Here is a 144,179-nt window from a genome sequence, read left to right as displayed (position 1 = left end):
ATTTTCTTAAAGCATGTCTTTGCATAAGTACATATGCTACATATCTATAATATAGATGTGTATATTTTATACACACATGTGTGCACATGAGTTTTTAGGCAAAGATTTATCTGAAAGACAGACAGCACACTGGTAATAATGGCTGCCTCTGGGGAAGAGAATTGAGAGACTGAGATGTGAGGGAGATTTACCTTTCACCATATAATCTTTCATACTGTTTAAATACTTACCTTGGGCTTATATTATCTTTTCAAACAGATGATTAAGTCTTTGTTAATAAAGATAGAGAGCCATTTGCCGACAAGCCAAAATAACTGCCTATGAAGAAAATTATATTAAATATGTTTCATGGATGGATTTTTAAAAAACACATAAAGAATAAAAACCAAAATAAATACAACTAGCATTTTGAAATGCTACCTAAATTGTGTGCGGAGTATTTTGTGTGGCACAATGACACAGGTATGTCAGACGAGAGGTCACTATCCATAGTTTGCTGGGGCCTCCATAACAAAATGCCACCGGCTAGGTGGCTTAAGCAACAGCAATCTATTTTCCCCACAGTTCTAGAAGTCTGGAAGACCAAGGTGTCGGCAGGTTTAGTTTCCTCTGAGGCCTCTCTCCTTGGCCTTTTTGTCATGTCCCCACGCAGCCCTTTTTCGAGGTTGTTCATCGAAACAACCTTTTATTTTATTTTCCTTGTCCGAATCTCCTCTTCTCATAAGGACACAGATTGGAGGAAAGCCCAACCTAACAGCTTCATTTTAACTTCATTACCTCTTTTAAAGGCCCTCTTTCCAAATACAGTCCCATTTTATTTTTTTTTTTTTAATTTTTTAATTAATTATTTATTTATTTATTTATTTATGATAGTCACACAGAGAGAGAGAGAGGCAGAGACATAGGCAGAGGGAGAAGCAGGCTCCATGCACCGGGAGCCTGACGTGGGATTCGATCCCGGGTCTCCAGGATCGCGCCCTGGGCCAAAGGCAGGCGCTAAACCGCTGCGCCACCCAGGGATCCCTACAGTCCCATTTTAAAGGTTTAAGCATATGAGTTTTGAGGGGCACAATTCAGTCCACAACACTATCCTTGAGGAGTTTTCAGTTGAGTCAATGAGCTAAACCATATATGCTTGAGGAAAAGACAAGAAACAATAGGAAAGACAGCACACAATTAAATGTCAAAGCTGATGTCAAAGAAGGGCATGGGTGAGACTTTCTAGAGATTCCCAAGCACAGTCTCCTACCTAAAAAAAGGTAAAGAGAATCAGGAATCTATGAGGGAGGAAGAAAACAACAGTGAGACTTGGTCATAGGTTACTGTGCCAAGCAGTGGGCAAGGGTCTGTCTGCACTCGGTTTGGGAAAACTATTAGTCCCCTAAATTATAATGTAATATGCATGTTTCCATGCCATACCAAGGCAACTCATGAATTCAATCAATTCAGTGGAAAAATATAATCCCTAATGCTATTTGAAGTTGTCTAGGGAGGAGAAAATTAGATTGTTGGAAAGTTTTGTTACCAGTTACTTTGTGACAAGAACAGGTGAATGGGACTCATACATAAAAAAATACAAGAACTCCTCCATCCAGGAGATGGCATCGTAAATCACCCTTCATAATCACCTCAGGCAGCAAATATTGAAATGAGTGCCGCTACGAGGAGCCCAGGCCTTCTCAGGGCTTCTTGTGGATCAGAAAAGAAAACCACTATATCTGCTTGATGGACAAGAAAGAAAGAAAGAAAGAAAGAAAGAAAGAAAGAAAGAAAGAAAGAAAGAAGAAAGAAAGAAGACGAGAAGGAGAAACTGGATAAGAAGAAGCAAGGAAGGAAGATGTGTCAGGGTGTTAAAATAACAGGTAAATCGGGCACTTAATCCAGCCAACTGAAATTTCCAGTTGGTTAGGTGCTTTACCTGTTATTTTATTTTTTTAAAGATTCTATTTATTTATTCATGAGAGACACAGAGAGACAAAGAGAGGCAGAGACACAGGCAGAGGGAGAAGCAAGCCTCATGCAGGGAGCCTGATGGGGACTCGATCCCGGGTCTCCAGGATCACACTCTAGGCTGAAGGCGGCGCTAAACTGCTGAGCCACCCAGGCTGCCCAATTTATCTGTTATTTTAAAACCCTGATACATCTTCCTTGCTTCTTCTTATCCAATTTCTCCTTCTCGTCTTTCTTTCTCATTCTCTGTACCTTTTCAATAGACAAAAGAGCACATGACCCAAAATTACACCAAAGTGACGTACCCCCTAACCTCCCTTTTCCACACAATACGATGGTGAAAGTTGTATAAGACCTGCTATGTACAGGAGCTCCTAATAAAATTCTGTTCAACCCACTCAGGAACTGGAAGGGCTGGATTAAGCAATGCGTATGAAAGCACTGTAGGAGCAGGGAAGGCTTTTTCAAAAGCTGGTATTATTACTGTGGAGAAGTAAGATGAAAAACTGAAACAAAAGTCGGACCACTGGAGTGGTCAAGTGGCCGAGTCTGCTGTAGCCATCAGGGATCTTGAGAGCACCAGAACTAAGCAGATGTTTTTGCTCCCTCAAATGTGAGACAAGGAAGCATGCAAAGAGGGAAAGCTCCACTGGTAAATATGTCAGGAGCAAATATACATATTGTGGAACAACTGGAATTTTGGTATCTTCTTGCATTTTTAAAATTGTTCATAAATCAGTATTAAGTTTCCTTCAAAATGCCTGTCTTGTGGGTATCTCAAAAGAATACACTGTAAAAATGGTATTTTTTTGGTGCTCTGAATTCCAGGAAAAGGAAGAGACCCAATAAACTCAAGTGCCAATCAGCTCCTCTGTATGATTAGTCACTTGGAGGAGATTACGTAGTAGCTCAAAGATCGTTTAAAAGCAAAACAAATGATGAAGCTGGTGGGCTGCAAATTGACCACACAGATCTCCTTTTGCCCAAAAATGGAAACCATGGTCACAGTGTAACAGTGGACTCAGTCTGTTGAGAAAATTGTTAACCATCATTTCCTCAGTTTAAATTTCTGGAAGAAAAATACCGCAGCTGTTTAAGGGGGGACCAAAAGCGTCAGACCACTTTTTGGATGAGCCGACCTCCATACAGGTTGGTTTGTTTGTTTATCTGTGTTGTTCTCCCCACTAGCCCAATGTAATTAGTCGATCTAAATAACAAAATTTCATTTTGCCTCATTTTGCCCAGCCTGGTTTTCATTAGACTACCTATTTGTTTTGAATGAGAGGCCCTTGTACCTTCCCCTTTCCTACAGAAGAGTGTCCACATCCAATATAGGAAGAAGGACTTTCCAGTTACCCCCAGGGTGAAGCGAAAGCTGGGACCAGAAAGCTGGTACATCACACCAGTCAGTGCTTGTCTGTCCACCAGATTGTACCAGGTTCTGCTACCTGAGCCAGAGAGCATCTGGAAGGGCAGCATGGAACTCCTCGCTGTCACCACTTGTCCTTTCATCCCCCACTTTAGTGCCTCCAAGAAAGGGGGAGGCCAGTATGAAACTGGGGAATCAGATCTGCTCTGTGCTTACATTGCATTCCTGCCTAGGCAGGGCTCCTCTGGGGTTGGATGGGGCTGCACCTTCCTGGAACTTTCCCAAGCTTCCGATGGGCATTTGCAGAAGGAGGTGAAGGAGGGATGAGGAGGTGCTGCCTGTTGCACATCTGTGGTGGCTAAGGCTCTGTGTCCTTCCTGCTGGGAGGTGGTGTGCTATGAGAGACAAAGCATGGGCTTTGAAGTCAGGTCCTCTTTTAGTCACTGTAGTAATCAGCTCAGGCTAAGTTGTGGCGAAGCAACAAACAAATCCAGAACGTTGGTGGCTTGCAATAACAAAGGTTTATTTCTCTCAGTCTACATATCATTTGTAGGTCAGCTGCAGTTCTGTTGCATTTCTTGAGTTCTTTATCTCAAGACCTAGGCTGAAGAAGCAGCCTCTCTCTGGGAAACTGACCTTGTGGAAGAAGGAGGAGATACAATGAAATCATATGCTGGCTTTTTAAGTTCCTGCTCTCATCCCCTCCATTCATATTGTACTGACCAAACTAGTCATACGCCAAGTCTAACACCAGCAGGGCAGGGGCATTTAACCCATCCCCAACAAAGGATAGCAAATATATTGAACAAGAATACTCCCACCTTGCCCCGGCCATCTACTAACTGTGTGCCCTTTGCAGATTATTGTGAGGTGAGAACAATGATGTGAACTTGAAGTTGATGCCAGGTTGGTTAAATAAAACAGGGATTTTAAAAATGAGTATAATATAGTAGGAAATAGATAAGCTAGTTCCCTTTCACATTTCATATACAAGACTTATTGAAGAAATTCTCATCCTTTCAGAATGAGCTTTTCTGATACCCTTCTATGCAGGTGTGCCAATAGTCATGACTTCTCTTGGGACATACTTGCATTTTAATAATGGCTTTACATGTTATTTTAACCTAAAGTCTTAACTCTAACAGTGGGAATTTCAGACACCAGAAGGTGTTGATATGCTTGACCACTTGCTTCCCTGCAGCTCTGACCCTCTAAACTGTCCAGTTTGGGCCACATATCAGAATGAGAAGGAACTATAATGCATCATGCCATGTAAGAAAATGATAGTTGGGACAGCCTCAGCTCAGTCCCCCAGGACTCTCAGAGGTTAAGATAGTTTTGATGCCACCATGCAGAGAAGTATAGACATTGTAGCAGAAGGAGGAGTTATAGGGTTGCCAGAGCAGCCACTGGACCAGTTGAGGTGATATAGCCACTGGGAGAGGAGGGTGAAGATAGGGACCACTGGCCAGGCCAAAGACACACAACTATCTCTCCCTGAGGGATCCTCGGTATCAAGGGTGAGGTGGGGAGGGAATCAGACAAAATTTGACACCACCCTCAAAGAAATCTTGTGTTTTCTATACAACAACACCCCATCAGCAAGGGCAACCAGCACCAAGCAAAACCAGATCAAAACAAAGCTTGGCCAGGGACATCTTCCTGCCACATACATATGGCCAGATATATAATGTGACCCCGCCTACACCATCTCTTCTTCCAGCCTCCTACTACCCCAGAAGATGGAGCCCTAGAAAAGGAGACAGCAGGATGTGTGCCTCTCATCTCCTCTGCCTTCCCCATCTAGAGGTCCTGCTCAGGCCCGAGCTGCAGGGAGGAGAATGGGTGAGCTTTAATAGACTTTGAAATTGAACTGGACTCTTAATTAGCAAAAGTGACAAGAAAGTTATGGAATCAGCTGAAGGTGCTGCTAAGAAACAGGAAATGGAGGACTTATCAGAGCATAGATTAAAATGGTAATTGGAAAAAATAAAGCTGTTATACTCCACTGCGTTAAATCTTCTCAATAAATTGTGAGAACTATTTCTGAATCATTAGCTGATTGTATTTCCCCAATTAAGGACTAACTTTCTAATTTCAGGGGTGGAGTTAAACGTGGGTTCTTCTTCCTTTAAATAGTAGGCATTAATTCAGGGAACATAGACTGGTTAGCACAGGTAAAACCTAACCAAGCTTTAACTCTACCTTCCAATCTGCCTTGTCCCAAAGGGATCCCAAAAGGAAGTGGGGCTCCCAACCAGAAAAGAGTGAAGTTTTTTTCTCATTCCAAGCAGGATTTCACACTTACAGATGGTAAAGAAGGTATGGAGTGGTTCCAACCGCCTGTCAGCTCCTAAGAAAACTAGGTCTGCTTCCTCCAGTCAGGAGAAAGGACAGCATGGGAGTAGTTCTCAGAAGGTATACTGTGGAAGCAGGGACTGTATGTCCCACTACTGGAGACTGTCCTGGAGAGACTGGGTAGGCCCTGAATCTTAACAAGAATGATAATGCCATTTCCTCACTAATTAAGCTGATACATTCATACAGCAGATATATACTGAGCACCACAATAAGTCAGGCATTCATCTGCTTCCCTGTTGGGATGTCAGTGAACACACAAAAATATCCTTGCCCCTGTCGGGCACAGATTGCAGTTTGGGGAGAGAGACAATAAACAGTAATCATATAATGTATATGAATTAAGTGAGGAAGTGGGCTGTGCAGTTATCTGCATTCCTGCATTCAGACAACCAATTGACTCAGCATTGAGAGATTACCCTTTCCTCTGCTATTCTTTTCCAACAGGCCATATACCACACGAGCAACTTCATATAGTAGTGTCAAAAGGTGATCCATCATTGCCTTGACCTTTGATGTCAAGATTTATAGTGAACAGCTGCCCTTCCTTGTAAAGACTATCTATGATAAGAATGATGTACTCACAGGTCAAGCAAAACAATTACAAAACATCATCACTTTTATGCCACGCTGAGTATGCGCACTCTTTTTTGTATCTGTAGGTTGTATGGACATTTAAATTAGAAAAGGGCCTTTCAAAAAACATTCAGAACCTGGCCATTTCTCACCAAATCTATCACTCTCACACTAATATAAGTGATCATCATTCTTTAATCTAGTCTATAATCAAAGTTACAAACCAAAACAACATTAAAAGAATATATTATTTAGAAAACGATACTGGGAAAAAAATATCAATATGTTGAAAAAATTGAGAGGAATCCCCATCTCTTACTTTACATATTTTTTTAAAAACAGCCCTTCTTAGGATTAAATATCTAAATTTGAAGGTAAGTATAAACGAGTAAGGACAGATTTTAAATCCTGAGTTTGGAAATAGAACAAGGATATGTGCTACCATCCCTTCAATAGAACATTGTACCAGAAGTCATAGTAATGCAAGACAAGAAAGTATGAGCTTAGAAAAGAAAAATGAAACTGTCATTATTTGCACATGACATGTGGTTGTAGACAATTCACAGACTATAAATATAAACTTTTAGAATTACTCATTTAATTTAGCAAAGTTACTGGATACCAAGTCAATATTTTAAAAAATCAATAAAAAATAAATTTAAAAAAAATCAATAGTATTTTTATATATAAACAAATAATTAAAAATAATATTTTCATAATAGTATTAAAAATATCAATTGCCAGAATAAATTTAACAAAAGATGCACAAGATCTCTACCAGAAAATTCTAAAAAATTGTTGAGATAAATAAAAGAAACCTAAGTAAGTGAAAATCTCCATATAAATAAAATTGATCCTCCCCTAAATTGACCTAAATATTCAATACAATCCAAGTTGAAATCCAAGTAGATTTTTCTATGGAAATGGACAAGATGAAAATCCTATCCAATCCAAAATCAATAAAGAAAATGCAAAGGGTCAAGAATAGGCAAAAATCTTAAATAATAAGGAAAATGGAAGAATTTGAATAAATTCAAGACATATCAAGATATTTTTTAAAATAGAAAACAGGGTTGATGTGGGGATAGACAAATGAATGAAATGAACAGAGTCTAGGAACAGACTGACAATCACATGGACTTGTGGAGTGTTTCAGGTGGTACTGCAGAGTAGTGGGGAAAGGCCGTCTTTCAATGCTGACTCAATTGGTTATTTGAGTGTTTTTAAAAAATTAAATGACTTCTACTTCACCTTACACAACAATTAATGCCAAATGGATTGAGGATCTATCTGTAGAAGATAAAACATTACAACTTAATGAAGATAATATAGACTCATGTCTTCATATTAGAGAGAAAGATTAAATAGTTCTAAAAAACCGCTAACAAAGGAAAAGATTAATGAATTGAATTATAGTAAAGTCAAAAATCTCGGGCGCCTGGGTGGCTCAGTAGTTGAGCATCTGCCTTTGGCTCAGGTCATGATCCCAGAGTCCTGGGATTGAGTCCCACATTGAGTTCCCACAGGGAGCCTCCTTCTCCCTCTGCCTATTTCTCTGCCTCTCTCTCTGTCTCTCATGAATAAATAAATAAAATTTTAAAAATAAAAAACTTCATTAAAAGATACCATTAAGAGAATGAAAAAAGCAGGGTATAAAGGTGGGAAAAGATATTTGTAACTCATGAAATGAAAATTTATAAAGAATTCCCATAAATCAATAAGAAATAAGATAACTCAATAGAAAAAATAAGCAAAATACTCGAGACAATTTATAAGAAAAGTTATCCAAATGGTCAATGAAATGTAAAGGAGTTCAATCTCATTAGAAAACAGAAAAATACAAATTAAACCTAAACAAGATGCTGTTATACATTTACTAGAATAGCTAAAATAAAAAAGACTGATAATACCTAGTGCTAACAAAAATGTAGAGTAAATGGAACTCTCATACAGTGCTGCTGGGAATGTAAATTGATACAACTTCTTTAGAAAACTCTCTGGCATCATTTACCAAAATTGCATATATGCATGCTCTATGACCCAGCAGTTCACTCTAAAATACATATCCCTCAGAAATGTGGGCATATATGTACCAAAAGTTATGTCCAGAATATTTATGCAATATTATTTGTAATAGCTCCAAACTGAAATCAACCCCTGTCCATGAATAATATATCAACTGTGATATATTGGACTGCTATCCAGAAATTAAAATAAATAGCATGCTGCTAAGCTCAAAAAGAAATCCCACAAATGTAATTCTGAGTGAAAGAAGCCAGATACAAAAGAATATATTCTATTTCTTTAAAGTTCACTGAGAAGAAAAACTCAGAGAGGTTAGAAGTAAAGATAATTTAAGTGATGGTTTAAAAAAATATGTCCACAATTTTTTTTGATATTGCTCCCTTTAAGAAGTGGAGTCTAAGGGCATCTTGGTGGCTCAATTGGTTAAGCGTCTGCCTTCAGCTCCGGGCATGATCCCAGGGTCCTGGGCTAGGAGAGTGCCTCTCTCTCTCCCTCTGCCTGCCATTCCTCCTTGCTTGTGCTAGCTCTCTCTCTCTCTCTCTGTCAAATAAATAAATAAAATCTTTAAAAAAAAAAGTGGAGTCTAATATCTTTCCTTTAAGTGTGGGCTGGACTTAAGAGGCCAGCTTCTAACAAATAAAATATAGTGAAAATGACAATGTGTGACTTTAGAAACTACATCAGAAAAAGGCGCTATAAATCTTCCTCCCTCCCTGTCTCCTTCCATCCACCACCTCCATTCTGGGAAAGCTAGCTAACACATTCTGAGGAGCTCCAGGGAAAGGCCCACATGGTGAGAGCATGAGGCCTCTTACAACAGCCAAGAGGACTAAGGTCTCCAATCAAGTCACATGAATGAGCCTTCTCCGAAGAAGATCCTCCAGTCTTAAAAAAGCCTTCCGATGACTATAGCCCTTGACCACATCTTGACTGCAATCTAATGAGAGTCTGAGCTCAAATCACCAAGCTAAGCTGCTTCTAGGGTTCTAACACTCAGGAACTGTGGGATAATAAATGTTTATTGTTTTAACTCACTAGGTTTGGGATAATTCGTTATGCAGAAATAGATGACTAAGGCAGTTAAGTTTAGGAAAGAAAGAGAGGTTAGTTAAGAGAAGAAAGCAAAAGGGAGACACATATTCTTAATGCTCTAGTTCATGTCTTGAAAGTGAACACATGAGTGTTCACTTAGTAATAAACCATTAAGCTGTACAGTTAGATTTGTGCAAAATTTTATATCTGTTATATTCCAGCTATAGCCCAACCTGAAAATTTTGCCAAGGTCAACTACATCATCCAAAAGTCTTTTGTTTTTAAAGAGATACTAAAGACAAAATTAACAGATATGCAGCTACTTGGGAGAAGATGTTTATAATGTCCATGACTGACAATACCTAAAATATACAAAGAACTCTGCAATGCAAAGAAAGGTAAGCAAATAGGAAGGTGGTCAAATAGTAAAAGCAATTCATAGAAAACACAATTACTTAATAACCATGTAAAGAGATGTTCAACTTCACCAGTAAACAGAGACATTCAAATAAAACAGTAGAAACATACCATGTTGCATGTGTTATATTGGCAAAAAAAAAAACAGAAAAGCAGGTAATATCAAGTGTTGATGAGGATGTGTGAAAACAGAACCTCTTTTGTGCTACTGGTGAAAAGGCAAATTATAGTAGCCATTCCGTAAAGCAATCAAGCCCACAAAGCGTGCTTGTACTTGACAACTCCGTAATCCTACTCCTGGATGTATAACCACAGGAACAAATGCACAGGGAAGCATATAAATTAATATGAATTGGAGTATGGTTTGAAACAGTAAAGAATAAGATTCAACACCAAGGGATTTCACAAGTAAAAATACAGTGGATGTCTAAGAAGGAAACCTAGGCAGATACCTGATAGAATGAACTAGGTCTGCATGTTGAAATGAGAACAAAGTTCAAAACATAGTTCTGAACTTTAAATTAAGAAACAAAATGATAGTTCTGACAAAATGCCATTTCTGTTCCTTAAAACACACAATATTTTTATTTATATACATACCTGTAAGTAAGCATGTGAATAGCAAAATAGATATTCATAAAATAAACAAGGATGAGTCCTTTCAGTGAAGGAGGATAGATAGATCAGGCTTAGAGGGAGATAGGAGAAAATATTGAAATATAGTATAAATAAAGGAAGGATTTTCTGTGAACCAATAATGAAAATGAAGCATGAATTTAGGAGATAGTGAGGCATGAATTTAGGAGTAGGCATGGTGAACTAATTCTGTACTCCTGGATAGGAAATTCAGCCTCATAGTTGTCAAAGCCTCATTCTTAACTGCCATACACTTAACCATACAGCCCCTTTCTCAGCAGGAATAAAGGAGAAATGAGGGTGCTCTGGGCCTTCCTATAGTGAGACTGTATTGGCTCCTATCAAAAGACAATTATCTTCTGCTTCTCTGCCCACACACTCATCCCCAAGAGAAAAAAAAAAATCTTACTGCAAATAGTGATATTTAACTTAAATGACTACCATTTATGAGGCACCTACTCTTTGTCAAAAACTGTGCTGGAACTTTACATGTGTTATGCCCGTAAAACCTCACTATAGTTCTGTAAGTTAAGTTTCTTACCCCATTTTATAGATTAACAAGCCAACGCATAGAGAATTAATTTCCCTAAAGTCATGTATCTGGCCAAATAAATAAATAAATACATAAGCCAGTTCTGTCTGGCTTTCTACCACAGTGTGCTGTCTCCACCCTGGTCTTTAAAAAAGAAACGGACACAAGCCCTTTGGGACAGAAAAATGTAGACATTATATGACTAAGATATAGGAAAAAACCTCATGTTCAAGTATGTTCCCAGAAGCGGTGCATTTGTAAATGTAGTCTTGGCCACAACCCTGACAATAACTGCTGGGAAAGGTGACCCAGGAACAGCTGCTGCACTGTGTTTCTAGAAACCCACACCCTGGCTGCCTACACATATCCATGGCATTTGTTGCATCAGGACATGGGGGCAGAGAGCACCTACTCTCACTGTGCTTCCCCCACACTAGTGTGCTGAGACTTTCTTGGAGCCAATGAATCACAGAAGGAATTAGACAATCTAGGACCTGTGTTGTCTCTCACTGATGACTGCTCATGAACACTTCCTTCTCTACCAGTCAGAATGGAGCCCACCTACCCTTTGCCCAGCCTGCCCTCTAGATAAATATCTTCATTTCTGCCCCCACCCCCTAATTTTAGAAACCAGAACAGTATTTACAATCTACTCATACAGAAATATCTGCTCCAGCACCAAGGACAGTGACTCTTGGCTTCTTGGGGGGGGTGGGGTGCACGGGGTGGGGGTGGGGGAGTTGACCTGGCCATTCTAAGAATCACACCAAGTTTAAGGCAAATGTCTTCAGCAGATAAAAGGGACGTCTAAGTATTGTCTGGTCATTCCTGCCTAGCTGATCAATCCCTACTTTATTTCCAGGCCAGCTCATGAAATGAAAGCCATTAACACTACTGATTGTTTTAGGCAATCCCTGATTCCCCTAGAGCTTTCCAATAGCACCCAACAGAGCGTACTGTAATTTTCAGTGTACTTCTCTGCCTCCTCCACTAGATAGTAAGCTCCTGGAAGGCAGAGATTTTATCTGTTTATTCCTAATAACTAGCAGGCCTTGAGTACATAAAGGTTTTATAAATGGTTAAATAAATGAGATCCAGAGCCCGATGATGTGTCTAAATAAAAATCTAAAGTGCATACAATGTTCTAAAACTAAAATCAAGGGCTAAATTCTACAATCCTCAGCCCTTCTTTGGCTTCCTCACCAGCCCCAAGCTCTCTCCCACTCCATTTACTCAGGCCACCATCTTAAATAAAAAAAAAAAAAAAAAGGGATCGTTAAATAATTTATTCATTTAAAAATATGGGCTAGGAATTGAGCGTGGCTGGAAGGATGGTGAAAAGGAACCTCAAAGGGGCTAAAGAATGATGATTTCATTTAAGGTAATGTGAACTACAAAATCAAGAGAGAAATTATAGAAACAAAAAGAAGTATGCAAGCTTGCTCACTGAAAAATGAGAGGAGATTGTCCAAAACCAAAGGAACTATAGGTAGTGACATCATAGTACAGAGTACAGATTAAAAGTTGGGAGAAAGAGCAAGCAAAAGTGAATATCATTATCTCTGGGAGACACGAAGGAAAGTATAAGTCATACTCCCTTGTGATACTATCTATTTAGATGTTTAAAAGAAACCAAATGCAAATATCTCTTAATGTAATTTTTTTCCAGAAAAAAAAGTTTCACAAATAACCCCTGGCATAAACACAGACCATTTCTAATCAAAGTGTTTAGTCATTTCTGCCATCATTGAGTAGTTCCAGACATACTTTAAAAGGAGTTCAAATTTAATATGACTTAAGATATTTTAAGAATTGTTCACTTAGTTTTACAATAGCACAGAAGTACTCGTCTGCAAAATGATGCAATTTTCCATGAAAAATCAGTGCTGAAGTATTAAATGAATCATGAATTCTGATGCAGATTGTTGCAGAGTGAAGCAATATGAAAAAGAAATTCTACTCATTTTTTTCTGTAAATTCACAGTCTTTTGTGCATGCTCTGATTTTTCAACTACTCATCTGTGAAATGAATAAAAAGCATGAAAATTTAATTTGATTATAATTTTATTCCATTGGAAGGGAACAATTTTTTTGCATGGACATATGGAAGCTTTGACAGGTCATCCATTTGAGTGGCCATGACTTGCCATAGTGATGTCTACGAAAATTATTATACACTAATGATCGGAGATGATCACTTGAGTAATGTGTTCTATCACTAGCAACAAATATTTCAAATAAGAGTAGCCTAAAAAATCTATAAGTGAATTTTTCCTACACTTTAAAGAAAACTCTAGGTAGGAAGTCCAGGGCTGAACTGGCAATTCTACGGTCATGAAGGACCCAGTGTCCTATCTTTCTGTCCCACCACCCCAACACATGGTCTCCATTCTCAAATCCCTTCCTGACCCAAAATGGCTGCTTGGGCTCTAATAATTACAACCTGATTCAAGGTAGGGAGCAAGATAAAACAGAGAAAGTCAAGAAAGTCACACATCACTTGTCAGTTCACCTTTTAAGGGGATTTCCCAAAAGCCTTAGAGATAGAGTAGACTCAAAAATATAGACTTAAGCTGACAATTTTCCTATCAGAACAGAAAGGCAATATTTTTACTAATGAATGAGAAAATGGCTATCTGATAGGTGAGTAACCTCTATTATTCAGATAAGGAAAATAAAGCTTAAAGTGGCTATCTGGCTTGCCCGATCTCATACAGTTAGTAAAGACAGACCCTAAACTAGTGTCTGGTCATCCATTCTTCTCTTTCTTCTGCTCTCCTAATAGAACCTTGATTTTGTTCAGATATCCACTGTTCTCACACATGGTGCCCTTGTACTGACAGCAACTGTCCACACTTCTAGCCCCAAAGGAGGGCTTGATTCATTTAAGGCCATCTCATCTTCCTTGCTATACTTGGCTCCAGACTAGTCACAGGATATCAACTAGATCAATTAGATGGGGGAAAGAAAAGGTTTTCTCATGGCTTCTGAACAAGTTATTCCTTGATCATCTAGATGGAAGTCCTGGAAGTAATACTTTATCTACCTTTATATTCTCTCAGTGGTAGATAGGATGTTTAATTCTAGGGCAACACCTCAATACCTGCATGAAGCTACCATGCAGAGGGGAGAGAAGAACCAAGAAAACATCAGAAAAACAAAAATGGCATAAAATGGATTACGTTGGCATAGATTATACCTACCTCTGAGTTATTGGTAAATTTACTTATTCTTTATGATGATTGAGTCTGGTAACTCCTGTTGTTATTGTCAGGTTGTCAGACACATATGGTTTAACACCGGTCCCTACTTGTGTGCCTCCACCATCCTGAGAGGCTCTTTTTCTTGCTGTAATGAGAGCCATAGTATTCACATGTTAGTGCCTAACAACACTTTGAAAATAACATACAAAAGGCCATGTGAGTAATAATAAGTGCTTTCTTGAATTTAGACTAACCCTAGAGATATTTCTATATTTAGCTATTCATCACAGTAAGTATAATTAAAGTTTCCCTTTTTTCTACTTTCATAGAAAGCCACATTTTCTTTCTCCAACAAAGCCTCATGTCATAGTATGGGTCACAGCATGTCTTCTTTACCTCAACAATCATGTCAGTTTTGTGGCTTGACAGAGCTTGAGCGTCATTTGACTTCCCATTGCTTAAGTCTGAATACATTCTTCATTGTGTCTGATCTCTAGATCCTGTAGCATGTCAGCTGTCTTCTTAAACTGTTACTTGCTGGTGCATATTTAAGGCAGCAATCTAATCAGCTGAAATTGATGCTGCTACATTTGCTCCTGGGGGAGTTTCCCTCACAGATACTATTGTAGCTTGAGTGAACATGCCATGACCAAAGTCCACCAACAGGTTAACGTCTATAAACACTGCCTTTTTAGAATTGTACACAAGCTGTCTTTACTGATGGCTGTTTACACATCCAACAATATTTGTTGATCTCAGTGCTTATCATAATTGGAACATTTTTAAATATTTTTTGTGGTGCTAAGTATTTTTGTGATTAATAGTTAAATAAGGAACAGGCCATTAGAGAATCTAAGCAGATTGTCAACAAATGCACAAACACTGATTAAAGGATTATTAATGAATTTTAGCCAGTTAATGGACATTTTCTGTAATAGCATATAACATAAATAGATAACTGTGTTTATAACTGAAGTTATTAACCTATATCAAGACTGAAAATAGCATTTGGCATAATATATATTAATGATGCAAGATTATTAGCAAATTAGCTCAAAACTGGCCTGTTTACATACCAATTGTCAAATTAGTTTGCTATAGTCATAATGGCCTATGCACAATAGTGTACTTCAATCTCAGAAATAATAATAATAATGAATTATATACTTGGAGTTTACTCTCTGAGATTTGTCCTTTATCAAGCTTTCTTAAATTTTTATATTTTATTTGTTTTTTAAAGTAAGCTCTATGCCCAACATGGGGCTTGAACTAATGACCCTGAGATCAGGAGTTACATGCTCCACCAACTGAGCCAGCCAGGTGCCCTGGTCCTTATGTTTTAAACAGTGATTCTTTTACAGTGTCTTACTTAAGATTAAAAATGACTTTGGGGCAGCTAATGTTAATAAAAAATAAATTTGCTATAAGCTACTCCCAGTTTTCCATATGTTGGCTAATTTATTTCTTTATTAAAAACACACAGTACAGGTGCCTGGGCGGTGCAGTTGGTTAAGCATCTGACTCTTGGCTTCAGCTCAGGTCATGATCTCAGGGTCATGTGGGTTAGACGACTCTCTGCTTATGCTCTCTTACTCTCTCTAAAGTAAACAAATCTTAAAAAAATAAACCACAGTATACATTGCATATTAAAAGAAAAACATAAAATATTAAAAGCTAAAGGCAATCATCTAGTACACCTCCCCCCCCCCTTTTTTTTTTTTACAGATAATGAAGTTGAAGGCAGGGAGGTTAAGTGATTTCCCCAAAGTTGTAAAGATACATAGTGTTTAAAACCTACACCTTCTAATTCTTAGCCTGTGATCTTTCTACTAACCCACAGTATTCAGTAATTATTACTGTTGATAAACGTTTAGTCATCCTTAAACATAAACTTCCATTCATTTGCACAATAACCACAGCTTTTATTAGCGTTCAAAGTCTACTTAGAATTCCCAGTTGAATTGATATTTCTGTATTATTTCCAGGTCCAGAAACAAAGTTCTTGGGATCCCGGTGGCTCAACTGTTCAGCACCACCTTCAGCCCAGGGCGTGATCCCGGGGTCCTGGGATCGAGTCCCACATTGGGCTCCCTGCATGTAGCCTGCTTCTCTCTCTGCCTGTGTCTCTGCCTCTCTCTCTCTCTCTCTCTTTGTCTGTCATGAATAAATAAATAAAATCTTAAAAAAAAGAAACAAAGTTCTTAAGTTTAACCTATAAATATGTCTAGTGATAAGATAGAATTTGTGCCATAAATACAGATTTCAAAGAGTTTAAGTAGATCAAAATGCACTTAACCCTAAGGCCATTTTTTTTTCCTAAGGCCATTTTGAATGTTACTCTATGTTTGATGATTCTGATGTACTAACAAAATCTTGAGAGTCATCATTACAAATTAACCAACACTGAACTATTAATCCTAAGTATACTGACCAGTAGGAATTTCCAGTATATAAAGACAAAAGTTGATTTTTCCAAATTTCAAAAGGTAAGAAGTAGATCTATAAATTGACATATTGGTAATTAATGGATGGCTATCTGTTTGTATTTTATAGCCAAATCACTCTGATAAAAGAAATCAACTTGGAAACATTGAGTCAAGCATGCTACGACACTTTAAGTTCAGAAATCACCATTTTTAAATATCTTAATGTCATCTCCAAATCATTTTTTTAGGATTAAGAATATAAGGAATTCAATTCAAAATGTTTATGGCCTTCTGAGGTTTACAGAAGAAAACTTCAGAGATAAGGTCCTCCTATCATTATCCATTTGTAAGCTTACCAATTACAGGCAGCCAGAGGAGTTACACTTAGTAAGCAGCTACTATGTGCCAGGCACCATTTGGCACCTTATAGTCACCAACTTACATAACATCTTGCAAGTATTATGAGGTCAGTGTCATTATCTCCTTTGTCATATGAGAAACCTAATGATCGAAGAGGATAATGATTGCTCGTGGTTATACCACAATTCGGTGTCTGTTCCAAAACCCATGTTTTTTACCTCTGGATATTCCAAGAGGAATAACTAGTACAGTACTTTATACTGCAGAGCAAATTTCTCCCCACATGACACTGTCCTAGGATACTGAACATGTTTCTAAAAATAACTCATTTGATCATAGAGGCATCCATCTGGTCTTTCTCCAGCTATTCCAAAGTCATTGTTTCCTGTGCTCAGCACCATATATCTAAAAGCCACTGCTGCTTCTTTTTTCGGCAACTGGAGGTTTAGGATAGAACATTTTCCAAAGCAAATCTGCTGCTCTGAGTGATTGCTCTGAAATCTCTATTCCTCATTAAATTATGACAGCCATAAAAAAAATAATAACTTGCATTTGCATTGTAAACTAGAAAACGCTACTAAATTTGTGATCTTTTCTTTGATCACAACAACCTTGTGAGGTAAATAGGGTAAATATTTTTCTCATTTATCCAATGAGACTGAATTTCAGCTATGAGATATGGGACTTGCCCAAGGTCACAGAGATGGAATGTGGCATCACTGAATTCCATATCCAGTACTCTCTCTGTTATCCTCAGCCCTCTCCTATAGATGGCCTATGTCTGCCTGAAATGCTTTCTAGAATGAGGATAAATACAAAATATCTCAAAGGTAAGAGAGACTGGGGAGGAAGAGTATACAATAATTTGATCCTACTCTAATGGGCTTTGTGTGAAGTTTCATTACTTATATCTGACTCCCATTCTTTGATAACAACCCAGTTCACTCAGCCCACTTGTGATTCAAGGCAAATTAACCCCAATCTGACCTCAGGGACAGAATATCAGTAGGCATAATCCAAATATCTAGTTAGAGCTTTTGATCAGGAAATGGTATATGGCATAATCCAGGTCAATGAGACTGGAGGGGATGTTTGCTAGGGTCTCATGGGAAAGAAAGGCATGCTCTCCCCTTCTGGGTGGCATATGGTGCATATATAAAGCCTTTTTGATGCCACGCTAAACTCTTTTTTGATGACTGTGGTAAGCCACTGAATCAAACAAATGTTGAACTCCATGCTATATATCATTTACCTATCATCTACCTATCATCTATCTATCTATCTATCTATCTATCTATCTATCTATCTATTTATCCATTCTTATCCTAAGAAGACTCTAAAGCAGACATAGAGTTTTTTTTAAGATTTTATTTATTTATTCATGAGAGACACAGAGAGAGAGAGAGAGAGAGAGAGAGAGAGAGAGGCAGAGACACAGGCAGAGGGAGAAGCAGGCTCCATGCAGGGAGCCTGATGTGGGACTCGATCCCGGGACTCCAGGATCACGCCCTGGGCCGAAGGCAGGCACTAAACCGCTGAGCCACCCAGGGATCCCCAAGGCAGACACAGAGTTATATAAGCCAATAAATTCCCTTTATTTTTAAGTAAGTTTGAATTGGACTTTTCTTTACCTGCAACCAAATACATCCTCACTGATTCATGCATACATAGATTTATAGACTCTTGGATAAAAATGAATTGGCTAGTGCTCAGTGGCAACTCTAAGCCATCTCAATGCCATTGCTCTTAAACATAAATAACTTGGGTCCTGGACCATTGCCTTCTGTTACTTTTCAGATTGATGGCTGGGTGCAATTTGCCGATCTTCTCCCTTCAAGCAGCACTTTCTCCTGTTCATTTTTTATGTCGCTAAAATAAAAATATTTTCACTAAGGCAAAGTTAATTAACACATTTAACATCTTCATTAAGAGTTTTTGAGTCCAGCAAGGTGACAGGTAGAGCTAAAGGGAGCTGGGAATTGAGTATGATATTTTGACAACTAATGACAAGAGGACTGATGTCTGGTAGCTGTGGCCATTGAGTAATTAACTACATTTAATAGCATCTAAGAGCTAATGAGATGGTATATGGGGGAAAACTTGACAAAGGGTACAGTACTGACTGAACAAATGCAGAGTGGTACTTTTAAGAAGAAATTTAATCACTATTATCATTGTCAATATGAGAATTCCAAAGGGTGTAAAAACCAGGCAATGCATTTGTCACCTTTATTTACAAACAACTTTAATGGGGTCAGATAAGAATTTCTAGGCTTATACCATGATTATTATGAGACAATTTTTAGGGATCAGATCACTAAAGACTGCATTTACCCAAGTGTCTTCTACTGAATAGTAATCTCAAGGACAAAGGATTCTATAGGCAGTAAAGTGTGGAAAATGCTCCATTGTTTTTGCCTACCTATAATCTATTTCTTTCTCCTCATAACAGTGTCTTATCCCCGCAACAAGCCCATGTGGTTTATACAGTTCTAACCTCTTCTCTCAGAACTGTAGTGGGCACCGGGCACAAACTAGCCAATTAGCACATTCTATTTCCCTGAACTCCATGATTAATAAAGGAGTGGGCAAATGACATCAGTCAGTCCAATGAGAATCAACCCTGGGCCTTGTGCTGGAACTATTGAAAAAGAGGTACACTCCTTCCACTGAGGTTGTTAACCTGTTAAAAAAAAAATGAGCCTGGGGCCAGTGGTGGCCATTTGCCACCTTTGAGGAGAGCTTGGCTGAGGAAGAAGCTAACTCAAAAACAAGCAGAACCAAAAGATGACAAACACCTTGTGATGGTCTTTCAGCACCTGATCCCAGCTGTGTCTTAAGTCCCTAACTTTTCAGTTACATAAGCCTTCCATTTAGGAAATCATTCACAAGGAAGACTGCAGAGGCCAAGCCACAGCCACATGCTCCTTACTGTTCACTCTATTTCAGATCACAGCAAGGCTTGCCAAACTGCTGGATACCAACTGCCCCTTACTTCCACCAACTCTTCATTAACACATGACATTCCAGGGTCTATATCCAAACAAACAAACAAACAAACAAACAAACAAACATCAGTTCTACTAAGCTACTCAGTTTTAGGCATTCTGTTCTTCCTCTTTTTCTTTTCTTTCTCTTTTTTTTTTTTTGAAATATTTTATTTATTTTTTTTTAGAGAGAGTGTGGGCACAAGCAGAGTGGGGAGGGGCCGAGGGAGAGGGAGAAGGAGACTTCCCACGAAGCAAGGAGCCCAAAGTGGGGTTCAATCCCTGGACCCTGGGATCATGACTTGAGCCTAAGGCAGATGCTTAACCAACTGAGCCACCCAGGTAGCCCTCTTCCTCTTTTTCTTTTATCACAAAGGTCCATATTGGTCCCAAATGACATCTGTCTTTCTCAAATCCCATCTAGTCAGCACCCAATATGTGTCAGCCATTATAACTTTTTTTAAAAGATCTTTATTTAATTATTTGAGAGAGAGGGAGACAGAGAGCACAAGTGAGGAGCAATGGTGGGAAGTGCAGAGGGAGAAGCAGACTCCATCTTGTGAACAGGGAGCAGGGAACCCCACTTGGGGGCTCAATTCCAGGATCCTGGGATCATGACCTGAGCCAAAGGCAGACACCTAACCAACTGAGCCAGCCAGGAGCCCCTAACTTTTATTTTTAAAAATCTGGTTTTCTCAACCAGGCTGAAATCACCCAGAAAAATGCTTTTTTACTTGTATCTTCCCATTTTGTTGAAATAAACATCTCCTCCAACAACTGTACTAAACCAACTCAAGTCTCATCAGGGAAGGCCTCAGGGCATAGCAGTCATTTCCATATCTCATATTTGTAATTCTCTTACCCAACACAGGGAAAAGATCTAACTCTCAAAATACTTAGTGCTATTCCCTTAACTAGACACACACCCCTCTCAAATTCAGAGGTCATGTGCCCTTCTTGAACTCTTTTTCTTGTTGACCCTTTTTCTCTCGTTTTATGAGGATTCTAAACCGGCCAAAAGCACTAAGCACTAGCATGTGTGAAATTGGCCCAAATTAAATGCAGAGATCATAGTGAAGAATTAAGATATTAAAGCTACTTATGGAATTCAGAGGAGATGGGCACTTGCTTGTTAAATCAGTCATTGTCAGCATCTGTTCTGGACAAAACAATTACAGTCTTTAAGCTATTGTGAGATGGGATTAATTTTGCCTCATTTCCCTCTATAGCTTAAAGTACTTCTTCTGGTGATACATTAATTGGCATAAATGTTTCCAAAACTAAACATAGTGAAAAGAGCAGCAGCTGGTTCAGCTGGAGTAGGGGACTTGGGGTGCTGGGGAGTAGGAGGAAAGGCATCAACCCTATCACTGCACTGTCATCATCATCTTCAAATCAGGTCAAGATTCCAGAGAACAAGAGGAAAACATCAAGACTGGAAACAAACCTCACGAATGAAGCAAACCTTTGCAATTACTTATCAGGGCAGGGTAGAGATAAAGTGAGCAATCCTTATTTCTCATAACATACATTAGATTACGTGTGTCTCCTATTTGATCACCATTTTAATAGAGACTCAAACCTCTAGGGAACATGGATATATGAACATAGATCAAAATAAGAAACAATTCAGTGTATCTCCTATGCAATCATCCAGGGCTTGGCTTGATCATTAAAAGGGAGGCCTTTAGGGTCAGAACCTAGAAAGCAGTGAACTGTTGTCTGGTTCAAGACTTGGTTGAAGAGGCTAAATCATGTTTCAGGATCTGGAAGTTCATTAGTAGTTGTCCCAAGCCACATGGAGAAGGCGTCCCAAACCAATCTGAACACAGAATAAAGGTCCAGTGCCTGGGATGATTAGCCAATCGGAAGACAGAGGGCTACAGTTAGTGGGATAACTGAGTCTTCCAAGCACCTGAACATACTGACTCTTGCTTGAATCATCTTTTATAGACACTCCTGGTACCGAATATGATGGACATAGGAAACTTATTGCAAAATTAACTCAACACTATGCCATTTTGTTGAAAGAGGTGGGAGTGGGGCAGCCAGACTTTATTATAAACTCTCCCTCCCCGGGGATTCTGAAAATAGGCATCTGTGGCCATTGACTTAGGCCTTCCACCACTAGGACCTGGAGGAGATGAAGACTGGAACTTCACTGCCTTTTCTAAATTATCTCATCGCTTTCATCTAATGTGCTGAATGCTTTACAGAGTCTTTAGTCTTCTTAAGAGCTTTGAGGAATGAGTAAATGGAATAAAATATTCTCATTTTCTAAAAGTCATTGAATTAAACAGGAGAAAGCGTACACACAGCAGGTGAATACATATCTTTAAAAGGCTGACAATAAAATAATCACTGTTTTGCACAATGGATATTTATTCAGAGAGTAGTGATTTGCCTGCCCAGCTCACGAAGGGAATATGCTGTGGACAGACTTGACCCACAACCAATAAAATCCATTCTTTTCTTGGTGGCAATTGCAGGGGTGGCAGAGACTGAAACAAGTTTACAGTCCTCTCCCTGAGTTTCTCTCTAGTGCTTACTGATTGTTTTGTATTCAAATCTGCTGCTGAGGCTGCTGCCTCTGTTAATAATGTAACCTTTCCTAGATGCAAAGGTGGCTAAAAAGACCACCTCTTGACCAATAATCATCCCTACATTGTCTATTGTAATGGGCCGTTGGTTGATGGTAATAGCAAAATTGCTGCAGTTTGCTGCTGTGTGGGGCTCAGGAACTCTGATGATGGGCCCAGAGACTCCTTCATTCAGAGTGAATTCTCATTGCTACTCTGGGTGTGACTGCTCACCAGAGCTATTCCCTAGCTTTCCCCAGGAGAACTCCACCACTCCTGGTTCATTGACTTGGGTCTATGGAAGAACTCTCAGAAGAAATTTGCTCCCATTCCCTCATTTTCCCAAAGAACAAATGAAGTCTCAGAACAGAAGACTGCCATAGTTAAACCTACTCAAGTAAGTAGAAATTGAGCCTCTTTAGTATCTTTCACATCCATTTTCTTTTTACTAATAACATTAACGATAGCCTTTGATGTTGAGCAACTCTATGTGCTGGGCACTTTTTTTTTAATTTATTTTTTTATTGGTGTTCAATTTGCCAACATATAGAATAACACCCAGTGCTCATCCCATCAAGTGTCCCCCTCAGTGCCCGTCACCCAGTCACCCCCACCCCCCTCCCTGCTGGGCACTTTCTATCATTTTCAATCTTCATCATAACTTTGCAGTTAGGCATTATTACTTCTTTCCACAGATTGTAATACTGAACCTCAGAGAATGTGAATGATTTGCCACATGCCAAATGCCAATGCTACAAGCCAAATGCCACATCAGTAACGAGTAGTTGAATTTGGATACAAACCTTGCTCGGATTCTGGTGTCCCTGTTCCTTCTCATAACTTCAGCAGCACATGAGACAGTGTTAGCCCCCAACATCCTCAGGCTCCAGAGGAAGACTCCCAAGTACCCACTCTAGCCTTAACTATTACATCTTCCCCTCAGGGGCTTCAGAAGAAGTTTGGCCTCCTGAGAGAACCATATAATCCCATGTAGTATCCACTATGGCATCAGGATGTCTCAGCTTTGTGTCTGCAAATGCCTACTACAGCAGTGCCAAGACTCAGGAATTTGAATATCACTGTGAACAAGTAATCTATTCTCCAGGACCAATCCGGCCTTGCTCTGTAACAGTAACTTTCTTAGACTCCCTGGGAGAGACTCTAGGTTTACAGTCTGGCATTGATTCTTTTTTACTCTCTGTGTTGACCTTGACAAGTTATATAAGCCCTCTGAGACTGTTTCCTTGAGTGTAAAAACAGGCTAATAACAGGCTGACAAGAATTTTATGAGGACACAATCCATAAAGGTCCTAATAAAGGATCTAAAATCTTCTAAACCCTAAAGAAATTATCCTCTCCTCTCGTTTCCTTTCCTTTCTTTTCTTTCCCTTTCCTTTCTTTTCCTTTCCTTTCCTTTCCTTTCCTTTCCTTTCCTTTCCTTTCCTTTCCTTTCCTTTCCTTTCCTTTCCTTCCTTTCCTTTCCTTTCTCTTTTTCTCTGCCTCTCCCCCTCTCTCAGTCACCATAAACTCTTTCCCTGACTGGCCTCTTTTCTTTGATGCCCCAATCACTGAAGTTTCCTGGCATTCTATGTGCTTTGCAATTAAACCTCCTTTTCTTTCTATATTATACAGAAGGACCCAGAAGAGAAATGGACTAATGGTAGGCCTGTTAGCCTGGAAAACTTGGATACAAGAGATCATGAAAAGAGGGGAAAAGATTGACACAACAGAATCATGGATGGTTAGTGATAGAAAAACTGTATTATTTGATAGAGACTTTTACTGTTCATGGAATCTGATTCTAATTTCATTCCAGCAGTTGGAAGTATTATTCTTCTCCACCCTTACTTGTAATTGCAGTTGAATGGGGCCATATTCTAGTCAATGGGTTGTGGGCAATAGTAATGTGCATCACTTCTAAACCAGAGCATTTAGCTGCTGGTATATGGTCTTCCAGCCTTGGTCCTGCCTGCCAAAGTGAGCACTGGAGTATCATGTTGGGACGGGGCAACATAAAATGGCCTAGAGTGACTACATGGAACAGAGCCCATAATGACCCACAGTGGAAACATAATGTCAATAAGAAGTAAACTAATTTTAGACTACTGCAAGTTTGGGCATGTTTGTTACCATAGTATAACCTACAGAATACAGCAATCCAAACCTTGGCTTTCATGTCACTGCCTCTTGAAAAAGGTATTTTTGTCTCTAGTAGCAGGTCAGTGACTTTACAGATATTTTGGGAAAGAGCACTAGACTGAGAGACAGGAAGCCCATGAAATGAATTTTAGACCTGGCTCATCTACCAACTATAGGACCTTGGGTTATTCATAACCTCCAAGTCCTCCCTTTTCTCATCTATAAAATAAGAGTTAGCATATTCCCAAATGTGAGACATATAACACCACTGGTACTTTAGATCCTTTCTCCTCAGAGTGGTCCAAGAACCAACAGCACCAGTATTCCTTAAATTGTATTAGAAATCCAAGCCATCGGGCCCCACACCCAAGGACCACTGAATCCAATTCTGAATTTTTAACAAAATCCCCAGAGGACTCCTATACACATTAAAGTCAGGAGAAATATAGGGGTGCCTGGGTGGCTCAGTCAGGGGCTGAGGGTTCACCAACCCCCTTGCCATCCCCTCAGGGACTCCACATGTGGAGTCTGCTTAAGATTCTCTCCCTTTCCCTTTGCCCCTCCCCACTTTGAGCACATGCGTGCTTCCTCTCTCTAAATAAATAAATACATAAATAATATATAAAGTTAGAAGAAATGCTGATTTAGATGGTACTAGGACTCAGAACTAAATGGCATATAATCACAGGGTGAGAAGTTATTCATTTTCCACTTGTCTTTCAATCTTTCTGATTACTTCATGGGGAAAGACTCAGTTTGATGCCAGTATGTCTTTACTACTTCTCTACAGTTGCTAATTTTCTTTTTTAATAAGGAGAAAACAAGCCTCAGGTTCCTAGACAGGCAATAGTATTTAGCTTGACTATTAGAGCATTGTTTTTTTTTTTCCTTTGCGTTTATTTAAATGGTTATCTTGCACTTATGGCAACTGATACGTTTTCTATTTAAAGTAGTAATAGAAACCTCTTTAAAATAAATTGAGTAGAAAAGTAAATGTATTTAAAGAAAATATAATAAATGGGAAGAAGCGTTTGCTCTAATGGTTCCCCCCACGTCAGGGAACTCCATTGGTTGGACACTCCTGACTCTTCTCTGCAGTTTCATCATTAAGGGACTTTATTTACTCTGCATCGGTTGGAGGTGGGAAAAGTGCTATATGTCGTTGTAAATTTGGGAAGAATGAAACGAACACGATTAGAAAAGAATCCCTCTTCTTCTTAAAATTTAGATACCCAGAATATAATTACTCAAAGATAATAGGCTTATAAGCTCCCAGGCCAATTGGTCAAATCCTAGCAGCAGGTTATTGATTCAATGTACCTTTATTGTGTGCCTAAGACATACTGGGCTCTTCTCTTCTCTTCCTGCTACCCAGAAGCACCTCCCACTTTGGAGGGTTTGGGACCAGCTTCTGGCCACGCTGTTGTGGTGCTTTTGGTTTCTTGGCTTCTAAATATGCTCAGGGGGAAATGTCTAGAAAATGTCTAGAAAAGCCTTCTAGAAAAAAGCATCGGGTATGCATCATCATAAGTCATGAGACAGAAAAACCGGTAATTGTTCTTAAGGCATCTGGCCAATTCCCTCATAGCCTAACCATAACCCACCCAAGCAGGTCTATCATGAAAGATTTCAGTCATTACCCTTCTAAAGACACAGCATTTTGGCAAAAAGCCCTTACGTAAGAGGGCACTGCACCTTCCTTACAGAGTAATCACTTTTATGTCTGGGCCCCTGCATTTGCCTTTGTCAGTTCTCCACCATTCCAAACGGTGGTGCTCTTTTTCTCCTTGTCTTAACACTCTATTTTGTTTTCATCACAGTACTTATCTCTACTCTTTGTTTGCTTGCTTAGAGTCTGACTCCCTCCATTAGATTGTAAGCTAAAGAAGAGCAGAAATCATCTCTATATTGTTTGTGGCTATATCTCAAGTGTCTAAAACATGTCAAATAAGTGATTCAACCTTCCCCTATTCCAACTAGAACAAAAAAAATGTGTGGCTCTAAATGCTCAACTACATTTTTATCTACTGCCTTTCTACTTGTTGGCTCATTAATGCTCTGCCAAGAACTGAAAAGTGTCTGCACTGGCTTATAAAGGCAACAGTCAACAGGCAAAAGATAACAGCTTATAAGTAAAGGAGTAGGACCCAAGGGAAACCTTATCAAGAAATCATTGTTAAGGTGGAACTTTCTATTGCAATCAATCCTAGATCTGCCCTCAAGCTCCTTTTCTGCCCTTCGATGGGTAAAGCTGAGTTGGTAATTCAAAACTAGTTCAAGAAAAATTATTCAGAGTCCCAGGGCAATTTCTGGTGAAATTGTCCAAAATTCTCTAAAATTCATACTCATTTAAGTAAATGCTTATAGAGGTACCATTTTTGAGGCAAACTATTTCATGTTTATTCTTCCATTTATCATGTCTTGTCATAACAACACAAAAGTGGCCAGGAGTCAGAGGTGAGGCAGCATTTTACCTAACCTGGACAATATTTTTAAATGATATGTTTAGAAGCATGAGTTGGCACATTCTTGGTCTTTTCATCTCTCTAAATATAAAGAGGTCTAGATTCATAGTTTCTAAAGAATATTGAAAGGATATAAACCAGGAAACCGGACTGGCGTCTTCTCAAGGGTAGGTAAGGGAGCTTCCTTGGAAGTTTCTGATTTCTGTGAGGACTTTATTGGATTTATTGGTGGTGGATTGGAGATTCATATCACCATTCAAGGTGCTGATGAATAACCAGAAATTGCTCCCGGATGCTGAATAATTTTTTTTTATTTTGATCGTATTTTATTTCAAACCCATTTGAATTTCTAATCTAAATCTATTTTACCTGGGAAAGGCAGAAAAATCTAAACTTTGCCATCCTGATATACAGGCACCAACTTATCTCAGATATTAAATACTCATATCCCTGTGATTGTGGCCGGTGTTGTTCTAAAAATGAAGACCAGGGGTGGGGGGGAATGAGATTTAATCCATCACAGAAGAGTGAAAATGAAAAGTAATACAATGCCCAAAACACCACACCCCTTGAATTGAACACACACAGACTTACAGAAATACACTGACATTTTGGTAGTTGCTCATCTTATGACAAATCCTATCTTCCCATCCCTTCATGCCCATAATGCATGTAGAACAAATTCAGAAGGGTTTTTTTTTTCAGTCTGTAATATTAACAGCTTGCATTTGTTTACTTTTTTTTACCTTTCACAGTGTGTCTTCTTACACATGAGCCCATTTTAACATTACAACTACCTCCTGGAGAAGGCAGAGAAACCTTCTATTCCTGTTTTAAAAGTGAGACTCTGAAAACTTCAGTGATTTGCCAAAGATCATACAAAAGTAGTGGACAGAACCTATACTAAGACTCCAAATTTCTGATTCTTTCACTCTATGCCTTTCCTGCCATGTTTCAGAGTTTCTTGGGGATCCCAGGAGGTCTGACATAACCTTAGATTGTGGGAATGTCTCAAGATTTCAGGCCTGGATGCTGGTCCAAGGCAGTAGTGAGCTTGAGCGAGGTGTACTCACCAAGACTCTCGTGGCACTCGAAAGATGAATGGATAAAGAAGCTGTGGTCTATGTATACAATGGAATATTCCTCAGCCATTAGAAACAACAAATACCCACCATTTGCTCCGACGTGGAGGGAACTGGAGGGTATTATGTTGAGTGAAATAAGTCAATCGGAGAAGGACAAACATTATATGGTCTCATTCATTTGGGGAATATAAAAAATAGTGAAAGGGAATAAAGGGTAAAGGAGCAAAATGAGTGGGAAATATCAGAAAGGGAGACAGAACATGAGAGACTCCTAACTCTGGGAAATGAACTAGGGGTGGTGGAAGGGGAGGTGAGCGGGGGGTGGGGGTGACTGGGTGACAGGCACTGAGGTGGGCACTTGATGGGATGAGCACTGGGTGTTATTCTATATGTTGACAAATTGAACACCGATAATAAATAAATTTATATAAAAAAAGACTCTCCTGGCACCAGTCAGTTTTCTGGGGAGAACCCAGAGCCTCTGAGCTAGAATCCACAAGCTAAAGATAGATTTGAATTGCTCCATCGTAGGGAAGGGCTATCAGTCAGCCAGTATTCTCCTCAAACACAAGCCTGGTGAATTTGTTTCCAAGGGTAAGGAGTTACATTTCATTAGCTTCCATGTATTTTGAGGGCTTGGACCAAAGATGCAAGAAAAATCAGTCTGCTCAATACATGTCAAATAATTCTTTCTCCGATAAGACCATGTTTATCCCTGGGTTGGTACAATCTAGTCCTCATCCTTCTGAGGCATAACATAGTTCTGGGATACTTACTATAATGAAAGCAATGAAAAATATAAGCCTTGTGTCTCTCTCCAGGCCCCTTTCAGACTGGTTATCTCTTTAGCTTAATCTCACAGATGCCTCCCCCAATTTTGCAAAAGATACTTCCGTTCTGCTGGCACCAATCACAGTCTTCTTATTTTCTGAACTTTATTTATTTATTTATTTATTTATTTATTTATTTATTTATTTATTTATTTTTAAATATTTTATTTATTTATTCATGAAAGACAGAGAGAGAGAGAGAGAGAGAGGCAGAGACACAGGCAGAGAGAGAAGCAGACTCCATGCAGGGAGCCCTATTCTAGGACTCCAGGATCATGCCCTGGGCCAAAGGCAGGCGCTAAACCGCTGAGCCACCCATGGGTCCCTGAAATTTATTTTAATAGAGGCAGGGAAAGGACTCATATTTTACTGAGTTACAGATATGTTCCAGCACTGGGCTACGCAATTTTAAGAACATTATCATTTAGAATTCTCGTAATGGTCCTGTGAGGGGGTCGTTTCATAGATGAGAGAAGAAAGGAGTTAAATAACTCAAGGTCACACAGACTAGAATTCCTGGTGGATCTTCACCCCACACAGTCTTTCCACCCCTAAGATGTTGAGAGCCTAGAGATAAATTTGACCTATTTGAGCTTTGGAGAAGGAGGAGGGTCTTGTTTTTGAAAGAGAGAAGAAATCAATCTCTCCCAGCCTCTCTTTCCAGGAACGCCGAGGGAAGTGGAAGACCTTTAAGAGCAGCAAACCTCAGCGAAGGAGGAGGGAAGCTTTTAGAGGGTAGGAAGCGGGTCTGGAGGGCCTGCGTTGCTCAGTGCCGAGTCCAGCCAAGGGGGAGCTGCTGGAGGACGCCTTCTCGGCGCGCGACTCTGCAGACAGCTGCCTGGGCCTGCTTTCCCAGGGCAGGGAGCCTGCAAGGGGCCCGCTAAGCCCTAGGACAGCCTGAGATGCGGGAAACTGGCACCCCGAGGCTCAGCAGGCCAGAGGAGAGTGGAGAGTGGCATGCAGCTGAGTGTGTGAGTGTGAGTGAGTGTGAGCGCGTGTGCACGCGCTGGGAGGCGGGGGCGTCTGGAGAGCGGCCTCTGCTCAATAACGGGAGGGGTTGGGCCGCCACGTGACTCCCGGGAGGCGGAGACGGGCGAGCTGGAGGGAGGATTGACAGGCCGCCCGGAGCGAGGGGAGGAGGGGGGCGAACTGAATAATTGAGGAGCAGCTCAGCGGCTGCGGCCGCCTCCTGCCTCCCTTGGCCTCCGCGGCTCCGCATCGCAGCGGGAGAGACGGACTCTGGCGCTGCGAGCGCGGACGACAGCCCCCGGCCCCTGCAGCCCTCCGGTGAGTGAGCGTCCCCCGTCGCGGCACTGCCCCCTCCGCGCCCCTGCACCCCCCTGGACCCCCCGCCAGTAGGATGGTCGCCTCTTGTTGAATGAGCCAGGGAGCCGGAGCCACGAGGGGGTGGGGGGGGGCAGGAACATGGCGCGGAGGCTGAGGGCGCCCTCCGGGAAGGGGCCCCTGGAAGGAGGAAGGAGCTGGGTCGGGGTCTCCCCGTAGCTGGCCCGGAACGGGGCCTGGACCGTGTCGGGGTCGGGGGGCGCCAGGCTCCGACTCGCGAGCGGCCAGGCGGGGTTGGGGACGGGGCAAAGGCAGCCCTGGCGCGGCCGGAGCGAGAGGCAGAGGAGGGAGCCCCGAGCAGTGCCCGGGTCGCCCGGGTCTCCGCTGGTGCCGGGCCTGCCCTTCCGTCCCCGCCTTGTCACACACCGGGCCCCCGCGCTCGCTTCTCGGCCGCGGACTGAGCCCACGGAAAGGAAGGGACGCTTTTGCGGCCGTAGCCCGAGGGGAGGGCGGGGGCAGCGTCTGTCCTTTCACCTGAGAGCAAACTCTTCCAAGGGACTCCCGCTGCGCCCGACACCCAGACCTGGTCGGTGCGCGGCGAGGGGCATCTGTCCCCCGAGACTGGGGATACAAGGCGGGGCAGCAAGAAGGCCCTGGGAGGAGAAAGGTGCAGGGGAGCTCCCTGGCCAGGGGGGCAGCCCCGGGGAGCGGATTCTCGCCCACCGTCGGAGCTTCTTCTCTTCCTCTATCCCAAATACATCGGCTTCTTTACAAATCCAGAGGGCCTCGCGTGATGCAACCCCAAACCTCCTTCTCCCACCGGAGTCACCCACACCCACCCGCGCGCGCGCGCACACACACACACACACGTGTATTTTATATTGTGGTCGAAAACTAAGATAGAAGTCGCCAAATGACTAGAGGTAAAGGGAAAGCAGGGGAAGGATGGAAGGAAAACTGCAACAGCAGAGCTCTCGCCTACTCCCGACACTGCTCACCCCACTACCCGTGTGAGGCTCCATTCAGAGTCCCGCCTGGACTGGGAGTCTTGAACTGGATTCCAATGCAGAGGGAAAACTTGAGTGGGGGAGCAGGTGGGATGTCGTCGAAGTGGCGGGGCCGGTCACTAGCGGGAGTTGACCAAGGGCCACAGAGCGATAACCCGCCTGCCCGCCCCCCCCCCCAACCCCCCGGGGTCGGACAGGAGCCTGGACCGCAGCGCCGGCCGCGGGGAGGGCCGCTGTCCGCGGTGCTGAAAGTTGCGGCGCTGTCCGCGGTGCTGAAAGTTCGGAGGGGCCGGGCGCTGTCCGCGGGGGGACTGGCGGCTCGCGGCTTGCCCCGCCTTCCCCCGCCGGCAGAAACTGCCTTAGAACCCCATAAGGAGGATCCAGGTGGAACCAGCGACCTGGAGAAACAGATAGAGATGCTCTGCGCTCCCCGGCTCTCTGCCTTCCCCCAGACTCTTCTTGGAAGGCGGCTTTCCGGACTCCTGGGTAGAGAGGAGCAAAGAGTGGGTGTCACTCCAGAATCCAGCTTTGCTAACTTCAGGTGGGACTGAGACGTGTGGCTCCTTCTTTCTGTGTCCTCTGTGCGGCGAATCTTCCTGCTGGTAAAGTGTTGGAAATGCAGTTAGGGTTGTTATTCTGTGAAACACTCCTGTGGCTTTCAGGAACCAGAGAATTGTGAGGCTACCAAAAGATGACGCTTCATTAATGGAGAGGATGGGCTGGCTATTCCTGGCTATGGCTTTTTCTCTCCTCGGCACCCCTCTCTCCCCACCACAGATTGTTTATATCCTCTAGATATAAATCTTTAAGCGGCCCTGAATGGTTATTTCTTTGACTAGTCTTTTAAATTATGGGTAAAATGGGAGAGAATTGAGCCAATTTGTGGAGGCCAAGCTCTGAAAATATTTTACTGAACACCTACTATCTACCAGGCCATATTATCTCATATACTCTTTTTTTTTAAGATTTTTATTTATTCATGAGAGACAGAGAGAGAGAGAGAGGCAGAGACACAGGCAGAGGGAGAAGCAGGCTCCATGCAGGAAGCCTGATGTGGGACTTGATCCCAGGACTCCAGGATCACGCCCTGAGCCAAAGGCAGACGCTCAACCGCTGAGCCACCCAGGGATCCCCTCATGTACTCTTCATAATAGCTGTTAACTATTGTGCAGACATAGAAATGTCACAGATACCTGAAAACTGAAGTTAGATATCTTGAATCCAGAGCTTGGATTCAAATTCAGGTCTGCTTAACTCCAAACTCCAAGCAATTTTCATGCCCTCATTTTGCCATTTGGCTTTGGATAGCTGTTATTGGAGAATATAGCAAAAGAATGCCAAAAGAGGAAGGTCTACTTTCATTTTCACATACACTACTCTCTCTTCCAACTCTTTCCTCTTTAATCTGTTCACCCACTCACTGTTACTGACTCCCACCATACCAACTGCTTTTGTACATGCTGACTGAGATACCACTGTTCACATAACTTGAGCCTTAGGATTACAGAACAGCCAGCTTTCCTGAAAGAGCAGTGGGGCTTCATAGGATCTAGAGGACTTAGAGACCACACTTGCTTTCATATTTAGAATTATACTCTTGAGTTTTAGGGTTGGAATAACCTTAAGGGTCATTCAGCACCATTCAGGTCCTTCTTTTACAAGAAGGAGAATTTGGAGACCAAAAAATGATTAGTAGTCTAAGTCACATGGTTGAAAAGTTAGGATTAAACCCCATTAACTCAATTCCAAGGTCAGTGCCCTTTCCACTATCCTCATGGTAACTCAAACACTCTTCCCTGTTTTTTTCTTTGGTTTTCTTTGACAAGAACATCAGCATCAATAAACTACATTCAATAAAAATCACGAATACAAATGCCTAAAATACAAACACTCATCTTACCTACACTTTCTTCCTATTCTTTTCCCCTCTGGGCTCACTGTTTCAGTCTTGTCTGACACAACATACCTGACCCACTTTCCTCAGCAACAGTTCTCCTTATGGTGGCAATTTGCAAATGGGGATGGCAGTATGGCATTTCTCTACTTTCCTTTGTGTTGCCTATATTTCCTCTTCTATGGTCTATTCCCAACAAAACAATTTTTCCAAAATAAATTACCCTAAACATCTTCCATCATCTCACAGATACTTGGAAGAGGCCTTAAAAAGATTTAGGCAGAAATAAATAAATGATCGTTATAAGTGCTTATATCAATAAGCTGTGAGCCACTATCCTAGGTCCTTTCATAAATCATTTCATTGAATCTTCACAATTCTGCCAAGTAGATAATTTCATTAGAGGTGGTCCTGGATTTCGAGTCTACTCTAAATGCAGCAGATCTGATGCTCTATGTATTTCTGCTTGCTTGCCTTTCAGCCCCTAGTGAAATCTCAGCTTTATTAATTGGATTTTGTAACCCTAATAATTGCATTGACAAGAAGGAAATTTTTATATTTAACTGAATTGTCCTATACTGCTCTAATAGGTAATGTTTAGAAATTCAAATTCAGTTCAAATGGTAATATCCTGTTCTTTTATCTCAAAACTTACCACAGCATACTCTCCCTTCATTTATTATCCTTTACTTATAGATCCCTTATACCTTCTTAATTTTAATATTAACTTTCTGCTTCAAACCCCATCTAGAACCTGTTAAGGCACAACTCATAACTGAATATAGAACTTCTATTGTACCCTCACAGGGTGATCCTGCCAGGATGTTGTTGGTGGGATGCTCTGGGCTCTAAACCATAATCTTAATCTGTCTAGAACTGTCTGCCCAATATGGTATCACTAGCCATGTGTGCCTATTTAAATTTTAATTAATATTAACATTTAATGAACATTAAAATTTTCAATTTTTCAATCACACTAGCCATATTTCAAGTGCTCAATAACCATACGTGACTAATGGCTACTTAATTGAACAGTGCAGACATAGAACATTTCTTGCATTGCAGAAAGTTCTATTGGACAATGCTGCTTTAGAAAGTGCTAAAAAACATCCTCATGGCAACTGAAAACTTGGGATTTGTAAGAAGAATTTGAAATTCTGCTTTAAAACTTCTGCCAAGAAAGGAGGAAAAGCCACTTGTGGCCTAGGACACCTCTGAAAGCCCATATATGCTCAAGATAATAAGGCTAACAAAGAGAGTATATGTCTCACTAAAGGAGCTGGTGACCTCTAGGTTTTGTTTCATATGGAATTCGTTTTACCACGGAGTAAAACTATGGATGGATCTTGCTGGTTTCCTGATTCCAGCTTAGAAAAAGCCTGGAAATTCTTATTCAAAATTCAAGTTTTATACATATATATGTGTATATACATGTGATACAAGTTATACATATATATGTATATCACATATACATGTAACAACATGTATAAATGTCTGTGTGTTTATGTGTATTTGTATGAGCATGTTGTCTTAGTAGAGTATGATAAATACAGGACTTGGAGTTAGTAGTTCCAGGTCAGTTTGTGCCATACACTCATCTAAGTGTGCCCCTTACTACTTGGTGACATCTAAGGCCCTCTAGAGCTCCATTCTTTCATTTATAAAATGCTGATGAGCATTGCAACACCCATCCCAAAGGGTTATTGTGAGACTCAAAGTATAAGTAAATGAGAGTTCTTTGCAGAGAGCATGATTGATATGTAATGGCTGATAATCTCATGTAGATATAGTATAGTATATAAACAAATAAGGTAGTTTAAACTGAATGCATTTCTGAACATTTCTAACCACAGATAAATATATTCTACTTTTGTTATCATTTTTCACTGAACAGTAGGATGCTGAAGAAAAAATCTTTTTGGTTGTTGATATATCTTGTTGGTTAATTTCTATGAATTGAAATCCCTTATTATTCAAGGTTTATTTTGCCCTGAACATTTCCTTCAGAAAAAAAAAAAATACCTAGGAAGTCTCAGTGGTTCTGAAACAGATTTTGCCCTTTATCTAACAGGTTTTTTTTAAGATTTACTTATTTATTTTAGAGAGAGAGAAGGAGAGAGAGTGTGTGTGTGAGCTTGCGTATGAGCAGGAGGAGGGGCAGAGGGAGAGGGAGACAACCAGACTCTCTGCTGAGCAGGAAGCTTGATGCAGGCTCAATCCCAGGACCCCGAGATCATGACCTAAGCCAAAATCAGAAGTTGCACGCTCAACCAACTGAGCCACCCAGGTGCCCCTCTTTAACTAATAGCTTTAAGTCAATCATCAGAAATTATCCTGTCATGACAATAGTGGTTCAGATAACAGAAAAAATATTATTGATGTTCTTCAGCTTGGGTGGGTGAAGGAGATGATTTAAAAAGACTATTTTTACCATTTACTCATTGAAATGAACCTCTACCCATCTCATGAATCAATGAAAACAAAAATAATTCTATTTCATGCATTGATTAACCCAAAATAAAAGTAAAAACTATCAATTTGACTGAATTCTTGAAGTTGCATTAGGGATTCTGACCTTAAGTAAAGGGCCTTTACACTATCCATTCTCTAAGGTCAAAGGGTAGTTATCTGAAGGGGCACCACCTGTGTGCCATTCAGCTCTACTAGTCATCTAAAGTGGAGATATCTGTGCCACTTTAGGGAAGGTCAGAACAAGCCTTCCCATATTCTGACCAAGACACATTAACCTCCAAGGGGCCTAGAACACTGAGCCCCAAGGAAGTTCACCGCAAAGGCATGAACAAGATAGAAGGCTAAAGATGGAGTCAATGTTGTCAGCATTCCTACAACTTAGCTAACATTTACTCCCAAACCTGGCATCTACACCTGAGCCCTGCCTCCACCCAAACCCCAAACTACAGTGTTTATAATTTAGGTAGGTGTGCTTTTATATATATATGAATCCTTGACTGGATCAGGAAATCACACAAGTGCATTCATGCCTTCTTTAATAGATCACCATTTTGATACCTAAATATTTTTCTCTTACAACACAAAAGTTAACACAATGCTCAGGCATTATAGAAAATAAGCCTGCAAAGGAAGCAATTCCATCAAATGATTCTTAACTGTATTATGTTTGCTATTAATCCTGAAAACTCAATGAAGTAATATATTTTCTTTTGGGGGGTAGAGGGGAGCAGAAGTGCCTGAGAAATCAAGCTGAGTATAGATAGATAAGGGCTCTAGAGTCTCTCTCTCTCTCTCTCTCTCTCTCTCTCTCTCTCTCTCTCTCTCATTCCAGGAGTTCTGGCAAGTTATTTCCTTTTTTTGGAACCTCGTTTACCCTTGTTCAGACTTTGTTAAGGCATGAATGGTGATTTATAAGATGCTCTGCCAGAGAAATAGCTGAAACACACTCTCAGCCCCAAATACTCGTCAAGCATGCCATTCTCAGGCCTTTGTTGCATATGAAATTATATTACTAAAGGGAAAATTAGTGAGATTGTTGACTGTTCTCCAGTAGCTCATGCTGGCTTTAATAATAGACACCTTTTGTTGGGAATCATGGTTTATTCATTTCATTGGAATTGTTTGTCTCTTGGAAGGGCTTGGATTTTGGAAGGAGGAAAATACATTTACCTTGGAGCTGAAAAGAGTTTACTTTTCACTGTCTTTAACTTGAGGGATTTGAATAATTTTATATCCCAGGAAAGAAAGGGAATTAACAATGTAGCTTTGAAACTTATGCTGGTAGCAAACAATCATTCACTTAATAAAGTAACTGAGGCTCACCATATATTTATGGGTAGTCATGGGTGTTTGGAACTCCTATAGACTGGCACATGAGTGCTCAACAAATATTTGTTGAAATCAGGCCATTGTTCCAGGTCAGGTTGTGCCATACATTCATCTAGCCAAGAAATGAGTATACCCTGTGGCATTTTCCTTTAGCGAATAAAACAGGAGACAAGCACAGAACATCAAATTTTACCCTGATAACCATACTTATCACCCTTCTGGAAGCATAGGTAGTGGAGGGCCATTCTGCTCCTGAGAATTGGGTCTTGCTGCCTTCCTCCAGGGAATAAGGGACACATTAGCCGGAGGGTCTTGCATTTCAATGTGATGAGGCAACTCCATAAAATCAAAGCTTAAATAGAGTTGTATAATATTTTCCACTTTTGCTTTAAAGAGATATTTATTATTTCCTTGAGAAAGTATTTGACTGGCTTTGATGATTGTTGCAGGCAATTACTATTGTTCCTAAATTCAGAAAGAGCTTAGCTTAGAAAGAAAGCATATACATTAATTAGAGAGCTGGTGACATCACAGTCTGGAAGATCACAGAACATTATCCTTTTCCAGGAATAATTGGGCCTTCCTTTAGGAGTTTTAACTGGTCATTACTGACAAAAATGAAAGAAAAATAGATCATTTTATTCCAGCAAATCAATAAGCAAATGCCTAGAATTAACTGATTCTCATTTGCCAAAGGCAAAATATTCCAGCCCAGCAAACTGTCCTACAAATGAGCAAGCTGGCTTCCACGGCCTGTTCATGTATTAAGTTGTTTTTTTCTTTGTTTTTTAAACAATTAGCAAATTTTTAAGAATTGCATCCAGGTGTTTGAACATTCTGATGACAAAATGGTCTTCATGTTTATAGACTTAATTGTTCATTAGAGATTATATTTATACAATACATTATTGTGCCGATGTTTTGTAATGATCACATAACCCAACTCTCTCATTTGACAGAGAAAGTGAGGCTGGGAATAGTCACCCAAGTTAATAGCAAAGGCAGAAGTAAGTTCTGAGCCTCCTCTCTTTCAATCCACTTTCATCTTTCCACTTCCTTTGCATCTTTCAACCTCATGCATCTTTTCATTAGTCAAGAAAGCCTATTTACTCAATGAGTTTAGCCACTAAAATTTACCAGGGCTACTAGAAGTAGGAAAGTATATGTATTTGGATTTCATAGTATTTCCATTTGCACCTCCAGGTGAAAGAACTGCAGGATCAAGGATAGTCAACTAGTAGAAATTTCATGGGTAGAACTATGAGCCAGAAGAAAAGTATCAAAACCCCAGAATCCTTATGAGAACCTGGCCAATGATTTAAGGGACACATTAGCCCTTCAATTGTCCATCATCTTCATTGTCTTCACCTCTAAAACAAGAAATTTGAACTAAACAATTTCAGATTTTGCAAGCTCTAACATTCTATGGTTCTATGAAATGAGGCCAAGGATTTGAATTATCCATATTCTGCCCACATAGTAAAAAACAAATCAAGATTCTTATTTTTACACTATTACCTAATGGAGGCTCACATTTCATGCTAGTACTTCACTCAGGAACAATAATAATAATAACAGCACTAATGACTATAGCTAACAATATTGGCTTATTTACATTTACTATGTCCCTATAATGTTGGTAACGCTAGTATTCCCATTTAACAGATGAGAAACTTGGGCCTAAAAGTAGTTAAATAATCTGCCCAAATTGATAGAGCTGTGTGCTCTTAATCACCCAGCACATTGCCTCTTTGAAAAGCACTAGTCTCTCGAATAACTGATGGGCATCATTTACAGGTCACTTAACATACAAGTCCCTTCTCTGGGGACTTGCCATTGTACCTACATTTTCTGGCTAGATGAGCAATCAAGAGAGTAAATAGAACTTCAGGTCTCTGGATCTGATGAAACTGTATAGTAATCTGTATCGTCTTTCTGCAAGATGTCTTTTGCCCTTTTGCAATTGATGCCATTGATCAATTGTTCCAATGATTTAATACTGAATGTTGGTGCTTTGCAAGCTGCTGCATGCAATGAGAACCATTCTGCTGTGTTTTTCCCAGAGCACATGAAGAGCTCACACTGCCACAAATGGATGGATGCTGGTATAGGATTTAGTACCTTCCAAGGCCACAGAGGTCACCCTTCCACATCTTCATTATTAAATGGCATCCTCTGGCTTTTGTCTCCAACTTTTTGACTCAGAGTAACAATCTAGACAGCTTTTAAGGTAGAGGGGGAGAGAGTTTCCAGAGTGTCACTTCCTGGTGGTGGGATTCAGTCAAGAGAAAGACTAGAACTTTCAAAATCATGTGTGAAACTCATTTCCTTCTCAGTAAACCTACCTTACCAAATTAGTCATGAATACAACACCACCACAGTGCCCATCTATTTCACTGTACATTTCAACATGCACTAAATCTGCTCATGAACATCCTGCACTTAATATGTCATGTCTAATAAGCCAAAAATGCTGACAGCAGTCTAGCATGTATATTTTATTACATAAATAGATGATGATATAATAACTTATATAACATAATAAATATATAAGTATTACTGTGTGTATTTAATATACATTGTTTTATTCTTTTTTAATTTTTTAAAGTTTTTATCTACATTCCAGTTAACATGCAGTGTAATATTAATTTGAGGTATGCAGTATAGTGATTCAACACTTCCATAAAATACCCAATGTTCATCACAACAAGTGATGTGAGACTTGAGCCAGAACCATTCAACTTCTTTAAGACTCTGTTTCCATACTTTTAAAATTGGAGGTAAAGAATATGCCCTTCCTATCACAGGAAGGGCCAATTAGATAGCATTTGTTAAAATTCCTTATAAACTATAAAGTCTATACAAAGAAAAGAAATGGGTTTTCCATCCTTTCAGGACTACTCATTCAAAAATAACTCTCAAACAAAACAAAACAAAACAAAATTCTCAAGTTGCTAATAGCCAGTCCTCAACCAAAGTTGACAGCTAAATGACAGCGTTTTGGCTTAAGATCTTGGATTGAAACATGCATGTCTAGAAAATAATATTTATAATATGGGAGGTCTTCTTCTTCTAAATCAATGGTTCTCAACCTGGGGCAGTCCCACTTCATTAAGAGGTATTTTCTATTGTCCCAAGCACCAGGGGTATAAAGAATTCTAAATACCCTACAGTAGGCAGGACAATCTTACACAATAAAATTAGTACCATATTCAAAATGCCAACAGCTCCTCCTGCACTGAGGTAGAGTGCTCAAAGTAATGTGCTGTGCATAGTCCCTAAATCCCTAATTGATACAGAGAGAATTTACTTTTGGTATCCTTCTCCAGGTGAAATCCAGCCAGTCATATGCATGTGAAGTCTACAGCAGCTCAGAAGCAGTACCGGGCCTCCCATAATTTTACTGAGAAGGAAAATATGAGGTCAGAGATCAATAGTTTTCAAACTGGTCCTCAGAAGCTTCTACAAGACACCTCCCTCCCCACATCAGCAGGGACAGGTATCCCAATAGGTTAATATCACATATTGCAAGGCCCAGACTAAAGGTTACCATGTGGAGACCCAAAAATGAGTGAGTCATGATTCTGAAAATCTTTGCAGTCCATTGGTGAAACACTGGGTTATGCTCTGACTTTGTGACAAGCATGGGTCTAGCTGAGCATTGAACACAATCCTTCCCTTCAGCAACAATCTGACAGTCAGACAGATGTAAACTCCACTAATCATGTATGCAACATGGCAATATATGCTATAACATGTTTTGAGGAATCCTCAAGGAAAGATCAGGAATGATTTACATCCATAGAGAAAGAACAATGGAATTGTACTTTGAATGATATGCAATATTTTCTCATTTTCTCATGTGGCTAAATAAAAGGGAAGGCCATTGTAGAAATGGGGACAGCATAAACCAATGCTGGAAGTGTGAATGTAAATGACCTATTTGTGGGCTGATGTGGTTAGTTAGAGACCTAGCTAGGAATGATGCAAGGTCTGTATCAGAAAGACTCCAAAGAAACTTGAGTGCAGCTGGGTGGATATATTTATTCAGCCGGAAGTTTATCCTTTGAACAGAGGCTTTATGAATATTTTAGAAATACCGCTGAATTCAGGGTTGGTTCATAGGCAACACCAGAATTTCATGGCTAGAAGGAACCTCAGAAATCATCCCGGCCTCCCCCTTTCTCTGTATTTTACAGCTAAAGTAATTAAAACCCAGAGATGTCAAGTGACTTGCCCAAGGTCGGCAGCAAATTAGTGGCAAGACAAAGACTAGAGCCTAGTCCATCCTCTTAGCTCATAGCATTTTGTCCTGCCTGCTCTGTGCTGCCCTCAGGAATTTTATTCATCATCTGAACATAATCCAATGTAACACACAATGTGATTAGTAAGTATTTATGAAGCTCCAAGTTTTCCGTTGCTCGCTATTAAGATATAGTTCCTTTATTACAGCCAGATGATAGATCAGATCCTGGGCTGCTTCTACATGAGAGCATTCTCTTCAGAAACACAAACATCATACCAAACACACCGGCAGGACATTCTTCCCCCGCCTCACACCCCTCCCCTGCCTCCTCATTTCAAACTGCCAGAGATTATAGAGGCACAGCCTGAACAGAAGGCATCTTAATCTCTGGTGGTTCTGTAAATAATATGCTGTTCATGCTTGCATATAAATGATCACAGCCTCTCTATTTTCTAGATGAGGGATCCTTCAGAAGAATGAAGTTGCTCACACGCATAGCATATTAGATAGGATTTCAGACCCCAAAACACCAGCCCTCTTTTAAACAGATTTGAATTTTTCACCCATCTGCACATTCCTAATAATTTATCCAGGCTTGTGGTCTTAAATTTTATTTCATAGTCTACTTAGTCTGTGCATATTTAGGTTCCGAGATTGGTTATTCCCTACTTCTTTTTCTCTGGCCACCTTTCCTCCACTTCTTACTCAATATTCATCCAATAGAAATCAACTAAATTAATCCACTCATTTTATAGAGTGGAAACTGAGAGCCAAAAAGGTGAAGCCACTTGCTTAAAGTTGCACAATCAAAAGCAGCACTGTGGCTAGATTCCCTGACTCCCAGTCTCATGCTCTCCCCTCCACATCAAGCTACTGCTTTCCAAGGGTCTATAACAAACATTTTACCACTCTCCACCACCCCTGCCCCCATTCATTGCATAACCACCTAAGAATGGTTGGAAATGACTGATTGCACTGCCAGGAAGCTCATTCTGAGACCTTATTTAGAATACCCACAGCTTATCATTTCCCATGCTATGCCGGTCCATTTATCATATTAAGAAGCTTGTTATGGAGGAGCTTGACACAGTTTCTAGTCTAGTCTAGAGTATATTGTGTGTATATATATATATATATATATATATATATATATATAATGATTGCCATTGCTCAAGTACAGATTATCACAGAGAACAGTGTGCCCAAGAGGAAAGAGGACAGAGTCCAGGGCTCCCATCATCCAAAATTCATTGTAAGTGGCAGGTTATTAGATTCATAATCCCAGAGACCAGATAATTGGGTAATTAGATGGAGTTAAGCAATATTGCTAGTAACCAAGAAAGTGAAAAAAGACAACTCCCACACCATTTCTTCTTTAGGGGAGAGATGTTTTACCTGAATTGAACAGCATAGTATGCATAGTTTAGTATACATAAAGTTTACAATGATAGGTTCTTTGTTTTTAGAAAATCAATGGAATTCACACTTTCTGTTTAAATTCTTTCTGATGAATCATCTTAAAACAACAACAATAAAAAAAAACAGGTGGTGTTTGAGTAAAGAGCATATTGAAAATAGGAGCAAGGGAGAGAGCAGAGAAATTCAAGAACTGGCTTTTCAGGCAGGGCTTCATGGGCTCATGATTGTCTCACAATCTGACCAGGCATATCAGGTACAGACACTCAGTTTTATCAGTTCTCTCAAAAGTCATCTAGCTCAGCAGAATCAAACTATCCCCACCCACCCCCCCGGCCCCAAAATCCCCAGAGGCTGATTTGTGAGCTAGATGCAATATAGTCATGTGCAATGGGGGGAAACTGTAGAGTGTTGCCCAGGTAATTCCCTTCCTGGTATTAAGATAGCAAGAAAACCAGATGAACGATCAAAGAGAAGCTGTACGCACAAGATAAAGATCAAAGGCATTAGACAGTCTCGTGAAATGTGCCATCCAGGCTGTAACAGAGATAGAGAATTCTTTCAGATTCCACCCAAGAACACCTTTCAAGTTACTGGAACAGTTGTGCCCTTCTAGTTGACCCTTACAAGAGGGTCTTGTTTCCACTTTCCCTAGTGTTGGAGAAACTTTGGTGAATACTTTCAATAGAAGACAGAGACTTTATCTAGTCTCAATGCAGTCCTCATCTTCTGTTAGAATATTACCTCAGAGGTGTTATAGCTTCTTAATTCATAGCCTATCTCCTATTAGTTACATGCTAGTCTCCTTTAAGGAGTTCTGAAAGATGTCCCAATTTAACCACCAATCACGAATAAACCACGCTAAGTTTTTTCTGTAAGGTTAGGTTAGGTTAGGTTATTTCTGTAAGGGGCAAATCTCTTGTATTTGGTGCTGGTTTTGTTTATTCTGCTTCGGAGGGTACCACGATCTGACCTTGCTCTGAGAGCACTGAGGTCTGGTTCATCCTTGTCAGTAATCTCCATGTATGGACCCTGACATTTGAAACCATATCCATTCGTCACTCTCAGTACAGAAAACATTCATGGGTGACTATGACTCATCCACAAAATGCCGAAGGAATCAACTCTTAAAAGGTTTAAAAAAAAAAATCAGACAATTACCTCTGAAAGAGGCCAAATAACTATTTTAACTATTTTTATTCTCCCCTTGACCTGACTGGTTACCCTGCTTCCAAGCAGGCACAAACTACACAGACAGTTTGGGATTCATTTTAAATTCGTTCCTAGTCACACAGACTTTTGACACACTTTCTATTCTAGCATCAGAATACAGAGGAAAAAAATATCTGAATGAGTATAGACTGTTGTGCCAGAAATAAATTCCTAATATAGATAACTAAAATATGCCTCTATAGAACTTAGCTGTCAAAATAGGAACAAAACTTCTCTGTTTTCAATACTATCTTAGTGACTAGTCTGTGTTCTTCCTTTCTGCCTCCAAGTTATGGTTACAAACAAATACTATGGTGCTGTTGCAGTATATTAAGAATCTGAGGAGAACTTGTCCATTGAGCATTATGATGCTATCTCTTTAGATATGTGATACCAATATGGCAAATTATTGAGTGTTCTTCTTAAAGTCAAGGATAACAAGAAAGCTACATCATAATACTTCTGAACAGGATATCTCACATCTACTCATTTAATCTTATGAAGTAGGTATGATTATCCCAATTCTCCATATAATGATTATCAAATTTAAATGACTTTCCCAAGGCCTTACAGCCAAAGAGGGTTAGGGTTGAGATTCAAATGCTGCACTCATACTGTCCAACCACAATTTAAAAATTCTCTCCAAAAGAGACCAATCTTAATGTATCTCATATGAGCAGATGGATAATGATTTTGCAGGTCCACCTTCATGTTCTTTCAGAGGATTAGATTCAGGGGTCCAAAGATTCAGCATGAGACTTTGGGCAACTCATACCTTTTCTAGGCTTCAATCATTCCATCTAAGTAAGAGAAAAATAGTGGCTCTTTAGTTAGTTATTCACTCACTCAACAAATCTGCTGAACACTGAAGCTACAATGGGAAAAAAACACAGACCACAAGTTGTTAGTAAAAATAAGAACCGAAAAAAAAAAAAGGAACCATTGCTTAGAATATTGTTATGAAAATAAAAATAATACCAAGTCCCCATAGTATGGGGATCTTAGGATTGCATCCAAGATGCAATCCAAGCAAGGATTGCTTTAGTTTTCATATTTAGTGAAGTGATTTGAATCCTTCTCATGTAACTGTCAAATAAACAAAATTTTTTTAAAGATTTTATTTATTTATTCATGAGAGACATGGGGGTGTGGTGGGGGAGAGAGAGAGAGAGAGAGAGGCAGAGACACAGGCAGAGGGAGAAGCAGGCTCCATGCAGGGAGCCCGGCGTGGGGCTCGATTCCGGGTCTCCAGGATCACACCCTGGGCTGAAGGCAGGCACTTAACTGCTGACCCACCCAGGGATCCCCTCAAATAAACAAAATTGCAGACCCGACTAACCAAGGTAATGCAAGTTATTATTTCTAAAAACAGAAACCCAGATCTTCAATGTTCCTAATGGATGGCTTCTGGAAGATAGATTTGCCCTAAACTATCAGTGATATACATTGCATCTATAGACTTAATAAATTCGTATTTGGGGGATCCCTGGGTGGCTCAGCAGTTTGGCACCTGCCTTTGGCCCAAGGCGCAATCCTGGGGTCCCCGGATCGAGTCCCGCATTGGGCTCCTGGCATGGAGCCTGCTTCTCCCTCTGCCTGTGTCTCTGCCTCTCTCTCTGTCTCTGTCTGTCTGTCTCTCTCTCTCTCTTTCTGTCTATCATGAATAAATAAATAAAATCTTTTTTAAAAAATTAAAAAAATTTGTATTCGAGAAATTCAAAGTACATTTTCATTTGCCTACAGGAACTCATTCCTTTCAGCAAAGGCTGAGATTATTTGATTGCCCCAAAGCAAGAAGATAGTACAGAAGACTAATAAACTGTGATGGGAGACTGACAGCAGAAGGGATTTTATTAAGCAAAATAGAACAGGGGATTTGAAAGGGAGAAGTAATGTGAAAGGCAATTTTCAGTTTAAGAGAATTCTGAAGTTTAATACTGTTGATGAACTAGAGCATATTAAGGAAATGTTGAATGAGAGATTAAAATAGAAAATTAAGTAAACAAAAAAGGAGAGAGAAAAAAATTACACTAATTCTAAGGCACTTTTCCTTAAAATTATATTTTCTAAATACTTTCTCTTTTAAAGTCATGTGGGGGCATTTGCTGGCCAGTGAGAAGGGAAGGGGCATTTCCTTTCCACTAATGAAAACCTTTGCCAGTATCCTGGACTTAAAATTAAAAGGTACATCTCACATATAAATAGACAATTGGCTCTTTCACAGTTCTGCATTATTCAATTTGTCACCAATTTTTAGAACCAACTTGCAAGAGGCGTCATCACAAAGCCATTATCTAATGACCCCGAATGTAACAAGTTGAGAGGCCTAATTTATACACAGGAAACTATTTGGGCTTTCAAGGTGATTTATTCTCTTGAAACATGGGACACTGAGTCTTCTCTTGCATAAGACCAAAACAAAAAAAAAAATAGATTAAAAAAAAAGCAAAAACAAACAAAAAAATCAAGGGGAAACCACTCTCATTAGAAAATGAAGTAAGTTTGCCAGACTAATCTCACAGCTCAGCTTGTATCCAGAGCCACTTTCTAGTGGAAAAAGTAGGATAATATCCACTGTAAATGGAATAGTTAAGGTGTAATTCAGTATATAACTGCATCACATCACTCAGGGTGATCCATTTTAATTTTACTTTTAATATTAAAGCAAAGGTTACAGGGTTGGCTTTTTTGGATTTTTTAAAATAAATTATACAATGATCCTCACCAAAATTGGTATGGGGTTCAGCTTCTTGGGTTTTTTTAGAGAAGCATTTCATTACAGATTCTGTGGCTATAAGATTAGTAAAACTCATCTGTCCTAGATCTTGAATGCTGAGCTAAAGAAATTAGGCTTTAAACCACGATCAGTGGGAGCCACCTAAGGTTTTGGTACAGAGGTGTTGTGACCAGAGGAGTGACAGAAATTTCTGACAACACTGAGTGGAACAGATCAGGGAAACACAGAGGATGGAAACAGAAAAGTAAGTTGGGAGATTAAACTGTGAAAAAATGTGCAAGAGAAAAAAAAATTTTCATAGCTATAAAATCAGGGGCCATTGTTGCTATTTCTTGGCTGGTTTTGGACCATGTTACCCAAGTCTTGTTTGAGATAAGCACAACTTTGAGGGGACTGGGAAGAGAGCGCCCCTCTCTTCCTGGTTCACACCTGACATCGGTGCCCCCCTTTTCCTCAGTGAACAAGAGCCACTCTCCACTGGTGGTGAAAGAGTTGGTAGGGGTGTGCAGATGTGCAGAGAAGGGGAAACCAGATAAGTTTTGCATGCCTAGAACCAAAATAAAGCCAAGTGAAGAAATGGAGCTGGGTGGTGGTTTCACACCCTCCCCAGCTGTGTGCTACAGCTCACACAGGTCCTTTTGCTTTGGGGGGGCCAGAGATGCCTCATTGACAGGAAAGAAAGGCTGCTGCAGATGATTGCCATGGTTCTTACCAGCTGGAAAATTTATGACATCAGCAGCATATGATTAATTTAAAGATGCTTCTCATGGATCATATTCAATTCAATTCGATTCCAGGGTGGATCACTGCACAAAATGCCAAAGCTCCTAAGGGCTTGATTTTCTCACTGTATTTTTCTGCCCTCCATTTCTGGTTTTTTTCCATTACTTTTCTATGGCAGTATTTTTCCCCTCTTCCATTTTTTCCCTGCATTTTCTAGTGACAGCAGGGAAGGGACTGTTTCAATAAGACAAGAAGCTGAGGTCATCTGTTTACCCATAGGATAAGGAGAACCCAGGGCCTAGGCAGCCAGCTCTTCTCCACACTATTCTGCTGCTGAATTTCATTCCTTACCAGCAAGAAGAGAAAGTCTTACTTGGCCTCCCTTCTGACTTTTTTTTTTTTTAATCACTGCTTTCTCTGCCAAATTGCAGGCTCCCAGATGTTCTAGACAACTCTCTCTCTCTCTCACTGCCAGCAGGCCAAGCCAGGTGATTGTTGTTACCCTCTTCTCCTAGGAAAAGTATTACAGAAGGAGGCAATGTGCTCAAGTCCTGGTGTAATTTAAGTTAGACGATAACGATGTGAGATGCTGAACACACATACACACCCACTGCCAGTGTCCCATCTGCAACTGCCTCTATTTAAACTTGGTCTGCTCAGGGCACTAAGGAGGTACTTTATGAGATGAACACTGGGTGTTATACTATATATTGGCAAATTGAATTTGAATTAAATATATATATATGCATATACATATATATGAGCATATATATACATATGTGAGCATATATATACATATATATGGTCTGCTCAAATCCAGCAGGTCAGCAGAGCCATGGAGGTCACACAACCCAAGAAAGAATCTTGAATTAGTCAGTCATCTCCTAGTCCCCTGAACTACAAATGCATTTGAGAGCCATCATCCCCTTGCCTTGCTCAGTGGAGGCTGAGCTCAGGTAGGGTTTCCCCAACCTTGTTATCCTACTTCACTCCCATCTCCAACCCAGAGCTTCTGACCCACTGCTTGAGTACTAGCCTGGTTCTCTCTCCTTTGAGGGGACTGAAGTTGCCCCTGTAATATGGTGAAGAACACAGAATCTCTTTCTGCAGGTCCTCAGAGCCCAAAGAGTCTTGAAATTTCTCCTAATTACACAAGAACCAGATTATTGTGTTGCTAGGATCCTTTAAAAAATAAAACACTTGATTCCTAAAAGAGGTAATAACCCTACCAGGTGGGTGTTATCATCTTCATTTATTAGGTAAAGAAACTAAGGCTCAGATAGACTATAAAAGTATAATAGGTGGGGCAGGGACTCTAACACAGATCCATCTGACTTCAGAGGCTATAGTCTATTCTGCAAAATGGTAAACTGCTAAAACTTAATAAAATAAAATCAAATCCAGAGAACCAAAGGCAGACCTCTTGGGTCATAGAACTACTGCCTCTAACTAGCAGAGTGACCCTGGGCACATCTCTTGGGTTCACTCTCTTCGTCCATGAAGTGAGAGTGCTGGATCCAATTATTTATTCTAGCGCCAGCACCTGGGAGTGTGTTTTCTAGTTCCTGTGTCTCTTTCACTGAAGCCAGCAGCTAAAATCTTACCCCAGCATAATATACTTCTAACAACAGGAAGTGCCACTTCAGAGGCTCTGGAAATGACTCAGATAATAATTCTGTTCTCCAGAGAGAACCGATAATTTATATGACTTCGACTACCCACTGGTCAGGGCTGGCTTAGGTAACACTCACAGCTGTTTATTCTGTCTGCAGGAGTGCTCCATGGCATTCTCTGCTGATATTGGAGAGAGATCGGGACTTAATATTTGCTATTTCTGGTTTAAAGGGGTAGTGATTCAAAAGTGAAACAGGGAGAAAAAATATTACGCATCCATTCATTCTTCTTTTTTTTTTAAGATTTATTTATTCAAGAGAGAGAAAGAGTGTGCAAGTGCAAGCATGAGGGCAGGGGGGCCAAGGGAGAAGGGAGAGAATTTTAAGCAGATTCCCCACTGAGTGGGGAGCCCAAGCCAGGGCTTGATCTCAGGACCCAAAGATCATGATCCTACCTGAAACCAAGAGTCAGACATCCGACTAACTGAGCCACCCAGGTGCCCCCTGTTCATACTTTTTATGTGAAAACCCATTATAAGAACATGGTAAAGGTAGATAGAATTATTTACCAGCAGAGGTTCTTCATGTAATACAAGAATCACCAGGATTCCAATAGTGTATATTTAGTCTACCAGAGACTGAATTTGATGGAGAAAGAGATATTAAATCCAATGCTGACTGAAAGATCATAATCAAAGGGGGGAAATGTGTTATTTAAAGTGAGCAAATGGTACTCTATTTGCAACCACAAACCCTTAGGAACACACAACCCTTGGGAGCAAGTGTTTGTCGATTTGATGTGAATGTATCTTTTGTGTAGCAGGAGGCCCATTGGTGCAAATCTACTCAGGGAAGCTGGGTGTGCATTGGTAAGGGAGGAGAAAGGGACATGGAGACCAGATATAAGCGAATCCCATTTCTGCTTAGAAAAGCATCATGGTGGCAAATATTGTATTGGCTTAAAAAAAAAAAACTGGAACGATGTTGTTAAAGGGATGATGACACGATGTAATTCTTTGCATTAAAGAGTCAAAAATGAAGCTTTCTCTAAGCCATCTAGAATAATGATAAGACTCCTTTGGTCAGTATATTAACCATTATGGAAAGTTTGACAAGTGAAAATAATATTTCTGTCGCACAGCCAGAAATAAGACAATGCCAGAATAAGCAAGATTTCCCATGAGGAATCAGGAAATCTTAATACTGCCTCTACCGTTTACCATGCCCTGGCCCACAAACAGTACCACAATATCAACAACACCCATGGACACCCCCAACTTTATTGGTTTAATTAGAAAAACAGCTTATATATTTTAGAAGAAGATACACACACACAGCAGCTGCCCAGACTGGTGGATCAGCCAATAAATATTTTTTGCAAGAAGGTTGCGAGGTTTTTATATTAACCCTGAAAAAAATTAAACAGGGGTGATGTTCTCAGCAAGCTGACAGTTGTGAAGCCTAAACTGTGAAGGGACTTGAGGCCACAAGATGTATTATCAGAAGAAGTATTAGTACAAATTAAGGCTCAGAGAATGAAGAGACGTAAGAGTCAGAAAAGAGAAATGGGAGCATGTTCTTGCGGTGAGGATGAGAGGAGGAATAGTTATTATACCCAGGAAAGGGTACTCATGCTTAAGGGCTTGGATTTGAATGCTCATGCAGGAAAGACAGCAGATTTATACTTCCTGGAGGAGGGGAGTTGGAACTGAGACCCTATATGCAGCTAGGACCCTCAAAGGACCTCATTCCCAGTGAAAAGAAAGACTAGGAAATACCCACTGCATCAGTGGTCATCAAGGACATGTGTCTCTGCCTAGTGTTCTGAGTAGAGGACAAAACCTGTCTTGCATGAGAAATCAAAACCTCAAACCTTTCCATGTAAGGGTTTAAAGTCCAGGTTCACACTACTTACATGATATGAGAATCCCAAGGCTGAGAACTTAATGCAAAAATCGGGTATGGATACCCATTTATGTGGCAGAGGATAAAAGCAGAACAACCCTGGAGGGATATATTTCCATAACCCAGGCTAGACAGGATACCCCAGAGAAAACAAACACCACCTAAGTTAGCTCACAAACAAAAATCAAAAAAAAAAACATAAATAAATACTCCCCCATGAATCAGAATGAGTAAAAACAAAGAACTCTAGAGGTTAGCATTCCAAGAACCTGATATAACAGAAAATTTGAAGACTATGAAATAAATGAGTTTGAAATAACTAAAGAGTTAAAAGAAAGGGGACAGGGAACCACAAAGAAAAAGCGAGATGTCATGAGAAGAAAAGTTAACTGGTTTGAAAAAGAACCAATTGAATATTTAGAAATAAAATAAGGTCTTGAAATATAAAGCTTAAGCAGATTACATATTATTAGAAAGAGACTTAGTGAACTGATAGATTAAAGGGAATTGCACAAGATGCATTAGAGAAAGATTAATAAGCTAAATATATAAGAATACCATTAAAAGACAAGAAGAATAAAATGATAAGGCCAAGCATTTATCAAATAGGCATTTCAGAAAGAGAGATCAGAGAAAATGTATAGGCAGCAATGTTTGAAAACATATGTCCAAGAATTTTCCAGAATTTCATAAAGGTGTAAATTTTCAGGTATAAAGATAACCACCAGTTCTTAGCAAAGTAAAAAAAATAAATAAATCCATACATAGATAGATGTAATAAACCTCAGAATCCCAAAAAGAAAGGAGGGAAAAAATATACACAGTAAGTGGGTAAAAAGATTGCCCAGAAAGGAACAACAGTTGAATCTCAACACATTTCCCAAAAACAACAACAGAGGTTAGAAAATTATGTTCAAAGTGTTGAGGGAAAATAACTATCAATTAGTATTCCACACACACTAATAGTAAGAATGAAATGAAGACATTTTCCAACAAATAACTAGGATAATCACTCAAAGACACTTAATGAAAGTACAATTAAAGACCATTCTTATAGAAGAAAGAGATTGAACCAAAAGGAATAATGAGCAAAGAAAGAAATTGGGAAACCTGTGCATAAACCTAAAGAATCATCTACCGGTTAAAAATATATAAATGAGGGGTGCCTGGGCTGCACAGTTGGTTAAACATCCCGACTCTTGGTTTCAGCTCAGGTCATGATCTCAGAGTCCTGAGGTCAAGCCCCACGTAGGGCACTCATGCTCTCTCTTGTTCTCTCTCTCTCTCTCTCTCTCTCTAGTAAATAATCTTTAAAATAGATAAATAAGTAAATGAATGAATGAAAAATAAAGGATGATTTCCAAGGCAGTGGAGTCTTAAAAACGAGGTGGGAATAGAATAGTGAACAATAATAACACTGAAGGATAGGAGAAAAAAGTGTATTTATGATACACTTTTCCAAAGTGTATGATAGGATGTATAAAAGTGAGAGGAGTTAAAGCACTTGTTTTATGCAAAAGGTAGGCAAAGATATTGACTGGCAGCAGATTTTTGGTCAATATTTAAGGGTAACTTACAAAAATAATATATTCTGTAACAATAAAATAAGTAGAAGGGAAAACGTATTCAGTCCTATTGGAAAAATAAAGGGAAGGGGCAGAGGATGCAGCAAAGGGCACAGTAAATACACAAGTATGATGCACATAAATATTCTAGCAATCCAATAAATATAAACAGATTAAATGAGTAATTTTAAGGTTCTAAAAATAGATTTTTAATATTTTATTTATGGGATATACTTGAAAAACATCAAGACACAAAGTTTTAACGTAAAGGGATAGAAAAATATAATCAACCTCTTACAAATACTAATTAAAAGAGACAATTGTAGCTCCATGAACATCAGACAAAATGATTACAGGATAAAAACATGATTCCTGGGCAGCCCGGGTGGCTCAGCGGTTTAGTGCCACCTTCAGCCCAGGGCCCGATCCTGGAGACCTGGGATCAAGCCCCATGTCAGGCTCCCTGCATGGAGCCTGCTTCTCTCTCTGCCGCTCTCTCTTTCTCTCTCTCTCTCTCTCTGTCTCTCATTAATAAATAAATAAAATATTTTTTAAAAACCATAATTACTATAAATAAAAATGATAATAAGATAATAACAAAAGGAAAAACTTACCAGGAATATATACTAATTCTGAACCTCTATACCCCTAATGACATAGCCTCAAAATATATAAAGCAAAAATTGCCAAAAGGATAAAATTCCCAAGTGTGAAAAACTAAGTTTTAAAACTTTTAGATCGATACATAAGATAAAATCTTTATGACATCAGAATAAAAAGGATTTCTTAAATCATAGACACAGATACAAAACAATAAATCATAAGGTAAAATGCTTAATGACTACATTAAAATCAAAAACTCCTATACAAGACACTATTTTTTTAAAAAGAGATAAGCAGAGTAAATGTTAAAATAGAAAACAAGACTAGCACCCGTAGCTCATTTCTTCCTTATAGATGTAAAAATAAAAAAGAAAAAATGGGAACAACTAGATGGCACTGTTTTTTACAGGTCAACACTGCAGTTAAATGTGTGTGTGTTTTCTGCTATGTATTGTTCCCAACACATGAGGATGGTGGTTATATATGTGATGGAGGCAATTTCAACGTATAGACTAAAATAAAATAAGTCAAACAGATTAATTGAATATAATTTTTATTGGAAATTAAAAATAATGTCCAACTGTGCTCAGGATTTTCTTGAAAAAACTTGTTATTTTGGGGGAAAATTGCTGTTATTGAGAAGAGCTACAAATGCCAGGCCACTTTCTGATCCTGCTATTGTTTTCCATGAACCAAAACCTTGGTCCATTATGTGCAGATTATGAGGGGCTCTGTAGAGAGGCAGGGCTTGCTTCATCTCTCACAATGAGGTTCATCTCCCAGTTAAATGATTTCTTTTGGCTTTGGAACATAGGTGTTTTAACCAAAAAAAAATTTTTGAATGACTCAGGCTGTTTTGGAGAAAGAAATTCCAATCTCCATAGTGTCTTCTTTCTTTCTTTCTTTCTTTCTTTCTTTCTTTCTTTCTTTCTTTCTTTCTTTCTCTCTCTCTCTCTCTTTTTTTTTTTTTTGTAAAATTTCTCTCCTGGGTGACTTGAAGAAGTGGGTGACTAAAGCATTATCCCAACTAAATTCTTTTAAAGCAAACTTTATGTTAGCTATCAGAAGTGGTAGGAAACAGCACAGGAGGTCTCCAGGTCTTATATAATTTTAGCATCTTTCATTTTAGGGTCTGAAAACGAAGTTTTATCAGAAAGAAAAAAATCTTTTTAACTTTTAAGATACTGTCAGCAAATAGTCCATTAGTTGTAAGTCTCCTTGACACCATAATAAAAATACACTTAAAAATAAAAGGAAGAAAGAAAAGCCACAGAGCTAGGGAAGATATATTCAATGCCTATAATGAAGAAAAGATTAGTAGAAATCATATGCACTTTTAAATTCCTACCAGATACACAAGAAACAACGTAAAAGAAAATGAACAATGATGTGGACAAGCAGTTCACAGAAAAGGAAACTCAGCTGGCATTTTTATTCATAGTAATCATGGTTTTTAAAAAAGATTTTATTTATTTATTAATGAGAGAGAGAGGCTCATGAAAAGACCCACTTGACTAAATGACCATTGAAGCCATTTCAAACCTGCCATGTAAGCAAAAGTTTGAAAAGTCCAGTAACACTAGTGTCGGTGAGGATGTGCAAAAGCAAGAAGTCTTACATATTGCTGGTGGAAGTACAGTTTCTGCTACTATTTAAAAGAACAGTTTGGGAAAATCTAATCAAGGTAAAGGTCTCCCCACCTTAAACCCAGCAACTCCAACCACACTCATGTGAGGAGGCACGGACTGCCAGGATATTCACCCCAGCTTTGTGTGTACTCGTGGTGAAAAGAGAAGCAACCAAGCTCCCAGCACTAAGAGAATGAATCAGTAAACCAGTGCATTCACACAGTGAGATATCATACCTGAATTCAACTAGATTATCTAGACCAAGAGACAGATAAATCTCAAAAATAAAAATTTGAGTGGAAAAGCTACTATATACTAGCTAGTATAAATATTTTGGACATTTATAAAACAATAATCTATATGGATACAAGTAATGTGATCTAAAAAAAGTGTTAAATATCCATAGGAATGATGCCTATGGTCTCTAGGAGGGAAGAGATGAAATGGGAGGGGGGATGGTCCTTAGCTATTTACTGCTACCATTTATTTCTATTCAGAGAGATCTATAGCAAGAATGTCAAATAGGACTGGCTATGATATTACTATCTATACTTTTCTATAAGTGTGAAATGTATCATAACTTATAATAATTTATTTTCATTTATTTGTTTGCAAAATTTCGTTTCTCAAGGAGAGGCACCATGCCTGGCCCCGCATCGGAGCAGGATGGTGTCCGTGAGGTTGGGGGGATTACAGAAAAGTCATTCTAACAATTTATGGAAGAGTGGAGTTTGGGAAGGCGCAGTCCCATGGAGAGAGATGCACCCCACGTGGGGCTTTTGCACACTTTGACCAGCCCAGCCCTAATCGTGCTTGTCTCTTCAGAGACGTAAGATCCTGGAAGCATCAGCCACAGGTGCTTCAAAGTGGAAGGAAGTTCTTCCTCTCAACTACTACCCATCTGGATGGATGACTCAGCCCGGGCCAGAAGGGTGGCAAAGACGGGCCTGCCCCCCTCACCTCTGAAATGCCAGTGGACCCAAAGGGTGCAGTTCCACGTTGTGTGAGACTGGAATCCCACTTAATAATAAAATCAACTACAGTGCAGCCTCCCAAATTCAAGAAAGAGCCAAAGAAGGAGAGGGAGAGAGAGAGAGAGGGAGAGATGTGATGTCCGTTTAATCCATTTGCTTGTTTTTAACTCAGGTTAAATTTGTAAATTCACTCAAGTGAGAATTTGTAATGTTTTTTTTTTTTTTTTCAAAATCGGTGGCATTTAGTTAGAATGGGGATTAATCAATATTAATCAATGAATTAATCCCTTTTTTGAATAATGCAAACTAGTGAGTATTCAGGGATTTAAAAAATGATTTGCCAGAGAAAATGAAAGGAACAAAAAAATTACTGTGTGAACGCTGCATGTCTTACATAAAAATGATTTAAAAACTGGTAACAGGGACGCCTGGGTGGCTCAGTGGTTAAGCATCTGCCTTCGGCTCAGGGCGTGATCCCCGAGTCCTGGGATCGAGTCCCACATCGGGCTCCCCGCAAGGAGCCTGCTTCTCCCTCTGCCTGTGTCTCTGTGTCTCTCATGAAAAAGTAAATAAAATCTTTTAAAAAAAAATAAAAACTGGTAACAATAGGCATGTTTTTTCCCACTTTCTAAATTTGCTATAGTGATAGCTAATTATTACTTTTATAGTAACAAATTTTTTAAGAAAAAAGGGGTAGCAGTGCATTTCTGACACTAATTAGTTCTCTGATTAGAAGACATATCTCTTTTCTGCTCTCCAGAAGACAATTTTACAATTGCTTAAGGAATTGGTTTTAATTGAGTACCAATCTACCTTTCCAAAAGAGAAAAGAATCGCATTCTATATCCTCCCTCTGAACAAATTTAAAATTCAAAACAACCCTTTGAAACTACTAATGTGCTATTTAACTAGGTCCTTTATCAGTATTAATGCTGGCAATTGGTAAGAACATATTAGCACATTAGTAATTTTGTGACGTCCAGGTTTAGAAAGCCCTGTGTGTCATTTGTGGGGCTTGTGAGGGGACTTTGACTGCACTTGAACTCCTGTATAAGCCTCGCACGACAGTCCCTTGGCCTGGTGACTGCTAACGTGAAAATCAACAGTTCACATCCTTCAGCTCGGCAGGGCCACACACAAGGAAAACTATTTATAACGGGAAGGAATTGCCACCCTTTCTGTTGAAGGTGTGAGGAGAAGCTGAAACCAGCCATTCTTACACTATAACCTTATACTTAAAGCCAACGAAAAAGCCCAGTCGTTGAAATCCAACTTTGTAATTCTCCATTCAGAATGACACTGTAGGAAAAACATCATGTTTAACTCTGTCATTTGACATTTTTCATACAAAGTGGGTGTGTTTCCTATTTGAATTGCAGCCACGCCGTCTTATTACTGAGCTACTCACATCTACCATGGTGATCTGAAAATAAAACTGGCTATTTGCCCAGATAACTCTGTGTGCAAAAAGCACAGCAAGTTAGAAGTCGAATGGGGATTTAGAACTTGAGAATTGTAAACCTGAAAGGGAATTTAAGTAGTTAATTCCCTCCCACCAGCCTTTTTCCTAAATTGAGAATACCAAGGCTCAGAGAACTCCTGCCTGAATGAGGTTGTTGCAGTTTCCCATTGACATTAACCACGGGACAGAAGGCACAGAAGTGCCCCAGGGGAGCTCCTGGATTCCAAATATATCCTTCTTACCCCCAGTGTGTAGTATTACCCCATTTCTCCCTGACAATCAACACCCATCAGCCCAGCCAAGATAGTAACCCTTTTCTTTCCCCTTTGATTCAGAGGCATGAGTCTTGCCTAAGATCATGAAACTATTCAGTGGGAAAGAGAGAACTAGAATTTAGGGCTCTTGCCTCTCAATAGCTAGTGATGCTTACAATCAGCTCTACATTTTCTCTCTCTTTTTTTAAGATTTTATTTATTTATTTATGAGAGAGAGAGAGAGAGAGAGGCAGAGACACAAGCAGAGGGAGAAGCAGGCTCCTTGCGGGGAGCCCGATGTGGGACTTGATCCCAAGACCCTAGGATCATGCTCTGAGCCAAAGGTAAATGCTCAACCACTGAGCCACCTAGGTGCCCCCAGCTCTGCATTTTCTAAGCAAGTTCTATGGAGCATCTCATTTAATCATTACAATAATACTTTTAGGGAAGATACTACTATTATCCCCATTTTACAAAAAGAAGAAATCAAACGGAGACATGATGAGTTCGAGTTACAAGGTCACACAGCTGGCTAGTGACAGCTGGGATTTGAACAAAGGTAGTTGGAGCTAGATCTCTGCTCTTACCTACAGGTCATATACTCTCTTTCAGTCCACACCTCCGAGTACAGTGACATCTCCACCACATGGGCTAGGAGCAACTGAGCATGAGAAGCCTGAGGACAGGGGCCTTAATCCCCTTCATCTCCTGCCGCAGCACCCAACATTGAGACTGACACAGAATCAGTGCTTATTAAGGGTTTGGTAAATGGGGTTGAACTCTAGGTAACAAACAAAATTGGACAACTCCAGACACTTGTTCTTAAAATCAATATGGAATGACATAACTCAGGGAGAGTTACAAATGAAGGCTGAGTGCAAACTTCCTGACCTGATGCCATAAGATTTTTAAATAATAAAAAGGTTGGTTTGTGGGTTTGTTTGGGTTTGTTTCTTTAGCACTTTCAATGTGCTCAGGATTGTGCTGAGCCCTATCTTGTTTCATATTCGTTGCTCACAACAACCCTGCAAGTTGGGTGCTATTATCCCCCCAATTTACACATGAAGAAACTCAAACTTGGGGAGCTAGAGTTACTTGCCCAAGGCCACACAGTAAGTGGCAAAGACAGACTTTTAACCCAAGAATGTCTTAGTCCAATGCATGCACTTTGTTACTTTATAAATAGAAGATCCATGTAAATTCAGCCACTTTGACTCTTTTCCCAAAAATTTCTTTTTTTTTTCAAAGATTTCATTTCTTTATTCATGAGAGACACAGAGAGAGAGAAGGAGAGACACAGGCAGAGGGAGAAGCAGGCTCCCTGCTGGGAGCCCAATGCAGGACTCGATTCCAGGTCTCCAGGATCATGCCCTTGGCCACAGGCAGGCACTCAACCACTGAGCCACCCAGGCGTCCCCCCCAAAATTTCTTTATCAGTTTGTGAATATAAAGATTCATGTTGGGCACTCCCATCCCCATGCCAGCTGTTCAGAGTGGGCGTTGGGGCCCAGTGACTGGAAAGAGGAAGCCACAGGATAGTGACAAGCTCCCTCTACAGAGCATGGTGCCACCCTTTCCTCTGAGGAGCAGAGGAAAAGATTGTCAACAGTAAGGATGTTGGCAATGCCCAGGCAGAAAGCGTTGAAATTACTTGGCCCCAGCCCTCCTTAGCCATGCTTTCCTCCTTTACGCGGCCCAGCTCAGCCTTTCTGCCCCTGTTGAGAGGGTGCCCACATCTCCCCACCCTGTTCCCTGTGGACTCGGGTCAGCTGGGCAGTAGAACCACCTATCATTGCATGGCTCCTGGAAAGTGGGCTCCATGTTCCAGAGGATAAACTTACCAGTAAACCTCCATAATACATCTCATTAGAAAGTCCAGTGTGGCCTACACTCAGGAAGCGGAAAAAACAATTCATTTCTGAAAAAGCAGAAAGCTAGCACAAAAATACACTTAAGCAGAATTGTGCTCCATAAGCTACCTTGAAGACCCTGGAAAGAACAGGCAGTGAGAAGAATTCACAGAAGTCAACCCATCTCTCCAACTGATTAGAACTGAGAGACAGGTGAAAAGACAGGATTCCCTGAGAGACCAGAAGGGCTTTATGAACACAATGTCTTGTTTTGTTTTTAAGATTTTATGTATTTATTCATGAGAGACACACACAGAGAGAGGCAGAGACACAGGCAGAGGGAGAAGCAGGCTCCTTGTGGGGAAACTAACACAAGACTCACTCCTAGGACCCTGGGATCACAACCTGAGCCAAAGGCAAATGCTCAACCACTGACCCACCAGGTGCCCCAAACACTATATTTTTAAATGAGACTTCCATTTATTCATTTATTCCTCTGGGCTCTTATAAGACCGCCCTCTTGTTTTTCTCCTTAGTGCCTTAGGGATTTTAATTTTACTTTTGTTACAAAGGTTGTGATTGGAGTTGGGGGGAGCCTGGTAAGCTGTTGCAGCAAGAATAATGTAGATCTTAAAATTATTTACCAGAATGTTAATGAGTTGGCTTCCTTTGGTGTGTCTGTGTCTGACTATGTTGGGGCAAAATTTCCTCTGTATTTTCTGGGGAGTGCCCAAATAGGCCCTGTGTCCGGATTCTGCTATTAAAAATACAGCCTTAGGGATCCCTGGGTGGCTCAGCGGTTTAGCGCCTGCCTTCCGCACAGGGCATGATCCTGGAGACCCGGGATCGAGTCCCACATCAGGCTCCCAGCAAGAAGCCTGTTTCTCCCTCTGCCTGTGTCTCTGCCTCTCTCTCTGTCTCTCATGAATAGATAAATAAAATCTTTATTTAAAAAAATAAAATAAAATAAAATAAAAATAAAAATAAAAATACAGCCTTAGATGGTGACTCACCATGTAGTGTGCTGTTATTGAAAAAAAGGATTAGTGCCTTCCTTGAAGAATAACCCTGGTATATCAAACTTTTGGGTCACCATCCAGAGCACATGATGCCTACAAGATTTATTGAAACATATATTACAATAATAGCCATGACAATTAAAACCCGCTATTACAAGGAGTCCTATATATACATTATCCCATTTAGTTTTCCCATCAATCTGCAAAGTAGGCATGATTTAGAGTGTTTACAGAAGAAGACCTAAAATCCAAAGAGGCTAAGGTATTTTGCCCAAGGTCACACAGAGGAGAAAAGCCAGAGTTGACGGAATACAAACCCCAATGGACTTCCAACTTGTCGTATTGCCTGTCAACAGCTAGACCCAATCCTCCTACAGGCTGAAGGCCATCCTGAGCCCCATGGGTAATTAGCTAGCCATACAAAAAAAAAAAAAAAGGAAAAAGAAAAGCTGTGATCACAACTATTTGTGAGCATGGTTTCTTAGATAAATGTTATTAGCTCAAGTTTGAAGGTACAAAAACCACAGAATGTCATTGCTACAAGGTAACATCACTCAACACTTCATTTTACAAACAAAGGAACTACCGAAGGAAACTGAGACCCAGGAAGGTGAACTGCCTTTTACATCAACCAACATTTGTAGTGCACCTGCTCTGGACAGAACTTTGTGCCACTTTACACAGAATAGGCACCATTTATTAGGAGAAATGAAACAAATATGCTGATTATTAAAATAATAGATAAAAGAGATGTAAGTTGTCATCTTTTAGGAATCTCTCCCAAGCAAACATCAAAAATGCAATCAAAGATTTATCTGCAAGCAAATTCATTGTAGCATTACTTATAATAATGATGATAAAAAATTAATAGAAACCTAAATGTCTAACAATATCCAACCATAGATGGATGATTAAATCATGGCACAGCTACATAATGGAACATTGAACAATGATTCAAATCACATTTTGTAGGAGTGTTTGAATAATCTGAGCAAATGTCCAGGACATAATAATAACTAAAAACACAAGAATATGATATTATATGTACAGTGTGAGCATAATTTTGGACCATTTTGCACCAAAATGTTAACAGTGGCTAATTCTAGGCAGTGGGATATGGGTGATTATTTGCTTCTTTATATTCTCTGCATTTTCCAGATTGTCTACAATGAACATTATGAAGACATAACTTTCATAATTAGCTAAACAATCAATATATTTTTCAAAGCGTTTGGCAGCCTCTTCAGACATTACTTTCCAGTCTGAGACACCTGAGAGTAACAGAATTTAAGACTGGGAAAGCACACTGGGGCAAATAAGCTGCTAAGGGCATAAAGTTCATTCTTTTTGCATTAAAGGAACTGTTGAAGGTTTCTAAGCAAAAAGGCAATAACCAGGGATGGGCTTCGGGAGCAGTGTCTATGCTGGGGCAGAGGTTGGGGAGGGGGGGAACTGAGGTAGAAGCTGATCTAACTTCCTGTTAGAAGTGGTCAGAGTAGCCATGGCTCACGAGGGCTGACATGACTGAGGGCTGTGGCCAGAGAGGAGGGGGCTGTGCCAGGTGCACTGTACAGGTCTCATGGAGTGAAGGAAAAGTCCCCCGAGAGAGGAAAAGGAAATGCTGAATATCAGTTAGACTGCATTTTCAACATGGTCCCTTGGATTTCATACTGAACAAATGGAACATAGACACAGAGGAAAATATGTTGAATTAATAACCCTTCCAAAAATCATTCTTCTTCAGTTTAAAAAGCCAGGAGCTGCCATCTGACTCGTGGCTAATTTTGTTCTGGTCATTCTGAATTGCATTACTGACGTCAAGCCTGGGTAATGCAAGATGTAATAGAATCAAGGTTCTAATCATTCCTAGCCATGCCCAGCACAGCCCCAGATGGAGAAGAGCTGACAAAGTCTGCAACGTTTTTTGTTTACACTTTTCTTGATCTTGCCTTTTTTTTTTTTTTAGCTTTGAAATTTAGTTTTTCCCCATGACTAACTATCAGAGTCACACCAAGGAGGGGTTAAAAAAAAAAAAAAAACTAAACAGAAAAAAATTTCCTTGAAGCATGTGCACCTGAATATTCACAGTGCCATCTGGAGGCAGTGAGATTCATGATGATGGATGTTGCTTCATTTTATTTAGCCATATTTTTAAAGATTTTTCCAGTTAATGTGTATTAATTTTGGAAAGAAAAAATAATTTTAAAGTGACAAGTCATGCCCCCCCCAAAAAAATGTTTAGCAGTGGCTTAGGCATCAGAGCTGGTGCAAAAGGATTGGTGTCCAAGGTTGACCCTAGTGCCAATGTTTGCAAACAAGTCGCTTAAACACAGCAGCTGCTCCTTCAGACACTTACTCTTCCAACTGCTTCTTTGTAGGGACCTCTGCACTATGGCTCCTTTTAGATCCCCAGGGGCTCCTCATCCCTCTGTAGCCTCTGCTCATCTTCCATCAGGTATTTCCACTGTCCTTGAATATCTTACATGAAGCATTTGAGTTTTAAACTGCCTCTTTCCTTTCTAAAATAAAAAGGCTTTGCCTAGTTAGAGAATTTCTAGAATTTAAAAGACTTTCTGTTGTTGGGGATGATAATGACGGAGGGGGAAGGAGGAAGGAGCATGTTGATGTTTTGAACCAGGAGCTTCCTTCTCTACTCCATGCAGTGACACATAAAGACCCCTGTCTATCTTCTCAAATAAAGGCAGGTACGTTATATACATAAATGGTCATGAATCTTTATGAGCTGTGAGGCTACTCAATGTCTCAGGAAAACTGAAGCAGTAAGAACTTGTGGTAGTCCTAAGGATTCATTCTTTCCATCAAAATTCACTGACTCCAACAGTATGCCAGGCAGTGTGCTTGGCATTGAGGTAGCCACGGTTGCCAAGATGAACAAAGCAGGGCAGTTACAGCCAGCAGCAGAAAAAGAATCTCGCTCTTGTATTTCTGAATGATAAATGCCAGAATGTAAGTCTCCCAAAGATGTTTTAGTGGCTCAAAGCAGGGAAGAACCAGTTGGAGTGAAGACCCACACATCTTCTGGAAGAGCTAATGAAGCTGGTCCCAAAGGATGACTGTGACTTCCAAAGAGCTGTCAGTGTGCCCAACAGAGGGGCAGTGTCTAGTGGCAAGGCCAATTCCAGAGGCCAGGTGGCATACAGCATAAAGATTTGAAAGGTCATGGAGCCAATGGGCCAGGTTGAAAAGCTTGAACATGATCTCACGGCATAAGGAGTCACTGAAACTTTTCAAGCAAGGAATAACCTGGGAAGACTCATATTTTAGCCATGTGTGAGATGAGCTGATGAGGCAGAGAAAGAAAGATGCTGAAGAGAGCAGAAGGTAACTTCAAAGAAGTGGCTCTCAAAGGTAGCATTACCTTTTGAGGATTGTTCTAGATATTTACGAGATGTTTTAATTGTCAAAATGATTGGAGGCATACTGGCATTTTTGTTAGATGCTTGATGTGTTGCAATGGGCAGCATAGTCCCAGATGAAGAATTGCCTTGCTTCCCATATGACTTTCAAATGTTCCACAAGACCATCATACAGGTGAAAATGTGTTAATAATTGTCTGAATCCAGAACATAATTCTATTATACATGTAAATGTTGTGTGCAAATTTTATTTATGTTATAGACATATATATCAATGGAATAGAAGTGAGAATTCAGAAATAAAGCCTCACATTTATGGGCAATTGATTTTGTCAAGGACACCAAGGCAACTCAATGGGGTAAAAATAGTCTCTTCAATAAATTGTGCTGGAGCAACTGGATAGTCACATGCAAAAGAATGTAGCTGGACTCATCTCAGATCATATACAGTAATTAATGCAGGACGCATCAAAGATCTAACTGTAAGAGTTGAAACTACAAAACTCTCAGAAGAAAACATAAGCATAAATCTTTGTGACCTTGGGTTAGGCAATGGTATCTTAAATATGGCATCAAAAGTATAAGCAATAAAAGGAAAAAAAGAGGTAAGTTAGATTACCTAAATTAAATTAATTTAGGTAGATTAAATGTAATACATTAGACTACATTAAAATCAAATACTTTTGCAAAGCAAATGACACCATCAACAAAGTGAAAAGACAGTCCATGGAATGAGAGAAAATATTTGCCAATCATATATCTGATAAGGGTCTAGTATCTAGAATAAATTAAGAACTCTTATGGTTCAATAATAAAAAGATAAATGACCCAATTTTAAAAATGAGCAAAGGATTGGAATAGACATTTCTTTAAAAGAGATGTACAAATGACCAACAAGCATGTGAAAAAATGCTCACTAATTATTAGGGAAATGAAAATCTAAACTGCAATGAGATACCACTTCACACTCACAATGATGGTTATAGTAAAAAAGATGGACAGTAACAAGTGTTGATGAAGATGAAGAGAAATTGAAACCTTCAAATATTGCTGATGGGAATATTAAATACCATTGCTGCCTTGGAACACAGTCTAGGCAGTTCCTCAAAATGTTATACATAGAGTTGTCATGTGACCCAGAAATCCCACTCCTAGAATATAGCCAACAGACTTGAAACCATATGTCCATACAAAAATCTGTGCATGAATATTCATTGCAACATTATTCATAATAGCCAAAAAGTGTAAATGACCTGAATGGCATCAACTAGTGATTAGATAAACCAAATGTGGCACATCAATGCCATGGAATTTTATACAGCCCTAAAAAGAAATGAAGTTCTGATACATGATACAATACGGATGAACTTTGAAAATGTTGTAAGTGAAAGAAGTCAGACACAAAAGGCCGCATATTATAATGTCGCATCTATGTGGAGTGTTCAAAATAGGCAAATCCATTGAGATAGAAAGTAAATTAATGTTTTCCAGGAGTTGGGGGAAGGGACAACTTCCCCTGGGGGGGTGATAAAAATGTCCTGAAATTAGGTCATTGTGATGGTTGTATAGCCCTGTGAATATGCTAAAAATTGCTGAACTTAGCCATCCTTTAAAAGGATAGATTTTATGGCATGTGAATTATGCCTCAATTTAAAAAAATGTATACGTGCGGAGTTTTTCAGAAAGGCAACTAAACATACAAATCAAGGAAAGATGGTGTTAGGTTTAGTCTGGAATTTTACCAGAGTTGTTCACCATTTCACAAAATCACTTCACACATAAGCACTCATCAGTAGCATTTGAATCACCACCGCTCTATGACTTGATCACGTGTGGCTGTTGAGATCACAGTGAGTCTAATGCATGAATGCAAGTTTGAGTACTTCATTATATGGTGCTTGAGCATTTACAGTTTGAAGAGCATTTTTATTATAAATTAATTGCCTTCTAGATCTTCTTCATATTCTGAGTACACTGTATTGATTTGTCTTAAGTAATATCTGTGGATTCATTATATTATCTATGAATCTCATGTCAGGGTAGGCATGGGTCTAACGCTCCATCACATTCATGGTGCAAAGTGTGCTATAGCAAAAGGTGGCAGTGAACCAAACAAATTGAGGCCTATTGTCTTGTTTTCAGATCAACCCCTCATTAAACATGCCGGTTGCAAGTATTATTTAATTATGGCCCCAGGTCTTCCTCTTTTCCGTTCTGCACATAAAATTGCTAACAAGTAAAACCACAACAAGCCCAGCTACGGCATTTCCCTAGACTGAAGCTTTCAGCCATTGGGCCTCTGCCCCCGCAAATTGTAAAGATTTCCTTGTAAAGAGCTTAAGTTGCTTTCTTGTCTTCACTCTCATTCAGACTCCCCCTCCCCACCCCCACCGCAGCTCCATGGGTTTGAGAAGAAGCTGAATTTTGATGATTGGTCTTCATATGTTTTATGCCCCTGCTCATGTTTAAAAAGTATCATGTGGAAGTGCCCCAGGGTAACCACTGTTTATTCTCAAAGGATGCGATCTTCATGTCACACTGTTTAGACGAAGTGCCTCTCCATAGGATGTCAGGTGGGGATAACCGTTAGCATTTTTAATTTCTGAAAGCATAATAAGTGTCACACTGGGGACACTTAAACAAATGTCCTCCACGTGGGCTGAGTATAAAAGCTGTTAGAGAAGCAGCCTGGATAGGTGGAAAGGGGCTGGCCTGGTGTTCAGAAGGCCAGAGGCCAGGTCTACTTCAAGCTGTGTCAACACTGCATGAGTCACTTTCTCTCTCCAAACTTTTGTCTTTCCATTTGTGAGATGGGGACAGGCCTATACTTCCTGCCTTACCGACTTCTGACAATTGAATGTGAAAATATTTACAAAGTGTCTTATAAGGTATATCTACTTCTTTATTCTTACCTGTGTCCTGAGTGCCACTTATTTGCCAGCAGACCCTGAGCACCCAAGACACACAGCTCTGCCTTTATGTGTGTTTAGTTTAGTCTCTCTTAACTCAGAGACTAACAGGGACACGGATTCTAATGAATAAGGACATAATTCTTGCGTTACATGGAGTGCTCGCTCCAAAGGAAAACTGTAGAGTGCCACAAACGTTTCTAGTGAGGGGATAGAGTACAAACTCACTAATAGATCAACAGTGACACACAACATGAGACTGGGGATCAGTAGGAACAACCCACCCAGTTTAAAATACTGATTCTTGGACCTCTATTCCCAGAGATATGGATTCAGTAGTTCCATAGAAAAGGTTGAGGAGCTGTGTTTCTGTTTTTGCTTTTTTAAGTTTCCCGCATGATTATCACATGCAATCAGACATGGGAACAACTAGGACAAAGGAGGGGAAGAGCAAAAGAGGCAAAGGAACATCTATTGCAAAGGCCCAGAGGTAGGATGGAGGCTTGCTGCTAGATGCAGATCAACTGTCCAAGCGCAGGCATCTTCTGAAAGCTTCTTAGAAATGCAGAATCACAGGGCTCCTGGGTGGCTCAATCGGTTAAGCATCCAACCCTTAGTTTTAGCTCAGGTCATGATCTCATGGGTTGTGGGACAGAGCCCTCCATCAGGCTTCCTGCTCAGTGGAGAGTCTGCTTGGGAATTCTATGCCTCTGCACCTTCCTCACCTCTCTCTCAAATAAATAAATCCTAAAAAAAAAAAAAAAAAGAAAAGAAAAGAAAAGAAATGCAGAATCACAGGCCCCATCTCAGACTTATAGAGGCAGAAACTGCATTTTAAAAAGATGCTTGGGTGATATTTACAGACATTAAAGTACCCAGAAGCACAAAGTAGAAGGCAAGAACTCTGGCTTATATGTCTTGGTATTCTAAGCACCCAGCACATGATAGGCACTCTGTAAATGCAGCTTAAATCAAGTCTTACAGATGCAAATTTTTATTTTATGAGATCTACCTATTTAAGAGACTGTTAAGACTGATGAGAAATGGACACAGGCATATTATCCTCAGGAGCATGTAAACTGGAGCAATCTCTTGAGAGAACAATTTGGCAAAGGCACCAGGACATCAAAAATGCATACCTATTAACTTGGTAACTCCATTTCCAGGAACTTAGAGTAAGAGATTATATGAAAACATCTGCAAAATATATGTCCACCAAGGCATTGTTTATAAGAACAACATAATGAGAAGAGTTTCAATTTCCATTTTAAAAAGACTACACTAATTATTGAATATATATAAAATGAGCAATTCTTACAGCTCTTTAAAGTTGAGTTTATCCACATTTACTGTTGTAGAATGATACCTCTGATACACTCAAGATCACAAAATAGTCTCAATTTTGTACGTGTGTGTGTCGATTAAAAAGAAAAATACATCTAGAAAACATTCTAGAAAGTCATATACCATGATACAGGTCTTATCCCTAGTGGAATGTAATGAGTGGTTTTGACTTTCTTTTTTAGACCTCTCCAAATGGCCTGAAATCATTTACAATAGGTATAGATTGTTTTGCTTATAAAGGATGGAAAATATTTTCATGTTCATAAAAGAAAATAAAATGCTCATTTCAAAAAGTAGAAACTACTCTATTTGGCTCATTGAGTCACTGCAGGAGGCAACAAGGAGGGAGAGTGAAAGGGAGGGGGCTCCTGACAACCCGAAGCTGCTCGTTGCCCCATCTGGCGGTCTCAGCTCTGGCTGTGCCCTGGGATCACCTGGGGAGCTCTCCAATATCACCCAATGCCAGGTTCCCATCTCAGACCAATTAAATGTAAATCTCTTGGAAGTGAGACTGGATGTTGTTATTTTTAGAAGCTCCCCAGGTGACTCAAATGCTTCTAGATGATTCTAAAGAATTGAGAACCCTTGGGAGTCTAGCTTGAAAGACCAAGGAGACAGGTGCATCATCCACCTGCATGTGATATTACTCATGGTGCCGGTGGCTCTTGCCAACAATATTACTTCAATTCCAGCCTTTAGGGTGAAAAAAATAACGATTGGACTAGTGAAAAACTGACCCAAACCACCTTCTAGAATCAGCTATCCATCTGTGTGAGGGGCCTCCCCTCTGTTTGCTTTCTAGGTGGATGCACAAGGGAACAACAGCACAGTTTGAGTATGGGATTGCTCAAAGAAGTGGCTTGCAGGTCTGACTGGGAGTAGAAAGAGCCTCTGTAAAGCTACAGTGCTGAGTGTCATACCCTGGGAGTTTGTAAAATGCCTTCTTATTTTTCTCTCCTGTCATACTATCATGTGAACTCGTTCCCTCTAAATGAGTCCGTGGAAATGAGAACACTAATTTATGGTAATGTTCGGGTTTTCTAAGTACCATCAGGTTGGCTGTCCTGGCATAGCTCAATCCTCCTTTGGGATCCACCAAGTCCAGTGTATGTCACAGGGGAATTAGAAGCATCAAGGGGACCCAAGCACAGAAGCCCTTTCTCCCCATTTTTATAATGTCCTAAAAGAATCCTCCTCTGTCTCTTCTCAAGCTGCTTTCCAATAGACTCCTACTTTCCAGGTCATTGGAAATAATGGTGCGCTCCTCTCCACTAGGAAACATTAGATTCTGCGTCCTTCTGTCTGGGACTTGGGTGAGTCTTGTCTCCAGATAAGACAGTGATCACATCTTGTGATCAGATGGGCAGGCTGCTATCTGACAAGTGTCAGCATTTCTTCTCTTCTGATGCCAAAAAGGATTGCCTGAGTGCTTTAAGCTTGAGTGCGCCAGTATTTGAATTTGGTTTTTTCTGTTTCCTCTGTCCATCCCCAATGGTTAAAGTGACGTTTCCTAATTAGATGATTCCTAAGTCACTATTGGAAAGTAGAAAAAGGCAAAGCAATGAAATGCTAATAGTTGTTGCGATGTTATCGGGTATAAGACTATGCTTGGCTCACCATGGGTTAGCATAAGGTTGGTTTATTCAAAACCATGCTTAAGAGAAATTGACAGTCTTCTAAGCCATAAATAATTATATTTTTTTCTTTAATGATAACATTAGCCAACATGAACCTAACTGGAAGAACTTTGGGGAGTAGGGGAGTAAATAGCAAAGCTTGAAGTAGATAAAACTTTAGTACTTTTAACCAAAGGCTGTTTGATTCTGCAGCATATATTTTGTTACCAATGATGGAAGAATTGTGGGGGGGGGGGTGTGGAGAGAAAAATAACAGAAAAAGGCAACAAAAGAGTAGTTTGAGATAAGCCTTCAAGAATGTTAAGAATGAGTACACTTCTTACTACCGAGTTAAGTTATTCTAGTTTGGCCAGTTAGACTCCATGGGGCCATGCATCCTCCCCCACACGTGTTGCCTGGTGTCCTCCTGGCACGTGCTACTGTTCCACTGTTACTGCATTCATAATAGAGGAAGGGAAAAAGAAACTTTGATAAGGGTGAAGGGAGAAAGATACGCTTTCAGATCCTATTTGGAAAGAGATGCAGAGCCAGAGGGCAAGGTGTGCATCTCTGGTGACCAGAGCATGTGGCATTAGAGGCTGGCATCCTGACTTTTCCACGTTCTAGCTTCAAAACCTTAGATAAATCCCCTAACTTTTCTGACACTCAGTGTCCTCTTCTGTAAAGGATACCACCACCATCCTTCTTATTTTGGAAGTTATGAAGTGCAGACTCTATAGCCTCTAGCCACATGTGGCCATTTAAATTTAAATTAATTAAAACAAAATAAAACTTAAAATGTATTCCTTTAGTTGCACTAACCACATTTCAAGTGCCTGATAGACCCAATAGTTAGTGGCTACCAGATAGCATGCATAGCAGACGGCACAAAGAGCATTTTCATTATCTACTGAACAGGGCTGCTCTAGGTAGTCCACTGCTCTGGAGCTTCACTGCCTGCATTCAAAGCTCAACTCTGCCACTTAGTGGCTGCATTCATGGTTCTGTGCCTCAGTTTCCCCATCTTCAATTTGGAGGTGGCTAAAAATATTAGTGAGATTAGTGTTGTCATAAAAGTAATATAGAACCTCAGTCAGTTAAGAGTCTGACTCTTGACCTTATTTAGGATCAGGTTATGATCTTAGGGTCTGTGGGATCAAGCCTCAAGTTGGTCTCCATGCTGGGATGGAGCCTGCTCAAGATTCTCTCCTTCTCCCTCTGCCCTTACCCCACTCACTCTCTCTCTCTCTAAAATAAATAAATAAATCTTAAGTGTGTGTGTGTGTGTGTGTGTGTGTGTGTGTGTGTATCAGTTAAAATCATGCCTGGTACACAGTAAACATCCTATAAGTGATGCTATTATTTAGGTGAGGGTTACCTAAGATAAGGCATAGGCAATATTGGATACATAGGAGCGGATGAGCAAATATTTCTACCTTAGATGTGCATAAAATATAGAGGGCAGAGAGGGAAGACACTCTTATCTAAGTACTATAATTTGCATCTTAGATATATGACCATTTAACCTCCCAGTTTTCAGCATCGCAATAAGAAACTCTTTGTCTATTTTACCCTTCATCTATTAGAAACAGAATGAGACTCAGAATCCAAATTTTAAGGGGAGCTGCTTCAAACCTTTGATATGCCCGAGAGTAGGTCACCCCTTTCCACTTGGAGATTCCTCACTAACTCAATGGAATGGGGGTTTTGACCAGACCCAAACCATAGGCAGGAAGGACTTACATGCTCAGCCCTTGCCTATAGCAGGTACTCAGCCCTTGCCTATAGCGGGTGGAACCAATTAAGGATTCTCGATACCAGGCTCTGAATGCAGAGGCTCATTTGTTGGGGTACTCTTCGGTTGTCAAAATATAAAACACAATTCAGTACATCTCTTTTCCCACACCTCTTAGTTCTAGAGGGATTGTGCTTCATATGGATAGAGGACCATGGGCTCGTGGACCTCATTGATGCAGAACATAGTGCAATGGGCTCTTCTTGGGCTGATTCTAAACAGCAGGCATCATGGCCTTCTCTTGTAGAGAAGGCATAAAAGAATAGGTCAGATCTGAGCAGGTGTCTCCCGGGGGAAGGAAAGAGGTCAAAGACACCAGCAGGTCCACCAGGGCAGCAGGTCCACCAGCCTAGCTTGGCAAGGAGACTTTACACTTTCAACCTGAACTTCAGTCTCAGAGAGAGCAACAGCCTCAGGCAGGTCAGCTCCAAGCATGGGTCAAGATGCAGAGAGGGCCAAACAGTCCAGGTGGACCTGGAAGTCTGTAAACCATCTGCTACTCTACCTCAAGGAGTATTTGTATTCTTGTTCATATTTGTCAAGCAAATTCTCATATTTCCTTTTCATATATCTTTCCCCTTTGGGACCCCTCTTTCAGCAGAGACATTCCAGGCATCAAGGCACAATGGTTTCTTGATATTGACTCACACTGACCAATACATGGTCACACCAGAATATCATTCTGTGATTCCATGTAATAGTAGCCACTGTATTTGAGAACTAAAAGCATACCAGCAGTAAGGGTCTTCTGGGGGATGTGTCCTTCCTTTTAAAAAATCCCATTACACTGAAGAAGAAAAAAAATCACAAGAAGTTACTCCCAAAATAATGATAGTAGGTCACTGTCCAGCTTGCACGTGACATACACACATATACACACACAACTCATGGCTCTCACGGCTATAAGATGAAATCCAAATCTATTAGTGCTGAAATAAAAGTGTTTTGAGAAGGGGGACTTAAACAATTGTGTTGCATGCCTCTAACAGCTCAGGTGAGAAAGATGAGGGCTTAAATATGTTCATTGTATTTAGCACCATGGAAGCCACTGATGACCTCAGCAAATGCAGTTTTGGTGGCAAGCAAAATGTGGAAAGCAGAATACAGAGGCTCAATGACTAGCAAAATAGAAAGGAGAGATAGCCCCTAGGACAGTAGCTGAAGTGTGGCAATAGCTAAGGAGGGGATGGTGTTTGGGGGAAGAGAAGTGTTTTTATTTGTTTGTTTTGTAAGATGAACGTAGTGGAAATAATTTGAATTCTTACAATAGTCCATGAAATTGTCAAAATTAGTTGCCTTTGAGGGATGATCAACATGGAAAGAAAGAAAACCAAGCTCTTAGAAAGCAGTCATAGGACTAAGGTATTTGCATTAGGGGCAGATTTTCTATTTTTCCAGCAGGGAGGTTGGCCTGAGCTTTGTGTAACAACTGAAAGAATCCCACCTCCAAATTTCTGGTGATTTGAACCCACTGTATGATGCTGATTCTGTAACCAAGTCCAAGCTCTGAAAATTCTATCTCCAAAGTGAAAAGAATGGCAATGATAATGGCTAATCTAATTTTATGGGGGAACAGATCCTAAAACAGTTTTCCATAACAAAGATGCAAAAACACGTAACTACAAAAATCAAGGATATCTCTTCATGGCCAGAAATAGGAGTATGCTCACTGTTGTGGGATCTTTTGTGTTCTGTTCTGGGTTTTAATTAAAATTTTCTTTTCTGATTTTAAAGGAATACATGCTACCACAAAAAAAGAAAAAAAGAGAAATAGAAATCATTCCTATAGAAATCCATCTCTACCACCACACAGAAGTCCATATTTTTTACATTTTTGGCACACTGCCTTCAGAAGGAGAGAATGAAATTGGATCTCACTCTATACTCAGTTCTATATCCTTTATTTATAGTAGTTTAATTTAACATGTCCGGAATAATTTTGTGTCATCAAATATTATTTTAGAATAATATTTTAGTGTTTGCTTAGTATTGTATTCTTTGAATAGCCCATAATTGATTTAACTCCATCCTTAGTTTTGGGCATTTAGATTGTCTACAGTTTTTACTACTATAAATAATTGCATTAGATTTCCTTGAAGAAAAAATTTGCACCTGATTATTTCCACATGATAAAACTTTCTAGAACCATTTATAACAATTTACACTCCCATCATCAGTGTGTGGAAGTATCCCCACCATCAGCAATGAGTGTCTTTTTTTTAACCTTTGCCAGGCTAATAAGTGAAAATGTCTCCCTTTTTGGCATTTCTTTGAATATTTATGATAATGGACATATTGTCTCATATTATTGAACATTTGTATTTACATTAACAGTTGCTCTTTACTGTACTCTATGAGGAATACATTCAAACTCAAGAACTTGCAGTCTGGAAAAATTTGAACTCAATAGCTTGGAAGCAACCACTTTTCAGTTGAGTAGCCTGTAGGTCAGAAATTCATTTCAAAGTCCCTAAATGAAACCTGCATTTTTCGGTGATTTAGGCCTGTTGGCATTGAAAGACGCACTCCCAACTTTCAGATTTCCTAAGGAAACGACTGATAACAGTCAGAAAAGGAATCTGCCCCCAAAGAAGAATTCTCTGGGCTGTGGATCCACAATATACCCTGAGGGGCCTGCAGACTAACCAACCCTGTGCAGGCACCATTCTCAAAAGAGGCTCAGAAATTAGAAATGAATAGTGCACCCAAAGGGCAAAGCACATCTCCATTTTTAAAAAACACGTTAAATACTCAGGCTATCAAAAGTCTCAACTACTTTCCTCCCAGACAGAAAAAAAAAAAAAAAAGCAATGAAGCAAATTTAAAAATGTACCTTCTCTTCTATGGTATATATTCTATAATTTAGGAGGTTTTTGCTCCTCTGGTTGGGTAAAAGACAGGTCTACCAGTTGCAGCATGGGACATCTATATCAAAAAGTACAATTCTAACCTTAACTGGATTTTAATATTTTAATATTGTGTATTTTTCATTCAGTCTTCTCTTGACTTAGCGAATATAAAAGAATCAAAAATGTAGAGATGATTTATTTATAATTAGACATACTTATTTACAGATAATTTAATTTCAAAGGAATTTGTGAAGGCATTCAACAAAAAGAGAATTTTCTCATTTATAAAATCTGAAAGTTTGGGCCAGTTGATTTCTCAGATTTTCTATTCTGTGATTTTATGCACAAATACAAATAGTAATTAACAAAGAAAGTCATCTTACACTGCAATCGATATCTCAAGATCACAAGGATTATTACAAATAGCTATTATAAATTCTGTTTCTTATAAAGAAATACTTTGTGCCCAACATTCTTTTAAGCACTGTGGAGGAATCTTTATTCTACAAATATTTATTAATTACCTGCTATGTGCCAGTTCCTGCTGTGGTCACTAGGGATTCTGCAAAGAGAACAAAATCCCTACTTTCAAGGAGTTCACAGCCTAGAGGGAGAATACAGATGATGAAAATAAAAACAAATAAATATCAAATGGGGATAAATTACTCAAAACTAAATAGGTAGACAAATGGATAGATGAATGGCTAGATAGAAAAAAGAACAGGAGGGTAAGAGTACGAAGGAGAAGGCTACTTTTAGCTCAGGTAGTTTGGGAGACCCTCTCCCTGTAGGACATTCCAGCTGAGACTGGAATCATGAGAAGGACAAAGCCAAGCAAAGACTTGGGACAAGAGATCTCAGGTAGAGGAAGAAGAGCAACCCTTGAAATAATGGGCAGTTTGCTGTGTTTCAAGAATGGAAAGGAGGACAGCATGGCTGCATCAAGGAGAAGGCTGGCAGAGATGAATTCAGGGGTGAAGTAGACACCAGACTGTGTAGGGCCCTCTAGGCCATTGCAAGGAGTTTGGATTTCTTTTTCTTTCCAAAAAAAAAAAAAAAAGAAATGGAGTGTTTTAAAGAGACCCTTGCCCTCAAGTGTATAACAATCTGTGCAAGGCAATTGAAAAACACATGCTGACGTGGGGGCTCCATAGGAAATCCAGAGAAGAGGAGGCCCAAGTAGTTAACACACATTTAATGGCAGATGGAATATGAGCTGGGTTCCAAAAGAACATAAAAATGTGGATGGCTATAGGGGAAAGGTGAGAAAAACAGTAAAAAGAAAAACTAAGAAGTAAAATCCTTGTAATCAGTGGGGAGACATACTGTGTCACACTAGATGGTCACTTGATTGGCAGGCCTACCTTCCTGGCCATCCAGGAGCTCCTGGAGGAATGGGCCATCTTCTTACTCCTTCTGTCCCTGCATCTTGCACACATGGTGCCAGACATTTACTACATGCTCCGAAACCCATTAAAGCAGATGGTGTGTATTGAGAACAGTACAAACGAAGAGTAGAGTGGGGCTGGGTGTGCAGAGTCAGGCTTAGTTAAGAGCTGGAAGTTCATGGAGCCTGTAAGATGACCTACATCGATTAAAATTAAGATTTTGTCCACTTGTCTGTTTATTGCGATATCACATAAAAATGGTCATTATCAAAACTTGAAGTGTCCACTTGGAATTATCTGACTCAAAATGCAGACTCTTTAGAAGAGTAGAAATTTCCTTTGGGCACAGTGGAGAGAATCCCAAAGACACAGGTGATGGGCCTCCAGAATAACTGAATCCACAGTACAAAAGACACAGTGAATAGAGAAAACAAAACAATTTCAAATATGAGCTCCACACCCAAAGGCACAAAGTCAGTTACCCAGTTATTGCTTTGTGCTTAGCCTCTCCGGGGAGAGTAGCTGCAGGGATGTACCTACTGAAGGATTTTCCAGAGCAACGCTGGGGAAGCCAGATGGTTAATTATGTGCATAAGAGCATTTGGAAGACTTCTACAAGAGCCATGCTCCTCCAAACTGGGATGAGGAAATGCCCACTGAGGCCAAGCCACCAGGAAGGGTTCTGAGGTACATTAAACACCCCTGCCCATTCCCTTAGCTCCTAGGAAAGAAAAATATATTTTAAAGGAACATTACCACATAGAAAATTGGGCAAATGCCTGAATTTCCTTTGGGGATCATCCTAAGCCTGGAACATACAAAGAAAATGTAGATAGCTCCAGTTGGCTTTTTAAAATTTTTTTTATTTTATTTCAATTCAATTCATTGAAATATAGTATATTTTTAGTTACATAAATATGGAGCAGCAGGATATACTGCTGTGATAGTATAGAGGTAGAGTAAGGGAGACCCACATTACCACATTGCCTGGAGTGTGGCCTTGGATATGTCACTTCAGTGCTCTGGCCCCAGAGCCATTCACCTCAAAGTAACTGAGTGAATTACTCTACCAAGGGTATTCTTGAGGAACACTGGGCAAATGTAGTTTGGGTTAAGTTTTTGTTAGTAATTAGGGATGGAACTTTGGAGAGAGGAGAGTATAGAGAAAGGCTGAGCCACGTATTTTCAGAAAAAAAAAAAAGAGAGAGAGATAGAAGTGTGCCATAGTGTAGAACTAGGAAGAGATAGGTGTAAGGAGTATGAAAAAGGTTTGTGGGCTGAAGAATAACTCCTCCAAGGATGCCCACATCCTAATACCTGTGTTGACCAACAGAGAAGCAGAATGGAAAACTTTTCTAAACAGAAACTTCGTCCCAGACCAGGTAAAAACCAATTATCTTCATTGTTTATTTCTGGCAAGTAAGGTTAAAATGATTTCTCATTTTGTTGTGCTCGGTGTCAAAAGCAGATGAATTTTGGATTTAATACCTGTCGTTAAAGGAAATCACTATTCACACTTTTACAGAATTTATTGTGGAAGTACAGGAATGAGCACATCAGAGTCTCTAAGTTTACATATCAGATGCACAGACTTCTGCCCATTGCAGAAAAACCAGCCTCAAAAAAATTGCAATAGAATTACTTTGCCTGGTACATAGCAGCACATAGTGAAAGAAGTTATATTATTGTCACAGCGCTTCATATTCTCTTTTATAAGAAAAGTTATGCAACCTCACCCCTTGCCATGTAACTTCGCTGTCTCCAATGAAAGGAATATACATCCCACCCCACTGACTTTGAGCGTGGTCATTTGCCTCACCTTAACCAGAAGAAAATCCATGGAATTCCAGTTCCAACCAGAAGCAGAAGAGGCCTCCTACATTCCCGCCAGTCCCTTGTTCTTGGTTTATGCCACAAGAGAACAGCGTGCGGCAGGTAGGCATTGCTCCTTTAGCCTGAATCTCATGTCTGAGAAGACATGTGGAGACTCACAGTCCACAGTGAGGAGAAACCTTGAAGCCAATCCACAGCCTGGGGTAGAGTCATAGCAAGAGACAAATGTCGTTGTTGTAACGTTGAAATTTGATGTCGTTGGTTACTGCGGCCAAAGCTGATCGACGCACTCATGGCATTTTAGAAACAGAAAAAAAGAAACAAGGTTTGAAAAGGAAGCTGAATGGGAGCAACCTTTTTGGCTCTTAGCCCCTCAATGGTCGTAGATCCAAACTCCCCTTTAGGAACTTTCCAAGCAAAACAAAGCCAGCTGGGCCTTGTGGAAGGAATTAAGGAATTCCTTAATTAAGGAATTAAGGTTAAGGAATGTGGAAGGTGATCACAAAATACTTGAAGTGGGTTCGATGAATCAAACGTTTCACAAAGACCACCTGGGAAGATTATTAGCACTATGAAAGTCAGGAACCCTCCTTTTGAAGTCAGCGATATCTCTGAGTCAATTTGTCAGGCACCAGTACTGTATGATTTAGGACACAAATGCACACACACACACACACACACACACACACACACACACGGCTAGACTGATCAAAAACATCTTCTTTAACTGCTTTGTCATGGTCCCAAAATGTCAACAGTGATAAACTGCAGCCTACCCGAGAAGTAGAAGTCAAAACGGGATTGATCTGGAAGCTGTACCATTTGAGACACGGCTGATCACTGAAGAAATTGAAGATGTTTCGTCTGGGGAAGATAAAACTCCCAAGAGTTACATCGGTTGCCTTCGACAACATGAAGCCCTTTCCTCCTAATCTGTATGGATAACGGAGAGCAAAACCGGGGGCAACAGGGGAAAGCCACCAGGACGCAGCTATCGATTCCACGTACTGGGATGTTCTGTTGGGTGGAGCAGACTCTGGGATGGGGACACACCCGTCCCAGGCCACCCAGCAAACAGGTAAAGCCGCTGACAGGCAAGTGTCATCCAGTCCGAGCGCAGACACAGAGCCACATCCGGAAGGCCTGGAAGGACTAGAAGAGCAACAGAAGCAAGGACGTCGGCAGAAATCCTAATGTCAAGGACTCCGGCTGAATGAGCTGCAGTAAGTGGCAGGTGTCAAGGTCCAAAGGGGAGCATGTTTTCAGGGATGGAGCGATGACTGTAGGTGAACCCCCTTGTCCTAGCCACCTCCTCGTGCGTGCACCTCTTGCCGAGAAAAGTCAAGGGCATGAAAGAATGAGAAGAGGTGTTAACACCCAAGGGCCCAAGCAAATCTGCTAAGAAGCCCGTTTAGATCATGAGACACAGGAAAGGAGAAGGCCGCTCTCCACCAGCACCAGAAAGGGGAACACACATCCTTGGAAGGAAGGGACCAGGGCATAGAGTCTGCAGCCAGAAGACACCCAAGGGAGCTCCAGCAGAGAAAAGCTCTGGGTGAGGCCTGGGCAGCAGGCCAAGGGTGCTCTGAAAACTGCCTGGGGAGCGGGACGTGGTAGAAAGGGGTTCTCAGCAGTAGGGGGTTGAGGAGCAAGGAGATGCTGGCTAGCACTCCCGGGGCCCTCACCCCGTGCTGGGCGCTGTGCTAGAAGCTTCACTCATGCTAAGGCCTGTGCTCCTCACCGCAACCCAGTGAGCTAGTACCATTATTTTTTTATGGATTGCAAAACTGAAGCACAGAAAAGATCCAGCCAAGGTCACTTAGCTAGTAAGGGCAGAGCCAGAATTTGGACCCAGAGAACTAGAGTCCTGAATTATGTTCTGGAACCAGAAGCTCAGCCCCAGAGGAAGAGAAGTAGCAGGTCGGTGGGGAGGAGGGTTAGCACCAGACTCCAGGATATGGGAGTAGGTGGGGGGAGCTCAGGCCTGTCCAGAGCCTACCGTCACCAGGTGGGGCTCATCAAACCAGGCACCTTCGGGGCCAACTGCAGCCTGGTGTTGCCAGGGGACATCGATGAGAAGAACCTCGCAGCAATCCTAACCGACCGACTCCGCAAAGGGGCTGCTTCTAACAGCCCATGTTCCCCGCCGCTCCAGATGTTCCGCCAAAGGCTGGGCGGCTACAACCAGGGGATGTCACAGGACGGATTTTTTTGTAATCCCCTGGTGTATTTGCAAAATCACGCTGGAGTGATGTGGGGCTGTTTACTGTTTTGTTAGGCTTCATTTCCTTCCTCTCCTCACCTCCAAAGGCAGGCTCCAACCTAATTCGATAATCCTACCTATTCAGTGAACTCCTAAGCCGTGATTATTTTCATCCTGACACAAACCTGCTTTTACCATCATTACACTTGGAGTCTGCTGAACCCTCAAGCACGCCGGCAACCACCACAATGATGACTCTCTCCTCCCAGGGGCCCTGTAAGCGTTCTTAGTTATAGCTGTGAAGTATTTTGAGAAACTTGAATTAAAGTGGTAGAGAAAGCACAACACACATTTGTTGCTCATCTTGGAAAGACAACAGCAAAGAGCTTCCAAAACTATCTTCGATTAACATAATCTGAGGGTAATGAATATGGATATTGTCAATAGTCACTTGGAAACATGTTTTCTCGTACATTTTGTTCTCTCCAGTACATTTCCAACCAAGAAAGAAAATGCCCCAAGTCCCTGTTTGCATCAATAAAGCAAACACTCAGAGGAATTACAGAGGGAACAGAGCTAGGAACGCTCACCACCCTCAACCTTCGTTCCAGTTGGTTCTCTATATCTACATCACGTTTCTGATTATCTATCAGATAAAAGCCGTCACCTCCCTAACAAAGCTTGCTTCATTTCTCCGCGTCCTTGTGACAGTTTCTGATGAAGGCTGATCAGACAAGTATCCCAGAGGGTGTCTCCATCACTCGGGGGCCAATGCCAATGCCAATGCCAATGCCATGGCCGCACAGACCCTCGCTCACCCCTTCCGCCCCCTGTTTTGTATCCTGCACGACCAGTGTTAGTTTGCTAGGGCTGCTTTAACAAAGCACCACAAACTACGTGTCTTAAAAACAAAAACGTATCATCTCCCAGTTCCGAAGGCTGGAAGTCTTCGATGAGGGTGCAGCAGGGTTGGCCCCTTCTGTGAGGAAGATGCACACTCCATGGCTCCCTCCCAGCTTCTAGTGGTTTCCCAGCAATCCTCGGTCTTCCTTCACTTTTAGATGCATCCCCCTGGCCTCTGCTTTCATCTTCACACCTCATTCTCTCTGTGCCCAAATGTCCTCTTTTTACAAGGACATCAGTCATAGGAGATTAGTGCCCACCCTATTCCAGATGACTTCATTGAACTAATCACATCTGTAACCACTATCTCCAAATAAGGGGGCATTCTGACTGCTAGGGTTTGGGAAGGCTTCAGCATAGGAATCCAAGGGGGATGGGATTCAACATCTAACACATCCCTCCTCCATCCCTGGAATGATCCGGTTTTATCTGTCATCCTGTGTAATGTGTTATATTCTTTCTTCACTGAACATCACTGTTTATGTGGTCTCATTTTTCTGCAATAGGCAGACTATGCCGTATAATAAGAAAAATAATGAAACACAAGCTTTCCAGGAAAAAAGCAAAAACAAACCTTACTCCTTGCATTGTGATTGAGGTGCTCATGACCTCCCACTCTAGACTTACAGCTCCATGAGAGCAGAAACCATGTCTTTGCATCGCCCCCCACCCCACCCCAAGCCTAACACCGTGCCTGGCACATAACAGATGCTTGGTATATACTGGCTAACTTGAAATTAAATAGATATATACATTAATTTCTCACAAGAGCTCAAATGAAGCAATTGTTCTTGCAGCATCCCTGGTATATATGTGACACATTTTCTCACAAATCTGGAAATCTTTTTAAAAAAAGGAAAAGGAAAAGGGAAAAGACTGCTGACATGCTAGGCTTTGAAATGACTGCTGTATACAATGGCACTATGCACCTGTGGTGATATTGAAGGTGTTGTCAAGAATTAAAACACAGTATGAAGCAACACTGTCAAATCTAGGAGGAAATTAAGCCAGTAGGTCCATCACCCAACCCCTGTGAACCAAACGACCTCATTTCACCTGATTCTTCTAATTAGGTTGTGTTTGCAAAGCCTCTAGAAGCAGACAAGTGTGACATTAAGTGCTAAGTAGTATTAATTAATAATATTGGTAGATTACAGGGGCTGGTACTGCTTATAAATGTAAATGTCCTAGGCTTGTCAGCACAGTAGTTGGAATCAATGTTCAACTGTACTTTAGGAGCTCTTTGTAGAATTGTGTAACGCTTCCACCTTCCAAAGAAGGTAGCTTCATCTCATCTTTGCACTCTCTAACTTGTCAGGACTTTGGAAATCATCTAACATAATAGTTCTCAGCTCTATCAGGCCCAGCACCTCTTTTCTGTAATAAAGGTTTGGTTATACCCCTCTTTAATATCCTGAAGCAAAATGCATGAATAAGCTACGTGTATTATAACATATCTCAGTGTGTAAACACAGGCCAGCACACAGGGAGCTGTCAGATGCTTTTACTATATAAAGGATCACCGTCCGCGTGCCAGTTCCTAACGGCAGGCTGTCACAGGTGTGGTGATGGGAGGTGCTGTGCCATGGGTGGTGTTGTAAGGGGGGCCTTGACTTTCTGAAGCAATGAAGAATTCCTTTTCAGTTCCAGACCAAAGAATTTACAATCATCCTTTCATTTACTCTATAGTTGCATTCCTGGAAAAGTCAAAGCACTTGTGTATTAAAACCATTCCTGAAAAACCCCATGTGTTTATACATGAAACAATTAGGTTTTACGTTTGGATCATCATAACCAGAATTTTCATCTACAAAAATGTCTGTGAGAATATTGAAAACTGGATGACACCAATCGGGTTAGCACCTCTGGGGCTCACCCACCACATGCCAGGAACATTTCCTCTTCCTCAATCTCGGAGAGCAAACAATGCTCAAAACGGTTTTTCATTTTATTTGAGAGCAAAGTTCCAAAACAACTCGATGGGGTGGGATTGTCCCTCTTGAAAGTCACAAGTCTAATTTTACATCTTTGTATTTGGAAAAACGAGGATGTTGTGTCCCCAGAGAATATGCCCCCAAATTACAAACCAAGTCTTGGCAGACCCAGAACAGGTGAGCATTTTCGGTGTGCCAGGCATTGTCTTAAGCTCTCTATAGATACTAATCTAATCTTCACATCAACACTAGGCAGGAGGCTTATTATCCCCATTATACAGTTGACACTGAAGCACAGAGAAATGGAGTAACTTACCCAAGGTCCCACAGCAGTAAGTAGCAGAGCTCTGACTCAGACCTTCTTCTTCAGAACGACTCGGGGACACAGTGCAAACGACAGATTGTTGTTTCAGACTGGAGGCCACACAAAAGGGGAAAGGCAACCCTCCTGCATTATGAGTACACAAGAGAAACCCACTCAACCAGTTCAGTATATTGACCTCCAACCACACCTCCAAGTGAGAGCCTGTTCCTGCTTGGTCTCATCATCTCCCTTCTTGTGTTTTTCCGCAGGCATTCATGCCCAGAAGAAGGCTGCTTTGGGTCCCTCCGGACCTTTCCTAAAAAGGAGATCTTTGCTCACTAGATGAGTTCCAGAAGCATCCACTAAGGCTCCCATAGCCCTCTTCCATCAGTCGACCTTCACCGTAACCACTATCACGCAGGATGAGTGGCTTCCTTGCCTCCCTGGACCCCCGGCGGGTTCAGTGGGGGGCCGCCTGGTATGCCATGCACTCCAGGATCCTGCGCACCAAACCAGTGGAGTCTATGCTTGAGGGAACTGGGGCTACCACAGCCCATGGCACCAAGCTAGCCCAGGTGCTCACCACCATGGACCTCATCTCACTTGGCGTTGGCAGCTGTGTGGGCACTGGGATGTACGTGGTGTCTGGTCTGGTGGCCAAGGAAATGGCAGGACCTGGTGTCATTGTGTCCTTCATCATTGCAGCCGTGGCATCCATATTATCAGGTGAGTGTCTCAGTACAGTGGAAGGCCTGTGGAAAGTGTGCTTGCCAGTCTGTCACTGCTCATCCTGCACTTCTAGAATGTTCATCAGTGAGATGTATGAAGTGTCAGCAAAGGCATCGTTGGGCTCCTTTTTTGCCTTGACTGCCAGGGAGTTCAAGACTCAACTGTAGTAGCTTCCTTTTTCTTTTTTTTTTTTAATTTTATTTATTTATTCATGAGAGATACACAGAGAGAGGCAGAGACACAGGCAGAGGGAGAAGCAGGCTCCCTGTGGGGAGCCCAATGTGGGACTCGATCCCAGGACCCCGGGCTCATCCCCTGAACCGAAGGAAGATGCTCAACTACTGAGCCACCCAGGCGCCCCTTTGCTTGTTTTTTGATACAAATAATTAATCTGGTGCCCGGCTTCCTCCCAACTTCTCATTCCCTGTCATGTCCTAATAGCTCCATTTTTATCCTAACTCTCCCTTTCAATGGAAGATAGGTCAATCCCTTTGTGGGGAAGTGGATATAGCGAGGATTATAAATAATACATAAGGGGTAGGCAGAGGAGCAAAATGACAAGTCACTAAATCTGATATGATTGGGATTTGATGAGCCAAAAACTGGCATTGTGACCCCCAAGCAGGAGGAAACCAAGCTAGGAAATATAGAGCCATCATGAGAATCACAAAGCACCATCTGCCACAAGCGCTTCAACAGATTGTATCCTACAGAAGTAGTTCAACCAGTGCCATCGCTCCCCTTGAGAAAGAATCATAAAACTCATTTTGTCAATAAGGTACCAGGACTTATATATTGATAATTTGTGAAATGGCTCTCCTATTTTCCTTTTCCTTCTCCCTCCTTCTCTCTTGAGCTGTGATCCACAGTATCTTCTTTCCAGGAATAGGTCAATAGATAATAACTTGGAAAAGAAGGAAAAAAGAACATATCCTGCTTCTTGAGCATTATATTGCATGAAGTTTTGCTGGGTTTTTGGTGGCAAATCATGTGGGTCAAGTCATGTCCTGGCAGGAAACCTCATGGCCTCTTTCACTGCTTCGGAAGCAAGAATGCTCGCGTGCTTCTGGATTCCCGCGTACTAATGCATGCCATCATCACAAGAAAAGTTCTACATAGATACTGTATGTCCAGACTAGCCTTCGTCCGTGGGGAATGCACAGGCCAGGAACACACAACCAGAAAGTGCACCGGTTTATATTTGACATCTTTTTAACTTAATGAGGGAAATAATTCTAGACTGATTCTATTTCTCTCTCATCATGGCTTACTTCTGTTGGTTATATAACGATCCCTCTTCCTGAAGTCATCTCTAAGATGTATCGATAGCCTAATAATTGAGGTTCCTTCAGAAAAGAGGACTCTTCTTATAAATGAAAATAAATTATTCACATGGGTGAATTCTGTGGATACTTCAAATGCCTTTAACCCAATTGCAATCATTTCTAAGCTTATTGCCAAAGAAACTATTTGGAGGAAGTTGCCAGATTCCTATTCACTATAAATTTATAGATCTAGAGGACAAAAATAGCAATAGTAGGACAAGAGACAGACGTAACCAGGGGTCCCACCAAAAGCACAGAGCAGAGGGCTAAGAGTCCTATCCAGTTAATGCAGACTGACCACTCTCCTCTAGGTCCATTCTGTTATGGTCCCATCCTCCAAACTACAATGAATCCTGCAAACAAATCACCCACACTGCATCCTTCACAGCACTACATTACATTTAGAAACTAGATCCAGGCTCGGTTGCATTCTGGAAGGCTGTCGCCCAGTCAAGGTGCCCATGGCATTATATAACCGAGATTTTTCTGCTTCTCATATGGAGGACCCAAGACTGATCCAGTCAGTGCTCTGTTGGGACCAGCTTCCACCTGCTGCAAGAGTCCTAATTGTACACACCTCTCCCTAACTCTGCATTCAGCAGGGTCATGTTGTTGTTAACTTGAAATTGGCCATAGTGGGCGCATTTATACCATAAAAATCAGCGAATGCTCCAAATAGAGTTTGATTGGTTGGTTGGTTGGTCAGTCGGTTGGTTGGTTATTTTCAGAGAGTCAGTTGTTAAGCATTTACCAACACACCACTGGCCCAGCTCTACTGAAGGCCCTGGAACTGCCCCGTCACTGGTGTCTTCACCACTGCACCAAGCACCAAAAGAAAACCCCTGCCTCTCCCGCAATCAGGGACTTTGGAACCTGGCTCTGCCCCGACTGGCTGTGAGACCTTGAGCAAGTTCCATAACTTTTCTGAGCCTCAGTTTCTCCACTTTGAAAATGGTCATAACAATAGCTCCTTCAGAGTCACTGTGAAGATTAGAGATGCCTGGAAGTGCCTGCTGCAATGTCTAGCACATAGCACTAAATAAGCAGTTATTATTATTGTGTGCCAAACTCTGTATTCAGAGGTTGCCATACAGCATCACATTTAAGACTCGTAACATCTTGGTGCCATGTGTAGGTGGCTTAGTTGGTTGAGCATAAGACTCCTTGTTTCAGCTCAGGTCATGATCTCAGGGTCGTGAGATCATGCCCCGCATCACATGGCACTGGGCTCCTCGTTCAGTAGGGAGTCTGCTTGAGATTCTCCCCCCATTCCCTCTCCCTCTTCCCACAGATCCTCTCTCTCTCTCTCAAGTAAATAAATCTTTAAAAAAATTAGTGATATCTCTTCAAGATAGGTTTTATTCTCTCCAGTTTTACATGTGAGAAAATTGAAATTTAAATACCAGAACTTAGATTCAAATTTGTTATACCAACAACATCTTTCAATGTTGACTATAAATTTAAATTACTTGGGGAAACTTTTTTTTTTCTAAAGAATGGTTTGAGGGAGAGAAGTCAATTTTATTGAGTTATAATTACATACAGTAAAATGTAGCCCTTTAAATATACAACTCTATGAACTTGACTAACACCTATAATTATGTAACCTCCACCAGAATCAAGATACAGAAGAGTTCTATCATCCCCAAATAATTCCTTCATGTTACTTCTTTGCAAATCTCCTCTCCTCCACCCTCAACCCCTGGCAACCACTAATCTGTTTTCTGTCCCTATACTTTTGTCTTTTCCAAAATGTCATATATGTGGAATCATTCAGTACATAACCTTTTGAGTTTGGTTTCTTTCACTTGGTATGAAGCATTTAATATTCATTCATATTGTATATATCAGTGGGTCATTCCATTTTTTTAGTAGTACCCCATTATATGGATATACTACAGTTTATTTATCCATTTACTAGTTGAATGTTGAATTGAGTTGCTTCCAGTCTGGGATCATTACAAATAAAGCCATTACAAATATTTATGTACAGGTTTCTGTGTGAACACAAGTTGTCAGCTCTCTTGAGTAAATACCTAGGAGTAGAATTATCAGATTGTGTGGTAAGTGGAGGTTTAACTTTATAATAAACTGCTAGACTCTTTTCCAAAGTGACTGTATTATTTTTCATTCCCATCAGCCATACCTGAGAATTCCAGTTGCTCTGTTCCTTGCAGGCTCTCAGAATTGTCAGCTGCTGCTTTTTGTTGCTGCTTTGTTTGTTTGCCATTTTAAAAGGCATATAGAGATATTTCAATGTGGTTTTCATTTGCATTTCCCTAATTGTTAATATTTAAAGCATCTTTTTATGTGTTTATTTGCCATCCATCTTCTTTGATGAAGTGTTCAAATCTTTTGCTCTTTCTTTAATTGGATTCATTTTCTTATTATTAACTTTTAAGATTTTCTTACACATTCTTAATATAATTCCTTTATTAGATATGTGATTTTGTAAATATTTTTTCCCAGTTTGTGGCTTGTCTTTTAGTTTTCTTAGAATTCCTATTTATTTCCTTTTAAAAATGCTGAGGCCCAGGCTCTACCTCGAGAGATTCTAATTCAGTCAGACTGAAGTAAAGCTCAGGGAATTTTTTTTTTTTAAAGCCTCAGAGAAGTCGAATGTGCAGCCAAGGTTAAGAACTACTCTTTCACAAGTACCAAAACTTAACTCCTGCTTCAGCTATAACCTACAAAAAGAGAAAACATAGGTTAGGATATAAATTATTTGGCCAGCAGATTCTTAAGAGATTTTCTCGGCTGTGGCATCATCCTCTGTGCCATGCAAACCAGCTCATAACATGAAGCAAATCTGACTAAGAGAGAGTGACTTCCTCTACAATATGACCAGAGCCAAAGTTACAGTGACCCCAAGCTCCTCCTACCAGTCATGCCCCAGCCCAGTAATGCCCACAGCCTTATCACAGGTAGAGGGAAACTTATCAGAGGAAGTAGTTTATGCTGTAACCTTTACCCTCTGTCCATAAGGTCTTATCTACCCTTTAATAGTTCAGCAGGCCACAATCAGAACCCAGGCCCATACCAAACCTAGAAAACTCTTTGAATACACCAGATTAATAAACAAGATAGGGGGAAATAGTTTTTCTTCCTGGTTCCCACCTACAACCATATTGAGAGACTGAAGGACGGAAGCAGGATGGCTTCCAGAGGTTCTCTAACTCAGTTGACTCAGAGTGAAACCCAAAGCAAAGCCACCATGCCAGTGACATCTGGCCACCAACTCAAAGCCCTAAAAGCATCCTATGAACTTGAGTAAGGACTCCTGCTTTGACTTTTTCTCCTAAGTTGATTTCCAGTTCTCTTTTAATATTATCACATTTGAACCCCAAACAGAATGTAGGCCTGAATGACTCCTGAGCTCATGCACGTCCTACAATGACCCTTTAGGCCCATATCTCAAATAGGGATTAAGTGACAGTGTGTTTACACGGCATCGGTCCCCAGGCTGATGCACAATACCAGTAAGTTTTATCATCTACTCATAAGAAACTATTAGACAAAAATCTAATAAGATGTGATTCAGTAAAGATGTATTGCGTACCCACCATCTACCAGTCCTAGGGCAGCACCAAAAACAAGTAAGAAATTGTTTCTACTCTAAAGGACCCATTGCTTATTGGTAGAGGCGAACACCCAATGGGATGGGTAAGTATGCCAATAATAGTAGTAATAATAGTAGTAATAGCAGCAGCAGCTACCATTTATTAGTACTTCCTGCATACCAAAAGAGTTCTAAGTGCTTAACATGTTATGTTACTTAAGCCTCACATCGACTCTATGTGATAAATGGTGTCATTATCCTTACATTACAGATGAGAAAACAGCGGCTTGTAAAAAGTCTGGGAACTCGCTTTAGGCACCTGATTAAGAAGTGACAGAGCAGGGAATAGAGTGAAAGCAGTCTGACTCCAAAGCCCACATTGTAATCACTGCTCATCTGCTACCATATTAGCAGATGAGGGTCAGATTCAATCGCACACAACAGAAAACCAAAAATGAGAGACAATTTCACCTCTTCCTTGTGTAGAAAGAATCTGGAGGGAGGCTGCTATTGTGGGTCTGCAGTCGTGGGGACTCAGGCCCATCTTTGTGCTCTACCACGGAGGGTGCTTGGCTTCCATCCTTAGGGTGACTTCAGGATCCAAGGTGGCTGCTGGAGCTGCAGTCAGTGCATCCAAGTTCCAGAAGGCAGGAAGGAGAACAGAAAGTTGAGGCAGGTCATTTCCCATATTTCTGTCCCCTTTTTAAGAAACTTTTTCATAAATCCTTCTCTATAACTTACATTGGTTGAAACAATTGGTCCCAGGAAGTGAAGCTATGAAGGGTAGTCTTCTGACTGGCTGTATTGTCAACCCCAGTATTCCAGGAGCTCTGTTGACAGGAAAGAAGAGGAAAGCTGGCTGTCACTGCCACACCTATAGTGGATGCACAACCCCCAGGCCCTCTAGCTTGCTGAGGTCAAGTTGTTCTGAAATGTTTAAGTAAAATTGGTTCTTATTCTCAGTAAATGTACGATTGGAAAATCTAGAGTCCCCCTCAATAACTCAGTAGGGAGTCGTGAGGCTTACCTCACGACTGATTATGCCAACCCTGAATCTGCTCCCACGGAGTCTCTATCTCTCTACAATCTAATCCCAACCATTCTCCAAAGAATATTGTCCCCTAACTAAAATGGTCCATCAGGATCATTTATGAAACAAAGTGGGTTCTTAGAGGAGGGGCTTGGGGGCCAAGCGGGAAGGTCTGCCCAAGGGGGACAGGCCAAGAGATCATTCGGTCAGTAAAGAAGTTCAGCAACACGAGCAGATCCGTATTGTAGTAACACGGTGGGGAAAGAGTAGGGGTGGCGACACTGGTTATGCACGTATTGTACAGAACAGGCAAGGGGTTAAGGGTGGAGATGGGAAGGAAGCTTGGGATGTGGACAATGTGAGCGTGGGTGGGCGAGGAAGAGTGTGGCAGAGGGGCCCATGTTCTCTCCACTAAGGAAAGGCGCAGCAAATGAAAGTGTATTTGAAATAATGTCATGAGAATAACGGATTTACAACACAGTTCTGGTGACAGAAAGTGAAAGTAGAAGCAGAAAACCCAAGGAAAAGGGACCCACCACCACTGAACACCACCGAGGACAATAAGCAAATCCGTGTGTGCAGAACACCAAGGCGGGGCTCCCACTTAGCACCTCCTTCCCATTCTCACCAACACAGAGGAGGGAAGGGTGACTTCATTTCTTCCCTCAGCTGAGGAGCCAGACAGTCAGTGGTTAAAGTAACTTCCAGAGAGTCTGACAGATACTTAGTGGCAGGACCAGAAGCCCACCCCCAGAATCCAGGGCTCCAGAGCTCCTGCTCCTCCATCAGCAAGTGCTGCTGAGACCCTTGAAGCCACGCATCCGAAAGGCAATGAGGCCCGTAGGACTGAGTAGCATTTTTCTTGGCATTCTTAGTTTATGGTTTAGCCCTAGGGCTTATAATTTGAATTTCCTGCCATCCTCATTTGCTTTTTGGCATCCTCTGATCCATCATCAGGCGAGACCAGGGCCACCGAGTCCCTGGGAGGTGGCAAGGCGAGTAGCGCCCTGTCAAGCAGATGCCTTTCCCACAGGCAAGGCTCCCCAACCTCCTCCCAGGGCTGGACCTCCACAAAGCCTAGGCAGGATCTCTGAATTGCAGTGCTCATCTCAGTTTGGATTTTCATGACCGAGGAAGATTTCTAGAGACTCCAAGTCTATTTAGATAGTCTGCTGAGTTCCCTTGTTTTGTCTTTCAGAACAGATCATTTTCCCCTCCTCCAACTGAAGCCAGACTAGAGAGGTGAACACAGGAGGGCTGGCCCTTCTGCATTGCTGATGGTTCTCAGTGACCTAGGATCACTCATTCATTCTACAAGCTCACATCCCTTTGTTTGCCCAGAACACTGGAAACACTGAAAGGAAATGCAAAGATAAACAGATGCATGCCAGTCTTCAAGCTTCTGGAAAACTAGTTCTCCAAGATAGTGTCCAAACTCACAGCTCTGTGTCGACATCTTCATAAGGATAGCAGCTACCCTCAATGTTGTAAAGTCTCTGAGACATAGACTTGGTTAAAGTTAGTCATTATTATTATTGCTGTTGTCGTTTTTATTATTATTAATCCAATACTGTGCCCCAAGCACTGTGCATTTAATGCTCTCAACTTCCCTCCTGGGTGACCACTCGTGTCCACATTTTATCAGTCACAACAGCTAAACCACTGGGGACTTCCGACGTATCATCTGGCACTAGCTACACACAGCTACGTAATCCAACAAATCCTACAAAATAAGTGCCATTGTATATGAATTTTGCAGATGACAAATATGAGGCTCAGAGAGGTGAGGTCATTTATCCAGGCCCTTAAGGCAGTCAGTGGCAAAGGTTGAACCTACATTTGAATCTGCCTCGCTCCAGGGGCTATTAACCCCCAGCTGCTTTATGCACACACATGCCCCTAAGAACTCACCAAGAGAACCAAGTGAATCAAGAAAACCTTCACTCTTATTAGGGTTTCAAAAGGACCTGTGGCTCACCCTACTCTACTGATTAGTTGAGCACTTTTCTGGATCATAACTTTTGTAACCCAGGTCATGAAAATACTTTCTAAGCTCAGCGCCTTCTTGTCACCTGTCAGCAGTGAGAAGGGTGTTGCGAAGTTCATGGAACTCTTGTATATAGAGCTGGATTGACAGCCCTGTAGGAAGGATGTCACTTACCAGTTCAGAGAAGGTGAGCCCATTTTTATAAAAATTTACAAGTCTCTCAAATTACTGATTCTGACATAAGCCTCCTCTAGCAAACTAAGACAACCTGGGCTTCTTTCACAGCCTCTGCAGCATCTGGTAGAGTGGACAGTGCATACCAAGAGCAGCTAGCGAGGCATGGGGGGGACTGGCCACAGAAATGCTGCAGAACACAGGAAAGAACTCTGAGACAAAGAGCTAGATGTCCATGCAAAAAAAAAAAAAAAAACAAGACAGGCACACGTGAAATAATCTTGAGCACTGCAAGAGACCACAGGGCCTGAGACAGAAGTCGGGACACCCAAACCCTTGTCCCAGCTCTGTTCCTCCGCAGCTCAGGACACTTAGGCAAATCGCTCACCTCTTGACTTCAGTTTCCTTCTCTGCAAAACGAATAGTTCAGATTCGATTGCCTGTATGAGGGTTAAAAAAAATAAACAAAAAGAACCCAGGGAGGGGAAAGATTTGTACAGAAAGGTCCAATGTCTCAACCTTCCACACACACACTTTCCAACCCCAGGTAGCATCCGGGCACCAGATGCAGCCAGCCCCCCGGAACTGATGCACCTCACTTCAAGCCCTGCTCTGCCGTTTACAACTCATGTGACTTGGGAAACGTACTTAACATAGACCTTCCCAAGCTGGTTGCTTGGGTGTGTTGATCCCTCAGCCCTCGGCAGGGCTGGACGGTGGCAGAGGCCCCAGGATACCACCACCACCTGTGAGCAGCGTCACCCCTGTGTATATTGACCTCCTTCTCCTGGCCACACAAGTGCTACTGTTCTCTAGGTGTGCCCTGTCCGGTGGGAAGGATTGGGAGGTCCTAATAGCCTGTCTTGACCTTGGATTCATCATCTGTCAATGGAAACAATAACTGTTTTGCCTCATAACCACCTCATGAAGATGGTGTGTGTAAAGTACTCAGGACGGCCGTGCACCTGGTAAATGCCCGGTACCGTTTGCTCATGTTATCATCACCACTGCCAATACTATTGGCCAGATCTCCGACCTGAAGAGGCTAGAATTTGTCCTTAATGCCAACAAGCACCCATGTGGCAGATTCTGAAACCCCTCGGTGCGTCCCTAGCCAAAGACCCAGCAGGCCTGCCTCCCGTTCACCCTTTCACCAGATGAACCTTGCACAAAGAGCATTCTTTTGGATCTGAAGGTATTTTTCCCAGAAGGAAGTCTCATCTCTACCAGGATAGCCCCCTTCAAAAAGACTGTGCTTCAAAACATCCAAGAAGTTATGCCTCGGAAAACAAATAAAAACATGTAACCACAAGTGGTGGTAAGTGTTGTAGGAAATTAAACAGGGTGCCATGACAAAGTCCTCTTTCCGAACCAGTGACGTGTAAGCAGCCTCAACTCTGGGCACTGAAAAGATTGCTCAAAGTGAGTAAGGCGTGACCACCATGAGATAAAAGCCCATGAAGAGGAGTTACGCCAAGCACCGGCCCTCACCCTCAGAGGCCTGGTAGGAAGCCGACTTTGTGCACGACAGCTCAGGGGCCTTACACACCCCAGGCATCTGCTCTGAACACTCAGTGCCCCTCTAGGCCTCCTAAATCCTAGGTCTCTGGCCCTGCTCGGCCCTCCATTAGCCCCTTTTGGGGGAAAGTGGAGATGGCATCTCTCTTCTAGGAGGGGTGTCCCATGTCTCTGGGAAGGTCCTAGAGAGAACAGATCCAGGCCCCTGAGAGATTTGCTGTGTCTCATACTCCCGAGAATGTGCTGGAATGCAGCCCATCTCGGTGGAATCCGGACCCACTTGTCATCAGATGGGCTGAGGAGCCACACAAGGGCCGGCGCATGCTCTCTTAGCACTCACCCTCAACCCCAGCCACTAAATCCTCAGGGCAGGGCGTGATGACTTGGCCCCCTCCCAAAAGCTTCTTGGATCTGTCATCCTTGTTGGCACGACTTGCATCTGCTTTAGAAATCGGGGCACTACCTACTCCTGGAGAGTGGCGAGCTGAAAAACATCTGGGTGCACGAGAATTTTCCTGGCTGTCACTTTCCTCCCGTGCTGTCCCTTCCGCACCAAGACTTTCTAGCCCCAGTTATCAGAGTCACCTAAGTGAGGGTCTGGAGGCCTCATGAAGAAAGTTTGAACAAGAAAATGGGAAATTTCTCTCTACCCTCAGAATGTCTAACTGGACCTGCAGGAGGGAACATATGTTTCCAGATTAAAGATTTAAAACCCAAGAAGGAACTTTTCCAGGTTCTGATTTAGAAGGAAATTGGGCACGCATAGGGCTTGGTATAGACTCCAGATGATTTCTGATATCCTGTGGGGGCTGAGTCTCTAAAACCATCAGCCAACAATTCTTGCTTCCAACCTCTTTGATCCCACCCCCCAAGGCAAAGGCTCCTGCATAAACCCTCGGGAGGCTACTGCTGAGAAAGCCTGTGCAATTCTCTTTCCTCTGTAACAACTGCCATCACTCCCACTGGAAGAGTGCCCGCCACACGCCAGAACCGTGCATGTGCTCCCTTAAGGACCCACAGCAACCCCCCACGAGGGATCTCCATCGCCACTTCCCAGATGGGGAAACCAATGCTCAGTGAATCGGGTGCCTTACTCGAGCCCACAGTTAGTAATAATTATAGTTGTCATTTATTAAACACTTAAGTGCCTTGTGCCAGGCACTGGCAACGTGATCTGTGTGCAATCTCATGTGGTTGTCACGACCCCTCTCTAGACCTCTCTCCAGAGGTTGGGTGGCTCCTATGACACTCCCTGCTTTTCCTAAAGCAGAGACTGGGCTGCTGACCGTGGCCTCAGCATCCGAGTACAGCTGACCTGAGCAGCAGATGAGAAACTGTGTACAACGGGCCTAGCACAGGGCAGATGCCAAAAAACAGGTGCTTTTCTCTTTTGTGACATCTCTTTCCCTCCAAGACTGCCTTTGACGTTAACCTGATGCCACCTACATAAAAATGTGAGGAGCAGAGAAAAGGGCAGCCCCAGCCACCGGACACCACAGCAATGAGGAAGAACCAATCTGGGTCAGAGGGGCTCCGGAAACAGCTAACCCTGTGGGTCATTTAGTTGAAAGCAACCGCATGAGCATTAATGTTATCACCATCTTCATCATCATTTGATAAAGCAATAAAATACACTAATGATGATATGAACAATAGCAAGACCGAACAACATAATACTCTAATTCATCATGCTGTGCAAAGCGCACCTCCGATACCTCTAAAATATTTTCACAGAAGGAGATCTAGAGAAGAAAGTAAACAGATCGTCTGGTCACATTTAATCAGCAAATTATTAAACTTCCTTGCCCTGTCTCAGGGGTCACTCCTCCAACTATGAGAGCAGCTTCTGTGCTTCCCGTGTATGTGTTGATACACTGGTGCTCTCGTCTGGGGACCTTGGGAGCCCTCTGTTCCTTACCCAACTGTAATGGGATCCCCTGTCAGGTTCAGTAACGAATAGCATCACACACACCCTGATTGAAGACACTGCCCATCCCCTAACCACAGGCTCTTACTGTCCGCCTGAGGCCTGTTTTGGCAGAAAAATTATAAGTCTCTTCTTAGACGCAAAGAAACAGGCGTTGCCAGACAAATTGCTTTTCTTCCAGACACATTTGTTAAAATTGCCTGGGCTTCACTGACAGGTGATAGAATGACCAAGGTTACTCAGGTAGATGAGACAGGAGCAGGGAAGGGAGAGGGAGAGAGCCCGATGGATTCCTCCTGGGAGAAGAAATGCACAATTTTCTCAGCTAATCAAGAGGGAAGAAGACATGGGGGCAAGATCGTGGGCTCTCACATGCCAGGGGGCTGAATAGATGTTTCTGAGAATCTAGCAACCTGCTTCTCAAGGGGGACAGCAGTGATGGGGATACTTCATTACTCACCATCTGGAATTCGGTGTCACACACAAAACCAATGTTTCCAAGAGAATTCACACTCTATTTCTCCCTGAGGTCCTGTGATTTCTTTCTTTTCTTTTTTTTTTTTGAGATTTTGTTTATTTATTCATGAGACACGCAGAGAGAGAGGCAGAGACAGGAGAGGGAGAAGCAGGCTCCCTGCAGGGAGCCTCATGCAGGATTCAATCCCAGGACCCCAGGACCATGACCTGAGCCAAAGGCAGATGCTCAACCACTGAGCCCACCCAGGCACCCCAGTCCTGTGATTTCTAATAGCCCACTCCCAATCCACATTTAATCCATGCTATCAACCACAGCAGTACAGACAACATGTCTTAGCCCCACTGTGACTTTATAAACAGAACAAAGATGTTAAAAAAAAAAAAAACTAACAAAATGAGAAGGAAATGAGTAACAACCATCTCAGCAAAATGCTGTTTGGTGAAGACTTTCTTCAAGGCATGTTTGGGCCTGAACCGGTGAGGTGTACTAGTTGGGGCCAATGGCTGATTCCATCCCATGTCTGGGAGATGGCAGGTAATTGGCACTCAGAGGTAACTGATTTCATGACTAAGTGTCACTGAGAGAACCATATTTTCAAAATAACTGCCCAGGCCTGCTATCTGTAGCCTACGGCCGGTCACCCAAGAGAGCTCGAGTGACCCTCTGAGCAACACGCCCGATGTTACTGATCCCAGAGGCCTGAATGAAGCTGCAGCATTGGCAAATTGTTTTCTTGGAGACCCCTCTCCACTCCTTCTCGTATCTCCTGATGCCCTCTTGCCCTAGGGACAGTCCTTCTGGCTGCCCAACTCAGAACTCAACTTTGCAGCTCTTAAAGGCAACTCGTGCTAATATCTCCTGTCTTATTTTATTATAACTGTTGGTTTTCTTGTCTGTCTTCTCCACTAGACTATAAGACCCACAACAAAGGAACTATGCTCTTCCTATTCACCTTTAAATCTCTGAAAGCTAACGGAGATGCATAGAGAAGGAACCTCATAAGTGTTTTTGGATGAACGAATGCAGTTCTAGGAACTTTCCTAGAACTGCATATCAGAGGGCTTTGATTCTAGCCATTAATCTCTGCCATTAATCAAAGGTGCAGCTTCAAGTCTGGGGCTCAGTTGCATCAATGATCAAGAGAACAACCCCAATGAGCAGTTGACACCCATCCCCACATCATGCTCAGTGCAGCCCCATGAGTCCACAGAGGAGGGCTGGAGCTTTGGGGAGATATGGGGTGAGGGGAATCCTGAGCAGACCAGCCTCAGGCCTCACACCCCCTCCTCAAACAGAGCCATCTTGCTTTTACTTACTTACGTGTGAGACTCTCAAATAACACTATGTGTGCAAAGACAACCAAGACAAAGCTTTAAAACTATAGAAATAGATGAACTGGATGGTTTTTTTCAGCTAGATTCCCCCAGTTCTATTAAAAAAGGCCCCACTCCCTCAATCACTCGATCCCAGTTCACCTCTGCAGACTCATCCTCCTCAATCCTCAAAGCAGCCCACATATGTCATTCCAGCTACCCCCTTCTATCTGTCTGAAATCACCCTTTCCCATTTTGTTTTGCCTGGAAGAGCCCAGCTCACCCTTCAGGATGCAACTCAGAAACCTTCCCCTTCATCCCTACTTCCCCAGAAACTAAATGTGTGCTTTCTAAGCACCACTCACTCCTAGGCTCTCAGAGCACCTCATAAATACTCTATACTATTAAATACTGGCTGTGTGGGATCATCTGTTTATTAGACTCTTTCCTGATTGGAATATAGATGTTTCAAGGTCAAGAGTTCAGTGTTTCTGCTATTCACTTCAGTGCCTGACATAGTAGGCACTTAACAATGTGTGTCACTTAGGGGTGTCTGAGTGGCTCTATTGGTTAAGATCTGACTCTTGATTTGGGCTCAGGTGATGATCTCAGGGTTGTGAGATCGAGCCCTGCATCAGGCTCTGCACTCAGTGTGAAGTCTGCTTGAGATTCTCTCTCCCTCTCCCTCTGCCCCTCACCACGCTTGTGTGCTCTCTCTCTCTCTCAAGAAAGGAAATGAAAAGGGAGGAGAAGGGAAGGGAAGGGAAGGGAAGGGAAGGGAAGGGAAGGGAAGGGAAGGGAAGGGAAGGGAAGGGAAGGGAAGGGAAGGTAAAAAAGGAAAAAGAAAGTAAAAAAGCCTCTCCCTCTGACTGTCACTCCCTCTGCTTGTGCTCTCTCTCTCTCTAAATGAAGAAAATGTTTAACAAATAATAATAATAAAATGTTTTTTTAAAAAACAATGTGTGTCACTTAAATTAGGAAGTCAGAAGTTATTGTAGGAAATTGGTAAATTAGTTGATAGATAGGTTAAGGAATTAGTCAATAAGTTAAACTACATGTTAATGGGAAAAAAACTCTCTTTAACTAGAGAAATTGACATTCAAGTGTGCATGACTTCTTGATTTAACCTTCCTTCGTAAAAGTACACTTTTAAAAAGTACTTATGTATCTAATGGCTTTCTTTAGTGGAATGTCAAAGGAAATGTGTTTCTTGAGTGGAGAAATCCTTCTCTATCTTTGACCTGGTCCAGGTGGATCTTTCTCTTTTACACCCTTTTAGGATGGAGGAGGTGATTCTAAGAGAGTACAAGAGAGCCAGAGCAGACTCTGAGTGGTAGGAGGCACATACAGTGATTTATCTTGACTATAGAGACGCTTATTAGGCACAGTTTGGAAAGGCGAACATCATATGTGGGCTCCCAGGGAGTATTTAATGTCAGGCTGGCTGTATAGCTATATGTGACAGAACCATAGACTCTCTGAGTTGGAAAGAAATTCACGCTGAAAAGGACCAAATTTCTCTGAACTCCAAATCATACAGCATTCAGGGTACGCAAGAGGAGATCGATAGGGAATATCTCAAATATGGAATCCCCTTGGTATCTTATCCCCAACTCTCTTTTCAACATGTAAGTCCTAAGTTTGACTGCTCTTTAGGCTGGCAGTTTTTCAATTTAACAAAAAAATAGTTCTGGGTATAGAAATAAAACAAAACACTAGGGATATGACAAAATGGAAAGAAGGGGGTGTTTTACAATATACTCGAAGAGTGAGTAATTTAAAAAGGATATCTGAGTTGCAGACTATGAGAAATCACTCTGTTCCCTCTTGTTCTGTTCAGATGAGTCCTTCGTACTTCTCAAGGATCTGGATGTGCCATCTCTGAACAACTCCATTGGGAAATTTCCACCCGATGGTCTGCACCAGGCAGTCACTCGTGATGGCCATCTCTACCCTGACGTTGTACTTCACATTGATTTTCTCCAGCTATGCAGTTATCATAATGCATAGGGAATGCATAGGGGGAATCAATATGTCTCCCCCTCTCAATCACTTGATGGTTAGCCAAGGAATGCAGAATCATTTTTGATAATAGCACAAGGCAAATATGACTGGGAAGATAAGCCCAAGGCAAGAATTTCTTCAATGCATTACTAAATTGAGTAGAGAATCTTTATAAATTTTTCTCTCATTTAGAACACTGATTCTCCACCCTAGCACACCAAATCAACTTTAACTAATAAATTTGAAATTCTTCCTTTGCTACCCTAAAATGCAAACAAGAGATAATGCTACCTTCCTACATACTTAATTTTTTATAGTCATTAAAATTACATTTTACTAAGTTTTTATTTAAATTCCAGTTAGCTTACATACATTGTGATATTAGTTTCAGGTGTACGATATAGTAATTCAACACCCACACAACGCTCATCACAAGTGCCCTCCTTGGGCAGCCCGGGTGGCTCAGCAGTTTAGTGCTGCCTTCAGCCCAGGGCGTGATTCTGGAGACCCAGGATCGAGTCCCGCATCGGGCTCCCTGCATGGAGCCTGCTTCTCTCTCTGCCTGTGTCTCTGCCTCTCTCTCTCCCTCATGATTAAATAAATAAATCTTAAAACACCCATACACACACACAAAAACAAGTGCCCTCCTTAATCCCCATCACCTATTTGACCTGTTACGAGTGCTGATTTGTGTCCCAAAAAATTCATATGTTGAACTCTTATACCCAGTACTTCAGAATCTGATTGCATTTGGAAGTAAGGCCTTTAAAGAGAAAACTAAGGCAAAAAAAAAAAAAAAGAACCCCACCCACCTCCTCTCCAGTAACCCTCAGTTTGTTCTCCATAGGTAAGAGTCTGTTTCTTGGTTTGCCTGTCTTTTTTTTCTTTTCTTTCCTCATTTGTTTTGTTTCTTGAATTCCACGTATGAGTGAAATCATATGGTATTTGTCTTTCTCTGACTGACTTAGTCTGTTTAGCATCATACTCGCTAGCTCCATCCGTGTCATTGCAAATAGTAAGATTTCATTCTCTTTTATGACTGAATAATATTCTTTTTTACCCATTCATCAGTCGATGGACACTTGGACTGTTTCCGTAAGTGGCTATTGTAGGTAAATCTGCTATAAATATCATGATGCATGTATCCCTTTGAATTAATATTTTTGTATTCTTTGGGTAAATAGCTTGTAGTGCAATTGCTGGATCATGGGGTCGTTCTATTTTTACCTTTTTAAGGAACTCTCTACTATCTTCCAGAGCTACAAACTTAATTTTTTAAAAAATCAATATGCCCTGAGTATGGAAGGTAAATAAAAGAAAAGTCACTTCTAGGAAAGTAATATTTCAGTGTGTAGAAGCCGGGGCATATACAACAGGAGACATAATGAAGTTGTCAGATATATGCTGTCATTTACGGAACCACTATAAATGCAAACTCACACAGGTGTGCTATTTGATGCTCAGAGACCACGAGTCATGTTGCTCTTGATGATGTGGCTTTCCAAAATAATGGCCAATTCTTGGTAAATTCCAGACAAAACAAATTACAACCGTCCCTCAATTTACCCAGCTGTTGCAGCCCTGGGAAACTCAACGCATATAAAATCATGAAAAAATGCTTTGCGTTAATATGTAAAATGGAGACAGATTCAGGCTCAGAAGTTATAAATAGGTTTTTATAATTTATAAACCCGTTTTTATAAACAGGTCCATTGGGACCCTCAGAAGTTACGTAAGACACAGGACAATGCCTCATTCTGTGGAACAGCCCTACACTGCAGAATGTCTAACAGCACAGGCTCCTACCCATTTAATACTTCAAGTGTCCACAACCATCATGAGAATGATGGACACCCCCACGGATTTCCAAAATTCCCCCTAGGCAGCAGTCCACTTTTGCTGAGATCTACTGGTTTACAGTATTTTCTCTAGGGCTGCCTCCACAGACTCAAACGAAAGTTGATTCTAATTGTAAAACCAAAGAATGATAGCACTAGAAGGGACCCTACAGTTCATCTATCTGGCCCCCTCACTTTCTTTGGTTTCCCTTTCTTTGATTTTTATTTCATATTGAGATTTAAAAGATATCTTTGAATATGTCTCTCTTCTACACCAGATATTTGAAAAAAGTTGAGTGATTGACAAAACATTTTCTGGTTTTTTTTCAGAACATTTGGGATTGAAATCACTTACTCCTCACCACTGAGTTTCAGTGCCAGGCTGGATACGCTTTAGTGCCCATTAAAAGCCTGGATTCTTGCATACAAACAAATCAGAAAGATGCAAAAATAAAATCCTTTACAAAGTGTCCAAAAGAATGGTCTCTAGGAGCAGAAATTGTCTTACTTGGTTAGTGTCTAATTGATTTTCCCACTATTCTTCCCAAACTCCAGCTATCAGAATCCAAGCAGGACCTTGGGGACTAAATGACTGACTTCATATGCTCCTGCACCGTGCACAGCTCAGGGCCTCTGCTTCTGCCTCAGGAAGCAATGCACTGGTTCCTTAAACCCTAAGGAAGACTTGGCTATTTGCCAGTTACCCTTGGCTAGGGGGTTCTAATAACGAATTGGGTATTTTTATGATGGCAGGCCAAATGTTAAGAAGAGAACCATTGATTGCCCAAACTTCACCATATTGGCTCTCCGAATTAAATTAACAATCAAATCAATGCCAGTTTCAAAAGCATTGGTTGAGAAATTTTGATTTATAAGCCTTGTGTATGATCAGGGGGTAAGGAGGGTAAAGAGAAAAAGCTCATAGTATTAAAGAATTATTGAGAAAAACTGCAGATCACACACCGAAGCGCAGAATTAGATTATCTCTAATCCTGTCCTCACACTGCACTGAAAGAGCAATCTAATGTGTGTCTGCAAACTCAAATCTCTTCAGGAGATGAGAGCACAAAGTCCTCCACGCACCCAAGAAAACAATGTCAGGGCCTCATACTCAGTGCTTATACGCTCTATACTTTCCTCACGGGAAAGTTCTCCAGTTCTCCCCTCAGAGACCACTTCCTCTTAATTTTAGACTCACTCTAACAATTGAAACATCAGGTGTTGGAAACAGCAATTTAGAAAAGAATGTGGTCTTCATCCTCAAGGTAATCCCTGTGACAGCCACAGAATGAAACAACTGACAGTCTGACCTCCAGGAAGGGGGTGGAAAACAAAGGGGTGAGAGGCCAACAGAGGAACTCAAAATAAATGGCGGCTTAGGTTATTCAGGGCAGAGATGGATGGCTTCACCAGCCCGAGCATGTCTCCAGATACAGAACAATAGAGTAATTGATGTAAAAGAAAAGTAAATTATGCTCAATATATTTAGCGGCAAAATCCATAAAATTCAATGAAACCGAATACTAGAGTGTTCGAAGAGGAAGACCCTTAAGAGAGTATCCCTGTCTGATTCCTTTATTTTACAAAGAAGAAAATGAGTATAAAGGAAGGAACAAGGTCAAGGCAGGGTTGAGACAAGAGCACAACCTCTGGCTCAGTGCTCTCCCACACAGATGCCCTGAGAGCTGACAGCACTAAGGGTAGGAAAAGCGATATTGCATCACCTTTAATCATGCATTTGTGTCATGGCTTCTGACACCTCTGGCTTTGCTTCCTTGCACTGATTTTACTCCCTGATTTGTGATGAGAGAACCTCAGGGTTGGCCCTTAAAATTGAGATTGAAGGTATAGTTTACTCTGACATCCCTCCTACATCCCATTCCTGGCATGTTTCCTCCAAACTGTCCTATGTTTGTCATCCAACATGGCACCCCACCCACTGGCCTCACACCCAGAGTTCCCAGCACGTCTTAGGAAACTCTCCCAACTTGCAGAAGTTTGGCATATTCCCAGTCTCTTTCTAATTTGATCTATAATTCCATCAAAGAAGGAGGGAATATACTAGTGTTTTTCAATTATAAGTGGAGAGCTTGTGAAAATGTAGATTCCTGGGCCCCAATACTGAAATTATGATTTCATAGATGATTCTAGTGGAAGTGGGTCTTGACCCACTTTGGAAAACACATGGCTTCTACTTACGTCTCCAGGCTCGTCTGCCCCCAGTCCCTTCATGCACACTCCCCTTCACCCAAAAACTTCAGACTGCCTATCCACCATGTCTTTGCTTCATGCTCCATCCTCTTTGCCCAATTAATTTCCCCATATGCTTCAAAACTACCTGATACACATGTCTCTTCTCTCTTCTTTCTCTGTTCCTGTATATCTCTGCATTATTGAGTTTATACAGCTTGTAATGGACACTGACTTTTTTGTTTTATCTCCCCTTGAGGTCAAGGCCATGTCTCACTTGCCTTTTTAGTCTCAGCACTTAGCACCCTGCCAAACACATGGTGGGCACTCCTTAAGTTCATTCAATTGTCCTGTCCTTTGCATGTGCTAAATTCCCTTGTTAAAAACTAGTTACTTACTTACTTTTGCATTTTTTAATCAACCTCACTCCCATATATAGTACAAAATCTCCACAGATCACTTGAGCCATCATTCGCAAATGAGGAGCACTTCCATAATATGTAAAAAATGAAAGAGAAGAATGTTAACATAATGTAACCCTGGTGCCATCAAGTGTGGAGATCATAATGAACTAGGCCCATGTTCACTCAGGATATCTGACCCCTAAAGAATTTGACAGCGACACATACAACAAATAAGAATTTTTCTAAATAAAGATCCGTCTCCAGTAGCTCATTAGAATCAATTCTGATTGCCTTCCCAAGCATTCGGGTTAAAAGTTTTTCAGAACTAACATTGACATTAGAATTGGCCTTAAATTTATTCATATATATAAAATTTCATGTATTTGGTTTAAGATCCCAGAGATCTCCAGTATTTTGCACCAAAGATGAACCACCAAGAGATCAGCTCATCTCCTGAAGTCCGCTACCCATGTGTGCTTGTCCCATGCAGGTGTCTGCTATGCAGAGTTTGGAGTCCGAGTCCCCAAGACCACAGGATCAGCCTACACCTACAGCTACGTCACTGTCGGGGAATTTGTGGCATTTTTCATTGGCTGGAACCTGATCCTAGAGTACCTGATTGGCACTGCAGCTGGTGCCAGTGCTCTGAGTAGCATGTTTGACTCTTTAGCAAACCACACCATTAGCCGCTGGATGGTGGACAGCGTGGGAACTCTCAACGGCCTGGGTGAGACTGCCATATCCTCTTACCCCAACACGTGAAATTACCCCAACAAACAAATGGGTTCCCCTTTTAGGATTCAATGTGGCAAAATATATGAAGAGCCTTAAATATGTCTCTCTCTCTCTCTCTTTTTTTTTTTTTTTTTTTTTGCAAAGTAGTTCTCCTGTGAATCTATTCTAAGGAAATCATTCTAATTTCCATAAAACCTTTATATGAAAAGATATTCATCACAGCCTCATTTATAATTAAAAAATTAAGAACAGCCTAAGTAGTCCATAATGGAACAAATGACTAAGTTAATTGTGGAAGCATATTATGTAGCAATTAAAAGGATGATGGGGAAGACTGTTGTAATGACATGGAATATGTCTTTGATGTAATGTCATGTGACAAAGGAAATAAATTGTATATGCATCATGCTGATAACTATATAAAAATAAAACCAAAGCAGGAAAAATAACTGTAATGAACTGTAGTGGTTTCATCGGAATTTTTTTAATTTTCATAAAGAAGCATGTATTAATTTTTAAATGACAAAATATACTTTTAAAAGGGACAAAATGGATTCCAGTCTAGCAGAGGTCAAGGAGGGATAATATAACTGGGTGAATACTAAATAATCAGAACTTTACATAACAAATACCAGGAGCTCCGTCCATCACTTGCCCCGTTTCATCCAGATATCTGATTTTACCCTCTCATATCCATGGGAAGCCAAACAATAGTTGAGGAAGCTTGGGGGTCTTGCCCCAGAACTTGCAAGTACAGCTTCTGTGGCTGTGTGCTAGTCATGTGACTCTGGTGTCCCTATCTCTGAAGAATTGATAAACATACTGAGTATCAGATACTGTGAGAAGATGAACAGTATGAAGACCACATCTGCACATTATACTTATTTCACAGAAGTTTTAGGTCTGAAAAGGCCCTCCTAGACCAAGTAGTGCAAACCCTTCACTTTTACAGATGAGGTCCAGGGAACTGAGGCATCCGCCCAAGGCCACACAGCTGGTCATGGGCAGAAGTGCGGCTGGAATTCAGAAGCCTGACGGCTGAGGCAGTGCCTTCTCCACTCTATAGAGGGCAGGAGTCCATTGGCCAACAGGCTGCACCAACCGGGTGGGGTGTATTCTCTGCTTATTTTCTCTGCAACCGCATACACATAAATGCAAAGAACATTCTTCTCCCAATAGTTTTCAAAGATACACATTTTTAAACTTTCTACAAATGAAAGATTGCAGGAATGGAATGGAAAATTTATGCACTATGGAGCGAACAACACTGAAGATAAGCCAGTTTTCAAATAACATGTTAAACCCATATATACACCATGAGTGTTTCAGGGCAGTTCTGACCTCAAATATTCTATGCCATGGTTCCATGGGCTATGTTGTCATTGTCATTTCGTGTGTCCCAACTTTGGGTCCAGGGAGGTCGGGTCCTCTGACCTATATACCAAGACCTTCCCATTTGTAAATAGACACTTATGGACCACAGTGTAGGCACACATGCTCACACATACACACACTTGCACACAAGCACATATGTGGACACACATGCCTGTACACACACACTTCTCCTCCCTCTATGATACATTGGTCTCCCTTGCCAGAGCTGAGTGCAAGTGCTCTGAGGGGGTGCCGGGAGTTTGCATGCCCCTTTTTTCCCCTGGACAATATTAACTCATGTCTTTGGCCTCTAGGGAAAGGTGAAGAATCATACCCTGACCTTCTGGCTCTAGTGATTGCAGTCATCGTCACCATTATTGTTGCGCTGGGGGTGAAGAATTCTGTGGGCTTCAACAACGTCCTCAACGTGCTGAACCTGGCAGTGTGGGTGTTCATCATGATTACAGGCCTCTTCTTCATCAATGGGAAATACTGGGCTGAGGGCCAGTTCTTGCCCCATGGCTGGTCAGGGGTGAGTTCATTTCTAAAGCCTTGTTTGGCTATTGCACATTCAGCCTTCCACCCTGTAGCTAGTCTGAGACATATTATCAAAAAATGCTGCTCTGTCCCATAATCTTCATAGCACCGTTTTCATCCCTTTTTATCTGAACTTAATTGGCGTGCTCTGAAAAAATGATTCCTATATCATTTTTTTACTTATTTCACAAATATTCATTGAGATCTTATTTAATGCAAATGACCATAACAGATTTGATGTTTTGGCCACGTGAAATATGCCTAGTCCTACGCTAGGTGTTCTTTTTTTTTTTTTTTTATGCTAGGTGTTCTGCATGTAATGTTTAAGTGTCTTAATAATCTTGCAAGGAAGATATTTACCTTCTGGCCTTACAGATGAAAAACTCACACTCAGAGAGGTCAGGGGACTCACTATTAAGTGCACAATATAAGTGACAGAGTCAAGATCCAAAGCCCGGACTCCCTGACTGTAAAGCTTGTAAATGAACAGCTTGGTCTAAAAGAATCCCTCTGGAGTATTTTTGGAGAGACAGACAGCCCCAAATAGACAAGGCAGCAATGGAGCCAGAAGAGCAGTAAAGGGATGAGTGTTGCCTAGGTATAGAACAAGGTCAAGAACAGTTTTTAGATGTAATCCCAATATTTGACCCAATATAGAGAGAGCCCCACTGAGGTCTAGGTGCTGCTGAGAGGGCACAATGAGGGCTGGTCATAAGTCCCATTCTTGTGACATGGTTCATGGCAGAGAAGTCCACTCCCAGTCCACCTAGCGTGGTCTTGCAGTTGGCCAGAGAGTGGGCAGGACCAAAAGGGCATTCTCAGATCTCATCCTCATGATTTGGGTGGTGAGGCTTACATTAAAGAAAAATGGGAAGGTCAGAGTGGCAAAGTCTTTATACTGACAAGTAGTTCTAAATTGTGCCTGGATCCTTTTTCTGGTATGACTAAAAACGCTTACTTTATGAATTCATTGGTAAAATTCAACTACCTATTCCTTTTTTAAAAATAGTAGAACTCAGAATTTAAATAAAATATTTTTTAAAATAGTAGAACATTTTGAGCTGGGGAAGATCTTAGAAATCACCTGCTTCTACCCCTCACCTAGCAGGTAAGGAAACTGAGGCCAAGGGAGGAACACCTGCCTACCACTGGCAGAGAGTAAGTCCGGGACTCCACCAGATTCGTTTTTGTAAAAATCTTTTGCTTAGACTGGTTTTCCTCCAAGATGTCCAGCGACCAGAAATCTCTCTTGGAAAACACTCAAAATAACTCCTCTCTATTCTCAACCATGCCACACTATTCAATGAAGAGAAATAAGCAAAAGAGCAATTTAAGCCAAGATTTCTAGTCTTCTGCTTATCTGTAAGAATTCCACGGTACCACAAAGTTCATCCCTCCTCCTCCTTGAAATGAATAAATCCTGAAACTGGTTAAAACCAGAAGAGACAAAGAAACACTGTTGACCCCATTCTGGATCCCCGAGTCTATATTTTCTTACAATACAAACCGTTCCTTTCCTATCAAATAAAAGAAACAATAAATTACAAGCGTGGCAAAGAAAAAAAGTGTTTTTCCAGAACTCAACTGCATTTTCATCCTTGCACATGATAATGTTCTCACCATTTTTTTTTCCCAATCTGAGAAATTTTGGGGTCATAGACTTAACTGTTAAGACTTTGGCCAACAGCAAACTTCTGTGCTTTGAGGTTTTCTCGCTCATCAGAGGGAAAAACTAATTGCACCAAATGTTTGCCAAAAAGATAACAACTTAGATGAATTTTTTTTTTTTTGGTACACATGGTATGGTTAGCAATAGTGATAATCATAGGAGGGAGGACTTAGGGTTTACCGACTACCTGTTTGGTGCCCAGCATTGTGCTCTCTTACAACAAAACTTTAAAGCAGGTGCTGCTGTGCCTAACTTAATAGATGGAGAATCCAAGATTCAGAGAGGCTGGGGAACTTACCTGAAGTCACTTAACCATCAGTGCCAGGACTGAAATTCCTGATCAGGTCTAGGTGACTCCAAAGCACTTTCTACTGCATGGTCTACCTTGTGCATGACCACCCTTTGTTTCTGAGCCTTCTAAAAAAATGTAATACGATAATTAATCCAACACATTATGTTTTTCATCTCCTTTAAACATTTGCAAAGTCGTAGAATCTTAGAGTGAGGAGGAACACTAGGACATGGTCTAGCCTCTTTTCTCACCTTCAGGTGAGAGTATAAACCTGACCCGGCCAAAGTGCATTGTTTACTAAGACATAATAGCAAAGCAACTTGAAAATTTTTTGCAATTACTTAGTTCATGTCTAATTTTCAAAATTCTCCTAAGAGGTCACCCGAATACCACACATTGCAGTTCTAGGCCCCATGTAAGACTGGAAGCCAGTAATCTCTTCTGTGCAAATGCCCTTGGCCCAGGCTGATGAAGATGAACCAGTCTTTTAACCTGTCCTCTGGACTTTGTTCTGGGGTCTTTATTCTCTTTGGGGGTCTCCTCTTCCCACTCCAGGACCCCATATCCCTCTTCAGGATAGTTAGCAATCCACCTCACGGAGGAAGGAACTAATCAAACCAGCCTTAGGGGCTCCCATTTATACACCCAGGTTCTCACTAGCTTTTATAGCAGGAAAGGATCAGAAGCCAAGCATTAAAAAATGAAAGGATGCCATTCTTAACTTACCATTTTCTTTGTGACACACACTTTCATATACACTTTTCATGTAAGCTTCACAACAGCCCTGATCTCTACTTTTACATCAAAATATCTTAAATTGAGGGATCCCTGGGTGGCGCAGTGGTTTGGCGCCTGCCTTTGGCCCAGGGCGCCTTCCTGGAGACCCGGGATCGAGTCCCACGTCAGGTTCCCAGTGCATGGAGCCTGCTTCTCCCTCTGCCTGTGTCTCTGCCTCTCTCTCTCTCTCTCTGTGTGACTATCATAAATAAATAAAAAATTTAAAAAATATATCTTAAATTGAGAAAAGTGAAGGTTACAGATCTACATCATAATAGAGCTGAAATTCAATCCCAGTCCTGGTTGAGTCCTTATTTATTCCACTACCCTTCAACCTGGGTTTGGACACATGGGACCAATTATCTTTTTTTTGCACCTTTGGCCTCATGAACCTCACTCCAACCCAACCTTTCTTGAGTAGGTTTGTCACTCGTCACCAAAAAAAGTATGGCTGGGATTTTGTATTTTTCACTGCAAATATATTAACCCTGCAGGAAATTCAAATATGTGTTCTAGTGGCTGTGACTAAAAGTATCAGCTGAGCACAAAGGACAGCCCAGTGTGAGGATGGTGCTGACTCATCCTCTTTCCTATCTGCCTGGCCTTGGATTTCTGCATAGTACATTTCCTCCCTAGCAAACTAGCCTGGACCTGTTCTTTCTTAACTTTATTTTCTGGTTACTTTTCCAGTCCAGCAGGCCACTTTGTTTTTATTTTTGTTTTTATTTTTTTAAGTAAGCTCTACACCCAACATAGGGCTTGAACTCATGACCCCAAGATCAAGAGTTTCATGCTCTACCGACTGAGCCACCCAGGCACCCCTAGCAAGGTCACTTTGAATTTGGATCCTAATTTTTAAGGTCTGACACCCTCTCATGAACATGTCATCCACCAAGTCAATAAACACACTCCCTATTCTGTTACCTAACAATTGTCAACAGAAGTGAGTCGCCTACTTGGCAGCTACATGGACTTCTCTTTAGGGAAAACCTGACCCTTACCCCTGACAAGGGGCCTACTTCAGAGTTCTAATCCACTTTATTCTTCAACCACTTCAGGTAGAATGGGATGAAGAAGATCATTGTGTAGGAGATTATTTATAAAGATACCATTACAGAACTCGAAACACACTTCTCAAGTGCTTTGAAAGGGTTAATAATGAACAATCTGTCCTCTGGCCATGGACCCCTCATAAGCTTACTGTTTCCCTGCTCCAACCACATCCTTCCAAAGAAAATAGCTTAAGGAATCGTTTACTCACTTACAGGTTCTGGGTCAAATGCTTCTTTCGTCTTGAAGAGCCAAAGAACAACAAACATTTTTCTCTAGATCAAGTAACGGCTGGCCCTCGGCTGAACCCCTGCTTCCATCTGCAGTTCCTCAGCCCCTGAACATTGTTGGATGTGTATTCCCTGTGTGTTATTTGTTCTCGATGCTATCTTATGGTTTTCCTTTAACCAAATAAGACACTCTAACCGCACAAACAGCTCCCAGGAAAATGGTCCTTGGCAAGTATTTGTGGGGAATGCTGGCCACCTCCAAACAAAGGAAAAGTTGGTTTTTCATGTTCTCCACATTTTAATTCATTTGCTGGAACCTATTAACACATTCCACTGTCACTGTGGACAGGCTGCTAATAGATCTGGAGCATGAGGGTGGTAGAAAATGCTATTAAAGTCCGAGTTTTGTCTTGTTACCTTGGGAGTGAATTATATAAAGGTGCCTAATTAGCTCCTAGGCATCTGGCAGATTGGCCAACGCGGAATACGGAGAGCTGCCTCATTCCTATGCCTCTGGAATTTCAGTGAGACGTAGGGGGCCAGTTTTCAGGGACTCCACATGCTGAAATAGCACGCCACTGGTGACATTGCTTTTGACAACTAAGTAAGCTCCAGCGACTGAGGCACGTGCTGCTTCCCCACAAAAGCTCTGTAGAGGGATGAGCTGATCTGGATCAGCCGGCTGAGCAGCTACACCAGCTTGACTTTGGAAAACTATCTCTGCTTATGTCATCGAATTCAAAAGTCAATACTATTTGTTATTTGTGTAAAACGTTTCCTAAAAGTTAGGATAAAGTACCAGTGGACCGAGAAACACACATTTACACACATTTCACCCACCGGTTTTGTTCATAGATTCTCACTCCTAAGCACACACACACACATTCTTCCATGCATGGAAGGAAATCCTAATCATAAATCCCAGTGGCCAGATCTAAGGTCTGGAGAGAGTGAAGTGGAAAGTAGTTTTAGTGGTCAAGAGGGTAGAGACACACTCATACATAGTTCCACTTCCTGGCTCTTTTGTATTTATCAATTAGGGGTCATTTGCTTGCCAGGAAGAAAAACTCATTCAAACTAACTTAAGTAAAAAGGTGACCTTATTTGCTAATTGTATTATCTTCTCTTCAATAATCTGTTTATTCAATCTATATCTTGTTAGATCAGGGTCTGTTTGATCTTGGCAGGTATTCTGGGGGTTTTTCTACTTCCCCCCTCTCTCCCTAGATCCATTATCCATCCTTCTATTCTGCTCTATGCTTCAGAAAGCCCCTCGATGGTTGCTCCCTGTTCGACTAAGCCAATAGGGCCTTCACTGAAATCATTTCATTTAAACCATCGGAGTTAAATTCTCTTTCCTGCCTCATGCAGTAGAACGTCTAAATGTCCACCTTTGATCTGCCCAGTCATCCTTCAACCATATGGCTTTCTAGGTCTGCATAGGGAATTCAAGCTAACAGACATTCTCTTTGCAAACTTTCTCTCTCTATTCCCAACTTGACCATAGTCGATATTCCGGTATCTCATAATTATCAGTAATTACCATCTATTCTTTCAGTTGTTTGCAAAATAGCAGCATTCATGTTTAACAGATAATATAGACACCTATTAATCTTGTTCAGTTTATTATCACAGTCACGGTTGCATTTTGGGTCCGGCAGTGAAGCCCCAGGGGGTTAAGCTCAGAGTACTTTTGCTCATGACTGTAGCCCTATCACAAAGCACACTTCCTGGCACTTGGGAACAGTTAATAAAATATATATATATCTAGTTCTAATAAAAAGAAACAAGGAGGAGGAGAAATTTGTTTATGCCTTGGGGCTCCATTTGTACTAAAAAACTTACGATAGTAATTTAAAAACACCACTGGTAAGAGCTAATATTTATTAAGTACGTACTGTAGTCTATGACTGTATAGTGAACTATATTATCTCATTTAATCCTTGTAACAACCCTGTGAATTAAATCCTATTTTCACCTCCATCTAAGAAAATGAGGTTCCAAGAGGTTAGGAATTTGTTCCAGGTCACCAGGCTTATATGTGACAGAAGCACCCTACGTCTGACAGTCTACAAAATTGGCTCTCCTAACCAAATCCAATGGCTGCCCCTCTCACCCCCAACCTTATATGGCTTTGGGGTTCCCTCTGAAGCCTGTAGTATACTTCTCCAACTGCTGCATGGTCAGTACTTCAAAATTGGAAGGTATCCTCCATATCTTCCACTGAGTCTTCTTTTCTTCCACTTAGACATCCCTAGGTCCCCAGTGATTCCTCACATGGTGTGGCTTATAAACCTCTCGTCTTGTTCTAGGTAGATTTACCCCAGAGTTCTAATTTAAGACACTTCCACCCCACTTTCCTTAGTAGTGAGGGCTGGCAACCTCTAGGAACTTTCAATCTGGCACTGACTACATCAAATAGCGTAGCCCTGTAGCCCTGGGGCATCCTAACTGGGAGCTGATACATCATCAGACCGATTGTCATAACAGATCTGTATGATTTACAGTTGTGTGCATGTGCATGTATGTATAAGGGATGAAGGATGTTAAAGGAAGAGAAAGCAGAACCTACTTTCTGGAAGCTATCTTAAAGCAAGGTTTTCCTTGATGGGGGCAATTTAAGGAGTCTGCAATCCCAGCATCTGTTCTTCCCTAAAGACCAAAAACATTTTCTAGACAAGTGAAAACAAGCACATTTCCAAACCTGTGAACCTCCATGCACAATGAAGTGAGGTCTGTTTTCTCTCCTTGTCTGGAGGCCCAAACACTTTCAGTTCCCCGAAATGAAGGGCTTAACTGAAGTGAAATTAGAAGTTTTAACTCTCCTACCAGAAAGTAGCCCTCCGAGAACAATTGCTTGTTTGAGAAGTTCTTTCTACCTGAGTTATTACAATAGACCAGGAGTTCTTAGACTATTTTGTACTACGTTCTCCTTAGCAGTTTGGTGAAGACTCTGAATTCCTTCTAAGAATCATGTTTATAAACGGATAACCTAATTACATAGGAATTCAAAAGTAATCAAATATAAAAATATAGTTTTAAATATTTTAAAACTGGAATATAATAACAAGGTCCTATGCTCTAATATTGTTTTAAAGATTGATATCTATGTCTAATAAATATCATAATTTGGAAGCAGCAAAAAGCACCAGCAATATTTCAACATCTCTGCAACAATCTATTATGGAAATATATCTGATTGCTATTGGCGACAAAGTCGCAGGTACTGTTTGTCACCTACAGTTGTAATTAAAAGAAATGCTAATGTTCAATCAGAGGTTAGTAAAGATAAAGATGTAATCTCTTCCCAGCAAAACTCACAGGCCCCCTGAGTTGAATGGACCCCAGGAGAAGAGCCTCCAATTAGGGAATCGAAACTTTAGAATCCTAATGGGAGAGACCATAGAAATGACCAAGTCATTTTACAAGTGAGCAAAACTTGCTTTTGAGGTTTGAGAAGATCTTCAGCTTGTAGTGTACTTGGTAGGTTCCAGCACTTAGTATTTTGTCGTTAATTATGGAGAAACCAGTGGAAAAGGTTAAGAGTGAACATTTGGGCACAGTTTATCTTCTTGGCACATGTTTTGAATTTCATCATTTATAAGCTGTTTGTGGAGAAAAGGGGAAAAAATGGTCCATCCGACAACAAATCTCACTCCTGAACCCCTGGCTAGAGCTTACATACTGCCGAGGCCCCTCACCCTATGTATACAGATCTAGAAAAACTCACTCACCCTCCCCTAAAGGGACATTCCCCAAGCATTGGAAGAGGCACACTTTTTACTCTCTGCTGACACTGAGAATGCTAAGGTGGGGAAACTTTGCTTAAACTTTAGTTGATTCTTTGGAAGAAAGTAACATACCCCTCACGGGAAGACTCTCACTGATGTCTTGACTTATCAACAACCCTTGGAGCCATGCAGCCTCCTGTCCAACAGACATCCAGCAGATGTCACTGGATACCACCTCCACAGCCCTACGCTGCCTCTTACCACATATCTTTTCCTGCCTTAGAGCCTAACTGGGTCACTCAAGCACCCAAAGGAGTAGAAAAATCCGATTGTCGCTACCCGTCTTCCCATGAAAGACAATAGGATATCTGAAGATCTGAACATCTTTTATACCATTTCAGATCTAGAAGTTACCACAGAGATGATCCATCAGGGGCACTAGTGGTAATTTGGGCAGGGACAGTTTTTTGAACCCTGTACACTAAATGCTGAAAGCACATGCCCCATGTCTCCATGACCAGCACAAGTGGCTCCTCACATTTCCAAACATCTACTAAAGGAAGTCACACACCCTCTGATTGTGGATGAGCACCATTGAATGAAAATAAAGCACAGAGAGGTTAATGAGTTCCCCCAAGGCACAAAGATAGCCAATTCATTGATTCGCTTACAACCCCATTTATTTCCAAAAATGATTTGAATGTATTGAACAGCAGTTCTTATTTGGCCAAAATTCTCCTCATCTCTGTTTTACACATGAGGGAATTGCCCAGGGTCACACAGCTAGAAAGTACAGGAGATCAGAACTCAAACAGTGAGCACAAGCTCTGCCACGTTACTCCCACGCTGCTCAGTAACGTCCCCAGACACTGGGCAGTTGTCATACCACATGCTAGGCCCTGGTGCTGCCCTGACACTCTGAGTCTGAGAAATGCCATTGTCCCACCAGGTGCTGCAAGGAGCAGCCACGTGTTTCTATGCTTTCATTGGCTTTGACATCATCGCCACCACCGGAGAGGAAGCCAAGAATCCAAACACGTCCATCCCCTATGCTATCACCGCCTCCCTGGTCATCTGCCTGACAGCATATGTATCTGTAAGTACTATATCCTTTTGGGACCATCCTGATGGTCTTGTCATGTTTAGCCTTAAAATGTACCTCCAGGACTGGGTTACAGGAAGTGTCAGGAAGCGACCCCTTTGTCGTGCTATCTTAGTGTCTGTATGCATGTGTCCACACACCCTCTATCCAAACTGGAGAGCAGCAGCCCCAGGCCCTCACTTCAGCCCTGGCCTCCAAGTCTCCATCCCACTCCTCCCCACACACAGGCTCTGGGTGTCGGCTGCTGCCCAGGGGATGGTGTACAGGGAGTGGGCTGCTGTCCAAGGAGCTCAGATCATAGGCTGGCAGTAACGGGTGGGTGTGCAAGCAGAGGCATTGTGGACCTCTGTGCACCCTCCTCAATGCTCTTCTGTCTTCTGGGAGCTTCCCGGCAGCGAGAGGCAAGGCTCTCCCAGAGTGGGGAGAGAGAGTACATCATCCTCTAGAGACACTCTTCCCCTTAAATCTCAGGGGAAATGCAATTTCTCTCTACTGCTGCTCCCTCTTTTTATACGGCTCCAAGCTTCTCTTTAAGGTTTTCCTGCCAAAGAAGCCTTCAGCCTTGTCTTCTCAGGATCACCTCCCTGAGATTCTCTTCACACTTAGGATGTGTCATTTCTCAGCTCCCATCCCAGAATTTCTATCACGGAAATAGTTCACCACAACCAATATCCCCCCTCTGCCCTTGGCAATGGAGAGAACCAGCTGACAAGCCAATAGGTATGTGGTTACACAAATGCCCCAATCCCTGAGGGTCCCACTCACTTCAGTTACCACAAATAGGAAAGAGCCAGCAGCTGGGGATGTGCCCCATCAGCTCTGCTACCCCTGCTGCATAGCATAGGAAAAGCACCTCCTTCCCAAAAACTAAAACAAAACAGAAACGTCTTTAGCAACTAGGAAAGCCAGAGCAGTGGCTGGCTTGATCAGTGAGGCAAGCTGCAAAAGAAGATTGTCCTGGACAGCAAAGGAAAACCCAAGAGCAGCCTTGGATGTTGTTTACAGGAATTCAGCTGCCTCTCACCATTGTTTCATGAGTGGGCCAATTATCACCTCCCCCTACGCACACATAGGCAAGTGGCTTCATCTTATCCATACCCTGGTTATCCCTGCAGAGAGTGTTCAGGGAGTAGGGAGTGGGGGTGGTGTGAGGGGAGCAGCAGAGACCATCTGCTCTGCATTTCCCCTCTTATTGCTCCCTCACATACTCCCCCCTCTCCCAGGGGCCAACCCCTGCGGCACAGAAAATAAGGTTAATAATCACAATTCCTTTCCTAGAATAGTGCTTTGTAGACTACCGAGTACTTCTATGTATCTACCCACGTTTTGCCCATCCTGATCTAACGTGAGCAGTAGGCTCAAAGCAAATTGCTGTAGGAATCAATCCCACTCTCCTCCAGCCCACTCCCAAAGGGGATGTTGTAAGTGATGAGGTTGCTGGGAAACATTCTCTTCGAAAACACCTGGCCCTTGCCCATGCCTCAGGGGCTGTTTGGTGTTGTACTGGTTAGCAGGCTGCCATTCCATCACCAGGAGAAGAGCCAAACTGCTGACATATGGTGGTCCCTCTGGCTGTCCTCGCTAGCAGCCCATGGCATTCCCAGTGGTCTGGAAATGCACCACCTTCTCCTTTTCAGGGTCTGAACTCCCTTCCGGATGCCAGCATTGGCCTCTGCTGGCCAGGGGAAGCCTGGCCTTTGACCAGTAGCTTCATTGCCCAGAGACAAGAGGAAGGGATGTTATGGCAGATTTATGACATATGAAGGAAGGTAGTCCTGGAAGGCAAGTGATTCCTGGCTAAGCAGAGCCACTCTTACAACCCCAGAGCAGAACTGGGTTCCATCCTAATGCCATAATTTGTTGTTGGTCTGCCTGGCTCCTGACACTGAGCTACAGAGAGGAAATGGAAATAGGAGTCTTATCTGGGTCCCATCTGTTAACTGGCTACGGACCTCTGACCACTTATCTTCTATCTCTGGGCTTCATGGTGAAAGGGAGCATACAGTTAAGACTGTATAGGACCCTGAAAGTATAAAAGAAATGAGAGTCTCGCCCATGTGGGCAGGGTGCTCATGGTCACTGCTAGGCCCTGGCGCCAGTGCCTTTGGCTGTAGTTTCCTCCACTTGGTACTATCTGCCCTTCATTGAACTGTCCATGTAGTTCTGTTGTTGTGAGGCTTAAATACCCACATACTTATTCCTCAGATGTGAAAGGGCCAGAGGAGGAGGCGTTGGGGGTCATCTACTCAAGTCCACTACATTCTAACGTGAGGAGAAAATACTGAGACCAAGAGCTCTGGAGGCCAAAGGACTGGTTTAAATAAGGGCACATGCCGTCAAGTGGCAAATCCAGAGTCTTGGTCTCTTTGTCTCCTATGGGACATCTGTCCATGCTGATAGTCCTCTCTACCTCCAGCCATGTTTTCTCTTGTTTTAACAGGTGAGCATGATCTTAACCTTGATGGTGCCATACAATGCCATCGACACGGAATCCCCACTCATGGAGATGTTTGTGGCTCATGGGTTCTATGCTGCAAAATTTGTAGTGGCCATTGGGTCAGTTGCAGGACTGACGGTCAGCTTGCTGGGCTCCCTCTTCCCAATGCCAAGGGTCATTTATGCCATGGCTGGTGATGGGCTCCTCTTCAGGTAAGGGCCACGCTCCATGAAATTTATTCTATTCCGGCATGCCTGTCCAGGGAGAATGTCACCCACTGTCAGCCTGACTATAATCTTGATGTGAGTATATGTCACAGAGACTATGGAATTTGTCATATATCCTGACAAAGAGTTTGAGTGAAGAGAATGCAAGCCCTGAAAGAGTCCCTCAGTTTGAGTCTGGGTCCCTCAATCTAGCACCAACTGAAATGTTCCCCTAACGGCCCCTCCCCTCCTGTTTGGCATTGTGTGTTCCCTTGTGAAGACTGTGGGTGTCCAACTGTCACACCGGCTGGCTTCCAGAAGGAAGGACCCATCCCAGGAACATCTTAGGCCTGCCCCTCACATTGAGGACTGGTACTGCCCATCTCTCCACTGCCCCTCTGAAGCTGAAAACATTCAAAGCTACTGTCGCAGGGAGGATAAGACCATCTGAACAGAGACTAATAACGTAGCAAAAATGGCTGCCATTTATTGAACATTTGTGATCCTGGGCGCTTTGTACATGTGCTGCCGAAGCGAGCACTGTCCTGGGTGCTTTGTATATAGTATCCTAGTTAGTTGTCACAATGACTCTGTTTTGCAGATGAATAGAATAGATGAGAATACTCAGAGAGGTAAAAAATAAATAAATAAATAAAAATAAATAAAAACTTGCCCCAATCCCCCAGCTGCTGAGTAGGGGGCAGTATTTAAACTCATGACTGTCTGACTCTAAAGACCAGATTTTTACCCACACCAATATATGGGCTTCTAGCCCCTACATTGGCCATGAAGTGGTCAATCTGCCCGTGAACACAAAGGGAATGCGGCCCACCTCTTGGTTCCCAGTGCTTACCGTATGAGGGCCCTGCAGCAAAGGCATTCTTCAGGTGCGCCAAACTAGTCATAAAGCATAGAGGCCAAGGAGCTCTCAGGGGTATGGGGGGATCCTGTCAGGGACTGTCTGCCATCGGCTGTCATCTTCTGCTTCATTTCCCCTGCATACCCTCGAAGTCATCACCAGGTCAGAGCTGCCATATTTGGGGAGCTGGACAGATCAAGAAGAACTGATTATCATGGAGATGTGACAACTTCACACATCCGACAGGTCTTTCCACTGTCAAAGAAAACTAAGAAGAAAGATGCTGGGATCCCAAGCATGTGTAAAACACGAAAATAAGGAAAGGAGACCTGGGTGGCTCAGTTGGTTAAGTGGCTGACTCTCAATTCCAGCTCAGATCATGATCTCAGGGTTGTGGGATCAAGCCTCACATTAGGCCCCACGCTAGAATGGAGCCTGCTTAAGATTCTCTCTCTCCCTGTGCCCCTCCTCCCACCCCCACACATGCTCCCTCTTTCTCTCTCTTTAAAAAAAAAAAAAAGGAAAGGAAAAGAAGAGAGAAATGGAAGAGAGGATAGGAGAAGAGTGAGGAGGAAAGCAGGAACTGACTTAAGGCCCACAGGAATTGCTAAGAAGCATCTGCCATTCATTCACCTCTGTTGGTCTTCTCCAGTGGGTAATTGGATTCAGGCTGGATTTAGCCTGAATCTATGAGCACGTGTTCTGAATTATTGTGCTATTTTGCCAACCAAAACCCCTGCTTTTTCATTGTAGAGCAGTGTTCCTCAAGCTTGGCATAAATCAAAATCCACTGGAAGTTTTCTAAAGCATAATTGGCTAGGCCCCATGCCCAGAGATTCTGATAAAATAGGTCTTTGGTGAAACCTGAAAATACATATTTCTAATAAGCTCCTAGGTGATACTGATGCTGCTGATCCATAGATTGACCACACTTTGGGTAACATGGATCTAGGGAACCCCAAGCAGGTATATGAATTCTCCACCTATCACTTCTTCCTCGCAAAGCTTGCACTTCAACTCAGGTTTCTGACATCCTTCCTAGATTCAATCAACCCTTCACATCACATAATGAAGTAGGAACTTTAATAGAGAAGTTTGCCTCAAAACTAAGGCATTAAAGTAAATTCTTTTAAAATTATATTCCAGGAACCAAATCCTGCAGTAGGAATAGCCACAGTAGTGAAAGCAGGGAACCCAGAAGTAAGTTGGAGGAGCAGAACCAGGAGGAGTTCAGCCAGGGTAGAGTCCGTCACCATCTGTAGCTCCCTGCTAACCCTCTGCTTGCCCCTCCTTCCAGGTTCCTGGCCCACGTGAGCTCCTACACGGAGACGCCGGTGGTGGCCTGCATTGTGTCAGGGTTCCTGGCAGCTCTGCTCTCTCTACTAGTCAGCCTGAGAGACCTGATAGAGATGATGTCCATCGGCACACTTCTTGCCTACACCTTGGTTTCTGTCTGCGTCTTGCTCCTTCGATACCAACCGGAGAGTGACATTGATGGTTTTGTCAAGTTCTTGTCCCAGGAGCACACAAAGAAGAAGGAGGGAGTCCTGGCTGACTGTGAGAAGGAAGTTTGTTCTCCTGTGAGTGAAGGGGAAGAGTTTTCTGGCCCAGCCACCAACACATGTGGAGCCAAAAACCTACCATCTCTGGGAGACAACGAGATGCTCATAGGCAAATCAGACAAGTCAACCTACAACGTGAACCATCCCAACTACGGCACCGTGGACATGACCACAGGCATAGAAGCTGATGAATCTGAGAACATTTATCTCATCAAGTTAAAGAAGCTGATTGGGCCCCGTTACTATACCATGAGGATCCGGCTGGGCCTTCCAGGCAAAATGGACCGGCCCACGGCAGCTACAGGGCACACGGTGACCATCTGTGTGCTCCTGCTCTTCATCCTCATGTTCATCTTCTGCTCCTTCATCATCTTTGGTTCCGACTACATCTCAGAGCAGAGCTGGTGGGCCATCCTCCTGGTTGTTCTGATGGTGCTGCTGATCAGCGCCCTGGTGTTTGTGATCCTGCAGCAGCCAGAGAACCCCAAAAAGCTGCCCTACATGGCCCCCTGCCTCCCCTTCGTGCCTGCCTTTGCCATGCTGGTGAACATCTATCTCATGCTAAAGCTCTCCACCATCACATGGATCCGGTTTGCAGTCTGGTGCTTTGTGGGTAAGCAACTTCCTTTGGAGCCTTGAGAGTTCCCTCTCAAGGCCTTGAACCGGCTTATCCCAAAATTGCCTCCTAGCTGGACTAGGCATCTCCATTGCAAGAGAAATCTGGCTCGGTCTATGGACCTTTGCTTTGTGCATTAGAGTCAAGAAAGCCAGTTTCTGCCTGTTACAGTCTTGGTCACTGGTTCTGAAGAATGATGCCGATCAATCCATCACTTCATTGAATATTATTACTGGACATTCTTTTTATGGATAATGAATTCCATAAAAAGTCCACTTAAAATGAATCCACATAATAAAGGGATGAAAATAGCACAGTAAAAGTGAGAGTAGAAAACTTTGACTGGAATTCTGGCTTAGAAACTAAAAGTTATGGGAAAAAAACGCAATTTTTCTTACATTTGACAAAATAAAATTAAAATACCAATCATGCCCTAATTTTTTAAATGAGCAAAGTGTGAATTAAGTGTGGATTTTTTGGCATAATTTTTCTGACTAAATAAATTATACCATTTAACATCCCCACTTCATATTGACTTTTATAAAATATTCAAGACCTTTTCATTTTTTCCCAAGATTCTTTCTTCATCCTTCGATACTCCAATCATTCTCTTGCGAAGCACCCATCATGCCATCCATCTTACCGATTTTCTCTTCCTCTGTTGATAACTGATATGACTCTGCCAGCTTCCCAACTGTTCACAGTTGCAGATGTAAATCAGAAGATGCTCTTTCTAAATCTACTTTTATCACTTTTGAAGAGTCCTGCACCTTTCCCAAGATTTTTAATTTCCCTTTGTGATCAATTTATATTATATTCACACTACATGTTTCTCATACCCAATAAGTGCTGATGTTCATGAGATGGCTAGGGATTAGTGCTCAGGATAACGTGAGAGGGATGTTTAAATGAAAACGAATTTTAAAGTTCCTTAGACACTATCTTGACAAATCGGTAGCCCTGAGGTCAGGAATACGGGTGTTTAGCACTGTGTCCTCGGTGCCTGGAACACAGCGCGTGCTTAATAAATACTTCTCTATGACTAATGTTCAGATGAGAAAAAAGAAATAGCTGGAAAGGAACTCCAGGAGGTAGAATTTAAATTGTAAGCCTAGGGGCCCCTGGGCGGCTTAGTCAGTTAAGCGTCTGCCTTTGACTAAGTTCATGATCTCAGGGTCCTGGGATCGAGCCCCGAGTTGGGCTCACTGCTCAGTGGGGAGCCTGCTTCACCCTCTCCCTCTGTTATCGCTCTTGTTCTTACTCTCTCCCAAATAAATAAATGAAACCTTAAAAAATAAAAACAAAAAACTGTAAGCCTATCAGATAAGACTTACATAGGGGAAAGTGGAGTAAAAACAGTGCTCAAAAGAAAGTGCCTAAGTCTTCCAGCAGATTCTTCCCCACAAAAGGCCAGCCTGTGTCTTCTTGTAAACATCCTGTCCCAATTTTTCACAATTCTAAGTCTCAGCCTTTGTTAGACGTTCAGGGGAGTTCTTGAGAGAACCCCACTAATTCGTCAAGGTTTTAACTACTTACATGATTTATTCAGAACCTCTCCTCCACTTAAGTATTTTTCCACTGGAACATATAGCTAACCGATGGAAAGGTTCTACTGTGGGTAGAAGCGACTGAAGAAGGTAAAAATATTTCAGTCATGTATTTGCTAAATAATTGAAGACATAGACACGAAGACAGGCAATTATTCATTCATTCCTAGAATCTTTTTTTTTTAAGATTTTATTTATTTATTCATGAGAGACACAGAGAGAGAGGCAGAGACACAGGCAGAGGGAGAAGCAGGCTCCATGCAGGGAGCCTGACGTGGGACTCGATCCCAGGACCCCGGGATCACACCCTGAGCTGAAGGCAGATGCTCAACCACTGGGCCACCCAGGCGTCCCCATTCCTAGAGTCTTAAAGCTGGAAGTGACCTTCAATATCTAGTACAATGTTACCCACAGTGTGGTGACCATTCCATCAGTAATATTTGGGCTGATTTCAGAGAGTATATGAATGAATATTTTTTGAGCTTTTAAAAATTTTACATAGTGGGCTGCCAGGGTGGCTCAGTCGGTTAAACATCTGCCTTTGACTCAAGTCATGATCTCAGAGTCCTGGGATCAAGCTCCGTGTTGGGCTCCCTGCTCAGCAAGGATGCTGCTTCTCCCTCTCCCTCTGTGCTTGCTCTCTCTCTCCAGTAAATAAATAAAATCTTTTTAAAAAATTTAAAATATTACATAGTTATTATATATATTTTCACATACACCAGAAAATAGATGATAGATAGATAGATAGATAGATAGATAGATAGATAGATAGATAGACTCACATCGATCTGATGGTTATTTTTTAAATTTAAAAAGTGAATCAAATTAAAGAAAAAAACATGAGTCCTAGGACAGGTGCCATGATTCATAGTAATAATTAACACTTAATATTGCCCTTACCACATACCAGCCATCATGCGAGGGCTTTCCTCACGCTGACGTATGTAATCCTCACGACGACCTTCATCTTACAGATGAGGAAACTGAGGCACTTCACTGAGGTCACACAGCTGGAGTTTGGTAGAACTAAAATTAGGTAGTGTGGGTTCAGGGGTCATGACCCTGTGTAGCCACCACAGTAAATCTGCGGTATAGAAATAACTTAAGCTGGAGAAACCCCAACATCTTGTACCCCTCCCCACTTCTCCCTCTGTGCGCTTCACAGATGATGAACCTGAACCTCTGAAAGGTCAAATAACATGCTCAAGGTCAACAGGAATAACTGGAAGCTCCTCACAGAGCTACTATTAAAATCCAGCGTTCACACACAGATCCGCAACCCGCATCTCCCCATCAGGGCACCCCTGAGCATCCTTCCTACTGGATCCGAATGTTGGATCTGTGGTTTGTGCAGATTAACGCCTACCATCGGGGCTGGGTCCACAGGGCACAAGCTCTGCAGTCACACAGGGCCCCGCCTGGGTCTAATGCTCGGCTGCTGCTTCCTTGAATTCTTAACAACTTTTTAACAAGAGGCCCTATGGTTTCATTTTGTACCGGGGCCCACAAATTACATCAACACTCTGCATCTTGTCTATGATTTCTGGAGCACCAGAGGCATTTTGCGAGAGTGAGAAGGTGGCAGGGACCCTTGCCTTTGGGGTCAAACTGCCCAGGTGCAAATCACAGGTCTGTCACTCCTGTGTCTTAGGACCTTGGGCAGTTCACTTAGCAACTTTGGGTTTCAATCCACTCGCCTGTGAAAATGCAGATGACTCTACTAGTCTGGATCTGGTGCTGTTTGGGGCTTCAACAAGAAAAGGGGCACCTGGGTGGCTCAGACTGTTAAGCGTCTGACTCTCGATTTCGGCTCAGGTCGTGATCTCAGGGTGGTGAGGTCGAGCCCCATGTCAGGCTCTGTGCTAAGCATGGAGCCTGCTTGGGATCCCCCCTCTCCCCTTCTCTCTCTGCCCCTCCCCTTTCTCTTTCTCTCTAAAATATAAGGAAATCTGTAAGAATTTTAAAAGAAAATATTGGGGAAAGTAATATGAATTATTTCTTTCCTGGCTTTCTTTTTCAAATCAAAAATGATTCATTGGCCCCGAGACTAGCTCTCACATGCCAAAGCATAGCACAGCATGAACCTGTTCTGACTCAGGCTGCCCTCCCAGTTATCAAGCAGAAGAAAACTCCCAGAGAGCCTTTTGTAATCTTGCTGATAGCATAAACTTCAAACTCGTTCCAGAAACGGATACTCCCCGACATGGGAGGATGTCACCCTGCAGCCTGGGGCTGGCCAGACAGAGAGCACAGGAGCTTGCAGCTCAGCAAGCACCCAGCTGCTAGCCACTAACTGCTCTAGCATCATGGTCTTTGAAGCCTGGCACCTGAGTAGCTTTGCCTAGAACAAAGATTCTCAACCTTGACTACACAGCAGAATCACCCGACTGCCACTGCACTATCCTAGGCCCAGGATCCCCTCCTCAGAGATTTCTTTATTAAGTTGGCCTGGTGTGGCCAAGAACTGGGTATCTTTTTAGACCTCTCCAGGTAATTTTAATGTGCAGTCAGGTTTACAATGATCTAGAACAGGGTTCTCAAAGAGTGGTCCCAGGCCGGCAGCATCAATATTACATGGGGACTAGTTAGAAATGTGATTTTCTGCCCCAGACCTAGCAAGACAGAATCTCTGAGAGCAATTTGGGTTTTAGCAAACCCTACAGATTATTCTGATGCATGCTTAAATGTGAGAACCACGGACCTAGAGAGAAAAATAAGAAGATCATTAGTAAGCAGGGCAGATAATTTAATTACAAAAACTCCCTGTTTTTCAAAAGCAAATTTTTACGTGTGTAAAATACATCTATCCCACAACCCCAAATTGGCCTATAAAATTTTCAAAGATCTAATAGATCTAATAGAGATCTAATTTTCAAAGATCTAATATCCCACCTCTAACCTTCTGAGTCTCCAAAATGTCTGATTTTTCTTCTTAATTTCTCTATTCATAGTATAACTTTCCTGGGGAGAGCAGTAGAGATATTTTTAAATGGAGCTTCTTATGAAACATCAGCTACTTTTTAAAAAGAAGATTTACGTGGTTAGGCTGAGTCATAACTCGATAATCTTCTTAGGCACTTCTTTTTACCCAGGCTTCTTGAAATGAATCTTAATTACAGCATTTTTCTAACAATGTTTTTGCTAAGCTTTTGACCTTCAGATGAGCACGACTCATGGAGTAAAATAAGGCACAAGTCCCAACAAGATTACTCAGAGCCTGTTTCTTTTCCTTCAGAGAAATAACACACATAGCAAACGTTTGATAATCCGAACAAAATGAGCACAGAGCAGCCTTGGTTTTTCCCTTTTCTCTTAGATGAGGTGAGTTTGTAAAAGAACACATCAGGGGGTTGGACAGAGTCTCAGGGAGCCTGAAACTAGCAGTGACCAGTGATGACGCTATTCGGTGGCACTCTCCAGGTCTACTGTTGTGGACCTCAGGACTGTTGTGGGACTTCATTATAAGGTAGTCATCTGGTCGACCAGCTTCAGGACTGTTGTGGGACTTCATTATAAAGTAATCATCTGGTCGACCAGCTTGTGGGCCCCCGCCCCCCAAGAGCTGCCAAGTTCTCACCTGGAATCTTTTCAGCCCCTCTGAGAAAACACATTCTTATCTAAAGACTTAGAACAGACAGTGATGTGGCCACAAATTCCATAAACCCTGTACTAAAACATAACTTACAAAGAGAAGACACACCTATGGTCTTTACCTGAGCCACTATTTGAAAATCCTTTGGGGGGGATCCCTGGGTGGCGCAGCGGTTTGGAGCCTGCCTTTGGCCCAGGGCGCGATCCTGGAGACCCGGGATCGAATCCCACGTCAGGCTCCCAGTGCATGGAGCTTGCTTCTCCCTCTGCCTGTGTCTCTGCCTCTCTCTCTCTCTCTCTGTGACTATCATTAATAAAAAAAAAATCTTTAAAAAAAAAAAAAAGAAAATCCTTTGGGGAATAGACTCAAAGCAGCTCTTGTCATGAAGGGGAGAGGAGAGGAGGAAGGGGGCCATGAACTGGAGGCAGTGAGGGCATCAAGATAAATTGATTCCTGAGCATACGTCCCATAAACAAGCTTGAAACTCTCCTGTAGACAGAGGAGAAAACAATTGGCAACTTCATGAACTAAACCGTGCTAAAAAGGGCAAAAAAAAAAAAAAATCATGAAGGCCAGGATGAGGATGGCAGCAGGGCCAGTGCGATTCCAAGGAGGGAGTGTGGAGAGGATCCCGCTGACAGTCGAGGCTGCCTGCGGGCAGAGGGGCGGTCCTGGACAGGGTATGTGTGGGGAAGAGGGCCTGGGATTGATCCCCCGGTCTATGCGTCTACGCGGGCAGCAGCTGCAGTGTTGGCTCTCCTTTGAGACCACAGAAGGAAGGGACGGGGGGCGGGGCATGGCAGGGACGAAAGGCCCTGGAGTAGGTGCCCACGGTGCACCTAGAACCCACTTAGGGTCATAACACAGTGAGCCCTGGGCGGCTTTCCCCCAACACTACATTTGTAAGATTCATCCGTGTTGTTGCTCGTGGTTTTAGTTTGTTCATTCTCCTTGGCCAGCCAGCCTTCCGCTGTGATAATAACATGCGGCTCTGGTGCCCACGGGCCTGTATCCATCCCGGTGCCCACGGGCCTGTATCCATCCCGGTGCCCACGGGCCTGTATCCATTCTGGTGCCCACGGGCCTGCATCCACTCTAGTGCCCATGGACCAGTATCCATCCTGGTGCCCACAGGCCCGTATCCATTCTGGTGCCCATGGGCCTGTATGCATCCTGGTGCCCATGGGCCTGTATCCACGCTAGTGCCCATGGACCAGTATCCATCCTGGTGCCCACGGGACTGTATCTATCCCGGTGCTCACAGGCCTGTATCCATCCTGGTGCCCACGGGCCTGCATCCACTCTAGTGCCCATGGCCTGTATCCATCCTGGTGCCCACAGGCCTGTATCCATTCTGGTGCCCACGGGCCTGTAGCCATTCTAGTGCCCACAGACTATTTGATGGCTTCCAATCTGGAGCCATTACAAATAGAGCTGCTATGAACATTCCTGCACGTGTTGTTTGGTGGACACATGGACTCATTTCCCTGGGGTTTCTGTTGAGTTAGAAGTGGAACTGCTGGCTTGGATTATTGCATTTTTTAAAAAATATTCCTTTACAAGATTGCATTCTGGCTCATGGCCATTATACTCCTCAAATAAAATAAGAGCCCCCGGTTCCATTTTGCAGATGGGAAACTGAGGTATAGGGTAATGTGACTTTATGTTTGATTAGTTGCAGAGCCAGGAAGAGAATCTCCACCAGCCCCCCAACTGCCCCACTCTACCTGACCCTGCTCTTCCTGGCCACACCATATTAAACAAACCTTATTGTCGTTATAATCAACAGGGCTTGTGGTGGTATTTTAAAAACTAACCAGTGAAGTGGGAGTTGGTAGGGATTGAAGTGGGTGGGGAGGACACCTTCTCATTACCATCCAGCCTTTCTCTCTGCGTTGGCAAATGTCTGTTTTGGAAAGTTGATCCTAGGGTAGTAAAAATAAAAAAGCCTCTGGGCATAACAAAGTGCCTCAGTTATCTGCGGCAGGCAGGGCTTCCTGCTGGAAAGTGAGCCCCAGGAAGAGGTAGCTCCACCCAGCCTGAGGTCAGGTGGCCCACCTCCTCTGGCCCTGAGCCTGGTACTGCCCACAGAGGACAGGAAGCTCCCAGGGGACTCTAGAGATCCAGCGGCAGCCCCTCAGCCAGAGTTCGTGCTAGTGGGGTTAGAAATCTGCTGTTACCATCTCCAGGTCACCCAGGCTCTTCTCAGAGTTGAGTTTTTGTTTGAGGTTTTTCCCTAATATGCCCCAGAGACCCCTGCCCCCTCCTGCCACCTCTCTCACTTGTAGGTTTGGGATCATTTACTTAATTTGCATAGATGGATCAACACAAGGAGAGTAAATTAGTGTTTTGGCCACTGATGCTCAGGTGTCCCAGCATCTGAAAGCAAGCCTGGCATTTCTCAACCTCCCCTGGAAGTGCCTGAGTGAGATGGAAACAGCCATCAGTTTAGACTCAATAGATATAAATTCCAGGGCCATTTCTTTTTCGGTTTTGTTTTATTTTTATTGACGTTCGATTTGCCAACATATAGTGTAACACCAGTGCTTATCCCATTGGATGCCTGTCACCAAATTACTCCATCCCCCAAGCCCCCTCCCCTTCCTCAACCCTTTGTGTGTTTCCCAGAGTTAGGAGTCTCTCATGATTTGTCTGCCTCTCTAATTTTTCCCCACTCGCTTCCCCTCCTTTACCCTATAATCCCTTTCATTATTTCTTATATTCCGCATATGAGTGAAACCACTTGATGATTGTCCTTCTCCGATTAACTTATTTCACTCAGCATAATACCCTCCAGTTCCATCCACATAGAACCAAATGGTGAGTATTTGTCCTTTCTGATGGCTGAATGATATTCCATTGTATGCATAGACCACAGCTTCTTTATCCATCCCTCATGGAAAGACTCATGGCTCTTTCCACAGTCTGGCTATTGTGGAAATTGCTGGGGTGCAGGTGTCCCGGCATTTCACTGCATCTTTATCTTTGGGGTAAATCCCCAGCAGTGCAATTGCTGGGCCGTAGGGCACATCTATTTTTACCTCTTTGAGAAATCTCCACACAGTTTTCCAGAGTGGCTGCACCAGTTCACATTCCCACCAACAGGGCAAGAGGGTCCCCCTTTCTTCACATCCTCTCCAACATTTGTCATTTCCTGTCTTGTCAATTTTCCCCATTCTCACTGGTGTGAGGTGGGATCTCATTGTGGTTTTGATTTGTATTTCCCTGATGACAAGGGATGCGGAGCATTTTCTCATGTGCTTGTTGGCCATGTATAGGTCTTCGTTGGAGAAATGTCTCTTCATGTCTTCTGCCCATTTCATGATTGGATTGTTTGTTTCTTGGGTGTTGAGTTTAATAAGGCCTTTATAGATCTTGGATACTGGCCCTTTATCTGATAGGTCATTTGCAAATATCTCCTCCCATTCTGTAGGTTGTCTTTTAGTTTCGTGGACTCTTCCAGGGCCATTTTAATCACTGATTTATTAAACAGTTCCTAACCTCTCTGGGATGATGGACGAGAAAGGACTTTTTTACAAGGGTTTTACGATCACAAAGTGTCCTACCACAAAGAGAAGGCCCATTAAATTGCCCAAGACATAATTCTTCATCTTGTCTAGCCTCAACCTCTCTTGGGCGCATTCTCCACCAGGGAATTTCTGTCTGGAAGAAGAGCCAGTGTCTCCTTTCAAATATTTCCCTTGGCTGTAAATGGCCTTTCGCAGGACGCATTGCCATTACCTACGAGCAGGGCTGGCATCCAGCCCGTGTGCCCAGGTACAGCCATGTCTGTTTTTAAAACACTGATACACTTCTGTGCCTGCTGCTCATCAGCCGCTGCCCTAAGTGTCTCCCCTCTCAAAGATCTGTCAACGGAAAAGAAATAACTCCAGCCCAGCAGGAGGGTCTCCAAGACCCTGATGCAACAAAAGAAGATAATTCCCTTCTGAGTTTTAACATCACACCTGCCTTTCATTTATGAAAAATAGAAAATGTGTAACTACAAAGCAATGGATCTAAGTTTTTAAAGAATGGCAGGATTAAATTGCAAGCATCCATTAGGCATCTCATTCTTGATGAGATGAGATCTCATTCTTGAGGCTTGGTTCCAAATGACTTCCAGCTTATGCCGAAAGCAAATCCTCTCTCAAAAGATAAAACTCTGCCATCTGTAAAGATTTACAAAGAATAGGACAGCAGTCCCAATGACAAGTAACAGTGCCCAAACACTATATCAAGCAGTAATAGCACCATCGGAGTCTTTAGCCTCATAAGGTGAAGAGTTTTTCCCAACCAGCTTAGTAACTCAGGGAGATTTTAATACTTCTGGATATCAGATGATATTAAGGAATTATTATTAGTTTTTAGATGTGATTGATTATGATACCAGGTTTTTTCAAGAAGTCTGTTTTAAAGATACATAGTTAATCATTTACAGGTGAAGCATAGGAAGGAAGGGATTTGTTTCAAAATAATCTGAAGAGAAGGGCGCAAGGAGGTGGGTGTCAGGAGGGAGCTAGTGCCAAGTACATGAGGTTCTTTATACTATTCTCTCTGCTTTGGTATATGTTTGCAATTCTTCAAACTAAAAAGCTAAGCAAAAAGTGTTTCAATCAGTCTATACCTCATGGCCAACCCTTGGTAGGTGAGAGAAATAACAGAGGCACTCTGGGTCAGGACACGGAGAGCCCCTGAAGGATTCACAACATGACCACTAACAGTGTTGCTGTGGAAAATCTCTTATTTTGTCCTATGCCCCAGTATCATGTCTGTGAGATGCACATAATCATAACCTTCCCATTCCCTACCACCCGCCGCCCACCCCCCAACCCCCGCCCGGCCACATACACTCTTTCACTCACACTCACACTCACACTCACACTGACACTGACACTCACACTCACAGACATTCCCAAACAGGCTAGAAGGAATCTAAACAAGATAACATATGTATAACATTTGAACCCCCTGGGAGAAAGGTACAACATAAATAATGCATCATGAGGACCTCAGCACCCAGAAGTGTTGTGTGAAGTTCAGTTTAGATGATTCAGAATTCCCAGAATCCCAGCAGACTTTTCAGAAACTACCTCATGCTTAGTTTTCTAAGCCAACTGGAAAAAGGAGCAGAAACAAAACACCCTGCTTCTACACAGGAGGCTTTTAGCAGCTCTGTTTACTCCTCCGACACAAAGCCTTTGTTTATGCGTGACAGATGGTAGTACATGCTCCTCTTCTCTCTCTCTACCTCCCTTCTACCCTCCCTCCCTCACTTCATTTGTTCCCCTCTGTTTCTTTGTCCCCCTCTATTTTGCCTTTTCTCCAATCCCTGGTGCCTTAGACCACTTTCTTGAGCTTACTCAAGTGCCAGCAACAAGGTAAGCCAGGGTAAGTGACTTTGTCCAGGCTGACCATTCATTCTATCAGGCTGCATGCCCACGGTCACTTGTTGGTTGAGAGCACTCATATTTGAAATATTTTATTAATTTATTTGAGAGAGAGAAAGAGAGCATGGCAGGGAGGGGCAGATCAAGAGAAAGAGAGAGAGAGTCTCAAGCAGACTCTACTGAGCCCCAAGCCTGGCATGGGGCCCCGTCACACAACCTTGAGATCACAACCTGAGCTGAAACCACGAGTCAGACACTCAACCGACTGTGCCACCCAGGCACCCCAAAATATATTTTTGAAGACAAAATAACACACCATCAAAATGACAGGGGGTTCAGAGCAAACATCAAAAGGCCCATAAACATTTACAGGGCAGATTTCCATGAAATTCCCAAAGAACAAATGTAGACATAACCTCTTACTCAGTACATACTGTGATAAGAATGGTCTTTAAAGCAGCCTGCAGAGGGCAGGTGTGAAGGTCCGGATATTCAAGAGTCTTCTCTCTATCCATGTGGAATGCTGTCTTGGCCTGTCTCCCAGACTGTTTCCTTTTTCTGTAAAATAAAGGTGCCCAAACAGATCTATAGACTCTTTCCAGCTCATATCTAGGATTCTATGAGGCTTTTCAAGAATTCCCATAAATCAGTCTAGCTGACCCCACCCCACCTGGTTGGGGCAGGGAAAGGTCCGTCAGAACACATGTCAAACCGGTGCTTGAATGATGACCTGTGTGATGTCAGAGCAGAGAACTTAGGGGCAAAGGGAAAAGGAAAAGAAATGGTATTAAGTTCAGTCGGACAATGACTTCCTTAGAGAGGGTCGGAGAAGGGGATCAGATGGAAAGAATTGATATAATAGATATCAAGCACGAATAGGAGGCAAGATTTGACACCTGCTTTGATGTCTAAGAGAAAAAGAGAGCAAAAAGGCAAAAATGAGCAAAAAGAGGTGTGTGCCTATTGACTCCAACCGGTCTCCTGAAATTTATTCTCAAGTCTCAAGCATGCTTCCAATGGAGGCATTCTCCAAGAAGCAGCATACTGGCCCTTTTAGAAGGGGTCTTAACTTGATGCCTTGTCCTCCACAAGGGTAATAACTATCCCCCACGGCTACTCCCCACCCCCCAACAAGAAGGAGTAAAGAGCCGTGTTCAGAAAAATGAAGTCGCTATTTGAGAGTAGCTCCATCTGCAAATGATTAACTCTGGGATTTATTACCAATTAGGACTATAAATCTCTGCTTACTTTGGCTCCTGGAAAGTTGATTTCACTGGGGGTTGGGGTAGGGGGTGAGGAGAAAGTCATTTGAGACAAGGAGGGAGAAATCCAAGCTTAAAAAGACACACTTCAAATTCAAAAGGAGCAAGGTTTCTCAAGCACCAAAGAGGAAAGCAGAACTTGACCTTGCGGTTCTAAGCAAACAGCTGTAGATGCCTGCAGGGTTAGCAAAGTGAAACGGACTAGTGCCACTCCAAAGAGGGTGCCTGGGGTCTGGAAGGGGGTTGCATAATCGAGTGGCATCCAGTGGCCGAGCCCTAATATGGCCGGTGTTCACAACGGAGTACGGGCCTCAGGAGCTTTATGGTCCTGATCTAAGGGGTTCCCAGTCTTGGCTGACCATTGGACTCACCCGTGAAGCTTTAAAACATACCTATGCTTTGATCACACTACAGACCGATTAAATCAGAATCTCTAGGGCTGGGGCTTGGGCGAGAGGGCAGTTCAAAACCTCCCCAGGTGACCCTCTGGCGGAGCCAGGGTTGAAAACCACTCTGATCTCATTTCAGCCTCATGGCAATCCCAGGTTATAGGTACGGTCTTTCTATCATGAAGAGAAAACGGAGACACAAAGAGGTGAAGTGACTGGTCCAGGGTAAGCCAGGTAACAGTGATGGGGGCAGGATTTGAACCCAGGGCTCACACTCTTCATCACCATGTCCTATTACTCCCCAAGGCTATGGTTCTCAGCTATTCCAAGCCCTGAGCTTTCATGAGCTTTTCAAGATAGAAAATGGGGTTTCTTGGGCCACCTGGGCGGCTCAGTGGTTCAGAGTCTGCCTTCGGCTCAGGTTGTGATCCCAGGATCCTGGGATCGAGTCCTACATCAGGCTCCCCATAGGGAGCCTGCTTCTCCCTCTGCCTATGTCTCTGCCTCTCTTCCATGAATAAATAAAACCTTAAAAATAAAGAAAATGGGATTTCTCAAACTATTTTTTAAGATTTACTTATTTATTTATGTATTTATTTATTTATTTTCAGAGAGAGAGGGAGCATGAGCAAGAGGGGCAGAGACAGAGAGAATTCAAGCAGGAACACCTGGGCGGCTCAGCAGTTGAGCGTTTGCCTTTAGCTCGGGTCATGATCTTGGGGTCCTGGGATCGAGTCCCGCATCAAGCTCCCTGCATGGAGCCTGCTTCTCCCTCTGCCTGTGTCTCTGCCTCCCTCTGTGTATCTCATGATTAAAATTTTAAAAATCTAAAAAAAAAAGGGATCCCTGGGTGGCGCAGCGGTTTGGCGCCTGCCTTTGGCCCAGGGCGTGATCCTGGAGACCTGGGATCGAATCCCACATCAGGCTCCCGGTGCATGGAGCCTGCTTCTCCCTCTGCCTATGTCTCTGCCTCTCTCTCTGTCTCTCTGTGACTATAATAAATAAATAAAAATTAAAAAAAAAATCTAAAAAAAAAAAGGGAATCCTAAGCAGTCTCCTCATTGAGCACAGAGCCTGATTGCAGGGCTCAACCTCAGGACCCTGAGATCACCACCTGAGCCGAAACCAAGTGTCAGATGCTTAACCGACTGCACCACCCAAGCACCCCTCAAGTTATTCTTATAATGTAATTTCAAAAAAAAATTATAATAGAAATGAAACATTAGCTCTTATTTAATACTACATATTAACTAGGCAAGCAAGTTTCTTCCTCCTGCTTGCAATGTCATCAAATAAGGAGGTTGCACTGGAAATTCATGCTCCTCAGGAGTTCTCATTCATTCACTCAACAAGCATTCATTAAGTGCCAGTCTTCTGCAGAGTCTATGAAATGGAACCTCCTTGTGCAGATAATCACACAGTAGATGTTCTAAGGGCCGTAGTGGCAGGCACCAGACACCCCAAGAGCCCACAGAAGAAAGTGAACAGCTCTGAGTGGCCGCAGTCCATACGATACTCCTTTGGTGAATGAAAAAAGGCAAAGTAAACCATAGGGCATTATACGCCCACCGCTCAGTGGTGAAACGAAAGATGGAGTCCCTAACTGGAGGTGAGAGATAATAAAATACTGTAGGAAGGGTAGGGACCTACTGTGGGTGACTCACAAAAACTTAAGCCAGGGTGGAAAATGCAAATTCCCAGTTGGCACCTACACGACAGTAGTGAACAAGGGGGGTGAGGACAGAGGTGACCAGAGAGCCCCCGATCTGTCTAAGAGGCAGCTAGTGCTCACCTCCAGCCACAACCGTCACGTAGGAATGTGGGAGTAGTGATGTCAGACCGCCCGGCTTCTGGAGGGGAGGCTGTAGATATGGGTTGCTTAATGCAAGGTTTCCCAATTCTTAAATGACACCTAATTTGAGTCTCTTCAAGACACTCTTTAGACCAAAGAAAACACATCCACGGCCAGCTCTGCTTGCACCACCGAGTATCTCCCCACTAGCCCCATGGATCCCAAAGCTCACTCGCACGTGCCTTTCCCTCCCTGCAGGTATGCTCATTTATTTTGGGTACGGCATCTGGAACAGCACCCTGGAAATCAGCGCCCGCGAAGAGGCCCTGCACCAGAGCACGTACCAGCGCTACGACGTGGATGACCCCTTCTCGGTGGAGGAGGGTTTCTCCTACGCCACCGAAGGCGAGAGCCAGGAGAACTGGGGCGGGCCGGCCGAAGACAAAGGCTTCTATTACCAACAGATGTCAGATGCTAAGGCAAACACCCGGACGAGTAGCAAAGCGAAGAGCAAAAGCAAACACAAACAGAACTCAGAGGCCCTGATTGCAAATGATGAGTTAGATTACTCTCCAGAGTAGGAGTAACCACACAAGAAACGTGTAGAAACGGTGGTGGTTTCTTTTCAGTAACTTAACCGTGGGCTAGAGGGTGAAAACATTTTTGGCTCTCATTTCAAAAGTCCAGCCTTCCCCCAGAGTCAGTCCCCGGCCATAGCCTGTCATTTGCTACTTTTGCCCTTCTGGATAGTTCTGTCGAAGGGTTTAACCTGGGTTCCATCACTGATCCCCTTATTTAAAAAAAAAAAAAAAAACTAAACAAACAAACAAAAAAAAGTAAACAAGAGGCTACAAAGAAATTCTCTCTTAGGTGCAACCATCAGAGCTGATAGCAGCAAATGTTTCCCAGGCCTTTGCTTTGCTGGTTGAACCTTTTTGCTTCTTACTGAGACCCCAGAAGCAAGGGGCTAACTTCTTGGGCCACACTGAGGCTACAGCTCCTCCTGGAGATGTGCCAAAGCAGGTGGGTGTGGGCACAAGGCCGCATCTCAGCCCCCAGGATGACAAGGGCAAAGATCCTCCAGGCACACCCCGCTGAGAGCTGCTCCCAGAGGTCGAGGGCAGGTGGGCCTTGGCGCTTCCTCAGCAAGCAACACTTTGTCCTGAAACCTCACAAAGACGAACTCATGGAGCAGACACACGCTTCTTTCCATTCACCAAGCCTGTCACAGTCTCCAAACTCTAGCTTTAGGACCCAGCAAAAGTTAGGGATGCTGAGACCATTTCCCCAGAGGTTTCGGACTTACCATAAAGCAGTCTTGCAGACCCAAACGATATGGTGAGAAGCACCATCAAAGCGCTCCTTAAAGGCCCAGAAAAAAAAATTAATTCTTCACCTCTTGCAGTGAAGGCCAGAAGGGCATTGGCAGGACTTAACTCTCTGCCACACCTTTCCTTTTGCCAGCTTTTCAGCTCCTGCTGATATAATGAAAGGGGGCAAAGTTGGAGCATGATTTCATGGCATTGATATGCCTTGAAGAAGTAGGCCGTTTGTTTTATAATCGGATAAAAATCTTTACAAGGTGAAGTGACCCCGCCACTGAGATCACATTGCAAATTCTATTTTAAATTTCCAAAACTATAAATTGTGTAGTTTTTTTTTTTTTTTTGAGATTTGCCGCCCCCTGATTGGTGGGGGCTCCTCAGAAAACAAAAATGCTGAAGCTCAACTACTTAGGTAATCGCATTCCAAGAGATCACGTTTCACTTCTGAACCTTGAGTAGCTCGCTCTGTTCTTCGACCTGCATTTTGTCTGTTATTTCCCGAAGCCCAAAGAAATACCTACCTGGTAAGGTCTCAATGGGGCCAGAAGAGGGGCTCTTAAAGGAATTTTCTCGGAAATAACCTAGATGAGAGAAGGCACAGCAGGAAAAAAACACATGGCCCATAAATTCTACTCTTGGGTCCCAGGGATTCCTGGGCTGCGCTGAGATGTGCCCTGTGAACCAGCAGGCACAGTTTCAATCAAGCTACAATCTTTGTGGGAGTTTCCTGAAAGGGGGGCAAAATAGCAAATTTCTTGCCCTCTTTCTCCCGGACCTAGCATTATGCCAAAAGTTTTCCAAAATACATCAACTATTGTGAAGTGTATTCTTTCTTAAAGGCTGAGGTCATGCCATCTTGGCAGGCTTTAGGATTATGGAGAAGAGACGAAAGTCCATTTTTTTCACTCCGTGAACACTGATTGAGATTGAACCAAGTACTAAGCACTGGAAATAGAAAAAAAGTGTAACGTTCTGTTCTCGGGGGCTCTCAGTTCAGGGAATGGGAAGCACTAGAGCCTGACAAATGCAGATAAAACAACCAAGACTGACAAGTCCTCCTGGTTGATGCACTGGGCTTTTAACATAGAGTAAAATAAAAGGTCAATTGAAGCTAATATTTTTTAAACATGCTTTGAAGCAAATTGCGTATCACACCCATGGCCAATGAATGCCAGTAAATTCAAGGAACTTCTATTTTCTAGAGCTTCTTTTTCATTCCTCTGTATTAATTGTTTAGAATTCTGGTTTCCTGGGGCCATTTTGTCATTTTAACGTGATGCATGGCAAAGCCGTGTTTTCTCCTCTCTAAACTTAGCCCTAAAGATACAGTGCCTGGCCTGTGAAATATATCCCTGGGGATGAACTGTAGACTAATTATCAGTAGTTTTTGTGAATACAAAGTTTTGATCTAGTTTCAAGACTCAACAAATCTGCCTAAACTAAATATGAGGTGTTAAGACTGAGATATCCAGATAGATGGGGCGAGGCTATATGCATTAAAAATAGTCAAAAAGAAATATGGATGTAAACTAACACAGTCTTAAGGTGGATGAAAGAACCCCCTTTTATTAGCAAGGGTTAAGTATTAAGGTAACAATAGTTTGGTGGCAGATGTATGAAATTTCTGGAGCATGGGGAGAGAGGATACATAGTAAACACCGCTGGTATTAGTTTCGTGAAGACCCAATGAATGGCTCTTTTTTTACTGGAGGCATTTCTCCCAAGTCTTACCTCCTTCTTTTTATAATCTTGGTCTCTTTCTTTCTCTGTCGTTAGTCATCTCCGTAGCAGTCTTGGTTTAAAAAAAAAATTCAGTATGATAGAAAAAGATCTTGTAAGGTAAATTGACATGTTGTTGTTCACGTGTCCCAGCCTCTGGGAAATGGTCCCAGATTTCACAATGCAGTCTCAAATACCATCATTTACTAGAATGATCATATTAGTGTTTCCTAGCAATTTCCTCAAGACCGCATTGGTGGAATCACATTAAAAGTAAGATCACCTATAATTACCGTAGAAACGTAGCCTTCTTGAATGGAGTCCAAGGAAGACCTACATTTTATTGAATTCTTCTCTCCTGCAAGAGCTCCTCCAGGGAGGTTTCATCATGTGAATTAGTGGTGTAGAGCCAATTACTTGATTGTTTTGTAATTGTATTCTATTTATTGGTACTTTGCTTCCTTTCACAAGGATTTCAAAGTGGCTATTAAAATCCATATAATGTAAAAATAAGTGAGGAGCTTGGGTAAATAAAGACAGAAATAGGAGAAGACAAAGCTAGAAGTGTGTTCAGTGCACAAATGCACAATCTTGAGATGTGTTGCTAAATTTCTCAATGAAGGGGCAATTTGAAAAGTAATAATAATGGAAAATAATGGAAATGTTGGTAATGACAAGAAGAAATACCCCCACATGATAAGAACAGATCTTTCCCCATGAGGCCAGAGAATGGCATAGATCACTGAAAGCCACATAGAAGCTTTAGACTTACTTTGCCAACTACGTGTGCCCGGCACATAGTAGCCAGGCACGTAATAAATATCGGATGATCGGATGGATGGATGAATAGATGGATTAAAGGGAAGTGAAATATCATTTATTTAACATTTTTTCATGGAGTGTGCTATGCTGTACCTGTGCTATGGCATAAGACATGGGGGAAATGGGATATATAAGATATACAAATAAAAACCATAGTGAAGGGACGTAAGAGATGAGGTAGTTACCATGTCCAATGGGACTTCCAGTATGGAAAAGACTTCCTTCTGTTGGGGAAAATGATAGAGAATGCAGTCCTTGTGTTGAGTCCTGTGGAACGTGCAGAACTTTGCCAGGTAGGAATGGAGAGAAGGCTTGCCAAGTGGAGAATCCTCACGCGTCAGGTGGAGACGGCTGACAGCTGTCCCTGACTAATACTGTGTACTATGCCTCCTTCCAGGGAAGGCAAGAAACTAGTTTGACAGGAGCTTATGATGTATTCATGATTGATATATGGAACAGTAAGATATAAAGCTGGGAAGGTGGCGAGGGTGTATTCGCAGGTGGACTTGAGCGGCGAACTAAGCTGGCTGGCTCTGCCTGGGTGGGGAGACACTGGGGCATCGATGAGGGTATGAATTAGGGAGGGTTGGGCTTTCAGAAGCTGGGGCAGTGGACTCATCCATCTGTGTAAGGAGCTAACAGATCTCATACACATTTCAAATTGATTTAATATGTTAAAGGGAAAAAATACCCAAATTTAAGCAATGTATGATTGGTTCTTCTTTTTGAATCCTGGCTGACTTCATCATTAACCTAGGAGAAGGATGGTCATTTAACACGTAGACAGACACCAAGTTCTTCACAGCCCCTTTAAAGTTTTCAACAGTAAGCTTGACCAACCAAAACTTACAGTTTTTTTTCTAACTAATCTAGAAAGCAAAATCTCAATTCCAGATTTTACTCAGCTTGAGCTCAGGGCCACATTGAACCGGTGAAAGGAATCAGACGATAGAATTAAGTTAAGAACCCGATTCTACTTCTTAGTAACAAACTGACAGCTAATCAGTTGTCTACATAATGGTCGTGATGAGCCTGTCAGATAAATAGGGGGGAAAGTCGTTGAATTTAACAGTGCATTTGTGTAGATATAAACCCAGCAATTACTGGGACACAAAACACGAGCTCCTTGCAAGCAATGTTTTTCCCCTATTCTCCTGAAAAGTATTGATAAACATGACCTCCTGTACATCGCACTTGTAGGAAGTCTACAAGGGGCTACCTTTTCTCTATATAATAAATAGAAGCTACAGGACTTTCAGAATCGGCCTACAAGACTAAAAGAAATGGCTGTCCCCTCTCCCCCAGCTTTTACCGCTGGTGACATGTCCGTGGAAGCCCGTGGAGGGTCAGCCACAGGTTCACCTAATTTTGTATCTCGGAGTGAAGAGGTCAGAAGTCAGGGAGGGAGTGTGTCCAAAGCCAGGGCTGGGAGCAACTCACTGAATCCAGGTAGAGTTAATGGCCCCCTCTTGGTTGCAAGCGTTCAGGTTAGGGAACAATCCAGAGACAGCCTTAATTTCTTATGTTGGCAGGGAGAGGGGGCGAAGGGAACACACTCTCCAGAGTTTGCCACTAAGGCTGCAAGACAGCTCTCTGTTCTTACGTCATTTGCGACAAGACTAGTCAAAGAAGGTGTTTCTAACCAAAATTTTCATGGAGCCTGGGTTTCTTCTGCATGCTTGTATCTCCCTGACACTGAGGACCCATTTGTCCACAGGGGCCCTTTGAAGTCCCTGAGAGAGAGAGAGAGAGGCACCAGCTGATAACCACTGACGGCCTGGCCACGCAAGAGCCAATATGCGTAATGAGACAGCGGGCAAACCCCGAAACAGCCTCCCAACCCACAGGCCCCACAGCAAGCAGGGGGCCGGGTGTTGTTCATCAAAGAGTGGACTTTGTGTTTCTCAATTGGAGTGGTGATGGGTAGCAGAAAGGCCCTTTCATGTACATAACTGTTAGTCCTGTGTCCGATTTTTTCTCTAAGACCTCAGAGGAGAAGCGATTGTAATTTCTTTTCCTCTCTGGGAGCTACCACTTTCTAAAATGTTTTCCTCTCCTTGCTCGGCTTGACTGATCCGTGCATCACTCTGAAAACACCTAAGCAGTTGCTCTTGTCAAAATTCTCTCTCTAAGAAGATGTTGTGTTGTTTTGTTTTGTTTTGTTTTTCTTTTAGGACTTAAAGCCCAAAAGGGATTAGTGGAAGTTCTGAAGCCCATCAAAGGTGAACATTTACTCTGCAGTATCAACTAAAATAGTGTTAGAAACCACTAAACAGTGTTCTACATGCATGGACTTCTGACCTTCATAGAGAACTTTCACAAGGTCAGCTTTGGGCTTGAAGTCTTCTGAAAGCAGGGGGCTGTAACAGCTTACCCTAGGAGAGCATTTAGTACATTTTGGCAAAACAAGGAGAGAAAATGGCTTTGTATGAGAATCAGGAAAAATCCAGAGGCAACCTGGATGTTTTTTCATTAGGGATTCCCCTCTGAGCTTTTTTCTTTTTTTTTTTCTATGATGCTTTCTTAACATTGACATCGGTGACATTGGCTACAGAGAATTGGGGGTCAGGTGAGCATCCCGGGAAGGGGCAGACTTTGAAGGATTGTGTTCACTTGGGTAGTGAGCTGAGGAGAGTGCTCCCTGCCCGTCTCCCTGTGACTGGTATTGGCAGTTGTCAGTCCACTGGTCTCACTTGTGCTCCCGAAATGTGAGAATCTACAGCAGAAATCATCAATTCCCCCAAAGCAAAGACGTGCTACGTTAATGCTATGATAGCGCACAAATACCTCAACTGTCCGGACTGATAGAGGGGCTGCGGGTTTCAAGAGAGCAGGTGTTGTCCTCATCCAATGTAGTTACACCATCTAACAACAGGACTCGACTTTCTAGCTTTTCTCACTGTGGAAAAGAAACGTTACTGTTTAATCCGTATCCAAAGTTATAAATACAGCTTGTAAATTTTACGAACTTGTTTCATTTTTGTTTGGTCCTTGAGAAGTACGACTTGCTTTTTGCAGATGGTAATTTATCGTGTCTTTCTCTGCTATTTTTTCCTTTGGTATGAAACTGCTGTGTTTGTTAAAAGTTTGTTCGTTTTGTGGTTCTTAATTCCCATTGGTGCACTGTACAATGGGGTGTTGTAGTGTATCATCGAGAAAGAAATAATATGTAGATATGTTCTGGAGTGTGTTTTATTTTCAAACAACTGTGGTGTTGACGATATATTGATTTCTCGAGATATTAAGGGAAAATTCTAAATTTACCAAAATGTGTATATTTTAATAAATGCATAAAGCTTTATTGTGTGCCTTTAAATTTAAAAATGAGTTCTAAAGAAAGTCAGAAACAAAGTGTCTTACTGTCAAATATCCATAGTAATGTAAAGCTGTTACACGGAAGACTACCAAAAGAAAAAAAAAGAAAAGGAAAGGAAAAGGAGCTTTCCCGTATTTTGTTAACCTTAACCAGTACCTGAAGTCTGATACTTTCTTTCCACTCTAGAATGGAGATGAATAAGTGAATCATGCCTTAAATGTTTCAATTATCCTTTGTAGAAAAGCCAGATAAATGAGCTCATTTTTTTTTTTGGAACTAATTGCATTATTGTGGAAAATTCGTTTTTTCGGAATAAAAATATTTTAAAAATTACAGCTAATCGACTATTACAATTTAAGTTTGAAGAAAGTCAGTGCCATCCTACCTTTTTAAATTCTTTATTTCCATGTAGAGAACAGAAGTTCTTCCTTAGTGGATTCTTGGGAGAACAGCAAGTGACCCAATCTCCCTTTGACCATTTTCTTCTAACACGGTGCTGGACTCTGTCTGGGACCCCCACCCCCCACCCCGGCTGCCTCCCAAATGACCCCATTCCCAGTCCCAACTCCTACCCGCAGCCACACCCCACCCTCCCCGCTCAGCACCAACAAGCATTCCCATTCATTGCCCCCATTCGTTTTAAGGACAAAGTGAAGGAACATTACCTGCCCACAGATAGCATTTATTTTCATTTTTTGACAGTAGAGTAGTGACATCTGGAGAAAAGGTAAAGTGGTACAGCAGGGTCACATAGTGTCACACCGCATGAACTACAAAGAACCCTCCATGTCTTTATTTCCTACAATGCATTGCTCTCCTTTGCAAAGGTCTACCTGCCTGAGTAGCAGGGAGAGAAAAAAACAAACTTTAAATGTATTAATCTGCAGAATCACAGTTGACTTCCAGTTTAGTCTCTTTTTAGATGATTGAGTCTCTGTGGGATAAACAATCAGTCTTTTGGATTCCCACCCACCCTCCCTTGTTTCTCTCTAAATTACATCTGGGAAAGATCCTATGTGATCTCAAAGAAGTTGGGGAGACAGGAAAGGCTAGGGGAGCAGACGAGAACTAGGGTGCTCCGGACCCTTTGCTGCTGCAGAATAGCTACATGGGCTGCTCCCTGCACAGGTGACCACTGACGAAGAACTGCCTCATTCGGCCATGTGGGTTTCATGATAACATTCACTTCCAAAACCCACAAGTCTGGCATGCAACCCCAGTTGTGAAGGTCCTTGCCCACAGACACTCCTTCGTATGATTCCAGGCCTCTGCTGGTCCACCAAGCCCTCAGCACTTCCACTTAAGAACCCACTGCATCCCCACTGAGACCTGGGGAACCAGGAGCATCACCTGGGGCAAGTATCCAGCCACTTCCTTCGCTAATGATACACCATCATTTCGGGACCCTGCTCATTGATGCATAGAGCCCACGGTTGCAGCTTATAGCCTATGGTGGCTGCAGGCTCATCCCAAGAACAACCCTGTTGACTTTTCATAATCGTCGTGAGCTAGTTGCTAAAGACATCATTATTAAAACTTAACTTTTGTAAACTTACAATGAATTACATTTAAAACAAAGGTAGAAAAAAAATAAAATAAAAATAAAAAAAATAAAACAAAGATAGAAATACTCAAAACTAATGACTACATTTCACTGTCATCTATGTTCTTGAGATTATTTACAAGCATTATATCTGTATGGGGAACACTACATAATCATGGGCCATTGCACATCTCTTTCCAGCTTTATATTCAGTGAGTTCACACTGGTAGCTTGAAATCAGCCATGGTGGGAGTATTCACACCATGCAAATTGGCAAAGGCTACAAAAATCGGGATTGGTTGGTTTGTTTCCAGAGAGCTGCCTGTTAAACATTTATAAGCACACCACTGCTTCTGTCCTTTCTAGCTACTAATCCATCCAGTGTTTTCAGACATCCTCACTCCTAACACACCCCCGCCTATAGAGGGGGGGAAAGCCTGGACAAGTATTCCCATGAGGAATCCTACCTCAATTTCTCTTCATCTCCACATCATCCAGCAGGACAAGCAGGGGCTGGCTTTCCACTCTTCTTTCAGTCTGAAAAAGATTCTCCCTATCTATTACCTACTTCTTGAGGGCTATGCACCTTGTAATTCATTCTTACTGGTGGAAGAATTATCCATTTGCCTATTGACAAATGGTACCCAAGAGGAGTCATGGAAGAACTTGGAACATTACCAGGATTGAAAGTAATTGGATGCATATTCCAAAATATAATCTCATTACATAGGTTCTCATGTTGAAAGGTGACTTAATAACAGGAGTTAGGGAAGATGTGAAGAAATTGAAACCCTTATACACTATTTGTGGGAATGTAAAATGGTGCAGCCACTGTAGGAAAGTATGGCTATTCCTCAAAAAAAAAAAAAAAAAAAGAATAAAAACAGAATTATCATATGACCCAACAATTCCACTTGTGGGTATATATCCAAAAGAATTGAAAGCAGGGTCTCAAAGACATTTGCTCATAGCAGCATTACTCATGGGGTCTGAAACTTGAAAGCAACCAAAGTGTCCATCAATGAATGAATGGATAAAGAAAACGTGGTGTATAAATACAATAGAATATGATTCTATTTAATTGTCTATTTGATTCTATTTAATTGATTCTTTTTAATTGTAAAAAGGAAGGAAATCCTGGGCACCTGGGTGGCTCAGTCGGTTAAGCATCTGACTTCAGCTCAGGTCATGGTCTCAGGGTTCTGGGTTCAAGGT

General features: G+C 42.0%; 1 protein-coding gene and 1 long non-coding RNA gene across 3 annotated transcripts; one reads left to right on the top strand and one right to left on the bottom strand.

The window, feature by feature from the left end:
• The first annotated feature begins 30,054 nt into the window (after positions 1–30,054).
• SLC7A14 (solute carrier family 7 member 14) lies at positions 30,055–141,754 on the top strand. The gene is made up of 8 exons (XM_025425567.3): positions 30,055–30,256; positions 82,887–83,343; positions 103,584–103,820; positions 105,517–105,734; positions 114,438–114,584; positions 117,031–117,239; positions 119,390–120,267; positions 134,498–141,754. The coding sequence occupies exons 2-8, from the start codon at positions 83,040–83,042 to the stop codon at positions 134,818–134,820; spliced, it is 2,316 nt and encodes a 771-aa protein (XP_025281352.1). The 5' UTR covers positions 30,055–30,256; positions 82,887–83,039; the 3' UTR covers positions 134,821–141,754.
• Positions 76,951–136,289, bottom strand: LOC112645953 (uncharacterized). Of its 2 annotated transcripts, XR_004812039.2 has the most exons (9): positions 136,086–136,289; positions 131,231–131,354; positions 118,087–118,278; positions 91,810–91,861; positions 88,972–89,060; positions 88,702–88,848; positions 86,818–87,358; positions 82,630–82,761; positions 76,951–78,137 (listed from the first exon to the last, which is right to left on the bottom strand). It is a non-coding gene; the product is annotated as an uncharacterized LOC112645953 (long non-coding RNA). The 2 variants fall into 2 exon arrangements; XR_003127372.3 differs by lacking the exon at positions 91,810–91,861.
• Positions 141,755–144,179: the final 2,425 nt, after the last annotated feature.

This window comes from Canis lupus, chromosome 34 (assembly GCF_003254725.2).
Source record: "Canis lupus dingo isolate Sandy chromosome 34, ASM325472v2, whole genome shotgun sequence".
Taxonomy (NCBI): domain Eukaryota; kingdom Metazoa; phylum Chordata; class Mammalia; order Carnivora; family Canidae; genus Canis; species Canis lupus.
The sequence above is the reverse complement of the archived record's forward strand: the minus strand, read 5'-3'. Positions and strand labels throughout refer to the sequence as shown.

What these genes read in the sequence shown, in the direction of transcription:
- SLC7A14 (XM_025425567.3), top strand. Translation starts at nt 83,040, where the DNA reads ATGAGTGGCTTCCTTGCCTCCCTGGACCCCCGGCGGGTTCAGTGGGGG. An exon ending in GGTGATGGGCTCCTCTTCAG is followed by an intron (nt 117,240 to 119,389) that starts GTAAGGGCCACG and finishes CCCTCCTTCCAG; the next exon opens with GTTCCTGGCCCACGTGAGCT. An exon ending in TGCAGTCTGGTGCTTTGTGG is followed by an intron (nt 120,268 to 134,497) that starts GTAAGCAACTTC and finishes CCCTCCCTGCAG; the next exon opens with GTATGCTCATTTATTTTGGG.